This window comes from Littorina saxatilis, linkage group LG2, assembly GCF_037325665.1.
Source record: "Littorina saxatilis isolate snail1 linkage group LG2, US_GU_Lsax_2.0, whole genome shotgun sequence".
Taxonomy (NCBI): Eukaryota; Metazoa; Mollusca; class Gastropoda; order Littorinimorpha; family Littorinidae; genus Littorina; species Littorina saxatilis.
The window spans coordinates 93,409,583-93,553,761 of record NC_090246.1 but is presented as its reverse complement, the minus strand read 5'-3'; the positions used below and the strand labels follow the sequence as shown (position 1 = coordinate 93,553,761).

Here is a 144,179-nt window from a genome sequence, read left to right as displayed (position 1 = left end):
CTGAATGTTTCCTCGGCCGGCAGGTTCTCCCTGTAACTCACCAGGTTATGCGCTGTCATGGTAACGTTGCTCACTTCCTCCTGCACAGAGATGTTGGTGCTGGCACTCTTTGAGACGCCATTGTCTAGAGTCAGAGTCACGGACACAGTGTGGTTCCCCACAGTTATAAAAGAGAAATTGGCTTTTTTGGTCGCCCGAAAAGTCTGGTTGATTACACCCGATTTCCAGGCCAGGACCACTTTCTGCATGTCCAAAGTGACCACATCCACAGTGAACGTTGTGTTTGTACTGAGGGGCGCAAAGCAGTTGTGGTTAATCCTCCTCACCACCAAAGTAGTGGAATCCATGGCGATGGCGGACTCGTGGTCATAAACGTCGCACACATCATTGCTAGCAACAATAGTGACGTTGTAGGTGCCGGAGTTATTATAAGTGTGCTGCACAACTGCAGAGGACTGATTTAGCAGAGAAGATCCATCGCCAAAGTTGAAGGAGTAGTGTAAGTCAGAGCCGTCTTTTGCATCTGCCGTAAACTCGAGTTGCTCAGACAGATTTTTTGGTCCGTCGTACGACAGCTTCACCTTTGCTGGGCACACTTGGACAACGACAGTGGTGGAGCCGGTCGCGGTGCTGACCTCATTTTTCACGCTCACACTGACACTGTAGGTCCCGTTTGTAGTGAACACATGGTATAAAGACTCAGATGTCATTGTCGACATGAATACGTGTGCTGCTGAGCCATCGTTGAAATTGAAGGTGTAATTCAAGTAGCCCAGGTTGGAGGTGTGCGGTTGAACAACAGCGGTGACAGAAGAACCGTTTCCAGCTGCAACGATTCCAGTTGATGTTGATACATCAAGGCCAGGGACGGGGGACAAGACGTTGATTGTTGCTGTCATGTTCACCTTCACGCCGAACGCATCTCCTACAGTGATCAGCAAGGTGTACGACCCAGTCACCAGGTAGGCGTGGACCTTGTCAGCGCTGAAGAAGTCGCTGGTCACCTGACCAGCGGTGGAATTTGTCTGACCATCTCCGTAGTCCCAGGTAATGGTCAGCTCAGCGTTTTTAGCAACAACAGTTTTCGCTTGCAACGTGGCATTGTTGCTGACGAAGAAATCTGGAGCAATGGTGGCAATCACAGCAAATGTGGCGTTCTTGCCCACTTCAACACTGACTGGGCTGGATGGGGTCAAAACAAGCGGAGTCGCCCCGGCCCTGACTTTGGCGTTCACCCGAAGCGAAGCGTTCAGGGATTCCAGGCTGTTGGAGGCTCTGACTTTCATCACGTACAGCCCAGGTGCTGAGAAGTTTCGAGTCAGGACTGGTGACGGCTGAGTCTCGACAACTGTTCCGTTTTCCCAGAACTCGTACTGACCTACGGTGCCACCGGTCGTACTGGTGAAGAATTTCTGAACGACCCCTACCTCCACCAGAGGGCTGCACGCTCCATTCCCTGAGCAACTTGAGTGATTCAGCACCAAGTTTTGGATGGGTTCCACCCCGTACACCGAAACAGTCATGTTCTTCCATCCAAGAGAGTTGGACACGTTGAGAGTCAAAGTCACTGGGCTGGTGGAAGAGAAGGTGTCCTCGAAGATGAGGAACGGGTACGGTAGCTGGCTGGAGGGCTCTCTGCACTGACCAATGTGAGACGGCACACTACTGGGACACTTTGCTGCTACTATTCCTGCGCTTGGTGTGCCAGAGTCCAGCTCCCAGACCACCTGAAGGTCGGACCCGCTGGTCACATCCACCACAAACTCCTGCCTCATTCCTACTTCCACGTACACTGCAGTCGGCTGGTGGCTGAGGGTGGGATGCAGCCAGGTCAAGTCCCCCACCTCTTGAACAGCTTCTACACTGCAGGACTGGGACGCAGTCAGCGAGCCCGTCACTTCCGCCTTGAAAGTGTACGTCCCTGGGGTTGGCATGTAGGCTAGGTTGTTCGGTAGAGAAACGGTCTGAGGATTTTCATACACGGCACTGACAAGGCACACATAGTTCTCTTGTTTCACAAATGAAGACAAGGTCATGGTTTGACTCGTGCTTGCCCAGCTGTGGCTGCTGCTGAGGAAGGCTACTTGTCGCCACTGGGAGGTAGAGTCTGTGTGACACAGCCCCAGGCTGGAACTAGAGCTCTGAAAAGCCAGGAGATCGTACGCCTCCACAGCGATCCCATCTCTGATTTCAGCAGTAAAAGAGCCGCCCGAGGAAGGTATCTCATAGACAGCCTGTTTGACCAGGGTGTAAGTCACATCAGAGTCTGGAGCCGAGTTGGTGCAGTTAGCGTTGGGGGATGCGGAGGCCGCACAGCTGCAGGGCGTGGAAGACTGGATGCAGTCTAGCGTGAGAGGACAGACGTATGTAGCAGAAGGGCAGGACGGGGTGGTGCAATTGGAAGCTTGGTTCTGAGTGCCGCACTTGATAAACATGTTCTGGTCACAACCTGAGGTAAGATAATTCTTTATCAAGAAAATGAAAGAGGTTCAAACAGTAATGACAGAAAGGATTTAGTTTTATAATGCCTGCGCATTTAACCATGAATATATTATAAACTAGAGGAATACCCGGCTTCGCCGGGGTGAATCGCGAGACAGAGACAGACAGCGTGGCGGTTCATCACAATCACCTCTGCAAGCGAAGTCCTGTCAAACGGGATTGAGCATTTTAGAGCTTATTTCTTAGCCCTATATTATCTGTTGTGGCTTCTCAAATGCCAGAACATACAGACAGACGAAAGCCGCTAGACCCCATCACAAACAGAACTCTACAATCAACAGGTTTTTTCCCACACACACACACACAAACACACACACAGAGAAGCCGTATATATATATATGTATATCTATATCTATAAATATATAGAGATAGGTGAGAGTGTATTTTTTGCGTGGCTATAAATTGATTCGACCTTTTCACTTTGACAGTAAGAACAACTTACGGGTGCAAGGGAAGCGTTCTGGACAGCGCAGTGACATTCTAAAAATAGTACCTCAGAAACGGGAATTTGGGGTGAACGGCGCGACAGAGACAGACAGCGTGGCGGTTCACCACAATCACCTTTGAAAGGCGAAGTCCTGTCAAACGGGATTGAGAATTTTTGAGCTTATTTCTTAGCCCTATATCATCTGCTGTGGCTTCTCACATGCCAGAACATACAGACAGACAGACAAAAGCCGCTAGACCCCATCACAAACAGAACTCTATAATACATAGGTTTTTGCCCACACACACACACAAACACACACACACACAGAGAAGCCGTATATATATATGCATATCTGTATCTATAAATATATAGAGATAGGTGAGAGTGTATTTTTCGCGTGGCTATAAATTGATTCGACCTTTTCACTTTGACAGTAAGAACAACTTACGGGTGCAAGGGAAGCGTTGTGGACAGCGCAGTGGACAGCGCAGTGACATTCTAAAAATAATAGTAACTTACAACTGAACGGGAAAGCCACACGAAGGAAGGGAGATAAACGCCAAACACTGGAGAAGATAAGGAAGAGTTACTTATAATGGTGAAATGAACACAAAAACGAAAATGAGTTCAGCGCTGCGCGCTGAGAGCACGTGTTGAAATATCTCATCGATGATATTGTGTCCGGGGTGTAGCTGAATACGGTGTCCAAATTTGAAAAAGATCCACCGAGAACTTTGGCGTTGTGATGTGGTGTAGCGGCTATGGTGTGTCGGTATGGGGGCCCGGGTAAGCTGAGGTGGAACCAAAATAGCTGAGGTGGAACCAAAATCGGTTCCGCGCTGCGCGCTGAGAGCACGTGTTGAAATATCGACCAGGTTGTGTCGTGTCCCGGGTCTACTTGAATATGCCCACCAAATTTGAAGCAGATCCATCGAGAACTTTGGCCGTGCATCGCGCACAGACACACAGACACACAGACAGACACACAGACACTAGTCGTATATATATATAGATGCACTTTCTACAAAAGAAACAAAAAAAGAAAGAAGAAAGAAAGAGAGAGAACACAAAAAAAAGAAAAAGACAGGCAGACAGACAAGGCGAGGCGAGCTGAGACGAGACGAGATGAGCGAAGGAGGCAAGACAAGACAAAGCAAGACGAGGAGACGAGACGAGACGAGACGAGACGAGACGAGACGAGACGAGATGAGCAAAGGAGGCAAGACAAGACAAAGCAAGACGAGGAGACGAGACGAGACGAGACGAGACGAGACGAGACGAGACGAGGACAGGACATGAAAGTCCAGGTCAGGACAGGACAGAACTAGACAAGGTAAGACAAGACACGATACAACATGACAAGACCAGACGTGACATGACAGAAAAGTCTGACAGTAAGAAAGACAGAGGTAAAGAATAGAGTAGAGCTTGATTCTACCTGGCCTGATTGCATTCCTGCCATGACAGGTAGGCCTCAACACCTGCACAGCCACAATGTTGTTGGAAGACTGGGGCTCCACGTGCATGTTGACCTCTAACAGCTGACCAGCCTTGGCAAACCACACACCTGCACATAGACACCATGCAGAGGTAAAACTGGGAAAAAGGCCCTTTTGTGTGAGTAAATAATGGAAGATAAGCTACTCTCATGAAAAAAAGTATTGACTCAATAACAAATAAGGTAACATAACTCTGCTGACATTTGTTGAACTCTAATCAGGCCATTGTGGTGGACTGCTTCTGATTAAAAGATTAACCTCTCTCAAAAAAGGGTACGTTTTTAAAATGAATCGCTGTTGTTTTCTTTTTCTTCTTCAGGAGTCTTGCTTGTTGCACTCATTTGTGTAAACATTGCATTTTTCAGGTTTGTCAAAGTCAGTGCCACCCCTGCTTTTTCCACAGTGCTGAGCTTCACTGAGTAGAACTGGCCATGTGTGACCAAAACTGTTCAACTTTTTACCATCCAATTTCCCCTGAGACCAACTCGAGATGTTTTCAGGGGACTAACCTGGCATGACCACAGTTTGACCAGCTAGTTGTGGGAGGGTCTGGCTGTACTCTGTCAGTGTCTGAAAACTGCTCCCATTGTTCTGCAGGTCAGCTGTGCCCGCCACGTGAAGGTCCGAGTTCACCACGTCTGCAAAACACAGATATTTCAGTGTGAACTTGGTTCTGCATTGAGTACACATGAAGGGCATCTCTGAAACAGTTAATATTTAGTCCTGTTTGTTCAGGCCTTCATCATCTCTGAAGCTTCAGTTGTGCGAGGTCTTAATCAGACTTCTTTACGAATATTACGGGTGATGGAAATGTCCAGGTGGTTGTTATAAGAGAGGTGGTCGCTGAGGCAGGTTCGACTGTACCACTGTTTCTTCTACATAAACTCACCATCAAGAGAGTACTGGCAGATGAAAGGTAGACTCTGATCGCAAGCAGTGGGTTCCCACAGACCAGATGCTGCAACACTGGCACAGGGCCACTGCACACCTGTCTGCCAGTTGCTGCTGGCCCAGTTGTTCCAGATGAGCGATTCTCCATCCACCCAGCTAAAGTGACCAAGCAAGTCAAGTGCTGCCAGACCCATCCAGGTAGGACTGCAAACATTGCCAGGAAAAAGAGAAATGTGAGCTTCTTGAAGTATAGATCAGTGGAGTCTATAACCACAACAGCAAATTTGGGGTTCTACAGTATGTGTGTGTGTGTGTGTGTGTGTGTGTGTGTGTGTGTGTGTGTGTGTGTGTGTGTGAGTGTGTGTGTGTGTGTGTGTGTGTGTGTGTGTGTGTGTGTGTGTGTGTGTGTGCGTGCGTGCGTGCAAGCGTGCGAGCGAGTGTACGTGCGTGTGCATGCAAGTGCATAATTTGAATGTGTGCACGTTAATGTGCCTGCTTGTGCGCAAAATATCACTTGAATGTTAATCCAATGCCTTCCAGAGCACCCAATATTGCCCGCTCGAGAACCTATCTGCAGATCCTGAAAACATCCAATACACACAGTGTTTTCATATGAAGCATATCTGTTTCCGTTTCTCTCTACGAGGTGTGAGCATTTATAATTTTGGAAAACTTGCCGCGGTTACTTTGCTAAAAGTCTGAAATTGATGGAGTCACTTCCCACGTCACAGGAGGGATAGGATTTATGCCGTTTTTTCTAAGATGTACCCACCTGCTAACACCCAGGGTAGATAAAACATTAGTGTTGACAATGTGATCACTGAGTACAGCAAGGTCTCCACTGTATGTTCTTTGGCATGTCTGTCTTGCCTGGTCCCAGTTTGAAGCAGTTGACTCAAGGAAGTAGCAGTGTCCGCTAGGCCCTATCATTTCACCCATTGGGCAGCGGTTCGGTTCTGAGGAAGACAAGCACATTTAACGGCACAGGTTTCTCTGATACAAAAGCATCCAAATGTTGTCCGCCAGGCCCTATCATTTCACCCATTGGGCAGCGGTTCGGTTCTGAGGAAGACAAGCACATTTAACGGCACAGGTTTCTCTGATACAAAAGCATCTAAATGTTGTCCGCTAGGCCCTATCATTTCACCCATTGGGCAGCGGTTCGGTTCTGAGGAAGACAAGCACATTTAACGGCACAGGTTAATTCCTCTGATACAAAAGCATCTAAATGTTGTCCGCTAGGCCCTATCATTTCACCCATTGGGCAGCGGTTCGGTTCTGAGGGAGACAAGCACATTTAAAGGCACAGGTTTCTCTGATACAAAAGCATCTAAATGTTGTCCACTAGGCCCTATCATTTCACCCATTGGGCAGCAGTTCGTTTCTGAGGAAGACAAGCACATTTAAAGGCACAGGTTTCTCTGACACAAAAGCATCTAAATGTTGTAGCATCGGTGAAGTTACATCTGCTGCTCAAACCCTGATGATAATACACTAAATAGTAATCAAATACAATGCACAAAGTGTGCAACTTTTTTTTTCTTATTTTCTTTTCATAAACTCAAGAGAGAGAAAAAGAGAGAACGAGAGAACGAGAGAGAGAGAGAGAGAGAGAGAGAGAGAGAGAGAGAGAGAGAGAGAGAGAGAGAAAGAGAGAGAGGGAGAGAAAGAGAGAACGAGAGAGAGAGAGAGAGAGAGAGAGAGAGAAAGAGAGAGAGAGAGAGAGAGAGAGAGAGAGAGAGAGAGAGAGAGAGATTGGGAGGAATTCACACACACACGCACACACACACACACACATGTATACACCACACCCTCGTCTCGATTGCCCCCTCTACGTTAAAACATTTCGTCAAAACTTGACTAAATGTAAAACACAAGAATTGTATGTTATTGAAAGGTTTCATTGTTGACAAAACAAAACATTATATTTTCACAATTTTGTCAACAATTAAACGTTCCATTAACCTACAATTCTTGGTTTTTTTAATTCTGAATGTTGGAACGTAAGCAGTCTATCTGATTTGGATTTCCAAGCTTGCTCACCTTTCTGACACAGGATGGAGTGTTGGGCGGAGCAGTCGGCCGACTGCAGCCCGTTGGTGCTCAGAACTAGACAGTCGCCGGCACTGCGGTCTATGTTCAGCGCTCGCAGAAAGTAGATCGGTACCCCTGTTGCGTCCCATTCATACACTGACCCGTTGTACTTTGCTCCCACCCACAGTTTGTTGGCTGCAAGGGAAGATTCAGAGATTAACATAAAACTTCCATGAGCATAAGCAAAGAAAGATTAACAAGTCCCACAAGTCTTCAATCCTGGTATACTAAAAATGCACACGGAAGAGAGGGAATGAACTGGTGAAAATAAACAGATCCATGGGGAACCCTGACCCCCAACAAACAACAATCAAATTATGAAAAGAAATAGAGCCCTTCCCCCTTAAAAAAAAAGAAGTAGACAAAGGTAAAACAATCTAAACAGGGAATAAGAAAGAGAAAAAAATCGATAAAAATTGCTGAACGCAAAAGCTACCTCCCCCCCCCCCCCCCCCCCCCCAACCAAAGGAAGAACAATAAGGTATGTGCAAAGAGAAAGTCATTCAGGAAGCGAACGCAATAATTTACCAATTGTCTGGCCGTGTCTTGAGCACTTATTCACCATACACAGACACAGATGGAGACACACGCACACAGACACACACAGTTACATATACACAGGTGAACACATAATCACATGAACATAAAATCACACTCACATCCTGAAATGTTCAGCTGGAGCTTTATCTCCGTTTGCTCATTGAGATGGTTCATCTGGAACAATGTGCCTCCTCCCTTCAACCTACTACACACAGACTCTGACTGGGTGAAGGTCCTGGTTCGGGTCAAGTGCTTGAAGCATCGGTCCGAAAAATTGGTCCAACCACTTTCACAGTTTCCCACTGAACAGACAAAAAGTGAGGGTGCACCATTAATTAAATACCAAAAATGATTATTAAACTTTTCTCCTTGCTTACCACATTTTTGCTACTTATTTAGCACATTTATTCATATGTTTACTGGTTTTGTTCATGTGGAAACAGTATTGCGAGATGGAGAGCTAGAGATAGACACACACACACACACACACACCCTGATCATACTTAAAATAACACTCTCAATCATACTGAGAAACGCACCTTTTGTCAGTGTGCAATATACAAAAAGTATTAACAATACACACACACACACACAACAAAACGGCGCAATCACTAAGAATGAACAAACACGCAATTGTACAAACCATGCACAGTTCCAGCCGCTGTTGTTCGTGACCATTTCACAGATGACTCGTACGAATCAGACAGGGTAACGTTGAGGTTGATCTTCCCAGACACTTCACTAAAGGTCGGACACGTCAAGGTTGCCTGAACATTCTCTGCAGCGACCTTCACCTGCACTTGTACTGTTCGGCAAACCCCCGACCCGCAGAGGTCAACCTTGACTGGGAACTGTCCAGGATAGAAGTAGCTGTGGCTGACCACTGCAACATTCGAGTTCTCTTGCTTGGCGCCATCGCCGAAGTCCCAAGAGAGCGAGCTGATCTGACTAGGAAACCCCGACAGTGTAAAGGTGGTTGGAGTGTGCATGACCACGGGAGAGGGGAAATTAAGAGCCACCTTTGACAGCACATGGGAGGCTCCAGGCACCTGAAAATATTCAACAGAGGTGGGGTTTTTTTCTTCAAATGAAACAACAATTGTGACCCTCCACCACGAAATGAGTCGCATGTCACCTCACGCGGTTCTGCGCTAGGCATAATATAAGTCCGGGGAGTGTCTAGTAACAGTGTGAGGGTCACCATAGTCCCAGGCTTATAACTCAAACAGAGTTCACTCTTTTCTAAAACGGTTTTCACCACTGGATAGAGAATAAAAAAACTCTTAAAGAAAATGTAAAAATATCAAAATCATGAAAAGGTGACACGCAACTCATACCGTGATGGAGGGTCACAATTTTCAAACGCTTACTGTGTGAAAGAATGAATAAACAAGACATACAGTGAGTGGTACCTGCGATGCAAGGCCTCTCCAATGAGAAGACACTTCCCCTTTTGTTGTCCCTTTGTTTTATCTTGACCAAAATGTCCTGGTAATGACAGACCACCTGCGATGCAGGAACATTTTTGGCTGGTCCCAAATGTGTCTTTTAATTACATGCAGGTACACCACTGTACGAGTAATAATAAAGATATTGTTTTCAGGCACCCTAATCAGTCCTCTTGCTACATCCAACAGAATAACTACAATCTGAATGCTGGTTCAGTTGATTCAATCAAGTTTTATTCAGAATTTCGTTTCTCTCTTGGATGAACCCAGAAAATGGAACAACCGTGGTCATTTTGCTGCCAAATTGTACATTTTCTAAAAAGAATCACTTCAGATCGTAAAAACGTTTTGTTGTGCAACAAAGTTAAAAAGAGAGAGAGAGAGCGAGTATGCATGAGCGCGTGTTTGTGAGTGTCCACAGTATGCGCGTGCAAATGCATGTCTTTTTATAATATATGTGTCCCTCATCAGGGGCGGACGAGGGGGGGGGGGGGGGGGGGGTTCTGGAACCCCCCCCCCCCACCCCAGCTCAAAAATAAAAAATTTTTGGGGTTGTTTTTTGGGGTTGTTGTTGTTGGGGATTTCTGATCCCAAACTGACCAAACACCGTACGAAGTGCTTTGGATACGAAACACGATAGGATCGGAAATGGTTTGGTTTTTTTCATTTCGGCAACTAGACGGTCTTACTTTTTTTCTCAATTCCGGTTTACTGGCGCCCTGAGTTTGAAGATCAATTTCAGAATGCCCCGAACGGCAGCCCTGAAGCCATCAGACGCCAAAGGCGTCAAAAACATCGCGTCATTTTTCCGCAACACTGAAGGTTAGTAAACGAGGGGTTACTGGCTAGGCTGCTGTAGCAGCGCATGCCACGATGAATTGAATCATTGATTACAGCAGCAGTGCACTACAGTGCACAACCTGATTCAGATATGCATAATGATGACAGCACAATCACGGCAGATCTGTACATGCTGATATTGGTTGACTGGTTGATTGATTGCCATTTGGAGATTTTATTTTGCCAATGATATGTAGGCTATATATTCAATCTCTGAATGCTTGCTTTTGTTTAACATTTAATATTGTGTAAATGTAAAGTTCATAAGGGAAACACGGGTCGGGAAAATTACTATATAAAAGGGAAACATTTTACATTTGCCTGAGCAACTGGACGGAATTATGTAGCATTTTGTCAAGTTTAATTTAACTCGTTCCAGAAGGAAGGGCTATTTCGTGCTACTTTTTCATTTTGTGCACATCTGTTTTCTCATGCTTGACAACCTCTCAATGCTTGCAACGTATTGGTTTGAAGCTAGATGAGTCAGAGAGGGTTAGAGCAGCCTATGATATCAGAGCTTTTTGAGACGCAATTAATTTCAATAACTTAAGTCACATTTTATTGCTTACACAACTTGGGAAGATATTTGTGATAAAAAGCCTTACGTCCCCAATGAGTTAAACACATACCAGGGGTATATAAACAAGAGCATGGCGACACACACCCTGCTCTGCTTCATTTGCCGATTTCTCTGAACATATAGCCAATACCTTGACTCAAAAACTGCTACACTTATGTATGAAGTTGGGGGCAGCATGGCAACTTGTCTAGATTGAACATAGCTCCGCCCCTTCTCAATGCGCATGCGACCCGAAGGTTGTCTTCGGGTGATGCCCCTTTAAACAAAGAGTGGTTTCTCAGTACAGTGATTCAGTCAGGCGAATGGGACTGTGTTTGGTTGATCTTATGTATCGGGCGCTGTCTTCTTTCTGTTGCTTTAGAGTACAACAGATGGCTCACCAAATGGCACGACCACGCACTCGACCTTTACATCCTAGTGGCGAAAACAGCAGCAACAGCACTGGAGCACTGCAATAAAGACTTCTACCCTAACGTCCACAAGCTCCTGTCACTCCTCTGTACCCTTCCCATCACAACCTGTGAATGTGAACGGTCTTTCAGCAGGCTGAGAGTGTTGAAGAACTATCTGCGCTCTACCATGGGTGAGGATAGGTTGGTAGGACTGGCACTGATGCTGGTACACCGGAATGTGCCGGTGGACGTGGAGGAGGTTGTGGACACATTTGCAGCCCGATTCCGAACACGTATAAAGCTCCTTCCACGAAGGATGCTTAGTGCTAAGTGACAGCAAAGACTATATGTTGAATGAGGTATGCATTTCTTTATTTTACATTGAGTTTAAATTTTTGGGGTATTAATCAGTGACAAAATCTGCTGCCTGAAACTGGTAATGATCATCCTCAGAATGCACCAGATTGCACCATTTTGCATCCTTTTTTTCAAAATTTTCTGGGGGGGCATGCCCCCGGACCCCCCTAGCAAGCTCGGCGCTTCACGCCGTCGGCTTGGCGCTTTAAGAGAGATTTAGAAAATTTCTTCACCAAACAATAGCAGAATAATGGCAAAATATGTCTTGCACATTTTAATAGATATTGGTCTGTCCTTTGAAGTACGATAGGTCGTGTTTGCCCAAGCAGACACATTTTCTGCATTAAGCGCTTGCCTCTTTGAAGCCAAGCGCCGCAGATAAATTCGTGTGACTCGCAGCTGTTTGTTGCATTTTAGATTCAGAGGTACACAATAACATGTTATTGCAGATACAGCGAGTCGCATTGAAATCACAAACTGACGGCTAAATTGTGAAAAAAAGGAAAGTGGATCACACGGGTCCACAATGGCTCAGGGGTTAGTTAAACCACGAAAACTGGTGTGTGGTTTACGCAAGCTAAATAGCCATTCAAACTAACAGTGTCCTTTGATGCTATCAAATGCTATTGCAAGTGTGTTCCATAAGGTTAGCACTGCTTTTTTCATGAGAAGATTTAAATCGTTCTGTAAACCATTTGAGGCAGACTGCGGCTTTAACTACAGTACTGCTCACCTGCATGTAGGTTCCAGAGCACATGGTGATATAGGTAGAAGACACGTTACTGCTGTTGCAGTCTGAACACTGGACTGTTCTGTCTTCCTCCCCACACAGACAGTGAAAAGTGGAGTTCTGGAAGGCATGGTAAGTGTAGTTGTGGGCAAAGCAATAATCCTGGCATTCACCGGCGTTCGTGAACTGAGCAAAGAAGGAGTAGGTGACGACAGCGACGTCGTGTGTGTCGTGGCTCAGTATGCAGGAACCAGCCTCCGAATAACCTATAGAAGTCACAAAGCAACATTTTACTCAGTGACTTCATCATTTTTTGTAACAACAGACATGTACTCAGGAGCCTATAAAATCAAAACTAGAGAGTTCGTGTTGGTTTGCGAATTGCAGCTAATGAACCAGTCTGAAGATAACAGAAAAGATCAATTTGTAGCTATGACTAGGACCTAAGTATTACAGAAGAATCGGTAACTTCAAATTACTCCGCAGCACGTTTTGCACGTGAGCACGTTTCGCCCTGCAGTCCGGACTGACGATCTAACAGCGAACGACAAGAAGAAGAAGGAATGACAATGGCTACAGAATTAGAGTAGAAGCTGAATGGTTTCTGTGTCTTTTAACTGTGAACATTGTATAAGACATCGACAACAAAAAAGAAGAAAATCAAGAAAGACAATAATGAGCAGCTCCTGTGACGTCCTACATTTGTAACAAATCTGAAAACATTGACTGGGAAATAACAGAAAAAAGCATTGTAACCTGTACCACTACCTTAACAATAACAATAACAATAACAGCACTTTATTGTCCATTAAAATATTACATAAAAATGGAAATTTTTCTTCGGCACACCCTGTCTGCCTGTAAACGATTATAACAACAATTGTATAGGACGACACACATAAAACATAAAACATAAAAGGGATACAATCAAATATGATATTGCACTATGTAAATTTACCCTCTCATATCACAGGAGTTGGGTTTCACAGCCGAGTAATCACATTACAAATATTTCCCACACACCTTCACATGTACACATTGTTTGTTTTGTTTTTTTTCAACATGAAACTGCCAAGATGAGTACATCAAACAGGCAAAGCAAAAGATTTCCAACCCCTCAACTTGTAAAGCACTGACTACAACACAGCATTAATTCTTACCAACCATAATGTACAGGTTTTTTTTACAACGTAGGTTAACTAATCAACCGGGGCTGAGGTGCACGAAGTGAAACTGGGTGCCACTCAAATTGGTGGTATGCAGACGCCGTTGAAATTGAGATTTGTTTTGATTTCTTCTTCTTCTTCTTCTGCGTTCGTGGGCTGAAACTCCCACGTACACTCGTGTTTTTTGCACGAGTGGAATTTTACGTGTATGACCGTTTTTTACCCCACCATTTAGGCAGCCATACGCCGTTTTCGGAGGAAGCATGCGGGGTATTTTCGTGTTTCCATAACCCACCGAACTCTGACATGGATTACAGGATCTTTTTCGTGCGCACTTGGTCTTGTGCTTGCGTGTACACACGGGGGTGTTCGAACACCGAGGAGAGTCTGCACACAAAGTTGACTCTGAGAAATAAATCTCTCGCCGAACGTGGGGACGAACTCACGCTGACAGCGGCCAACTGGATACAAATCCAGCGCGCTACCGACTGAGCTACATCCCCGCCCGTTGTGATTTCAACCGATCAGACCCCGCAGTGTGTTTGCACCCAGTTGGGTGGCACCCAGTTGTGCTTCGTGCACCTCAGCCCTGGACAAAAGAACTCTTGTACATTTTAACCCAGCAATGCATATAATGCAAGTACAAAAAGCCAGACATTAATTGTTGCCAAGCAGCAAAATTAATTATTTTTGGAAATAAACAGAAAAAATTCATTCACCTCTTAGCAGGCAATTTCTTAACTCATTGTCTCCCAGGTACGGATATATCCGTACCCACACATATGGCTCTATCTGACCTATCTATCTATCTATCCGTACACACAGTCACTTCAGTCGCTTCCTGTAACGTCGATCTAACGCCTGCATTCCATCGAGTTGATACAGTTTCTACACAGTTACTACAATTCTGAGTGACCCAGCTGCTGCAGCACAGCTGGTCTCGGCTAAAAAAAAACTTGGTCAACATAGGTGGGGTAGAAAGTGTTAATTCATAACACTGCAGGAACTTTTTACAACTCAGCTGTTGCTATACTATAGAAGAGTGAGTGAAGCTGTAAAAATGTGGTTTGTTTTCACCTTTACTTTGTTAATACATGTAATTAATGTGCTAATTGTCTCACAAATGTTTTACTTTTAAAGGTACATGATGCAGTGCTTTTCACTGCATTTGAAAAAAAGTTTCACTATATTCCTGTACAGCATCTTCTCTCTTTGTTGGTTTTTAAAGTATTCACACATCTTTAAAGGCAGCAATTTGCTGTTTGACGTTTCAACTTGTCTTTGGTTGCCAACTCTTTTCTCCCCCTTCCACACACACATCCCCCCACACACACACACACTCCACCGTCACAACCACCACTGCTAACACAATGCTGACCGCACCAATTGTATTCCCCTTGGTCTCCACACACCCTCTCCCTCCCCACCTGTTTCATGCATCATGAACTGCTGTACACTGACATTTCAGGTAATTAGTATTTACTGGAAATTAAGCATATCGATAGTCCTACTAATTCTTGACAACAACCGTTTCACCTGTCAAAATGCCAAAAATTATGTTGATATATATAGGCACCGTATAACGAAAGGCTGCAGCTTTGGCATGTGATGCCTTTCGAATAAAAATCTGATTTCATGCAGTTATGCACCTAGAAGTGCTGATCATACACTTCAGTTAAATTGTGCGTGTAAGAGCTGCCAGGAATTTGTGTTTGCACAGGCGCCCTTCCAAAGTGACACACAAGATTAGGTAAAGATCGAGTCTTGACGAAACTGTCCTGAAGGCTCGTGTACAAATTACTGCGACATATACATACAAACAATCACTCATACACACAGACACTTTCTCACTTACACTCACAGGTAGGCCCTACAGACAGGCAGACAGAGAGAGACAGAGAGAGACAGACACAGACGCACATTCACAGACGGACACACACGGACACACACACACACACACAGATTTCTTTCCCCTCCTCTCCCATATAATTACAAGTATGATCTTTTCTTCATTTCACCTCTTGTCAGGGGAGTTGACAAGATGTGGAGGGTAGGATGAGGGCTGTGATACTGTATTCACATTTGTTAACTCAGTTCATATGGGTATATCTGTTTCATAATCTCATTATAAAAACAAGAAGAACAACAACAAAAACACTGCACTTCCCTACGACTTTTGGTTTGTTCTTTTTTCTTTGACAGCAGTCAGCTCATTCATATCAGACCAATTATGCAAAGAACATTGTATATTAAAAAGGGGTTCTACTGTAATATATGTACTACTGCATGTAAAGCACGGGAACTTCCTAACGTCACATAACTTAGTATTTGGGATTATTTCTTACAGTTACAATGTATTACAGTAATAAATAAAGACCTCATAAGAGCAAGTTGTGTTGAGATAAACTACTTACAATAATGTCATTAATCATTACGCTCATGCAGCATACTTGATTGAACCATGGCAAAGGTGTATTAATTAAGGTACAGTGAATTTTACATAATCCTTCTCAGGTTTAAAATGATCACAAAGCGGCTCTCATAAGGACCTCTCTTAAGGCGTAAAAGCTTTGATCACAAATCTGAAAGAAATATTCACCCAGGCTTCTGGAAAATATCTATTTAGGCTTCTGAAAGATATATTTTTCTAGAGGTGCAACTCAGATGGGAGACCAATCTTATTCCTTTCCTGTGTGCAAGCTGGTTTAAGTAAAACTTTAAAATAAATGTTCAATGTGGAATTGTCTTCAGAATGACATAATATTTCTCCTTTCCTGCAGACTGGCCGGTGGGGGAACCACTGATAATACAGCACATTGCCAATAAACAGTGTACATATTGAAAAGAAATGTTTCATCTGGACTTTTCACTCAGTGAAAAACATTGTTTCTTTTCAGTCTAAGTGTAGAACGTGAACAATGAACTGACAAAACCTGAAAGATAAATTTAATCTGTAACTCAGACTAGACACAAACATTTCTTCTTTTTTGTACACTAGTAGCAGATTAGGCCGCACCTTCTCTAGGTTTGTTTAAACAGTTTCTGGCTGGGATTGAACTGCAGCTAGGGTGGGTGGTGAAGGCAAAAGGGAGGGGGGGGGGGATCAGTACTGGGGGATCCGGCAAAACACCCCCAAATCACCTTATCTAACTCCACTTGATCAAGCAAGAAAAGAAAGCTGTTCGTGCGGTGGGACTGTGCAAACAGTCCCGCAGTCCAGATATTGGCAAGCTATTTTCACAGCCATAATTGATCAGCTTTAGAAAGCGTTCTCTTCTGCGCCGACTCTGGGAAATGATCGAGACTCCCGTCCTGATCTTTCTCGTTTGTTCCGAAATGAAGTTGTTCTTACAAAGTCTGTAGGACGTAAGACTGAACCCTTCATGTTAATTGTCCGTATGTATATGGATCTTCTTACAACAGTGGCATTTAAAACCACACAAAATTAAGTGTTTCTCTACAAACAAAACATGCAGGGCAATTTTTTGTGAAGGGGGGGGGGGGGGGATATTCTTATACTTATCCCAGAATAAGAAAATAAGATAGAAAGTGTGAAGCTAAACGGTCAAGGTGAACAGTCTTCCTATTTAAACAAGTAGCTTGTAATTCACTTATCCAACAGGCAAGCAAAATAATTCGTCATGAAATCCCACTTCGTATTCCAATTAGCCACAAATATTTATGCAACCCCGTCCATTTGCTGGGATTAAGAAATGTACACAAGGGCCACTGACCCGCTAGGAACTCTCCGTACACTACAGGAGTCTCAAGGAAATTAATGCTCCTTAAGAACATGGCAGTGTGCAAAAGTTGTTCATGAGTCCTCCAGGAAATTGCAGAGGGTAAATGTTGGAATTGCAGTATGACTTTCATCCACTCTTTGTGCTGATTCGGGAATATGATTCCTTTGTTCAGTAATGCACGTTCTGTAACAATTCTATTTTTAGGGTATACGCATTTACTCTGGAATATGAGAATTTTCTTCAGTATCCAAATTCAGGGTTCATACAGTTTTTTTGTTCTAGAATTCCAGGACTTTTCAAGGACTTTCAAGACCTTCTAAAGAGAAAATCAAGCACCCTCTTACCTTCAGATCTCGCAATGAAACACTCGCTGGTTATTATACCCCCTTCCTGTACGCCGATTTTTATCATTGGATGTTCAAAAACTAATGATTTAATTTTTATCAAAGGCAACAGATTTGTAGCAGACAATGGTTTTGAAGCAGACAGACTCAAAAGGGACTGTGGGAAACTTTTTCTTTGAGGTTATCAAACAATAAATCATTGCAATTGTTTATTGTGGGTGGTTGTTGTGTAATCAGTTTGCAGCATTAGAGCTTTTAAGGACTTTCAAGGATCTTGCCAATTTTTTAAGCACTTTCAAGGCCTTGAAACTGAGCCCTCCATATTCAAGCACTTTCAAGGATTTCAAGCACCTGTACGAACCCTGCACATTCTGTTCTAGAACTATATTAGAGTGCATACACACTGATTCTGGTATATAGGTCAACGTAATTCTGTATGCACCTTCTGTAACAATACTACATCAGGGTACCGTATATATATACAAGTTTACTTTGGAACATGATAACTTTATTCAGCATGCAAATTCTGTAACAATATATACACACTGCTTGTGCCTGTGATTGCAGTGTTTTCAGAAGCATAAATCATATGCCTGGTCTGCAGCTGATAGAAAGCAACCCATTTACATACAGTGAAACAGGGTCTTTATAAAAGGTGTTCAGTGCATTACTATTGCTGATGGGGTCTATGTCGACCAAAAGAGTGGGATTCCCTGTAGGTGGAGTTCCTGGAGGGGGATTCCCTGTATACAGGGAATCCCACAGGTTGGAGTTTTTCAATAAAACTTGCAAACCATACTCGAATTTCTAAGAAATATCAAAAAAGATTGAAAAACATCAAATTTTACCGATGTCGCCAAGCATCACGTGACTTTCAGCGATATCAGCGACACGCTACAGGAACTAAATCCTGTGGTATTCCCTGTATACAGGGAATCCCCCTCCAGGAACTCCACCTTCAGGGAATCCCACTCTTTTGGTCGACATAGACCCCATCAGCATTACTATTAGGCGAAAGAAGCCGAAACCAACAAAGCTCACGTCTTTGTTATAACAATGAATTCTATAGCAGGATCAAGATGGTATGTTTTTTCATCATATGAATATTAAATACATAAGTGTTTGTCTGAATTTGAAATTAACGTTTCCATTCAGATATTTTACAACAGCAAACATGAACACATGGCATAAATACATTATAAAGCAGTACATGTACCCAACAAAGACACACACACAAAATTCAAGCCTAAAAGTGTGCCTGTAATTAACCAAACCGCTTTGATTGATCTGATCAATTTGATGGATCTGATTTGATTTGATCTTAAAAAAGATGCATCATAGCATATGTACATCTATAAAAGTTATGTTATAACAGCTAGTACAACCAACATCTGCTGTTCTATACACATTTAAAGCCACTAATAAGCAACTAACATCAGTGAGAAAACAACCGCCACCTAACCCTAGATGCACCCACCCCGCCCCCCAAAAAGCAACAACTCATAAAAATCACAAAAAGAGACAGACTTTCTTTCTTTCTTTATTTGGTGTTTAACGTCGTTTTCAACCACGAAGGTTATATCGCGACGGGGAAAGGGGGGGAAATGGGATAGAGCCACTTGTTAATTGTTTCTTGTTCACAAAAGCACTAATCAAAAAATTGCTCCAGGGGCTTGCAACGTAGTACAATATATGACCTTAAAAAAGAGACAGACAGAAAGAGACAGAGGGGGAGAGACAGAAACAGTAACAAGACATATAAAGACAGACATATCAATACTTATCCCACAACAGAATGTTGCGTACACATGCAGGTCTACAAACAACTACAAAAAAATGTTGGCGCATTCATATTCATAAGAAAGGACACCTTGCTACAAAGGACAGTGGCAAGGCTCCCCAAGAGCGTCCTTTTCTCGCAGGTTTTACTGTATAGCATCATCTACTATCACACACATTCCTACTACACTGGCCTCAAAGTTGAGCACACAAGTATAGATCTACAGGAGAGAACTTACCATTGGTATTGTTACACTCAGTGAGTTGAAACCAATACGAACAGACGCTGGTCCAGTTAGAGAAGGTGCGGAAGGATGAAGGTCCAGAGGAGGAGGAAGACCGGGCAGAACGCAGGACACGCACTTTCACACCACACGGCACTACAGGTGGTCAGGTGGGTAATTTGTTCCAGAACAAGCGTTTTTGTTTTGTTTTGTTTTTTTGAAGATTCAACGACAGAGGAAAACAGAAAAAGAGGGAAAAGATTCACACAGATTAGTCTAAATCAACACTCATTAGGAGGAATAAGGTAGAATTAAGAACAGGTAGTTTCTGATTTCTGCTGCTTTTGCCCTCTGAAACTGAACGTGCAAATCAGTTCCTCAAAACCAACAGCAGCCTCAAGCACCGTCCTGAAATTAAAGGGAACGTTAGCCAGGAGAAAAGTAAAATTAGACTGAGGATTCTATATTAAAATACAACTAGTAAAAAGAACAGAAAAATTATGGACAGAAAAAGGAGAGAAAAAAAGGCAGATCTATTGGGGGGAAAATGACCATGGTAAGAAATTCAAATCAATCAATGACAAGTTGGGGTACGAGTGGAGGTTGGGTCAGTTAAAGGGTACATATACTACAGTGGAACCCCCTTTTAAGACCCCCCAATTTAAGACTCCCTCCTTTTTAAGACCTTGTTTCCTCAGACTTTCTGTTCATAGCCTCTGTAAAATTACCCCCATTTTAAGACTCCCTCCTTTTTAAGACCGTATAATCTCAGATTTGCGGAGGTCTTAAAAGGGGGGTTCCACTGTATTATATAAAAGAGGTCAGAATTGTTATGTACAGTTGAGGACAAAATTAAACAAAATGCGATATAAATATGGTTAGTAAACTTAATCTCCTCCTTGATCCCCATAAACAAGTTAATTCACCATGTGAGGTTCTTGGTTAGTTTCTTTTTCTTTGAATCAGTGTGGAAACATTACGAATCTAGTGTTAATATATGTGTGGATGAACAAGGAAATTGGGTCTGAGGGGGGCGGGGCCTAAAGCCATGGTCACAGATTATGATTCAATCGTAAAATCCGTAACATGTGAGGCACTCGCCAATTGACTCGTAATTAGTTATCTGACACAGCGCTAAAATTCATTTGGCGCGAACAGGCGCTTTTTGCCGAAGCAGGTTTTATTCCCTCTGGCAAAGTTCAAACATCGCTCTCACCCTTTCCCCCAAAAAATCAACAAAAGGCTTTAACGGGTTATATATTAGGCTGGGATTTGTATCAGAGGGTTCTCTGCCATAGTACACACCTAAAATGTTTCCTTAGAATCTGAGTGCAGAATTCAAAGGTTTGAATTGTCAAAGAGATGCTGTTCGATGTTATCTGCCATTTTTTCAAGTCACAATATGAAGGTCTCAACGAACGACGCATTCATATTGGTTGAGAGTGTCTTAACTTGTGACTGCATCGTAAAAAATTGAACACACTCTTTTCTCCAAAGCTTCGACAACATTTCATGCAACGCAATTGTAGCCTGTTCTACGATGGAGTTATGCATTCATTACACCTTGTGACCGGGCAATCTGTAGGAAAATCACTAGGTGTGCCTGGCCCACAAGGGTTCCAATTAGGATGCATTCTTCTTGGAAAATTGATACCAACAATTTGTTTGTTTGTTTGTTGAGTTTGTTCTTCCAGCCCTGTCTCTTCCTCTCATCAATATGTATATATCCGTTATCGGTTACCCAAAAATCCGGTTAGCAATAAAACTTGACAGAAGTTGTAAAAGTTCAGGAAATTGCCACTGGAACCAACATGAATGAAATTCTCCTCATGCATAATTCAGTGAAATCAGCTGTGCTCATTGTTAAAAGGGCTGAGTGAAATGAAAAGGGGGTAATCCTGAGCACTGGCTCTACCGTGTTACACACAATATGTGAGGCCCCTCTGATGAAAGGACACCTTCAAAGAAAGGACACCTTGCTGTCCTTCTGTCTATTATCTTCACCAAAATATACCTGTCATGACAGGCCACCTGCAATGTAGGGACACTTTTGGCTAGTCCCAAGGGTGTCCTTTCATCGCAGGTACCACTGTACTGGACTGAAAGACACAAACATTTCTCCTTTTCTGTACACTAGTAGCAGATTAGGCCGCACCTTTTCCAGATTTGTTTAAACAGTTTTTGGCTGTGATTGAACTGCAGCAAGGGTGGGTGGTGGGGGGGGATCAGTACTGGGGGATCCGGCAAAACACCCCCAAATCACCTTATCTAACCCCCACTTGATGAAGCAAGAAAAGAAAGCTGTTGGTGCGATGGGACTGTGCAAATAGACAATCAAACACCTCTCTCTACTAGGGCTTGTGATCATGGCACTGCTGCAGGATTGTGAATGGAAGGCAATGTACAGCGAAATCACCTTTTAAAAGACCTACTAAAGTCTGAGAAAATCAGGTCTTATAAAGTTGGGAGTCTAAAAATGGAGGTAAATGTATTAAGATTATGAAGAGAGCATCTGTAAAGGCAAGGTCCTAAAAGGGGAGGGGGGGGGGGGGGAGTCTTAAATTAGGTTTTCATAAAAGAGGAATTTCTACTGTAATATGGGACACCTCACGCTTAGCACAAAAAGTTCATTCTCTACAGGGATCACTCTTGACAGATCAAAAGCCTTCTGACAGATCAATATAGGCAACTGTGTCAGTGGGCTCATGGGCCGTGGCATTGATCCGTCCATAGAAATCTTTGATTTTATTATCCCACGCTTCACAAGAGTGCAATTGTTGTGAATCAAGGCAGAATGAGCCTTTCCTTCATTCATCAATGCTCACTGTTTCATCACAATGGACGTACTGGTTTAAAGCATTGGTGCTGCCGAACCCAAGGATTTGTAGTAACCCAGTAAGCCAGACCAAGACCCCATCCACCGCCTCAGCCGTGCAGAGCAGACTGCCATCTTCCGGCTGCGTACAGGGCACTGCGGCTTTAAAGCGCACCTGAAAAGGATCGGCGTAGCAGAGTCGGCATTGTGCGATTGTGGGGCGGCCGACCAGACAGTAGAACATGTATTGAATACATGCACAAACTTCACTCTGCTGCGGAACCAGATCTGGCCAGAAGGAGCTACACTGGAGACCAAGCTCTGGGGAACGTCAGAAGACCTGAAAGCGACGTTCCAGTTCACGACAGCAGCGGAACTACGACCCTAGACACAACCGTCGAACGCAGAAGAAGAAGAAGAAGTAGTAACCCAGTTAATCAAATATTGTATTCAAAACAACAGGAGCAGAAGTACCAAGTTGCACCAACCTCCCACTCTTACCTTGTCAGACTTCCTCCCATGTTAGATCTTGTTTTCTCAGATTTTCTTTCCATAGTGTCTGTAAATTTCCCCCCATTTCAGGACAACCTCTTCTTTTTGAAACCAAGATTTTCTCAGATAATTTTTCATGTGTATGGGGGTGATGTATTTGCAAAAAAAATAAAAACAGAAAAAAGCAGATAAAAGAAAAGAAAGAAGATATTTGCTAAAAAAAAAGAAGAAGAAAAAAGAAAAAAAGGAGACAATTAAAAAGACAGAGTGAAAAGATCAATCAACAGTAACTGCATGTACCAAGTGGCAAATCTCAAGTGGTGTGAACATATTTACGCTGCCAAAGCCTCCATTGCAATCAATAAAAACTTAATTAAAAGTAAAAAATGGGATCAGACAGCATGCTGGTGCCAAGTTGGTGCTTATACCTGCTCTTCAATCAATCAATCAATGAGGCTTATATCGCGCATATTCCGTGGGTACAGTTCTAGGCGCTCTGCAGTGATGCCGTGTGAGATGAAATTTTATACGGCCAGTAGATTGCAGCCATTTCGGCGCATATTTACCTTTCGCGGCCTATTATTCCAAGTCACACGGGTATAGGTAGACAATTATTAACTGTGCCTAAGCAATTTTGCCAGGAAAGACCCTTTTGTCAATCGGGGGACAATAAAGTAATAAAGTAAAAGTAATAATTATTATTATTATTATCGTGGGATCTTTAACGTGCACACCCAATGTAGTGTACACGGGGGGAGGGTTCGGACACCGAAGAGAGTCTGCACACAAAGTTGACTCTGAAATAAATTTCCGCCGAACTTGGGATCGAACTCACGCTGACAGCGGCCAACTGAATACAAATCCAGCGCGCTACCAACTGAGCTATATCCCCGCTCTTGGCACATCAATAACTGTTTTTAACTGTTGGTACATACAGACCATCAAGTGATTTGCCACATGAAAAAGATCGTTTTTTAACAGAGTTCCATCAAACCAATTACCCATTCACCATTAGTACAATGTTACAATGGTACAATCAAAACTCACACCTTGTCTTTATACAGTGGAACCCCTTTTTTACAACCTCCAAAAATCTGAGAAAATCAGGTCTTAAAAAGGAGGGAGTCTTAAAATGGAGGTAAATTTACTGAAGTTATGAACAGAAAATCTGAAAAAGTAACGTCAAAAAAGGGAGGGAGTCTTAAATTGGGGGGGTCTTAAAAGGGGGGTTCCACTGTAGAAGAGATAACTGTGCAATTCCACAAAACTAATATGGTAATACAGTGGAACCTGCGATGAAAGGACACCCAACAGTGTACCTACATTGCAGGTATATTTTGGTCAAGATAATAGACACAGTACAGGGACATCGAAAGGTGTCCTTTCTTGAGAGGTGTCCTCTCATCGGAGGGGTCACAGCATAGGTTCTTCTGTACAGTGGTACCTTCAATGTGAGATCCCTCTAATGAAACGGAACCTTAAAAAAAAGACACATTCTGTTGTCCTTTTTTGGACAATCTTGACCAAAATATTTTTCATATGTCCTGTAATATGCGGGCACACTTTAGGCTGGTCCCAAGGGTGTCCTTTCATTGCAGGTACAATTGTACTTGACATGTACATGCAATACTATTCTAGGAAAGTAAACACTGTCAGCAAACAGAAGAATCTATCAAAAAAAGAATAAATTTATGCACTGCACACAAATGACAAAATAAATATGCATGAATACAACTCGTACGAACTACAAGCAACATGAGAATTACATGAGCGAAATAGAGTTGCAGCATGAAATTGTCATCTAAATGGATGACGATGAAGTGTAAACAATGTTGCCGATCCAACAGCCATTGCGCAAACACCAGTGAATAAGCTGAAAATGTGTGTTCATGACAGCGCTGATGGAAAATTGATCGGAGGTTGAAAAGCGGGAATCCAATGAGTTGATGCAAAAGGAAAAAAAGTAATTTTTTGTGACCATTGTTAGTTTGCACTAATGAACAGCCTTTACTTGGCTGATAAAAAAAACCCACACAAAACAAACCCTACCTATTTGCCTTCTTTGACACCATGTGATGTGATATGTTTCAATCAGGGCTAAATGATGTAGGAGTTGTGATTTTACGGATGACCAATGAATGATTACTTGATATGAGATGTTTGGGCATGAAAAAGAGCAAAAAGTATTTATATGTTTGTTTTATTTGTGTGGGAATGAAAAGAGTTAAATGTCAATGGGTATTACATGTATCTCTGTGTGGGAAAGAGAGAGGTTTACAGTACAGCATAATATAAAAGATCAATTCAATCTTTGTTTGGGAATGAAAAAATGTAAAAAGTAAATGAAATCTCTGTGTGGGAGTGAAAAAGAGTCGACATTAGTCAATGGATTATCATCTCCGTTTGGAAATCAAAAAGAGTCAAAAGTAAATGGATATCATCTCTGTTTGGGAATAAAAAAAGAAACAAAAGTGAATAGATATTCTGTTTGGGAATGAAATAGAGTCAAAAGTCAATGAATATGATGTCTGTTTGGGAAAGAGAAAGGGTTCACAGTACAGCTATATCAATTCAATATTTCTTTGGGAATGAACAAAAGTAAATGTATGTCATCTATATTTGGGAATGAAATGCATGGTGTCAAAATCAAATGGACATCATACATTGTGTAGGTTTGGGAATTCAAAAGAGTGAAGAGTGAATGGATATCATCTATGTGGAAAAGAGTGAAAAGTTAATGAATGTCACCAAGATCTATGTTTGCAAATGAAAATCGAGTCAAAAGTAAATCGAGTCATCTAGCTATACTGGGAGAAAAAAAAAGTGAAGAGTAAATTGCTATCATCTATGATGAAACGAGTCAAAAGTAAATGGAGATCATCAATGTCTGAGGACGAAAAAGAGTGAAGAGAAAATGGATAACATCAGCAATACAAACACACTGATCAAGGAAGACAGTTGAGAAAGTTGAATCACTTCAAACTGTTATGCAAAATCATAAATGTTCAAACTTTACTTGAGTCGTACAGTTTCTACCATCTACAACACAGGGATAATCATAATATCACTTCATGTTATGTTCGGTCGTTAATCTTCAAATTCAAATGGAATCACACAGAAAGTTCTACCATCTACAATACAAAAAGGTAAATGTGTAGCTTACAATGTACTTCTTTTCTCACTCAAGACTACATATTTTACAAGATATTCAAAAGTCCACAGCACGCATTCTACTCACAAAAATCAGCAGGCAATGCATCCAGCATAGAAAGCGACGGCCAATCTACACAGGTTGTTGACGCTGTATCCAAAATCTGGATGTTTCTGTCTGCTGCCGTCAGCGCCCATATGCTCAGCCATTTCAGATCACAGTCACACCGCCAAGGATTATTGGAGAGATTTCTGTAATAAAGATGAATAAATAACAACAGGAAATAATTTTCTATAATTAAATTTGCTAGATGAATAAATAACAACAGGAAATAAATTACTACAATTTTCTAGAACAAAGATTACAAGAAAAAGCATAGCTTCACAAAAGCGAAAAACAGTCAACATCATCAAAAATGAACTAGAACATGTGCTTTTCTTGTTAGCAGCTGTGTGCAACCGTCCTTTCCAAAGAACAACAAAAGCGCTAACCATAATAAATAGACCAGTAAAAGACAGAAAAATTGCATAAAACTGTTTGGTATCTATGTGAGATTATTGTGCATTTTTGTTTTGGTAACATTCATAACCTCAACCGGTAACTTGTGATAAAGTAAACAATAATAATGATAATAAATTAGGACACCAACGAGTGACATATTAATATAAGAATCGTCAGCTGCAGCGAGAAATAGCAAAACCGAAATTTGCTGAACTCATTTCCATATCAAAAGATCAAAGGTCATTCAGAATAATGGAACAGTTCTTTCCCCGATTTCTAAAGATGTCAATCTAATTTGTAAGGCAACCTCTGAGGTGACTCCAGAGGCTTTCGTAATCTACTTTACAAAATGAAACTGAGGGGGGGATTGGGTAGAACAGAAGGGGAAGGGGGGTGGGGATTAGGGTGGGAGGGGTTCTAATCGATCTGCAGCTCTGTGGTGAGCAAGGCATTCCCCGATAAAGGCCATTGAACAGTCATTCATCTTATAGGTAAGACCTTGATAAGATTACTACGCTCACCCCAGCTGAGGTGAAGAGTGAACAAAATCCTCCGCCCTACCACTCCCCAAACACATCAAAATCTTGTGGCACTGGCATTGCTCATGACCTTTCTTACTTGCTAATCTTTAAGCTGCCACTAATTTTTACCTCTGTGGGCATTACTGTAAGACCTGTTACAGGCAGCCACTATTTTATTTTTGTTCTGGTGTCAAATGTTGATCGAAACCATTTCCCACCAAAGCATGTTCTTATACCTGACGAACGACTTAAACAAACGCTACAAGAGTGTTTTCCTTCCAGCATATCTTATCTTTTCAATTTTGTAAGGAATGCGGCCCACAATTAAGGTTCAGCTGTACCACCCTTAAAGAGTGACAGCTCGAGGCTGCCAAGCTATGACACATGAGTTATTGCAACGGGTGGTGGGTAAAATAAACTCTTTATCTTGACCGCCCCAGCGTTCAAAGTTTTTCAATTTCCTCCCTGCTGGAAGGCTGCCCAGCACTGGAAACATTGGATAAAGGGAAAGGTTATTATGAAAGTAGCCGGGCTGCACAGTCTGGCATTGTTGGTAGAGGGAACGGGTGTTGTGAGAGTGGCAGCATTGCACGGCCTGGCCATTGTTGGCCATAACCTGTTTGCACAATCAATGAAAGTGGGAGAGCGAGAACACAGACAGAAGGCTGTGAGCTCAAGTGTGAGAAGTGGAACTCAAGCAAGAACTAGCTGAGCCCCCCCCCCCCTAAATGGTTTCTCGTGGAACTCCTGACCTAATAAAAAACCAGACATTCTTTCCAGGTCTATGTTTTGAACACACTATAATCTATTTCTCTCAGAAGGAAAGGCATTCTTTCCAGGTCTATGTTTTGAACACACTATAATCTATTTCTCTCAGAAGGAAAGGCATTCTTTCCAGGTCTATGTTTTGAACACACTATAATCTATTTCTCTCAGAAGGAAAGGCATTCTTTCCAGGTCTATGTTTTGAACACACTATAATCTATTTCTCTCAGAAGGAAAGGCATTCTTTCCAGGTCTATGTTTTGAACACACTATAATCTATTTCTCTCAGAAGGAAAGACATTCTTTGCAGACCGATGTTTTTGGCAAACTAATCTATTTCTCTTTCAGAAAGAAAGCCTGGAACATACAATTAACCTGGAAAGTTCTAGATACTTTCTGAACCTCTCTTTTATCATCTTCCCTTTCCCCCTTTCTTAGCGTAAGTTTAACTGCTCCTGGCACGGGCCCTTTAGGAAGACCTTTTTATTCACTGATCATTCACATTGATAGCAAACCTTCACTCAAAGTCCTGACAATGCGCAGGAGCAGTCTCTACAAGGCACTCTGCTCACATGTTAGCAAAAAGGGATACAGAATTATTCATGCATGATAGATGGAAATTTAGCTGCAAGAGTTTTTCATCTGTTCCTGCAATTTTTATCAATGTATTTGCAGTTAAGCTATTTTGAAAATGTTTACTTCCTCATCATAATGTAAACCCAAAAAGCTTCAACAGAGCGCTAGGGTACCAAAGTACAGTGGCCCCCCCCCCCCCCCCATTAAGACCCCCTCCCTTTTAAGACCATGTTTTCTTTGACTTCCTGTTCATAATCTCTGTAAATGTACCCCCATTTTAAGACTCCCTCCGGGCGGGGATGTAGCTCAGTCGGTAGCGCGCTGGATTTGTATCCAGTTGGCCGCTGTCAGCGTGAGTTCGTCCCCACGTTCGGCGAGAGATTTATTTCTCAGAGTCAACTTTGTGTGCAGACTCTCCTCGGTGTCCGAACACCCCCGTGTGTACACGCAAGCACAAGACCAAGTGCGCACGAAAAAGATCCTGTAATCCATGTCAGAGTTCGGTGGGTTATAGAAACACGAAAATACCCAGCATGGTTCCTCCGAAAACGGGGTATGGCTGCCTAAATGGCGGGGTAAAAAACGGTCATACACGTAAAATTCCACTCGTGCAAAAAACACGAGTGTACGTGGGAGTTTCAGCCCACGAACGCAGAAGAAGAAGAAGAAGACTCCCTCCTTTTTAAGACCTGATTTTCTCACATTTTGGGAGGTCTTAAAAGGGGGGTTCCACTGTACTTCTTTAATCTACATACATGTATGGTTATCTGAACCATGTCGGGTTCATACTTACATAGTTGTCAGTGATGAATGAGCTTCAAAAACTCCCTGTGGTAGTGTTTCCAGGCTATTTGAACTCAGATCCCTGTTTCAAAAAACAAACAAGTAACAAATGAAACATGTTTTAATTTTGACTTCTAAAGTCACATGAACTAACTTTTTTTAAGTCGATAAAAGCTGTCACAATTTCCATGTCTACCAGATCAAGGTCATTTGTAACATGCATGTACAAAGAAAGGGAACTAAAATTCCCAGAACAAGTTTGGTAGAGTAGATTAACAAAAATACATCTTATGCAGAATTTTGTCTCCATAGCCTTCAAAACATAGGGTTTATGAATGTGGTATATTACAAATCTCAACTGCTAATAGACGAATTCCGAAAACAACTCCGTCGGGTTTGTATGGGTTGTGGGAGAGTGACCTTTTCTTGCAAAACGGCAGACAAGCAATGAAGGGACCAATTACTAGCGAGGGGTGTGCCGGAAACATGTGCATGTCTCCACGTATTTCCGGCACACCCCTCGCTAGTGATTGGTCCCTTCATTGTTTGTCTGCTGTTTTGCAAGAAAAGATAACTCTTCCACTACCCATATAAACCCGACGGAGTTATTTCAAAAAATCGTCTATTAGCTATAGTAAAAAAAAAAGCATTATACTTTTATAGGCATCCAAGTAAGACGAGCATAGCACACAATTAGGAAAAAAAAAAAAAGGTCTGGGGCGGGGATATAGCTCAGTTGGTAGCGCGCTGGATTTGTATTCAGTTGGCCGCTGTCAGCGTGAGTTCGATCCCAGGTTCGGCGGAAATTTATTTCACAGAGTCAACGTTGTGTGCAGACTCTCTTCAGTGTCCGAAACCCCCCCCGTGTACACTACATTGGGTGTGCACGTTAAAGATCCCACGATTGACAAAAGGGTCTTTCCTGGCAAAATTGCTTAGGCACAGTTAATAATTGTCTACCTATACCCGTGTGACTTGGAATAATAGGCCGCGAAAGGTAAATATGCGCCGAAATGGCTGCAATCTACTGGCCGTATAAAATTTCATCTCCCATGGCATCACTGCAGAGCGCCTAGAACTGTACCCACGGGATATGCGCGATATAAGCTTCATTGATTGATTGATTAACATAGGGTGAAACAAGAGGCGAAGCCATCAAGGCTCACGTAAGAAATCGACAAACAGTAACACAAACTCAATCACTCCGTCACACACACACACACACACACACACACACACACACACACACACACACACACACACACACACACACACACACACACACACACACACACACACAGAAAGAGCATAGGTGAAACTGTGCAAGAAAGCGAGACACTAGATCTAGATCTGTCTGTCTGCATGTAGCCTACTTACAAGGACTCGACTGCCAACTAGTCTCGGCGCGCTCAAAATAATAATGACCGAGACTTTCAGTACTTCCTTCGCGTGACGTCTAACCCTCTTACGTCATAATGTGACGTCAATGTAATGATTGTGACGTCTTCAAATGTTAGAGTTTCTACCACAGACATACACACGCACAGACGCACGCACGCACGCACGCACGCACAGACAGACAAAGTTACGATCGCATAGGCTACACTTACGTGAGCCAAAAATAGGGTCGGTAGGTCGGCTTTTTTTTTTCTCCATTTTTTTCTCTCCATTTTTTTCATATTTTCCTCCCCTCTCTATGATGTTTCACAGTTCATTTCTTCTCATCAATCCTAACAGTACTTTGAGCTTACCTCCCTTCTGCCGTCTGCTGTTGAGCGCAAACAGCTCTATTTTGGATGCTTTTTTTTTTTTTTCAGACGATCCAAAAAAAAGATTAGGGTCGGGCCTAAAAACTAGGGTCGGTCGGGTTACCGTCAACAGAATTTTTTTTTTTTTGGCCTTACAATATTGAAAGTACTATTTTAAACAGTGTTGTTTCCAAATATAGAGGGAAATTTAAGGCCAAAAAGAACAAGTCGCGTAAGGCGAAAATACAACATTTAGTCAAGTAGCTGTCGAACTCACAGAATGAAACTGAACGCAATGCAATTTTTCAGCAAGACCGTATACTCGTAGCATCGTCAGTCCACCGCTCATGGCAAAGGCAGTGAAATTGACAAGAAGAGCGGGGTAGTAGTTGCGCTGAGAAGGATAGCACGTTTTTCTGTACCTCTCTTTGTTTTAACTTTCTGAGCGTGTTTTTTAATCCAAACATATCATATCTATATGTTTTTGGAATCAGGAACCGACAAGGAATAAGATGAAAGTGTTTTTAAATTGATTACGAAAATTTAATTTTGATAATAATTTTTATATTTTTAATGTTCAGAGCTTGTTTTTAATCCAAATATAACATATTTATATGTTTTTGGAATCAGAAAATGATGGAGAATAAGATGAACGTAAATTTGGATCGTTTTATAAAAAAAAAAAATTTTGTACAATTTTCCGATTTTTAATGACCAAAGTCATTAATTAATTTTTAAGCCACCAAGCTGAAATGCAATACCAAAGTCCGGGCTTCGTCGAAGATTACTTGACCAAAATTTCAACCAATTTGGTTGAAAAATGAGGGTGTGACAGTGCCGCCTCAACTTTCACGAAAAGCCGGATATGACGTCATCAAAGACATTTATCAAAAAAATGAAAAAAACGTATGGGGATATCATACCCATGAACTCTCATGTCAAATTTCATAAAGATCGGTCCAGTAGTTTAGTCTGAATCGCTCTACACACACACACAGACACACACACACACACACACACATACACACACACGCACATACACCACGACCCTCGTCTCGATTCCCCCCTCTACGTTAAAAAAGTTAGTCAAAACTTGACTAAATGTAAAAACATGTCTGTTTCCGGTAACCCGACCGACCCTATTTCTAAGCGCCGACCCTAAAGTTTTTTTTCGCTTTTCGCACCGAAAAACCCCAAACAAACATTAAAAAAAAGGGAGGTAATCGGTCGATGAGACTTCACAATCGAAGAGACTTACCTCCCGTTTCCGTCGTCACGCGAAAAAAACATGACGGCCAATGACGCCGGGAAAAAACCCAAAAAAGACGTTAACAAAACATAAGAAAAAGGTAAAAAATAAAAAATAAAAAAAAATAAAAAAAACGACCGATCGACCCTATTTTTTCGGCACCGGAAACAGACATATTTTTCTTTTTGGCCTAACAGGTTAGTTGGACCTGGATTCAAAATATGCATCGGTCAAAATGTCCTGACCGCAAACAAAATTGTTGTGTCAAAAGACATCCCAAGTGTCAAAGCTATGGGACATTGGACCGGCCTGGGGTCAGAATAATGCATCAGATCAACTAAATATACTGTGTAAATGACCAAAGACAGAGGCCTGGGAACAACACTGTTTCAAATGTCAGCTGGTGAAATAAATTCTTGCTTTTATTCTCAAAATTCTTGTACATGTATGACGACTAAAGAACTGGAATTTTTTTATTTCAATGTGAACTAAATTACAAAGAGGCTCATATACTGAATGATAGTCTGACACAGTCATTCTTACTGAAGTGACAAATGACATGACTTTGTGACCAATTTAAAATCAGTTTTTGCCAAGGAAATCCCTCAAATATATCAGGATATAGATGAATTTCTTGAAACCAGTATACTCTTCAAAAGCACTCCCAAACATAATTTTTCTCTCTCCCTTGTGCAGTGAAAGGTTTAGTGAGAGAGACGATCAATATAAATAACAGCTACAAACTTTCCCCCTCTATTAATAACAGATCAATTGACAATTCAAACAAGACTGCACTTTCAAAGAGAAGAAATGCTGTTTCTCGTAGCATTAGATTCTGCCTGCAGTGAATTTTCTGTAGATTAATTCGAAGTTGACACTGACATTCACCAGTGCTCTACCATAGTAGGAACTCTTCCATTATTCCTCTTACAAAAAAACAAAACAAAAAAGTGTTTATTCCCGACTGTACGTAGAGCATGTCTAATAGAAGTGGCATTGCCAGAGTAAAGCATGCTTTGACAAATATTGGAACATTATGAATAAAGAGATCTTAATTCTGGCTCAACTCTGCCAAATAAAATATTCCCATGACGGAAGAAAGTGTCAGCTCTATTAATAACAATTAAAATGACAGTAACCTGAAGGACTGGCCTTATTCACTTTTATAAATCTATGCATGATTTGTAGTTGTATAACGACTGGAATCATTGGGTTCATTCCACTGTGCCAGAAATGTCATTGCAGAGACCAGGTCAGTCACCCGATGGTACATGTAATCAGGGAAGAAATATGTGACCCTCCACCACGAAACCTCGCGCGGTTCTGCGCTAGGCTTAATATAAGTCCGGGAAGTGTCTGGTAACAGTGCGAGGGTCACCTTAGTCACAGGCTTATAACTCAAACAGTTTTCGCTCTTTTCTAAAACGGTTTTCACCACTGGATAGAGCATAAAAAACTCTGTAGGAAAATGTAAAAATATGAAAATCATGCAAAGGTGACATGCAACTCATTTCGTGGTGGAGGGTCACATATTCACTAGCATGTCACCTAGTGATCTGTGACAAACATACAAATAAAAATGGGAAAATGAACAGAAAATGACTTAGCTCAGCTAACACCAAAATAAGATCGGTCCATGTTCCACTCATTAGCTCATTATTATTTATTTGTCAATCCACTGGGTAGACGCACTAATGAATGCATTGTTTCGCATGAACCAAAGATCATTTCAGAAAAAAGACACAGTGGTAACAACCTCATAGGACAAAAACAGCACAAAGTTTAGTCTAGGTTTTAAATCAAAACTGACACTCCCTGTGTTTCAAAAGCTATCAGATGCTTGCATGCAGGCCAAGTAAAAGATGATAAACAAAGAAAATACTTACAAATGTTCTAAACCAGAGTAGAGAGCCAGTGGCATGAAGCCTACAGAGGTAATCCTGTTATCCTTGAGAATGCTGTAAAAAAAATTCAAACTCTAAATTTATCTGCAATTTAAAACTGTTTTTATAAACTGCATGTACATGTATTATGAAACTATTTAAATCAAACATAAAAAACAGGGATTGTAAAGATATGATAACAACTGCCATGGTCACTGCAGCAACAAAAACTGTAACTGCAGTAACGTGTCAACCTAATTATCATTTCACACAAAAACCATATACCATCTCTCCCCGAGTCCTATCATTAATAAATTCTATTTTCTACGTGATAAACTGAACGAGTTTACACTAAATATTCTCATTCCTACTTTGAACAAGGTAGCAAGTGAGGCTTTTCATCTCTTTAGTGGCTTGTAAGTCCAACAAAAAGAACATGTTTTCATGCCTACTATAATGGGCGATTCTATTTGGCTTACTTTGATTTTTGAAATACTGGAGTGATTGACTGTATTGACTGAATGCTTGATTGATAGATGGATCTACTGACAGACTGTGATAGAGTTATTAATAACCAATGCAAAATTTACATTTAATGTTCAATACATTAGTGTTTCTATTGTTTTTTTTACTTACAGCTGTTTTGTGGTGGCAGGCAGGTCCAGAGGTATGGATGACAAGCCTTGACTGGTACAATCAACGATGTCGTTTTCACACTGGCACATGCCATTGATGCCGAAAGGGCACCAGCTGGTGTCGTAGCCATAATCACCGTAGTTGTAGTAAGCCCCATAGTCATAGTAATATTGGCCTGAGCATACTAGAACCAGCTGAACGAGGACAACCACTCGCAGAAAAAATGCAGCAGCCATCAAGGCGGGCTCAGAACGTGCTGAGCAATTCCGTCAGTGAGATTCTCACTCCTGCACTTTAACTCTCAGGAAATGTCCATAATTGTGCACAACAGGTCTGATAAGGCATGCACAACATGACATGGTTCATGCACCATCAAATAGTAATACACATCTCTACATGACTGGTCGAATCAACGCACACTTCAAAACTGAAGTCCTAAACCTACGCAAACAAACGTTAGAGATCAAGATCTTGTTAGTATTTTTTGTTGTTGTATTTGATGAGTGCACACCCAGGCTTTGAAAGTCAGTCAGGTTCTGTCCACATCGCCATATCCTCAAGTTGGCATTTTCACGACAGAGCAGTGAACATCTGAAAACAGTCAATAGAATGAAACGTTATCAACAGTTCACATCGCATAAAAGCAAAGGTGAAAATATATGCCTTGTTATGCCAGAAAACACTTAAAAAATATGAATGTATGATTTGGCATTTACTCAAACAAATGTACAGATGTTTATCTGTGAAGTATAAATGTGTTCATATTTTAGTTTGATCAAGAGGCAACCCTTGAACCATTTCCCCATTCCAAGTTGGCTAACAACTGTGTGAATCTAAAAAGAATGAAAAACATGTTAATTAAACGAATAAACAAAACTGTGTGCATCTTAAGCAGCCGTCAGACGCTAGAATTTTTCTAAAAGTTGCCCTGTCGAAAAGTGGAATTATCGCATACAAACAAGCTGCGATGTTGTCGTTGCTTCCGACAACCAGAATTTGTTCTACTCTATGCGATTCAATCGCATATCAGAACCAATCAGAACGCGCCGTTGTGGCCTTCACGCTGTGACTTGATAAAATGGGGCACAGCTTAACAGCATTGATTCTTTTTGTCGATTCTAAACTTTTTTTTCAAAGAACAGTTCTTAAGTCAGATACTTTGGCAGAGAACCGTCACATACAACTTCCTGCTTATTTACTTTCCCATGAAGGCCTTGTGCTTAAAGGTATTTTCAAAAAGGGTGAGAGCGATGTTTGAACATTGGCAGAGCGGATGGAAACATGCTTCGCCAAAAAGCATCTGCTCACGTGAAGAACCGTACGACTGAATCGCAATAGTGTGATGGCCTAGCTATTATTATACCTAGAAATCCAACTTGTTTGTTTCTATAATTATCTTGAATAGTTGACTATCTATTTTATCATAATTTTCTATGTCTTCATTATTTTACGAAGCATGCAACAACAAAAAAAAACTGGTGATTTTAAATATTTTTGAAGTTTTCACTCAGGTATGAGTACTCATATTTTTTTTACCAAGAGGTTTCCATATTGTGTGGTTATTAAACCCTGCAAAACAAACTAAAAAAAAGAGCACATTCTCAGCACTATCAGGCCAAAACAAAAAAAAGTGTGGTTACGGTAACATAGCCAAAAAGAATAGGGTAGGAAGGTAGGCAATCACTTTTTTTTTAAAACTTTTTTTTCTAATGTGTACAAATTAAACCTACTTGACAGGGAAATAAGTGTGCGACTCTGGCGCTTTCGCTTTCATTGCGTTTTCTGCACTCGTTTTCTTGTTTTTTTGTGTGTTTTTTTTGACAAATGTAATAAAAAGTTATAGGGTCGGCCCCTAAAAATAGGGTAGGTCGGGTTACTGTAACCACACCTATTTTTTTTTTAGGCCTCATAACAAAAACTAATACTTTTAAAATATATTAATCTGCTAGTGGTTATTTTTTTCACATGACTGCTGATCAAGTTTACATAACAATGTTGCTGTTTATTTGAAAGTAGAAAAGGGTATGGCCATGGTTTGTAATCATATAATGTTAAAAATCTAAATAATAGCAGGGATGTCGTTAGGCGTCGGACATCGGACATATAACGATGAAAATCCCCAAATGTCCGATTCACATTGCCGCATGCTGGTCAGATGTCCTATCGTTTTAGCCTGAGCGTGGTCATTGTCCGATATGTACTCCATTCCTTCGGACAGCGCGATATTCGTTAATTTTCATTTCAAGATACAAATCTTCTAAAAGACCGAACACTCTCGTGTTCAGCTGACACTGAAGTTGCCAGTGCCACGTGCGGATCTTTTCTTTTGTCGGGAATTCCCGAACCGTTTGCGGTATGCGCCGTTTAGGTATAACCGTCTCGGTGCAGCGTACTGATCTAAAAATAGTGGATTATTTTTAGATCAGTGCATGCTACAGGAGTACGGGAGACAACTCCAACTGACTAAATTTGTCGTCTGCTTTTGTTTTCGATGAGACAAAGCACTGAATTATGCCGCTGAAAAAAAAAACAACCGAAAGCCTGCAAAATATCAGCATTAGATCAAACCGATCATTTAGTTGTTCAACTTTTATCCAAATCATGCAGTTTGTAATCAAAGTAAGAGCTCTGAAGTTGTTCATGTTGGTTTCTTTTTTGTGGTTTCTTTGAAAATAAACAAATACAACATTATATGCACACTGTGTTGATGTATTTACTATATTATGTGTGTGTTCTACAGCGCTCGCGCGTGGGTGTGTGTGCGTGTGTGTGTGGGTGCATGACTTTGGAACAATTCCATGGAATGTGTTATAAGCTCAGTGTTTGGCACAAATTCATAATGTCCTATTACACTTTCTGAAAGCGGTCAAATGTCCTATTGATGCTGAAGAACTCAGGACATTTGTCCTATGGGTATGAATTTGTAGCAACATCCCTGTAATAGTAAAGTGATCTTTAATTAATCCATTCTGAAATGTCTTGGGGTTGTTATGCGGACAAAACCAACGGACACAAGAAGGGTGAGGTGCAACGGTTTATTCGGTGACCACATGGCAGGCTCATACATTCGTTTACTACACAACAGGAAAAAAACACTCTGTACAACACCTTACTTTGCTATCAAAATCCCAAAAAGTTTATTGATATAATTATAAATATGATATAGTGTCATATGCTGTCACGACATACACAATCACACACATATGAAGAGAAGCTATGTTTAACATCATTGTGAATATTTCAATCCGTTCTTAAATTAAATAAACAAACCTACAAACACAGATCCATGCAAGTATGATCTACAGATTACCAGAAAGTGTGCCAAATTTGCACCATTCTCAAGACTCTTGTACAAATAGCATATATAGAATACAGACCAAAGCCAGACAACTCTCCAGGCCAGACTCTTTGCCAGAAAACTTTCACCACTGTCAGTTTCACGTAAATGACGTCCTGTTGATTTCTGTTACACTTCTAAGACTTATTAGTCAAAAGAGACGATGCTTTGACCAAACTGAGTACGAGCAACAATTCCTCAAAGAGTGAAGTAGGAATGGTTCAGTCTAACTGCTTTGGACAAAGTAAACACGACTGCAAACAATCTTTCCTTACCCGCCATGGTCGACGATCAGCGATCACGGGCAGCTCCGACAGTTCTGACAACAGTGGCACACGTTGCAAGCGGCACACAGCAGACCCTATCTGCCACTGGCACTGCTCGCTCGCGCAGCGGCACATTTTGACACAACAGTACCTTTGTGACGGCACCGATCTTTGCTTGACGGCTTGAGACTAGTTCCTCGGCGACACGTCCGCTGAACCGTAAGTCGGTGGCAGGCTTTCAGTTTCACTGCTATAATGTGTGACAAATTCCATTTTCATTGCACCCTCACAGGTGCGTTGTAGTGATCCATCCGTCCGGAACTCGCTGAAACAAATGCGGGCTGCGAATGGGCCAATCAATGATCGAATAACTGTAACCACAGACGCTTGTGTCTTCTGCGATCGGATTGGCTAAATGCCAATAAAGTTTTGGGAAGAAGAAGAGGGAGGGGGAGGGTGTGTTGCCTGAAACCAAACATGATGTAGAGAATACGAAATGGCTTGCTGTGTCGTACCAGATTTACAGGAGTTTTGTTTTTCATATATTGAAAATGCAACCGAAAGCGAGCTTTTCAATACTTGAAAAAGCAACGAGCCGGCAGGATATGAGGTCTAACGAATGACGTCTCACAACGTGCAGGGGCGGATCAGTTGCTTTGTAAGGGGGGGGGCACTTTGAATCGAAAGTGAATGTGATGGGCGCGAAGCGCCCGAATACACCACTAAACAGTTCCGCGGCCATTGCGACAGTGCGCATGCGTAGCATTTTTTCGAGTAAACAACGCGTCGTGCTAGCTTCTCAGCAACTTGAAACATGTGCGATTTGAGCGAGATTTCCATCCAGAAGGTGCGACTGTGGAGCACTGAAGCATCGAAAACCTTGTCGTGTGTACGGAAAACGAGTGTGGAAGGTGCACACGAGGAACTTGTAGCTAGGTAAGTTTTATTTCTTTCGTTATTTACTCTTTGCAATGATGCGATGTGTTGTTCATTCCCAAGACCGGTTTTCCGCCCTGTAAGTTGTAACACTAACAGTAACTTAGTAAGTGCTCTCTCTTCAGATACGCTTAACTTTTCAGTTGATTAAAGTCAAAAACTTGAATAAGTGCCGTTGATCTGTCCACGGAATCTAACTTATTATGAAGCATAACTATATTCCGATTCGTGATGCATAGGCTACATCAGTACATGTTGCGATAGTGTATGCAAAAGTTTTCCATTTTCAATCTGACGTGTGGGTAAGATAAGAATCAACAAACATGCATACTAAGTTGCCACTGCCAGTTTGTATAGCTGCTAAGCTTACCTCAGGCTGAGTCAGTGAGTATTTTGTACGTTTACATACAAAATGGTGATGAGGGGGGAAAAGAATGCCTTCCACAGGTGCGAAAAACTGTGATTTGATCTCAAGGCCTTTTTGTTTTAGAGCTTTTTCTGCTTTGGAACTTGGGAGATGGGATTCCTGTCGACCGTGAAGCAGAAAATGCAGAGAGGGTGCTTCTTCGGGAGTACAAGCAGAAGTTGTATGTGAAAGGGGTGCTTTATCCTGATCCATTCATCATCACCACAACTGGATTGAAAGGCAGCAAGATGGGCGATTCCTGTGGCCAAGCGTCTTCATCGCCGGCTGCCTGTGAGTGTGAGCTCGACCTCATGCATCGCCTCGTCAACGAGTTTTAAGGAGGAAAGGCTTACAGGTAGGAAACCTCTCTACTTTTTTAAATAAGTCATATTTGCACTTTACTTTTGAAAAAGAGAATGGTTCAAGTTGAATTGCAAGATGGCAGTGCAGCCTAACAACATTTTGGTTTCAGTGAACAGGGAATGTGTCAAAATCTGAAAAACCAGCAAACTAGTATTAATACACACTAATATTATGCCTGTCGCTGTCACATACATATACTTTTTGAAAAGTGCAGTGATACTAATAGTGATACAGTTAATCAGCAATGACTGAACCGACTTTCTAAATTCAGGGATGATCAAATCATCTGACTAATGGCCAGGGGCGAGTACAAAAAATCCGCTGTGCTAGTTAAAACCGCTTGGCAACTCGCCTGGTTGGCTAGTGAAAATTCTCGTCAAATGCAACACTTCTGGTTGTATACTCTAGTTTCAAAACGTTATATAAACAATGCAGTTATAGCAACTGTGGTTTGTACCCGGCAAGCAATTCTTTTTGGTGGACTGGACTTTCTTGAAATGACTCACCTGTCTGGCAAGTTAAGATTTTGAGATCTGGCCATCCCTGCAACTGTCTTAATTTTGCAATGCTCTTCATGCAAGTTGCACTCAAATTTGTGAGCAATTTGTTATGTACAACTTGGTAAATTGTCCTAAATGATGCTTTAGTAAAAGTTGTTGTCTCCTTTCTCTTTCTCATATTGATTATTTTCTTTTTTTCTTCCTTTTGGCAGTGTTTTGACCATATGCAACAGGCTGCAAGTCATTTTGGAGGAGGAAGCCCCTGATTGCATCTTTGTCAAAACCAGAAAGAGACTTCTACCTGTCTGCAAGAGTCAGCCATCACAACCACCTGTTACCCAGAGCCAGCCATCACAACCTCCTGTTCCCAAAGTAATCCAATTGCCCGTTTTGATACAGGCAGCAACAGGATGCACTTAGGACTAGGAGGAGGAACTAGTAGAAGTAGGGAAAGCGGTATTAACAAAACAGCTTTTTCCTCTTAACTATGAAACCACACAGATAAACAAGGAAAGCAACCCTTCCACAAAGTAAACAATCCTGACGACTCTAATAATTTCAACAATTTGTCAACTCATGTAAAAGCTTTGCCAGATCCAGGCATTAAGCTCTACTCGTTACACATGTAATGGGCAGAGCAACATTGTTGAACAGCTGCTTCATTTCTGTAAGTTTTCAGCCTGAAAGGTAGTAGGGTGGGTCGCATCTAAAATATGAATGTTTGTCTTGTCAAAACCTATGTAAATTTTCCTACATTTTAAGACTCCCTCTTTTTCTGTAGTGGATTTTTTTTTATCAGATTATTGTTTGGAGTTCTGAAAAGGAAGGCTCCTGTGTACACCATTATAGATATGACTTTTACTGTACTACATTTGTGTTTTTGGTATATATATATATAAATATATAAAACTAGATATCTTTCTTCCCAATATGTTCATTGCCAAGTGGATGAAGTCATCAGATTTGATCTGCTGCTAGTGATAACGTTTATCAACATAAGTAAAGTTTTTTGAGCTGACTGTATTGTGTGCATTTTGTTTGCAAGTGCTGATATGTTTGACTTTGTGCTGTAATGCTTTGTCTTGTCTCTCATTCTCCATTTCAAAGTACGAGAACTCAGATTTTGTTCTGACACACTCATTGCATCATACAAACATCAATAGACACACACAGAAAGTGAGCCAAACAAACATTTTTCCTCAGAACATGTTATGGTATGCACAGGGGACATGAAAATTATGGAGAGAAGACTGTGCGCAGGAAGAAGAGAGAAACATTCAAACAAATGAAAACAAAACAGTAAATTGTTTAAGGTTGCTCTTGGCCACTCTGGTGACATGTAGATGTACTTTATTCTACCTATATTAGCGAAACCGATAGGCTAGATCCTGAAGGTCTAATCCTCGTCTCTGTTGCATAAACAACATCTCATTTATACTATAACGTTTAGGGTCAATACTCATTGGTTGATCGCTAAAAATTCTTGTCTTTTTAGAATTTTTGACTTTTTCCTGCCATCTTCTTGTTGCAAAGGGTGACACTAAAACCATGAATTAATTGTAAGAGACTGGTCGTGGCTATACCAGTGCAATATGATATGTTCTGCGAGAAATCAGATTTCTGAATAACCATGGATTTTTCCTGTCTGCGTTCTTTTTCTTAGCCATGTTTGCAATCTTTAGTTTGAACATCAGTCTATTGTTCTCCTTAGTCAGCTTAATCATTGCAATAAGATTGTGCATAACGGGTGTGCATTAAGTTGGCATCTGCTTATACAAAAAAAACTATCAACAAATAAGCAAAAACAAGAGCACCCAGAAATGTTTCTGTTGTGAATGGGTCTTGTTCAGGGCTAGAGTCACACTTTTCTGGCAATCAACTAGCTGCACCATTCCTCTCCCTTGATGATCCTTGGGCCTGACACGTCTCAAACTGGAATTCCAGATCTCGCATTGCCCATTTTCTTCTGCCTAGCCGGTGCTCTGGTCGGGGTATATCTATCAGCACTCTTGCTGTCTGAAACATTGCCAAACAGGGTTCATTCTGTCAGTATTTATGGTAGTATTACATCTTCATGCAGGGTTCTCCACATATGTTGTCCGTTTGGGTTCAATGCCCCCAACTTCAACTTATAAAGGTGGTCATTTGGACCCACTGTAGTCATTTTCAGTGCAATACAGAACTCCCCCTGTGTGATACTAGGAACAGCATGTGTGAACAAATACATTCAACACCTTCCCATCTTCTTTACTGCGTACACACACAAAATATAACAAGAAAGTTATTCAGTTTAAAAAAAAACTTACTCTGTGTTGAAATCCAGGGTATCCCAAGTTTTGTGTTGTGAAAGAGTTCTCTGCAGTTGGTGTGCCATCAAGAAAGTGTTGAGAACAAACCCTTGCAGGTGAAAAAAAAAAGCTTGTGCTGGGTTCTTCTTGTGTGTTGGATGCGGATGCAAGCTGTTGAAAACAGACAGATGCATATCAGATTTAACAATTTATGGCTCTACAAAGCAATTTTGTATTGCTTTTTAATCACAGCCATGCTCTAACAACATGAAGTAAAACAAAAAAAACAAGAAACGGAAACACACTGACACAGAAAGTGAGCCACATTTTTTGATCTCATGCACGGCAGATTCAAACAAGTATTTCATGCAGTGCCGGTGTGCAGCTTTTGTAACGTTCAAAGCTGTATAAATGCAGGTCTAGCTAAACGGTTTTGTAATCATGCTATGGAATTTGCAGAAAAAAACAATAAATCGCATGAATGTCAGGCAATAAAATAAGTTGATCAAGAACTGTTACAGTGTTGCGCTTACCTGAACGGTGGTTGGCATGAACAGCACAGACTCGTGTGGAACCTGGTGAATTTTGCAAAGTTTAGCTTTCCATTTTGAAGACGGTAGCTTCCGTTGTCACAATCAATCATCGGGCAGTGACATGCCATTGTTAAAATCGATAATCGCTGAATTTACATCGACAAAACAACAAAATAAACACAAGTGTCTGACTCGTCAGTCGCAGAACATACGCAAAGCTGTGTTGCAGACGATTTGTTTCCTCGAAAAAATGACGCAGCCAATGAGAGGCGTTTGTGCGGTCACGTGATTTTCCTTCTTTGTTCCATGTAAACGTCGGAACTGTTTAGTGGTGTATTTGCTAGGGGGGTCCGGGGGCATGCTCCCCCGGAAAAAATTTTTGCCCAAAGAAGCATCTGGTGCCATTTGAACTTAGAAATGGTCATAGAATCAGCATAGAAAAATCTTTTTTTTTTCTTCTTTTTTTTTTCTCGGGGGGGGGGGGGGGGGGGGCACGTGCCCCCTGTGCCCCCCCCCCCCTCGTCCGCCCCTGACGTGCGCAGTCGTCCTTGGCGGTCAAGAAAGCCGCGGGCGCCGCTTGCTACAGATCTCTGCGCAGACGACACTTCTAGACCGCCAATATTTTTTGTGCGCATCACGTGCTCCACATAAATCGGCCGGAAACGAAGCAATTGGGAAACCTGGATACTCAAAATACTGTTTATATAGTATCTCAGTGTTGGGATGTGGTTTCAACTCGCGATAAAAACCTGAATATGGTCAACGAATACTTATTATTTTTCTCCCATCGCAGGGGCGGATTAGGGGGGGTGGTTACAGGGGTTCCGGAACCCCCCCCCCCCCCCCCCCGGCTGTAAAAAAAAAAGATGTTTGTGAATGTTGTTGTTTCTGTCAAAGCCGGGTGAAGTGTTAATTGTTTAATCAGTATTATTTGTGTACAGTTTTAACTGCCACTCCTATGCGACATGTCTTTCTTCTAACCATACTATATGATGTCGGGAGCAGATATCATGGAAGATAAATTGCCATTATTTAATACTAACTTTAAAAGAAATAATGAATGGCTGCTGACACCAGTTGATCATGTTTAAAATGAAGGATAAGCCACAAATTGTTTATAAGATAGCTAAACTTCTTCAGCTTCAGGGGGGCTTTGCCCCCCAGACCCCGGGCCAACGGGGCGTTGCCACGGTACTCCACCTCTACCGACCCCTGGACCCCAGGTTGTAACCCCCCCCCCCCCCCCTCGGGCTTAACTGCTCCGCCCCTGCATCGTGAGGTATCAGGTCTCAGTCATGCGACCCTGTGATGGAAACCCATATATATATATATATATATATATATATACCAAACCGATGTCAAATACGAGCTGATTTGGTGAAATAAAGCACATTTCTACTTGCGAAACCCATCGAACTGCCATTAGGCTAAGCGAGAGAGTTCTCGTGATTGTTTTAATTAAAAAACTCATTCATTAAAACTAGAGACTAGGTTTCTGGTCAAAACGAATGATTAATCTGCTGTATCATTCGCTTGTCGGAAAGACAATCGGCCTACGCGCATCTCTCAAATATGACCTTCTCTTGTCTACTGTCTCGGAAGATTTATTCTACTCCCAAATAGCACTTCTTTGCACCTCTTATGACTCCTTCGTCCTCTAGAATCCCGTACCCACACCAAATACGAGCTGATTTGGTGAAATAAAGCACATTTCTACTTGCAAAACCCATCGAACAGCCATTTCCGGTGCTCGATCGCGGACATTTTCAGCTTTGAAGGCTATTTACGGGCAAATATCAATCGCTCCCTGACTTTTTATGCATCGAGAAACAAATTTAGTCATCGCTGAATCAGTAGCTTACCTTAAATCCCGACATAAATCAAACAATACCTAGAAAACAGACAAAACTTGCCTTCACACGTGTCATGAGCGGCCTTCGGCTTCTGTTCGGCCTTTGACCGGTTATCCCCCGTGAAGGACTAGCTGGATCGTTCTCAGCTCTCAGTCACACTTTTCCGAGTCTGCTCGATCGCCGTTCATTTCGGGGTAGTTAGGGGGCCACCTTATGGCCACAATCATAAATAGAGAGAGAGAGAGAGAGAGAGAGAGAGAGAGAGAGAGAGAGAGAGAGAGAGAGAGAGAGAGAGAGAGAGAGAGAATATGCATGTGGGTGTGTACGTGCGTGCGCGCGCGTGTGTGTTTGCGTATGTATGTATGTATGTATGTATGTGTGTGTGAGGGAGGAATGAGACTGAGATAGACAGCTAGACAGAGAACGCCAGAGAAAGAAAGAACGCGCGAGAAATAATATGACGTCATTAATCATCATGACATGTTAATAATAATAATAATAATAATAATAATAATAATAATATTAATAATAATAATAATAATAATACTACTACTACTAATAATAATAATAAAAAAACATTCTTCTAGAGCGATGTTCACCGCCGGATAACAGTCTCGTTGCGCGTTACAAATCCATCATACAATACAAGCATTATAAACAACAACCTGATACATATGATACTCTAGAAGGTTTAAAAACAACCAGTCAACAAGCAAACTTATCATTCGGCACATTCACTCACAAGTCACATGCACGCATTACACCACAGCTTTAATGTCCTAATTACTTTGCTCATTTTAGTAAAAGGCAGATTTGTACAGGTGAGTCCGCTAGGGGAAGTGATCGGTTCCAGAGTTTAGGGACTTGGAACCCGTGAAGGATCTTTGACAAGCTGATTTGAGTTTGGTTCTAGGAACTGTGAGGAGCAGCTAGGAGGACCTCAGGGACCTAGTTGGAGAGTACTTTTTCAGTTTTGATGACAAGTAAGGAGGGAGGGTGCCATGAAAGTAGTTGAAAGCGAGAGTGCCCAGCTTGTACTGTATTCTCTGCGGCACTGGAAGTCAGTGGAGATGATTCAGCAGTGGCATAGCATGATCCCTGTCTTTTTGGAGGATTACCTTAGCTGCACGTGACTGTTCTGAACTGATTCGTTGAATGCGAGATAGCTGATCAGTTGAATGGCAGTAGTCAATGTAAGGTGTAACACGTGCACAGACGAGCTGTGTGGCAGCCTTCTTGGTCAAAAAACGCCTGATCTGGGCTACTCTGCAAATCTCCAGGTAGGATGTACAGTACTGGCCCGGCAAAAGAAACGCAACTCATTCGCGCCCACTGTTGCAAGGGATTTTTTGTCATTTTCAAATTGTCGTAAAATTAGAACCAGATAAGGTACATAAAAAAGTAAGACAGATTCGTGGAGGATATTTTACTGGCTGTACGATAAGGGCATATCATTTAATCGTTTTCTTTTTTTTTACCTTTTCATAAACTGTGTTATACAGGGTAGGGGTCAATCGAGTCGTGATTGCAGGCGAACATGTCACTTCGACACACTACAAATTTCGTAAAAATGCATATTTTTCAACCAGGTAAAGACAGTTGTGGAGGAAATTCATCTCTTAGCATGATCATTTAATTTAATTATTCGCCAAAGCATAACATAATCACACGACGTTAAACACCAAATAAAGAAAGAAAGAAAGAACATAATCACAAAAATGAACATAAATCACTTTGACGGTTTTAAAAAGGGTTGTTTGGGAAAAAGCGTGTTTTCTTTTTAGTTCAAAAAATGATGTGTGTGTGTGCACGGTGTGTGTGTGTGTGTGTGTGTGTGCGTGCGTGTGTGTGTGTGTGTGTGTGTGTGTGTGTGTGTGTGTTTGTGTGTGTGTGTGTCACACACAAATGCACACACTGACACCGACACACACACACACACACACACGGCACATGCGTCATACAGTCATACAGATCATATTTGTTTTTTTAATGTTTAAGCCAGGGCCGGACTACCGGGGGGGGGGGGGGGGGGGGTATGGGGGTTGAGCACCCCCCCCCCTAGCCTAAACATGTACCTCACTTATTTAAAACATTTTTTATTATTGTTTATTTTATGCCGTTTCATGCAAGGAGCGACCATTTTCCTATCTCAGAATATGACCTACCCATCAGCTTCAGGGGGCTTACCACTGGCGAACACCCCCCTCCTCTTAGCCTAGTCCGGCCCTGTAAGCATAACTGTAAATAAAAATATTTCAGTGAGGATGCCTTTTGAGTTCAAGCCTACCAGCTTGTGCACAGTCCCAAGATCTGTTCTATCTTCACATATCATTAATATCAGATAACTTTTAAAACACCTTTTCTATTAAATGTCACATGTATCTAGGTCTGTCTGCAATTATTTTGTACTTTATTTTCTATATATATATATACGACTTGTGTCTGTGTGTGTGTGTGTCCGCGATGCATGGCCAAAGTTCTCGATGGATCTCTTTCAAAAAGTTTGGTGGCCGTCTTCAGGTCCACCCCGGACACAACCTGCTCGATGAGATATTTCAACACGTGCTCTCAGCGCGCAGCGCTGAACCGATTTTGGTTTTTGTCTGGATCCATTCCCAGTAACTCTTCCTTATCTTCTCCAGTGTTTTCAGCGTTTATCTCCCTTCCTTCGTGTAGCGTCAATCCATATTCCCGTTTCTATTTTTAGGTCACTGTCGACAACGCTCAACCCATATTCCCGTTATACTATTTTTAGAAGGTCACTGTCCGTGGTTACTAATCTCCAGTGTTTTGCGCGTTTATCTCCCTTCCATCGTGCGGTGCGCCGGCAAAGCCGGGTTCCCGGCGCAGCCGGGTATTCGGCTTGACTTCTTCCCGGCGAAGCCGTACCCGGCGAAGCGGGTATTCATCTAGTTCTTAATATACCCTTAGAAATAGCCCTAATTGAAAACAAATCGTGGAAAAATGTTTTCGTTCAAGGGGGATAACTTGAAGCAAATGTTTTTAAACAGTAATGTTGCATAGTGACATCGTCCAAAAATAAGCATAAATAAGGAATGAAGATCTCTTCACACGTTGACTGTCTAACTTTGATTTGAAGTGGAAATCTTGTTCTGAATTTGTTACAAATAAAACTGATTCAAGGGAGGCAATTAACATGATAAAAAGAAGGAAATTATGGCATATATTCAATGAAGAAAATCGTTGAAATAAGACACGATCTATACAGTAACTTTTTGGGGGATAGCTTTTCAACTATTTTTTTCTCAATGAAAAGATCTGGTAGCCCTAGCACTGATTCAACCCCTGTCAGCCTGATCAGGGACCTATATTACCCAATATTGACGGACTGTGTGATGATATCTTCTGCTATGGTCTGTTGAGACAGTGATATCAAAATCGAGACCGGAGGTCGAGATTTTGATATCACTGTCGAAACAGACCAATAGCAGAAGATATCATCACACAGTCAGTCAATGTTAGATATATTGCTAATTCTTTGGACATTTTGTATTTACTGTAAAGAAATTACAAAAGTATTTGTCTCAGTTTTGGCTGTTCCATATCAGTCCCTCCCTCTGATTATTATTTCTTTTTGTTCACTCTTTTCTTGTACTTTTCAGTATTTCAAAATGTCTTTTCTTTCAAAAAGTCTTTAGTCACTTGCTCAACTAAATTCTGGGATCATTACATTTTCATACATATTTGTTTGTTTTTAAATTTAGGTGTTTTTGTTTTTGAAGTGGGGAAGCAATAAAGAGGTCGTCGTCGACGGAAATGTCGTCGATATCACTTTTGCACTGAGCTCAGTTTTGCCCAATTGACCAATGGAAATCCACGTAACATATGAAATAGCAATATTTAGTTCTATGGCCTGATGATGATGATGTATCCGCTAAGCTTACCTACTCATGAAATGACTGAGACGACAGAAGTCAGCACAGTGTTGTTTCTCATTACTAGTGATTATTTTGCGCTTTGTGGAGAAGGCCATACAAGGTTGGGCAATATTTACACCCCCGAATATAATTTTCGATTGGTCTGTTTGTTTGATTGTTTGTTTGCACACACACACACATGATTTTCAGAAACACATTCACCGACACATGGCACACACACTAGTGCTTCAAACGTTCACCGGGCCAAACAAAAACTGACAGTGAAACAAATTATTTGGTTGCGTTTTTATTAAAATTGGCGATTGACTACATACACGCGGCAGTGCTTCTAGTTCTAGACCTCAAGAACAACCGGACACTGCCTATTTCGGAAACTTATTAGTAATGTTGATAATATTACATTGTGGGACTTTTCACTTGACAGCCAATCATATTCCATATACCTTTTCGCAGTAGCCAATCACAGCTCAGTTACCAAACGCACTGTTCATCATGTGACGCCATCATACAAGTTCTGTTGATTCCACGAAATGGAAACATGGCTCTCCTCCAACGTTTATTTCAGAATCGGAGAAATGCTAAACAGTACAACGGAGCTTACTACGGACAAGGAGAATCATCAAATACGTAAGTGGTATCTATTTATTAGAAATCGATGAAACGACCGATAAATTCTCAGCAGAAACATCTGCGTCGTCTGCCACTTTCGTCTCGTGGTTTGTGTCTCGTGCTTTTGAGTCATGTGAGTGGGGTCGTGTAATGTTGATCTTAGGACCAGCATTGATAACACGTTTGCCATTTTAACGTTACGACTGATCATCCGCCACGCGGTGGACACATATTTCGAACAAGTCCTTCTCCTATTGATATCGGATTAGGTCAGATCAGAGACATACTATCTATGTCTCTGGTCAGATAAATGCGTTTGAGGCCCAACCGAGCCCTTGAAAGCATGCCAATCGTGGATGTAGCAGGGGAGACAATCATTGTTCAGTGAGAAGCATGTGACTGTCAACAATGATAGTCACATGAGAAGAGTATCATTGCTGCGTGACACTTGGGACTGTGTCTGAGAGTGAGAGTGAAAATTCATTCTGGAGTAGATGTGGTGCGAGACCATGATGGGCTTCTTGGTGGATGCAGGCAGTAATATTTCAAGGTTTAAGAATGTGCAGAAAACAAAAATTCAGGAACATGAGTAAGTGAAACTAGCCATGTACATTTTGAGTTAATTTGACAAAAACAGTACTCTATCTCTTGTCTCATTAGTGTTTTCACCTGTCACTGTGAGTTTTATTTTTGTGTGTGTTCCTTTTGCACATTATCATGAATTAAGGGAGGTGTCCTATGGATCGATTGAATGAAGTAACCAGAGAGCTGGATATCTATATATCTATCTATATATATATACGACTAGTGTCTGTCTGTCTGTCTGTGCGCGATGCGCGGCCAAGGTTCTCGATGGATCTGTTTCAAATTTGGTGATCATATTCAGGTACACCCTGGACACAACCTGCTCGATGAGATATTTCAACACGTGCTCTCAGCGCGCAGCGCTGAACCGATTTTGGTTTTTCTCTGGATCCATTCCCAGTAACTCTTCCTTATCTTCTCCAGTGTTTTCAGCGTTTATCTCCCTTCCTTCGCGTGGCGTCAATCCATATTCCTGTTACTACGTTACTATTTTTAGAATGTCACTGCACTGTCCAGAACGCTTTCCTTGCACCCGTAAGTTGTCCTTACTGTAAAAGTGAAAAGGTCGAATCAATTTATAGCCACGCAAAAAATACACTGTCACCTATCTCTATATATTTAAAGATATAGATATAATACATATATATATATATATATATACGGCTTCTCTGTGTGTGTGTGTGTGTGTGTGGGCAACACCTGTGGATTGTAGAGTTCTGTTTGTGATGTGGTCTGGCGGCTTTGGTGTGTCCATGTTCAGGCCTTCCTTTGAGAAGCCATAACAGTTATTCTCAATCCCGTTTGATTGGACTTCGCCTTCAAAGGTGATTGTGGTGTTTCGGCACTCAGTTACATTTGGCGTCGTCGACAGCGATGGGACTCGACATGAAATGTTCAGGCCACTGAAACATTTTCGTGCTGTTCCCATTATATCTGGGAGGGACATAAGCTTGGCGGGTCCATGGTTCGGAACTTTGGGGACAAAGTTCATTCAAAGGGGGTCGAGTGTGACAGGGAGACTACCGTCGCCCTTCACAGCAGACTCTGCAGAGTTGTTCGCCTTAGAAGTTGTGGGCTTTCCTTGCATGTACCCGTAAGTTGTCCTCACTGTAAAAGTGCAAAGGTCGAATCTATTTATCGAAAAATCCACTGTCATCTATCTCTATATATTTATATATATAGATAGATATATACGGCTTCTGTGTCTGTGTGTGTGTGTGTGTGGAGGCAACACCTGTGGATTGTAGAGTTCTGTTTGTGATGGGGTTTGGCGGCTTTTGTCTGTCTGTATGTTCTGGCATTTGAGAAGCCGTAACAGATAATATAGGGCTTAGAAATAAGCTCTAAAATTCTCAATCCTGTTTGAGAGGACTTCGCCTTCAAAGGTGATTGTGGTGAACCGCCACGCTGTCCATCTCTGTCTCGCGATTCACCCCGGCAAAGCCGGGTATTCCTCTAGTGATATATATATATAATAGGCTGTGGCTATAGTCACGAGTCCGTGATTTTAGAGTCCAGGTTACATCCACGTCAATGATTTCATCAGTCTCTGTTCAGCACTACTTGGAATCTCTCAGCAGTGGTTGGAGTCTGACCATTTGGTCATGAGGCAAAAATGTTTTTGGCGTTCTTTTAGGAGGGAGACATGGTATTTTGAGTCTGGAAGATTAGGGGCCTCAAACATCTGTGACAGTCAGATTTCAGTCTACCAGCACCAAGGGTGCAGGGCCTGTTCCGATGATACTACTTTCCAATTCTGCTAGAGTAATCTCACTAGGGTTCCACATCACGTAGAATTAAGGGTATAATACCCTTTGACCCTCCAAATCACGTACGAGATGCTCTCTGAAGAGGTATAATAAATACGTAACTTTTCTTCCAAAGGGGTAAAAAAAACGTACGAGTCAAACGCTGAAAGGGTATAGCCTTTTCTAGTTTACAAGCAACAGCACGCAGGCCGCCTGCTCTACTGAGACCACTAACACGCCCGTGTTCGTGCCACTCCTCTGTCGACACTGACACGCCGTGAAGCAGAGGTTGCCTCCCTTGTCCTCAAACTGCGCGATATCTTTAAACTGATCATCTCGATGGCACTGTTCGCTTTAGCCTATCCGGTGCTGTCGCCAGCTCAAAAAATGACATTTCATGGATACACCGATTGTCACTCATACCCTGTGAAAAATCTGGAAGGGGTAAAAACCCTTTACTTTTTTCCTGAAAGGGTATGAATGAATACCCTTGACTTTTGGGGTTGTGTGGAACCCTGAAATCTGTTTTTCCACATTTATGAATATTAAACGATTTTATTTTCAAAGGTGAATATATATATATATATATATTTCTCAAACCGTCCAGATTGTATTCGATACGTTTATGATGCGTCTGGAGGCTTGAGAGTGAAATTATACAAACTGATAAGTAATTTGAGCTTCACTGTAGCGTATACACATTTTTGGGGGGGAACCCCAGTACGGAGAACAATGTGTCTCTGCAACATTCACCACAGCTCTTAGTGAATATATATCATATATATATAATTACAATATTCTTTACCTATCCATCAACCATAATTGTCTAGCCATATGTTCTTATGAAGCATCCAAAGTATGTGAAATACATATATATATGTGACAGTGAGAGCTTTCAATTCAGCCCTGTAAATGTAATAGTTTGCTTCTGTTGAGATTAAAGTTACTGCCCTTTTTAAATTTAAGATCAGTGAGGTTCAAACTTTTATTAGGGCTAACCCAGGTCAGTTTTGCTCAGGCTTTTAGTTTTGCAGTTATAAATGTACCTATGGATAAAAATGTTACACAGACATGGCATTGTTCAGAGTCCAAGTTCACACAGTTCTATTCATATATGACACTTGCTTTTACCTTGCTATATTTAATACAGGTGTGATGATGAAAGTGACTAATTTCTTTGTTAATTTTTCTCTAGTCTAAGTAGGAAGTGGAGGTATTAGGGGCATCTTCAAAACAAAGTTTAAGATCAGTATATCATGAGCGTAGTGACACAACTCACACGTGACTAATCAAAACAAGGAAGATGCAGCAGTTTCGTTTTGATATACGATATGTATATATATTTATGTTAATTTTACTTGATTTCTTTTCCAGAAGCCAGTGTAGACCACGCTTGGACAAGAACAAGATTAGACTTCTGATCATTGCGGATTCAGAAAAAGGACGGGTTCCCTACTTTGATTCCAATGCCATTCAAAGGATTGAGGATAAACAGCTTGATCAGGTAATTGTGTAATGATATACATTAAATAACAAGTGTATGGTGTCGTTCTTATGTTATGAAGCAGACATCAAACACACAGAATAACCATGCAACTAATGAGTAATGCTGTAATGACATTTGCATCTGGATTCAATCATTCACGCAGACACACAGCTGTACTTTTACAGTTGTAGCTTTCAAATGTAGTGTAAGATTTTTCACTGATTCTGGTGGTTCAGCTTGGAGTGGTAAACCTGATGTTTGGTTAACTTTATCTTTCTTTTTGTTACTAAATTAAAATTAGCTTAGATCTTGTTGATACTGTAAGTGTAACTGTAGTGTAAACTTAAGACATAGAGGGCTATGAATTTTAATTTTAATTACTGCATTCATTATGTTCGTGTGTGCAGCAGAAGAAGCTGTTCAAGTCTACAGCCAGGCTGGTTCCTGGCAAAAATTCAGCCGAAGATGCCTTAAACCAGACAGGATCCCATGGCAGCAATGGGGTGAAATATCAGGTACGTAATAGTTTGTGATTTAATTTGTTAGAATCTATGGGGTTGTTTTTTTTAGCTTTGCGACTGTTCTGTTTACATTCATATCTTTATCACTGCAGAAGCTGTTGTAGATGAACCGTATTTGACGGATTACAAGACACACCGTTTTATAAGCCGCACCCCCGACTTTTAAAAAAAAATTGGGACGAGCCACGTATAGGCCGCGTCACTATATTAGCCGCCGTCGAAAAAAATATAATCAGATCGTGTCAATCAATCAAAACAACCAGGCAAACGAAAGTACGGTATTTGGCGAAATCGGCTCCGAGAATAAACAAGTGAAACAAAGAAGAAAAGTGAAAAAGTTTGAAGAAAAATATCCCACACACAATTTGTAACCAACACACACATGTAGTCCCGCCCGGAATAAGCTTTTTTGGGATGATTAACGACTTTTGCGCACATTTCGAGCAGACGAAAACACAACATGGCGGCTCTCGCTCCTCCAACTATCGCGAGACACAAAAAAAACAAAATCTCGCGGGCACGAGATCCTGATACATCCAGTGTTTCTCTGTACGCTATCTTGTCACGACGACTTGTTGACAAACGAAGATTCGCGAAAGAAAGAGAAAAGCGCCGAGTCTTGAGTAGAGAGCTAATAAAGTACCGGTAATCGCTAATCGAGCGAAATGAAAATCCGCAGCGACTTCCATTAGGTGAATGCTATTCAAGTTTAGGTAACGTTTTAGCCGCATCTTTTTATAAGCTGCAATGCGATTTAAAAAAAAAAAAAAGTTGCGGCTTGTAGTCCGTCAAATACGGTACTTGACACTGCTCTCTTGGAGTAGGGTAGCTTCTTGATGAAGGTTGATCATGTGCATCGGATGTAGTGTTTTGGGCTTGAATTGTGTAAACTATTCGATGTAGATAATAGATATACAGGGTGGGCCATAAAAAGTGTCCACATTTAATTTGTTAATATTTTTCCTGTAAAGTGATATTTTCTTTTCTGTTTCAGATAGAATTTGAGACAAGCATCTTAGAATTCTTTTAAAGCCTGAATGGATCGCATTCCAGTACAGGAAAGGACCAAAATCGTTGAACTTTACTTTGCTACCAATTCTGTGGTTCTCGCCCAGCGCGCTTTTCGGAGAGAGTTCCCTGGCACACACTGTCCATGTGCGAGAACTGTGAAGCGCCTCGTGGATAAATTCAGGGTTATGTCCTTTATTGTTATCTGCGAGACTACCAGTGTTCCTGAATTTATCCACGAGGCGCTTCACAGCTCTCGCACATGGACATGTGTGCCAGGGAACTCTCTCCGAAAAGCGCGCTGGGCGAGAACCACAGAATTGGTAGCAAAGTAAAGTTCAACGATTTTGGTCCTTTCCTGCACTGGAATGCGATCCATTCAGGCTTTAAAAGAATTCTAAGATGCTTGTCTCAAATTCTATCTGAAACAGAAAAGAAAATATCACTTTACAGGAAAAATATTAACAAATTAAATGTGGACACTTTTTATGGCCCACCCTGTATATCTTTGGTACATGTCACCAATCTGCAGGATGTTTGTTGTTGTTAGGAGGGGGGGGGGGTTGTGGTAGGAAGATGTGCTTAGAGTTAAACATTTAGCCTTGATTCTTGTCTTTTGTCTTGTCTTAGACTCTGGCCTAATTTTCTAATTTTCTCTGGTTGGTATCTGGTTTGTAATAGAGTATTCATGTTTACGGAGACTAGTTTGTAGAAGGTTTTTAAAACACATTGTAGTTACAGGTCTGTAGTTTTGACTGTGAAAATGTTTTGTGTGTTCCAGTTTCAGAAGGTGGGGAGTGATGTGAAACTGTTGGAGGAGATGATGTTTGGAGCTGTTGCTATGGCCTACAAAGGATCCACCCTCAAAGTGCATCACATCAGGTATTAAAAACTATATTGTGTGTGTGTGTGTGTGTGTTTGTGTGTGTGTGTGTGTGTGTTTGTGTGTGTGTGTGTGAAAGCGAGAGAGAGAGAGAGAGAGACTCACAGTCACATAGTGTGTCGGACGAGGCATAAACAAGCATTTGTGGTCAAGCTGAGCAAGCAGTTTGTATAAATTCCTGTGTATTTTGCTGACCTTTTTATGAATCCCCCACACCCTCCCTGCATCAAAAGCTGCTGTTTTCCTGTATTCAGTCCAAAATGTGTCGGAGATAAAGAGTGAGAGATACAGATCCACTGCTATCAGGAAAGGAGCAGATTGACACAGTTTGCATTTGTTGAACTTAAATGATAGATGAATCATGAACTCAAAATAGGACATGCAGCGTGAAAGTGTTGTCTGTTTAGTGACAGGTAATTAGATATTGTATCTATAGGCGTTATCACTTTACATTATATCTTTGTTCTTGGTTTGAGTGTGCCCACATTCCACTTGAGTAAGTACATAGACATTACCCGCTAGTACGAGTTAGTCGTGTGACATTACCCGCTATTACGAGTTAGTCATGTGACATTATCCGCTATTACGAGTTAGTCGTGTGACATGACCCGCTATTTCGAGTTAGTCGTGTGACATTACCCGCTATTACGAGTTAGTCGTGTGACATCACCCGCTATTACGAGTTAGTCGTGTGACATTACCTGCTATTCAGACTTGGTCGTGTGACATTACCTGCTATTCCGACTTGGTCGTGTGACATTACCTGCTATTCAGACTTGGTCGTGTGACATTACCTGCTATTCAGACTTGGTCGTGTGACATTACCCGCTATTCAGACTTGGTCGTGTGACATTACCTGCTATTCAGACTTGGTCGTGTGACATTACCCGCTATTCCGACTTGGTCATGTGACATTACCCGCTATTTCGACTGCTATTCAGACTTGGTCGTGTGACATTACCTGCTATTCCGACTTGGTCGTGTGAGATTACCCGCTATTCAGACTTGGTCGTGTGACATTACCCGCTATTCAGACTTGGTCGTGTGACATTACCTGCTATTCAGACTTGGTCGTGTGACATTACCTGCTATTTATTTATTTATTAAGGAGATTTCTATAGCGCATAACTAAAAGCACTATGCGCTTTACAATATCACTAGGTAAAAGCACACGCTATTCAGACTTGGTCGTGTGACATTACCTGCTATTCAGACTTGGGCTTGTGACAGACGTTTTCTTACACAAGAGATTACGTTGATTGTCTAACGAAGCCGTCAGGCGTCAGGTGTTTAGCTTTTGTTGGTATGTGCTGTTTGGTTCAAAATAAGTTTATCTTTTTTCATGGAAAGATTCATAAACGTTGGTTGATACTTTGTTGAATGCATTCAACCAGAAAAGACACGAAACGCATTGAAAATTTCTGCGCGCATGCGTGTGTAGTGTATGTGTGAAAGGGCAATTGTGTTTTTCAGTCTTGTTTTGTGCCTGTTATTTCGTCCCCAAAAACTCATTTCTGTCTTTGCCTATGCTGTGAGACATAATCGCTATTACGAGTTAGTCGTGTGACAGAGAGTTTTCTTGCACACTCGACTGCTGCTGTCTCACTTCGGCTACGCCGTCGTGAGACATCTACAGTCTCGTGTGCAAGAAAACTCTGTGTCACACGACTAACTCGTAATAGCGGGTAATATCACATGTTTACTGTGATTACGTGGTGGCTTATTGATTTGATTTTTGTTTAATCTGCTGATAATGTACTCAAATGTACTTGACTTTGTCTACAGGTGCCCACCCCAGCTGGTTGTCACCAAAGTGTTTTATCCGCAGAAACCCAAACCAGAATCAGTCAGGTAAATATCGTTCAATCCCCCGAAATCGGCGTATGCTGCCTTAATGGCGGGGTAAAAACGGTCATACACGTAAAAATCCACTCGTGCTAAAAAACGTGAGCGAACGTGGGAGTTTCAGCCCATGAACGAAGAAGAAGAAGAATATCGTTCAAATGTTTGTTTTTCTGTGGCTAGCATAAAAACATCTTCAAAGCAACTGATCTACCCGCCCCTTTTTCCTTGGTTTTCAAATTGTCTTATCTTAAAAATTTAAAATAAACAAATGTTTTACTGTGTGCAATACATTATTTCTGATGAATCCCCCCCCCAAAAAAAAACCAACAACAAAAACACCACACCCCAAAAACACCACACCCAGTTTTTGTTGTTCGCTGATGAGTAGCATTAACTGAAGTGCATAGAAGAAACAGTAAGGTGAGTCAGAGACAGATGGAGATGGTGCTCCTTTCATCATAAGTACCACTCATAATGGGGTTTTTCATGAGTACACATGCACTCACACACACACACTTCTCTTTCTCACATATATACGTAGAAGAAACATGCATGCAGTTAGGTGAGTCAAAGACAGATGGAGATATTGCTCCTTTCATCACAAGTACCACTCATAATGTTTTTCATGAGTACACATGCACCCACACACATACTATCTCTCTCTGTTTTTCATGAGTACACATGCACCCACACACATACTATCTCTCTCTGTTTTTCATGAGTACACATGCACCCACACACATACTATCTCTCTCTAACATTTTCATAGAAGAAACAGTTAGGCGAGTCAAAAAAAGAATTGGAGGTGTGAATGTAAGTGTTGTTTTTGGATTGCAGTGGTGAAGGGGATTCTGACTCAGCACCAAACAGTCTGTCTAGTTCCTATGCTGACCCTCTTGGAGACTTTCCCACTCCACGCTGCAAAGTAAAAAGCAGCCACGGTGAGTTCCTTGCTTTTGGTTTTATAGAAAAATGATTTTGAAATCGTGAGATGCACAGTAATTTTTGACAGCATCGGAATTGATGAAATGTTGATCCCATGCATTGTGACTGAAAAGAACACATGCTTATTTTTTGTAGCACAGGACATGTTTATCTTATGCGTTGTCATTGATAAAGTATGTTAAAGTCTGCACTAAAACTCTTAACGCAAGTCAGGTTTTCGTTTTTTGTATAAAACAAATTTGTCATTTATTGCATTATTACTCTTGCCTCTAAGGAGAACCAATCATAAGGCCCCCCCAAAAAATAGGTCTGTTTACGGTAACATAGGGTGGAAAAATAGGGTCGGTAGGTCGGCTTTTTTATTTATTTTTATTTTTTTTTTTCATTTTTTTATTTATTTTTTTTTCTCTCCCCTCTCTATGATGTTTCACAGTTCATTTCTTCTCATCAATCCCTGTTTTTGCCCAACATAACTATAAACAGTACTTTGAGCTTACCTCCCTTCTGTCGTCTGCTGTTTGAGCGCAAACAGCTCTATTTTGGATGGTTTTTTGGGTTTTTTTTCAGACGATCCAAAAAAAAGATTAGGGTCGGGCCTAAAAACTAGGTTCGGTCGGGTTACCGTAAACAGACCTATTTTTTTTTGTGGCCTAACTGAATTAAAATGGATTTTGTTGCTTCGTTGTTGTTTTGCGATATGTTCTGTAATACAGTGCATTTTGCTTTCTTTCTTCAGTGATGAGCAATCCAATGGATGTGCCCACGGTGAGGGAGAGTTTTGTTGACAGTGCGGATGAGGACAGTGGACTGTATTCCTGTAAGTATTCTCTTTCCTTGTCTGTACTGGGTAAAAATTTCATAGCAATTACAGCAGAACCCCCCTTTTAAGACCTCCAAATATCGGAGACAATCAGGTCTTGAAAAGGAGGGAGTCTTAAATCGGAGGTAAATTTACTGAGGCTATGAACAGAAAAATCCGACAATATTAAAGTCTTAAAAAGGAGGAAGTCTTCAATTGGGGGGGGGGGGGGGGGGGGACTTAAAATGGGGGTTCCACTGTAGCAATTATGGGTCTTCTTCTTCTTCTCGATCGCTCATTCCGTTGTCGTCTGTCATATGAGCGTTGATGCGTTGAGCTGTCGTTATGCGCCATACATGGCCCAGCTCATCCGGCTTCAGCGTGTTTTTATATCGGAGTGATCCTTCTCCTAGACTGGTGGCTTTACAGGGCTGTCGAGTCCAGTCTACCCGGCTATTTGGCCATAGCTGGCTGGTTTGTTTATCTGAGGTGACCTTCCCCAGGGCTAGAACTTAAAATGCGGCTCTTGTTCGCATGATGCTCCCGTCATTGGACACCTGGGGTATTTCTTGAGTGTAACAGTGCCACCTGTTACCTCGCCCCATCCTGTTGGAAGCACCGCCAGTTGGTCCGCGACTGCTTATTCGTCCTGGCAAGCCTGGCTTATTTCGCAGCTAACCTCCATATCTGAAGGCCATCACACTATCCGCCACCTGTGAACGCGCCTGGTTGGGGGTGGTCGCCCCCACTGTCCCAGGGCAATTATGGGTGATATTCAGTAATTCACTGCATGAGAGTATGATTGGTGACAATAGATTAATAGAATATGATTGTGTGACATTTTAGTTTAGTTGCCTGTGTTTCTATTGGAGAAAGGGGTCAGGGCTTGTTTTGTCACACTGAGTCTTAATATTTGACATTTTTGACTGATGTTTGAACTGTTCGTTTATTGTTGCAGAACTAATTGATAATGTGAGAATGTTGTTTTGGTTCTATACTTTGAAGCTCACTCTGATTAACCTCACTTGCTCTTGTAATCACAAAGTTAATTACATGGCCCCTTATACTTTTGTGTTGTGCATGTGATGGCGGTATTGTTGTTGTTAGTGCATGTTGCTCACCTGACTAACTGAGGTGATATTTTGTTTAAAGTTTATCCTTTGAGTGTCATAGTGAAGACTTTAAAGAAGAAAATGGTGCTTGCAGTGACCTCTAGTGGCAGCTTCCAGTCCCTGTTCCCGTCGCCTAGCAACAACAGTGCAAACAGCTACAACAGTCTTCACCGACGCTGGATGCGATGCCAGACAACATCGCTGCAGCGACGGTGGGATTCCCAAGAAACTCTCAACAGCGCGGAGGTGGGTGTTTCTTTCTTTTTTCTTTCTTTTTTTTATCTTTAGATGGGTGGTGATGTTCCTTTTTATTTTCCTCAGACTTTGTTCAACTGTTTTGTTCCCTAAGGTTTATGTTATGTTTTGTTCCCTAAGGTTTATGTTATGTTTTGTTCCCTAAGGTTTATGTTATGTTTTGTTCCCTAAGGTTTATGTTATGTTTTGTGGGTTGGGTGTTCAGAAAATTATGATCATAAACCATCCTAACCAAAACTACACCTGAAAAACTTTCCAGAATTAGGAGTATTATTGTGGTGATTTTCCTCCGAAAGCGGCGTATGGCTGCCTAAATGGCGGGGTAAAAACGGTCATACACGTAAAAGCCGTGGGAGTTTCAGCCCATGAACGAACAAACAAACATTGTGGTGATCAACAAAGATTAAAATCTGTCTGTCTTTTGTCTGTCTGGCTTAGACTTAGTGTCTGCCCTTTCTCAGAGTATGTGTAAATGTGTGTGTGAGTGTGATGGTGAACATTTTGATCACTTCCTTCAGACTTCTTGGATGTAGGAATACACTCATGCATATCTATACATATACTTTAGTTGCAAAGTTTTCCAAATGCAATTTTAATATTTACAAAAAAAGTTTTTTGATTTGTCGATTGATGAATGTCTGTCAGTTTTTGTAATACGAACTGATCTGTAGTTTGCGGATATAAGAACATACTTGTCTTTTTTCAGACATCACACATTCCAAAGAAGAAACAGATCAAACTGGCCATTGGAATTCTGTTCAGCACAAGCGACGGGAAAAACGAGGAAAAGGACACCGAGGAGTACAGGTGAGTGTTTGAAATTATTGTTGCACTGCGTTTTTGTCTTTCTGGTTCAAAGGGAAATTCACTTTTCAATTTCACTTAGTCAGCTTGGAGTATCTTTGGTAGTGGGAACATTTTAAGTTGCTTGTATTTTTGGGTTGAAAATGTATCTTCAAAAGTGCATGTTGCATAGTGACCAGTCACATATATATATGCATAGCTTTACTGAGTGCTGTGTTTGAAATGGACTGCACTGTTTTATCACGTATTTAATGGTATTTATTTTTATTTCTGTTGCACAGAATGTTCCAGAACTTTTTCTTTGCACACATGGCGCTAATTGATCAACTATTTAATGGTACATGTATTTATTTTTACTTCTGTTGCACAGAATGTTTCAGAACTTTTTCTTTGCACACATGGCGCTAATTGATCAACTATTTAATGGTACGTGTATTTATTTTTACTTCTGTTGCACAGAATGTTCCAGAACTTTTTCTTTGCCCACATGGCGCTGATTGAGGGTCATGTAGAGAACCTGCGTGGTGCAGTTGAACGAGCGAGCTTCACGGGACGAAACATGGTGCAATCTATTTTTGAGGTTTGTACATGCTGAGAATGCTGTAGTTTTTCCATTCTTTAACAGTTTTCAGAAGTGTTGCTTTAGACGGGCGCAGTGGCCTAGTGGATAAGACATCGACCTTCTTATCGGAAGGTCGTGAGTTCAAATCCAGGCTGCGGCGTCCTCGTGGGATAAGGGTGGAGATTTTTCCGATCTCACAGGTCTACTTATGTGCAGATCTGCTATTGCCTTATCTCCCTTCGTGTGTACACGCAAGCACAAAACCAAGTGTGCACGGAAAAGATGCTGTAATCCATGTCAGAGTTCGGTAGGTTATAGAAACACAAAAATACCCAGCATGCTTCCCCTGAAAGCGGCGTATGGCTGCCTGAATGGCAGGGTAAAAATGGTCATACACGTAAAAACCCACCCGTGCAAAAACAGGAGTGAACATGGAAGTTTCTTCCCATGAACGAAGAAGAAGTGTTGCTTTGAACTGCATGCATAGATAGCCATCGTCTCGATGAAGGAAACTTTTGTCCTTAATTAAAGGCAATGCTGTGTATTGAGAACCATCTGTAAATGGAGTCATATTTGGTTGTAGCACATTTATATTTTTGCATTGATTTTTTTTTCTATTTCCATCATACCATCGGGGGCCTGGTAGCTCAGTTGGTAGAGAAATGGATTTGTGATCCTAGGGTTTTGAGTTCAAATCCAGGCCAGGACGGACATGGGTCAATTTGATGTGCAGACTCAGAGATGGTATCCATGTTCCACCCCTGTGTCACCACTGTGGCACATAAAAGACCTCGGTCATTGTGCCATAAGTGCCGGTGGCTGATTACAACTAAACACGCACACACCTGGGTAGTGCGACTCTGTTGCTGCTAGCTTTCATCTGGGAGGAAGAGACCGGCATTTCCAAGCGATTAGACAATAAAGTTATGAAAATGAAAGAGTGCTTGTTGTTGCTGTTTCAGTCACTGGACCAGTTCAGGGATGCTATGTTTGACCTGTATATGGGCCCCAGACTGCGAGAACCAGTGTGGCTCAACATGATGTCCAACATCAGCTACCGCTACGCTCTGTGTGAGCACTTTGTGTCCGAGTTCATGTTTCTGGCTGCCAAGTACGACAACAAGTCCACCAAGTTGTGAGTTGTTTTGTTTGTTAACTGTTTGCTTGGTAGTTGATTGATTTGCTTTTTGAGTCACTTGAGAAAAAGTGACTCTATGTAATCGGTCAGTGTTAGTCTGTCCGGCCGGCTGGCCGGCCGTTCATCCGGCCGGCCGGCCGGCCGGCCGTCCGTAGACACCACCTTAACGTTGGACTTTTCTCGGAAACTATCAAAGCGATCGGGCTCATATTTTGTTTAGTCGTGACCTCCAATGACCTCTACACTTTAACGATGGTTTCGTTGACCTTTGACCTTTTTCAAGGTCACAGGTCAGCGTCAAAGGAAAAATTAGACATTTTATATCTTTTCTCGGAAACTATCAAAGCGATCGGGCTCATATTTTGTTTAGTCGTGACCTCCAATGACCTCTACACTTTAACGATGGTTTCGTTGACCTTTGACCTTTTTCAAGGTCACAGGTCAGCGTCAAAGGAAAAATTAGACATTTTATATCTTTTCTCGGAAACTATCAAAGCGATCGGGCTCATATTTTGTTTAGTCGTGACCTCCAATGACCTCTACACTTTAACGATGGTTTCGTTGACCTTTGACCTTTTTCAAGGTCACAGGTCAGCGTCAAAGGAAAAATTAGACATTTTATATCTTTGACAAAGTTCATCGGATGTGATTGAAACTTTGTAGGATTATTCTTTACATCAAAGTATTTACATCTGTAGCCTTTTACGAACGTTATCAGAAAAACAAGGGAGATAACTAGCCTTTTCTGTTCGGCAACACACAACTTAACGTTGGGCTTTTCTCGGAAACTATAAAAGTGACCGGGCTCAAATTTTATGTGAACGTGACTCATTGTGTTGTGAATAGCAATTTCTTCCTGTCCATCTGATGCCTCATATAATATTCAGAACTGCGAAAGTGACTCGATCGAGCGTTTGCTCTTCTTGTTAAATTACATTTTAATTGATTTGTTTTTTAAATTACATTTTGTGTACAGACCTCCAAAAATTGGAGCATATCAGGACTTAGAAAGGAGGTAGTCTTAAAATGGGGGCAAATTTACAGAGGTTATGAAAAAAAAATTGCAATAAACAGCGTCTTAAAAGAGAGAGAGTCTTCAAAGGGGGGTTCCACTGTATTCTACATTGTATGTTGTTGATTGTTTGCTCATGTCAGTATTGTCTGTGTTGTGATAAAAATGTGTGTGAATGTACAAAATCAAGAAGCAGGCCTTGGGTTTGTAGTGCTAGAGGTAACAGTGAGAGCTTTTCAGCTGTCTGCAAACCTATTGATTCCTATGCCCTGCCATGATACAGAGTACTAGTCTGAAATTTATTATGATGCGTTATACTGCATCCCTTTTTATTCTTGAACATTTTTGTTTGTTAAATTGATCAAAAGAAAGCTAGGTGAGAATCACCTATCACCTGCAGTCACTATTTTAGTATTTAGTTGTAAATTTAAACATTTGTTTTTATCTTGTGTAGAGCAGCTTTTTCTGGTGTTTTTTGAAGCTTTAGAGTATGTTGCTAGTTTTTAGTGTATGTATTTTTAATTGCTGTCTAGTGTTGTATTTAAATTAATGTCGTTGATCAATTTTTATAGATGCGAACGGGTTGGGTGTGTATGGCTGGAGTGAATGTTTCTTAACCGCAATGTCAAGACAAATTCCCAACCTCGGGCAATTACAGATTGTGTAATTTGTTGCAGCTTTGTGAGTACGTTACTGTCAGCGGTACTGACCTATCACCTGGCCTGGGTGGCGACTGTTACACCTGGTGATTGCACCCCCTCCAAAACCTACATGGACAAGCATTCAGCCAAATGGGTGAGCATGTTCATTAAGCCTTCTAAGTTCTTCTGTCAAAGTGTTGGGCAAATAAAAATATTTGATGCACAGTATGCAGCATTAAAAGTGACACCTACACAAATGAGGCACTCTTTCGCTCAACATTTCAAGCTTCAACTTATTTCTTATTCTCTGTATGAAACTATCGTTAGGTTACCAATGCACAGAAAAAAACACTTGGACACAATTAATGTAGCTGTTGACGGCTCAGTTGTGTTTTTAAAGACGGCAATAACCTATGATACCTGAAGACATCAAGCGGCCAGCGTCGGTTGATGACTTAAGGCATCATGCGGTAGGGGTCATGTGATGCTTTTGGTTTTGGTGATGGGATGTCTTCAAAGTCAGGGGTTACAAAACAAGGATATTTGATTTGCACCTTGCTTTCTTTTTATCAACTGTCACACTTTTTATGATTACAATTCCTTAAAAATCAGGTGAGTGTTTGCATTCCAAATGTACATGACCTTTTAACTCACTTTTTTTATTTCAGATTGACACCCTTGCAAAGACCCATCCTTATAATCCGCTGTGGGCACAACTTGGGTAAGTGTGTGTGTGTGTGTGTGAAAGAGAGACTTGCTTGGCTATCTTGTTCAAAGTGTGTGAAAGAGAGACTTGCTTGGCTATCTTGTTCAAAGTGTGTGAAAGAGAGACTTGCTTGGCTATCTTGTTCAAAGTGTGTGAAAGAGAGACTTGCTTGGCTATCTTGTTCAAAGTGTGTGAAAGAGAGACTTGCTTGGCTATCTTGTTCAAAGTGTGTGAAAGAGAGACTTGCTTGGCTATCTTGTTCAAAGTGTGTGAAAGAGAGACTTGCTTGGCTATCTAGTATCTTGTTCAAAGTGTGTGAAAGAGAGACTTGCTTGGCTATCTTGTTCAAAGTGTGTGAAAGAGAGACTTGCTTGGCTATCTTGTTCAAAGTGTGTGAAAGAGAGACTTGCTTGGCTATCTTGTTCAAAGTGTGTGAAAGAGAGACTTGCTTGGATATCTTGTTCGAAATTCAATCTGTCTATACTTTGAAAAGAAAATTCAACAAAGAGGCTAATAATAATAATAAAGTGTATTTATATTGCGCCTATCCCTTACAAAAAACAAAAATATTTGGCTCTAAGCGCATTACAACATGTGTAGGGACTTGGTACAATCAAGTCTGACAAATACAATAACACAATATACTGTCGGTCTCTTAGGTAAAACTGGGAAAAGCAGCTTCGACATTTAAACACTGCTACTAGAAGATCCTCTAACAATGATTTAGCTTTACAATATGCATTTATGTATAAATATAGTTAAAGAACATCGAGTTAATAGGAATTAGAAAAGGTTCTTATAATAAAACTGTCTAGCTAGTGTTTCTGTGGGAACTCTTTAAAGCTGACTTGGGGCATCTTTGTTCATTTGTTGTGCAAGAGTTTGAACAGAAAGGGAGATAAATGTAAAGCACCAAACCTACAATATTTTTAATTGTCATTGCAAAAACTTGGTCATTTAGAAATTCTGTGTATATGCAAATGACCTCCCATTTAAAGACCTACACAATTGAAAAAAAGCAGGTCTTTGTGAGGCGGGAGTTTTAAAATGGAGATAAACTTTCAGAGCTTATGATCAAAAAAGTCTGAAAAAGCTAAATTTTAAAGGGGGGTAGTGTTAAATCGAGGAGTCTTAAGGGTGTTAAAAGTGATTTTTTTGTGTTTCAAAACTCTTGGGTCAAAAATGTTTGTAAAATTATGGTGTTTTTCCCGTTGTTTACAGAGATCTGTATGGAGCTATTGGCAACCCCTTGCGAGTGGCTCGCACGGTTGTGGTTGGACGCAAGGCAGAGCTGGTGAACAAGTTCCTGCATGTGCTGAGTTACTTCATCCGGTGCTCCGATGTGCACGAGGCACCCTACTCCAACTGTCTGTCAGCCCTCCTGGAGTCTGCCTTCTGGAACCAGGGAGCTCCTCCCTCCAGGGGGATTTCCTCGGAGGATGGGAGCGTCACTCCTGTTGAAGCTCCTTCCAGTGCCATTTACGGGTCTTCGCATTGTGTTGACGCTAGTGAGAGTTTGACTTGCAGGAGCTGCGCAAGCGGCACCAATGTTAAACAGTGCGACTCCACACAGCTGAGGAAAGTGGGGTCGCTCAACCCTGAGCGGACTCTTACTCCCGAGTTGCCGAGTTTGAAGAGAGATTCTGGTTTCTGCCGAGACTGTGGGGATGAGAGGACATGGGGTGGTGATGGGGTGGATTCTCAGGGCTGTGATGGGGGTGATGTGTGTCGTAGAGACACGGTGTGTAGCACTTGCCGACACCAGCAAAACCATTCAAACATCTTGACAGTCATCACGGACGCTTCTTGTGCCAGATGCGCAGGGAATGGGTTGGGGGAGGACAGTGGCATAGAGAACAGCGGTAGTTACGACAAGCAGGGCAGCAGCATGGGCCAGTCGGCAGAGGAGTGCAGAATGTCAGCTGTGAACATTGTAGAGGACAGCAGTTCGGAAAACATGAAACTTGTGCGAAGATCTGCTGAGAAAAGTGTGGCGGAGGATTGTGGTCTGGTACACCACAGTCCAGGCCAGATGACAGACAGCAAGCGACCCATGTCCTTGCTGGCCAGGCAGTTGGCGGCCGACAGCCAAGCCAGCGTGGCCATGGAAACGCAGAAAGCCAAGATGAGGGAAGTGCAAAAACAGTTTCTGAGCGGGGGCAGCAGTAGCATGTTTGAGGAGTACTTTGACGGCAGCGCAGAAACGAAGACGATTGATGAAGTCTGTGAGCATCAGCGGGTGGTCAAGCACCCCCTGGTCAGTTCTGGCACCACCAGTCCATCTATCAGTGGCAGAGGTGGGGGAGAGGACGGGGTGGGGGCAGCGTCGGGGGTGCAGCCCAAGATCTCTGTGTCAAGACAGAACAGCACGGACACCAAGCCTCATGTCTCCCGCCCTACCTCACTAAACCCAGCAAGATGCAGGTTAGTGGAAATTAATAAGATTCGATGTTGATGGTGGGAGGAGGGGGGGGGGGAGTGGGAGAGAGAGAGGGGGTGGGTGGGTAAGTAGGTGCAGGATACATATGTGGGTGAAAACAGAAGTGGAGGAGTGAGAGAGAGTACGAAGGAACGAATGGTTTACTGCGTAGGTCGTCGGCCCATTGCAAAAAGGGAACATGGCCTGGAAAAATAAACGAAAAACTTGAAAAATACACATTAGTTGGAAATTGTGATAGAGAGTAAGAATGTGGTGGTGAGTGGGAATCTGCAAACCATTTATGAATGGAGATATGGTTTTCGGCCAGTCATCGAGCTTTGCAGTTGTTGACAGTTCCTGGTATCTTTTTTATTTATTTAAATTTTTTTTGATGCGTAGGGGCCTTTAAATCTTGTGTTGTTGGCAAACCCTGCAACAGAACTCATACAATCGATCAAGGTTTTCCTTCAGAAAAAGAATTGACTTGGAACACTGTGCTTACATTTTGACATGTTTTTCCAGGTCTGTGACACCGACTGAGCTGGAGAGGCGAAGACATTTGTCATCGACAAGCAGCATTGACCCTGACATGTTTGACCCACTGGTACACTGCCAAGAGATACCCATACCTGGGTGAGTCTTCATTTATGTGTTGAAACAAGACTTTCATTAATTACCGCCCTGATATGGCCCTTCATGGTCGGCTGGGCGTCAAGCAAACAAACAAACAAACAAGACTTTCATTAATTGGTTCACACAAGATAGTCATTTATTTCTTCATGCAAGATCTTATATGTTATCTTCATTATCTTAATTTTACATTTTTGACTCAATCAGTCAGTGTCTTTTTCTATTTGTTAGCCAAAGATACTGAGGTCATATTTAAAGACTAGACACCCTTCACGAGATATACTGATAAAAACAAATTTGATATCATTTCTGGTAAGGATCAACAAAATCTTTTTTTATGTATTGGGGCCAGTGGGTGCTACTGATAGTTTTTAACCTGTTTACATTTCACAGTCCCAGTAAAAGAGTTGACTGGGTTTAAAAAAAAAATTGTTCTGGAACTGACGTTGCATTGTGGTTCGTTTGCAGCTTGACTTCCCAGGCAGATCATTTGAGCATACAAGGGTATGACAGAAACTTTGGCCGTTCCTTGCTTGGGGGCTACAGCGACCACTACATGTCTGATTTTGTGCTCCATGGGACGTCGGACACATCGTTCAGACCCAAACTGCTGCATGATCTCCAGACAACCTTGCAGGTAAGATGTGAACCCGATTTGGTATTTGGTCTACTTATTGTCCTTGGGGAATGTGGCCTCCATGAAATTCGGGCTGCTATCCCTGGGGATACCTTGCAGCAGCCAAGTCGCACTACCCACTGTTTTATTTTATTTTTGTTGAATGTGTTAATTTGTGTTTTCGAAGCCCATAGGCTTTCGCAGTGAGCTTGGTATCTTTGTCATGTCCATGCGTGCACACCGGGGTGTTCCGACACCAGGAAGAGTCTGCACACAGTTGACTCTTGGAAATAAATTCATCGCAAAGGATCGTGCTTGATGTTTGATCAGATCGGTGTAAAATACTGTTCTTGTCATGATCACAAACTCGGACTAATTTTGAACCAGGAACTGCTGTAGTAAATACAACTGGCTTCACTGTGTCATTCACCACTCCCTATTCGATGTTTGATCAGGTGAAATCAGTGTAAAACACTGTTCTTGGCATGAGCACAACATCAGACTAACAAAAACACAGCTGAACTACTAGTAGTTCTGTGAATATAAAAGAATCCAGCCACACCTGTCAATCATAACACTGTCACATGCAAATAGCTTTGACTACAACTGGCTTCACTGTCTTTCAGCACTCCATACTTGATGAGCCTGTGGCGGAATCTGTGTGCATCATTGCTGACACGGACAACTGGTAAGAATTGTATTTTCTTTTCACAAATTCAAGTGTCAAACAAATGCGTCGTGAATAAGCTCAGGTGGACTGCAAGTCACACAAGAACAATCTTAACTCGTGAGCGTTATAACTGAGTGTGTGATCAGCACAAACAAGACATCTGAAGAATTGAAAAAACATGTTTAATTGCACATACTGTAATGGGTCTTACTCCAGCCCCTGTATTATTCGGAACTACATAAGAATTTGGCAAAGTAGGAATGAATTGCAATCCTAGGTCCAGTCATGAGCATGCAGCTCCTCCTCTTAAGCATGCTTATTAAAATTGGATTTGGGAAAAATCTCAGGTGTCACCGAGGTGTAGGGTAAAGGAGTGCGTTTTGGGATGTTGAGCGCTTTAAGAGTGCTAATTTTGAAACAGCTTGGTTGGCATTTTATTCAGTCCGAAACAGCTAGGTGGCTAATGTTCTAAAACCAAGAAAGGTAAAGTGTATGGAACATTGTATTACAAACAAAACGAAATACTCTCTAGAAATTTGACTGATCGGTCTTTAAAGCGGACAAAACCAGATACACGACAGGCAAATAATAATGATGTTTTATTTGTTTGTAGGACAGTGGAGGTGGCCAACAGTCGATTGCTTGAGATGAGTTCCTCTGGCACCATGCCTTGGACAACCTCACACCTGGTGGCCAGTCTCATCGAGTCCATGCTGGACCTCAATCGACTCAAGATGAGCGCTGAATTTGTAAGTCATCGCCATATGCAGAATGTTGAAATAATGTGTAGCTACACAGAAAAAGATCGTATGGTTGTGCTTGCTGAATTTGTAAGTCTTTGCCATGTACAAAAGTACACAGAAAAAGATAGCAGGGTCGTGCTCACTGAAGTTGTAAGAAGAATGACGTTTCTACTAAGAAATTGATTTGAAAGTCTCAGTTCACGGTTTTACATGAGAGTAATAAATTCCAGGTTTTTGTTTCCAACGGGTGTACCCATATGATTGGTTCTTGCAAAGTCAGTTTGCTTTGTTTTCAGTTTCACAGTATAACTGTTGGTGGCGTACCCGTCTGATTGGTTCTTTCAAAATCAGTTGCCTTGTTCTCAGTTTAAGGGTATGAAGTGAACTTTGTGCACATATTCTGCTGACAGTGATCCACATTTAATGACTATTGTTTTTGTTTTCAGTGTATCATGCACCTTGAAGACAGAATGCAGGAGATGTACTTCAAGAGTCTGATGCTGGCGGAGTACATCAAGGGTGTCAGGTCACCCAGTCAGCAACAGCTCACTGCCATGTTGGGGTGAGTCAACAAAATAAGCAAATTAATACAGTGGAACCCCCCTTTTAAGACCCCCCAGTTTAAGACGTCCCCCTTTTTAAGACCTTGATTTGATTTTTGGGATTTTTGGAGGTCTTAAAAGGACCTGATTTGTTCCGATTTGTGTACAACAAATTGGGTTCTTCGCAAGGTAGCTTTATAAACAATGTAAGGTCAGGTAACAGCAACGGAGGTTGGCATGTGTTTGATTGCCATGGCTGTCTTGGTGCAAGGTTTGACTCTCCTTTCTGAGAGTATGGAAAACATTAACATGGGCATCAGAAAAATGAATTGGTTTTGGAGATTAGGTGTGTATGGTGCACGTATGCATGTTCTGGTTTGTCAAGTTTTCCTCCCATTGTGACTTTTTTTTTTTTTATAAATGAGCAACAGTTGAAGATTGTTCTGTAGAATAATCTTTGGTCGAACACTGTTTTTTCATCATCTCTTCACTGATTAATTTTTGAACTCATTTTGTTTCAGATTTGATGCCAGTGATCTCCCTTTGCTTCTGTCCATTGCGGGAACGCACACACCCAACTTGGCGCTTGGTTCTGAGGGAAGGATGAGGCCACCGAATTAATGGAGCGTTCCCACAAGTGCTGAGAATAATGCTGCCTTACAGTATCTGCAGTGATGCTGGAAACCACCTGCACAATTGACTGAATGGCAGATTATGAACTTGTATTCTGTCGTAAATTTTAACCGTTTTCCTTTGCTCAGATACACTGCCTTAGTTGTGAGGGAAAAATTTAAAAAGATACCTTGGGAAGTCAAATGATCTCTTTGTCCCATAATTGATCTTTTAATTTTTGAGAATTGATTGTCAGATGGCACTTTTGTGTTTTATGTTAGAGAAGATAAAGCTGCTTGGTATGGACGTCCTCAATGTCAGTTACTCACATATGCATGGGTGCAGCTGGTTTTTGGTTTCATCGGCTGCCAATGTTTTTGTTCCAGGAGAGGGTTTTTTTGGCATTTTAAATACTAAAAAAGCTGGACCCCAACTTTTGCTGGTTTTTGGAATTTTCCAGGTTGCACCCATGCGTATGTGCAGTTTTGTGCAAGTGACAGGGTTTTTGTTTTCTCCAATTTTGTGTTTTGTTTGTGTCTGTGTGTGTACAAAAATGTGTTTGAGATGCTTACGATAAGCAAGAGCAGCAGAAGATAAAGGAGAATCAAGGAAAAAAAGATAATGTTTTTGTGTGTGCAACAGATCACTTTGATCAGCCCCCCAGCCTGATTTTAGCAGGAACGGATGACGTGTGTGACTTGCACTCTTGGAAAGGAAAGGAAAAGCTGTCAGTTTGTTTTTTGTCCAAGTGGTTTTTTTAATGGTTTTTTTAGCAACCTTATTGCAATTGCAGGCAACAGGTGGTTTAGAGGGTTATTAATTAGAATGATACTCTGAGTTCATTGCTGATATATCCCAGGACTGAGCTTTGTTTCAATGCTGTGATATGCACATACACTTGATTATTATTATTATTTTTTTTTTTTCAAATGTCTATGAGCAATATGTCCCGGTGAACTTCGTGTTTTAAACTTGCACCCTTTTGTACAGTGTAGCACATTGTAGCCAGGTAATGGTGAAGGTCTAACAGTATTTAGTTTATATTGCAATGTCTGGCAGTTATAGGGCTCGGGTACTAGATCATCTTTTCCTGCTGAGAGGTGCAGTTGTTAATGTTCAGCAGTTCAAGCTTTGTGTGCTTACAAATAATCAACTGCCAGAAAAGGCTTCTTCTGTGGAAAAATATGTGCATATCTTGTATGCCAAGGAGGTTGTAGCTATCTGAACATGTGTGTGTGTTGTGCATGTGTTTTCTTTCTTTATTTGGTGTTTAACGTCGTTTTCAACCACGAAGGTTATATCGCGACGGGACGCGTGTGTGTGTGTGTGTGTGTGTACCTACTACATAAATGATGGGGGTAATACTTTGGGTTTGTTTTATTAAAAATGTATCATCAAATCATGAACTGTAATGAAGCAGTAGTCGCTGGAAATTATAAAATGTTAAAAAAAAAAAGTAAGTTTTGTCTGTATCCTCATGTTGACTCATGTCATTGTAAAGCTCTAATTGATACATGACACCAAACATTGAATACTATGGACATGGTTGACATTACTGAATATTCAGACAACCTTTTGAGTATACTAGGCGAAAGTGTATGCAGCCTGTTTTAAATAAAAGGAAGCAACAAATTCATAAAGTAAGAGGCAGCCTGTTTCTATGTAAGTATGACACAGTTGTGTAGTTATTGTGTAATTTTGTATTGTCTTAATTGCATGAGCAATGGATTATTACTGCTGAAACTAGGGAAATGCCAGTTCTGTCATTTAATGTGACTGCTTGCCTGAAAGGATCTGCCTGCTTTTTAAGAGAATCGAGTTCTGATTTTCACTGTGGTTTTTGAAGTCCTCTTTTTTTTCTCTGTTTTTCTCCTGTTTTTGTTGAGGTTCTCATGTGAGAGTGTAATTTTGTGCGTGCATCAAGTCTTTGTCTCTGGTAAGATTTTGGTTGGATTATTTTTCTGGTATTAAGTTTGAGGTTTGACGGAGCAGCGAATTGAAATGGCAGATTTGTGTTCAGATGAAGGGACAGTAGAGGCTAACCCCATGCTATTGATATTCTTGGCTGAATTCAGCTATAGAGTAAACTGTTGATAGCTGAATTCAAATATTCAGTGTTGACAAGTTGAAGGTAAAGTATGAGAAGAATCAGCTTCATTCGGGAGAGTGTGATGAAAAACAAGATCTAGGTACCGCATCGATCAGAGATATGTTATGTGCCAGAAGTGGATTAAACTAGAAGTGGACAACCACTATTACATCCAGTCGACTCACGTTCATACAATCACCCATCAGGATTTCCCATTAAGCCGACGTTACTTTAAATAGAATGAGTAGTTGTGGGAAATCGTTCACCAGAGGTACTCGATATTTAGACAACCCTTTGATCAAATGGTATCTTCAGTAATCACTCAAACCTTTGGAATTAATTAAAATGAATAAAATACAAGAATTACGAGTTAAGAAATGACAAAAAAGTTGAGAAAAAAAAATTGGAAAAAAAACCCCGATATTTTAAAAATATTCTTGCTAACTATTCGTATTGAACCCGTGACTGCCAGGTTTGTGGGTGAGCACACTACCACTAAGCCAATCTGGCACACAATTCTCGGGATGAAAATAGAATTTTCAACTTTGAACGTTACATGTGGGTTCTCGAGCATGTTTGACTCCCCGGTTTCCGTTCCTATTTGTGTATTGTACGTTCTGTCGATCTCACTCGAGGTAAGTTAAGTTGATAACTGACCCTATGCGCCCATTTACTTCGTATGGAAAGCAATTTTAAGTAGCATTAATTTCAAGTGTGACTGACATTATGTTGTAGTCTGGCTCCGAAATGCATTGACCAATCGCCGTAAGGTTATGACGTCATTTCTTAAAAGGATTTCCCTGCCCAGAATTCAATATTTTTGATGACATACAAAGGATTTAGTTCGGGACGACTACTCCCTATGGTCGGTTTATTATATAAAGGGAAGCAAGCGCAGACCTGGGAACCCATACGATTTCGCCGTATTTTGTACGCATAATTGTCTAGAATACGAGCAGTACGGTCAGTGTAAAGCAAATACGACGAGAAAAATGCCTGGACAACTTTTCCTTATAAGCTCATCCCAAAGTCGATCCAGTATTTTGACACATGATTACAGTTTTTGTCAGTAAACATTGAAAGAAGCAATTGTTTTAAACGTATTGGTAAACTTAATCGACGGTGCAACGGACGCGTGTGAAACATGTTGTGTGGAGTACGCTCATTTTTCTGAAAATACACCAAGTTTGTTTGAGAATACTCCAAGTGGGAAACAAGGGTTCCCAGGTCTGCAAGCGGTTAAAAACGGGCGTCGACAGAGTCAGTGAAGGGGGATACTAACTTGTAGTTATTATTCATTGTATATGCGCGGAATTTTTGAAGTGACGAATTGTTCTGGCTGGGTGTCTGTCAAGCCAATATTGGGTTAAGTAACATAACATTTTTGACGCAACAGTTACGACATGCATGGTCCATCAGTCGTGAAAAAGTTGTGAAAGAGGAATCTGTCAAATGTTCAAGATTCTATCCTAATCTCTTGAAACGCATAAAAGGTACTGATTAGTTGTCTGTCTAATTGGTGGAAAAATATCTTGAATCTGTTCATGAGGAAGTACTATAGTTCAATGAATTCAGCATTCAGAAAACATCTGCTATTTATCTGAAGATTGCAAACTGGACAAGTGGCAGAGACAGGAGTTTGTGTGTACAGGTACTTCTATAACTTATTGATTTGCACTTCATTCTCTAGTTGTCTTCGTTTTGTCTTTTAGTCTGGTCCATTCTCTAGTTGTCTTTGTTCTGTCTTTTAGTCTGGTCCATTCTCTAGTTGTCTTTGTTCTGTCTTTTAGTCTGGTCCATTCTCTAGTTGTCTTCGTTTTGTCTTTTAGTCTGGTCCATTCTCTAGTTGTCTTTGTTCTGTCTTTTAGTCTGGTCCATTCTCTAGTTGTCTTTGTTTTGTCTTTTAGTCTGGTCCATTCTCTAGTTGTCTTTGTTCTGTCTTTTAGTCTGGTCCATTCTCTAGTTGTCTTTGTTCTGTCTTTTAGTCTGGTCCATTCTTTAGTTGTCTTTGTTCTGTCTTTTAGTCTGGTCCATTCTCTAGTTGTCTTCGTTTTGTCTTTTAGTCTGGTCCATTCTTTAGTTGTCTTTGTTCTGTCTTTTAGTCTGGTCCATTCTTTAGTTGTCTTTGTTCTGTCTTTTAGTCTGGTCCATTCTCTAGTTGTCTTCGTTTTGTCTTTTAGTCTGGTCCATTCTTTAGTTGTCTTTGTTCTGTCTTTTAGTCTGGTCCATTCTCCAGTTGTCTTTGTTCTGTCTTTTAGTCTGGTCCATTCTCTAGTTGTCTTTGTTCTGTCTTTTAGTCTGGTCCATTCTCTAGTTGTCTTTGTTCTGTCTTTTAGTCTGGTCCATTCTCTAGTTGTCTTTGTTCTGTCTTTTAGTCTGGTCCATTCTCTAGTTGTCTTTGTTTTGTCTTTTAGTCTGGTCCATTCTTTAGTTGTCTTCGTTTTGTCTTTTAGTCTGGACTGACCTAATTTTATGATGTAATTACAAGAAATGTGCCATGAATCTGTGAAAGAAAGGTATTACCGAAGTAAAGTAATAATCTCTGGTGCTAACAATGTTACTAACAAATTATCAATGTACAAATGTATGCTGATTTTCCTGTGGAATTATCTTATTTTTTGTCGAGTGTGGCTTTCAAATTTTTTTTTCTGAAATTATTCTGTTTAATTTTTCTTTTGGTTTAAACATAAGTTTATTTTAAGAAAGTTTACAGTCATGACATGTATACAAAGTTCACAGAAACAGCAACAAGCTAGAAGCTTATTGTGGTGTTCCTGCATGACAGTACAACATAAGGCGGTAACGGCTGAACAATTTGTCTCAATAAACCAAATCTATTAATAACGTAATAAACGTTGCATAATGATTATAAAGAAAGACAGTAAAAGGAAGGAAGGAGATGAATAAAAGAAGAGGGATGGGTAGGAGATGTGCAGAAGTTAAAGTTGTTGTCCGGCTTGTAGAGCATTTATTCTGGTTTGCCCAAAACGGCCTGAACGTTCAATGAACGAGTGTACGGTGGAAAAAGTGTTCCTGTTCAAATCTAAAGAATACTGTCTGTCTCCGTTTAAAAGGTGGGGGAGGTGAATTTTTCTTTTAATTACAAATTGAATTTTGGTTTAAACATAAGTTTATTTTAAGAAAGTTTACAGTCATGACATGTATACAAAGTTCACAGAAACAGCAACAAGCTAGAAGCTTATTGTGGTGTTCCTGCATGACAGTACAACATAAGGCGGTAACGGCTGAACAATTTGTCTCAATAAACCAAATCTATTAATAACGTAATAAACGTTGCATAATGATTATAAAGAAAGACAGTAAAAGGAAGGAAGGAGATGAATAAAAGAAGAGGGATGGGTAGGAGATGTGAAGAAGTTAAAGTTGTTGTCCGGCTTGTAGAGCATTTATTCTGGTTTGCCCAAAACGGCCTGAACGTTCAATGAACGAGTGTACGGTGGAAAAAGTGTTCCTGTTCAAATCTAAAGAATACTGTCTGTCTCTGTTTAAAAGGTGGGGGAGGTGAATTTTCTTTTAATTACAAATTGAATTGACCCGATCTCTGTTCTGTGTCCTGGCTTTCTTCACTCTTACATTATTCTTCCAAAGAACTGATTTTTTTAAATAAATTGAAAATTGCTTTATTTTTTGTCAGCTGGGGATATGAAATTCTGATGGCTTGGAGTAGTTGCCTTGCTCCTAGTTTTGAGGTTTGAAACAGGAGAAAGATAAATTTAGCTGCAGATGATCAGGATTGTTGGTAGGATTTATTTTCTTTGGCAAATTTGACAAAATGCCCATGATAGTTTAAGGAATTTTTGAAAGTTTAACACAGTCCTCAGAATCAGCTTTCACCAGCCAAGAAGAAGATTGTCAGCTCTGCCATAACGGTGGCATCGTTTTGGGTGCTTTAAATAAGTTTTAGGTGTTTTGCCGACTGCTGGCGCTAAGCAACATCCATGGATGATGTTTTGCCTATTGTTGATATTAATTAAATGACATTTTAGATGAAATTTCTCTTTGATTGGGAAAAGTAGGTTATTTATGGTGATATTTTTTTCTTTGTCAACATTTGAAAGTGAAGCCCAGTTTGACTTTGCTAACGCATACATGTATATTTTGGACAGATCTGCAAGTGTTATTGTGAAGGTGTATTTTGATGCCAACGCTTGTCATTGTTTGGTTGTATGGGTAGCAGAACTATTTATTGAACTCTGTTTTTGTTTGGTTTTTTTGGGTTTTTTTTTGGGGGGGGTGTTATAATTTAATCATGGTGCTTCATTACTGTAAATAGGGAATCGAGGGCACACTGAACAAATGTCTAAAATAATTGTAATATTTATCCTCACGCTCATTAGATAATTGCCTGTCTTTTTTTGATGTTTTGAGAAAAACGCAAAAAACTTTCTTTAGTTTCTGAACAATCTGCCTATCACATTTTAGTTATAAGTTGCAAATTGCCTATCTGGAGCTGTTACCACGGGATGAACGTGAGATAAAGAGCTGACAGCAACATTTTCATCAGCAAAACTGCATAACAACCCACAAAGAGCTTTTGCATACCGTCACATTATCAAAACAAGTCTTCCGTATTAGAAAGAAAAAGTGCCTAACTCAAGAAACGAGATCAGCAGTTTTGCTTATGTTACCGTGGAAATGGTTTCCGTTGGTCTGAGAGTTTGTACTCTCCAACACATGATAGATACCCTTCCAGTAGCTTCCCCTGTAGTTTCACTACAGAAATGCCTAACACTGAGATAGGTATTTTTCTTATGAGCGTGACCTTATGCTGTAACTGCCTGTAGCTACTAGAACTGATTGATTGTGAAATGCAGTGCCTTACTGTGTATTGGTGCAATTTCCCTCAGATTTTAAAGATGTTGATATGACATGAATGCAGTTTCTGGAAGGAACAACATGTAGTGTATTTATGATAGACACAAATGTAAGAGTGTAAATTATTTAATTACTGTTGTGGAAATACCACTTCAGTTTGCTTAGGAATCTGTTTGAAATGGAAAGTACTGAAGACGAAGAGAATAAAATAAATGATTGATCTTTGATGTTGAGACAACGTGAATGTAAGAGGATTGTGTATGTATGTGTTTGTGTGTGTGTACTCATACCAAATCCTTCAAGACGGTATTTTAGTGAATATCAACTAGATGTCACACTGTGTTTGATGTGTATGTCCCCCAGTCTGTGTGTCTCAACACACGCACGCATTCACACACATACGCACACACACACACAAGCACACATTTATTTGCCAGCAAGGAATTCATGTATATTTTGTATATTTAACGAGGCTGTTGATACAGCATTGATGAATGTGCATCAAGACACACATTTTGTAGTCCTGGCAACCTGAAAGGCAGAGGCCCCAACCTACAGGTTTGCTTCCATACCCAAAACGCCTCCAGACATGGGAACTTGGGAGCAGAGGCAACAGCTCCGCTTGAACCTCAGAAACCAAATGTGCCTCCAGGCACACCGATCCCTTAGACGGCCGAGGCTGTGGCCTCTAAGGTTCTCTTGTACCAAACCGCCTCCTGACTCTGCATCAGATGGCTTGCGCTGGCATCTGCTTACATTGACCCACATTAAGTCACCACCGAGTGGTAGACACAGACGACATTTGGTAGCACTGACTTCCAGCTTCACGGTAATGCGTACCCCTAGCGCGGCTCTGCTTGGGTGGGAATGTTCTGAGCAAAACACTGTACGTGGGGACCGCTGTACGTGTTACTCCATACCCCCCGCCCTCCATGGAACTTCTTGACCCTAACATATTGGGTGGGGAGTTTGCCCAGTCGGTAGAGGCGCTGGCTTTAAAACCGGTTGTTACTATCAGCGTGGGTTCAACCCCCAAGTTCGGCGCGGGATGTGTGTCCGAGAGCCTGTCAACTTTGTGCACTCTCCTCGGTGTCCGAACACCCCCGTGTGCACGCATGCGCACGATAAAGATCCCAGGGTCACAGCGAAAGCCTCAGGCCTTGGAAACACGAATACATGCATGCAAAAATATGAAGCCCTGTGTCCGTTCGGCCAACAGCCCATAAAGTAACCCGCATTTCAGCACTGACTCAAGACGACCCAACCCGGTCCCTAGCCCATTCAGTTTCAGCCGGGTCTCCTCTAGCAGCCGGCAGCCAGCTGTCTACACCCCCCCCCCCCCTGCATTTTTATTTTTTTATTTTTTTAAACAAAGCCGGGTTTTCCTCTGTAACATGCCCCTAATGGCTTTGCCGTGAGGGCGTAAAATTTACATTTTCCTAACAGGATTGATGGGAAGTAATAATGAATTATCGCGTCTTGTTACACAGGTAGATAGCTTCCCCCTTTTTTTTTAAACCGACAAACACTGCGAGGACACACACACACAACACACACACACGAACCCAAACACACACACACACACACACACACACACACACACACACACACACACACACACACACACACACACAGGAAATGGTGAGCTCAAACCTGGGGCACAGATTTTTTTTTAATTCAAAATCGTCATCTTAGATTTGATGCAAATCCGAAGCTTTCAATCGCCTACACAAACACACGTTTTCACAAATACAAAGAAGCACACACACACACACACACACACACACACACACACACACACACACACACACACACACACACACACACACACACACACTGTATCTATCTGTGTGTCTCTCTTTGTCTCTCTATCTGTCTGTCTCTCTGTGTCTTTCTGTCTCTCTCTCTGTCTCTCTCTGTCGCAGCCTACCATACCCCCCACACCTTTTGCTCATCAATGCAGCCGTTTTGCTGTTTAGCCTACTGTCAAACAAAGAAGGAATGACTCGTTCGTTTGTATGTTTTTTGCTGTAAAGTCAGGGAACTAACAGACACATTCGTATACAGTACACTTCTTTTCAAGTTGGACATTCCTGCATACGGTAGTGAAAAACTTCTATTCGCTATTGAGCAGAGACATAGATAGAAGACCTCTGGTTTTATGAATTAGGAGTGCCACTACTTTGACTGATCTAATATCTACCCCATACATTCTTCTGTATCCTTTTCTTTCCTGATTGTTAAAGAGGTCACCCAGTTTCAGGGCCGGACTAGGCTAAGAGGAGGGGGGGTTGCCAGTGGTTGTCCAGGGGGATGTGGGGGTCAGGGGGCGAAGCCCCCTGAAGCTGATGGGTAGGTCATATTCTGAGATAGGAAAATGGTCGCTCCTTGCATGAAACGGCATAAAATAAACAATAATAAAAAATGTTTTAAATAAGTGAGGTACATGTTTAGGCTAGGGGGGGGGGGGGGGGGGGGGGGGTTGCGCAACCCCCATAACCCCCCCGGTAGTCCGGCCCTGCAGTTTGGCCGAGGTAAGGATACGTTATCAGCACTGACACAGTCCAACTGAGCTTGGTGACGTCGCAGTGTGTGTGTGTGTGTGTGTGTGTGTGTGTGTTTGCGTACACTGGACTAATTGAAACTGAACTGTACCTAAAATGTTAGTAGACATAAAGGTTCTAAGGACAGTCTCATATTCCAAACTGCCGCACACACACACACACACACACACACACACACACACACACACACACACACACACACACACACACACACACACACACACACTCACAAACAAACACACCCACACACACACACGCACGCACACACTGACACACAAACACACACACACACACACACACTGAAAGGCTTTGATCTCCTTGAATGACATCAGTGGAAAGTATGAGTCAATACAGTGGAACCCCCATTTGAAAACCCCTCAATTTAAGACTCCCTCCCGTTTAAGATCCCGGTTTTGCAGACTTGTTGTTCATAACTTCTGTAAATTAACCTCCATTTTAAGACTACCTCCTTTTTAAAACCTGATTTTCTCAGATTTGTGGAAACGGTCTTTAAAGGGGGGTCCCACTGTAGTGGCGCCACTGATCTTGTATCAACATGGCGCACTAGTCAGTGTGAGCAACAACCACAATCACATCTCCGACCAGCGACCGTCGAAAGTCAAACTACAAAGCGGACTCCGAAACTGACCCACTGTAAACTCGCGTTTTATTTAGCTTAAATATAATGATTTGATAATTGTTGCTTTTTGGGTCCAGCGGACCATATAGGCCAAATCAGGACCCCAGCTTAAATATAATGCCACGTTATAAATGCACCAGGGATCAAGATCTCCCCTCCGCCTGCTCTGCCTCCCAGACTGACTCATTTCTCCCTATTCAACCCCCCCCCCCCCCACCCCTTTCTTTAAGTAGATCTAAGTACTTTAAATGAAAATGACACTTGCTGAAATGCCCTTTTTCAAGGAATACGACTTAAGCCAGATGTTAATTGGGCAAAGTCGACTTCTCGCTGCACGAAGCTTTCACACTAAGTTTTCGGTAAAAAGTCTTCACAAAGTCAACTTTTGGTTTAATTAAGTACAGCCTTTGCTAGCCTTCGCTTGCCAAATCCTAGCGTTCCTCGCGGTGATAATTGCCCCCAAAACGGCACTTTCTCGCCCAACTCGCCAATCCTCGCATTAAAGAAACGGGGGACCGGCTTCATTTCTCTTCAAATATTGACATATCAGTACTGATTTCCGGGAAAGAATGTTGTGTTTTATCAAGAAACTACCCCCTCTGATTGGGGTTTACTCCCGTGACTGACGGTCAAAGGTTGCTGTCTGTCAAGGGAGCGTCGTTTCCCACTGCGGCTGTCGAGTCACGCTCGGTACGCCCCCTGTCCAAAGACACACTTCTGCCACCACGACCACCGTCCGTCGAGAGATCACTGACGGATTTGTCTTTCCCGTTGTGAGACCCATCCCCGTTCTGCATGCCGGGGGGTGGTTCGAGCAGCGGCCTGTCGCGAAAACACCGTGCATACCGACATGGCCAGACTGCCCCTGCTCTTGGCAGACTTGCCGGCTATGGAGGCCGTGTAGGTCTGCGACTGGGCGGCGGTGGTGTTGTGCGAGCTAGTGTGATGGCAGTCGTTGCTGTCACACAACGCGCACTCCATCTGGGACGGTATCACCACTTTCAGCTTGTGAGGCTGCTGCTGCAGCAGTTGCTGCTGTTGCTTATCCTTTGCCCCGGTCCTTCGCTTGCTCCGAGACTTGTGCAGCCGGCGCATGATGTCGCGTTGGACGCCGCAGCCGAAGTACTGGAAGCGGTAAGGGTCGTCCACAGAGGTCCAGGAGGGCACCACGGTGTACTGAGGCGGCCACTGCTCCGCCCCACCGCCCCGCGTTCTGTGCCGCGGACTGACAGGCGACATGGGCGGGGCAACGGAGGCCCGCGTCTCCACAAGCCTCTGGGTCGTGCCCACCGTGTCGGTGGTGGAGGGACGTTGCGCCCGTGCAGACACCGTGGCCGTGTCGGACTCGTGGGACAGCGTGGTCACCTCGCTGGACGACACGCTGAAGCCATCGAAGACGTACTCAAACTGCTGACTGTCCACACGGTCCGCGTCGAAGGTGGTGGTGGTCTGTGTGTCGAACTGCGGATCGTCGGCCGGGGAGCAGGCCGGGGGCACCATTGTGGGAGGGAGGAGATGGAGCTGGGAGGACTCGTCGCTGGAGTCGCCGTACTCCCCGCGGTACTCCCTGTTGACCACATCCCGGGAGCGTGGCGGGTGCGTGCTGGTGTCGGCGAAGCGGTAGTTCCAGACGGCGGGAACGCGCCTGCTGACGGAGGGCTTGGGGTACAGCATGTGCCGTAGCGACTGGCGGGCCTCACGCAGCGCCGCAAGGTCCTCGGAGCTGGACGCGTTGCGCTGGTAGCTGAGCTGCAGCAGGGGCAGCGGCACGACGCGCTGGCTGGAGTGGCGCACAGGGGACGTGCTACTGCTGCTGCTAATGTGATGCTGCTGCTGCTGAGGCCCTGGTGGGGGTTGTCTGCAGCAGTCCGGCAAGCTGCGTGCCGCTACCAACCTCAGCTTACGCTTCAGGTTCCGCAGCCTGCTCTGATCCTCCTCCCGCTTGTGTTCCTGCTCCAACAAGAGTCAAGACATACAACAGGGACGATCAGATACAGGTCCAGCAGTTTGGTAATATCAAGAAGACGATTAGAGCTACAGTGTCACAACCAATCCCCATTCTTCCCGATGTGAACGTGTTGTTTGTTTTTGTTGTGAATATCGATCATTTTTAAGAAACAGAACAATGTACACCATAGATAAACCCGTACCCACACACCATCGCTGTACAAAGAAAAATTAATAGGGTGCACGTGTCTATTGGAAAACATGTCATATTCACAGCGGTGTTCAAGTCCCTCAGTCTTATCTCGGAACACTGCTATGACTGAACATCAGAACTCAACATTCTGTCCGAAGTTTTAGATTGGAACACTGCTGACAATGAAAACTAGCATTGAACATTTAGTCATGAGCTTTACCTTGGAACACAACTGAGGCTAAACAAGGGCAATGAACATTTAGTCCTGAACCTAACCTTGTAACACTGCCGAGATTAAACACTGGCAATGAACATTTAGTCCTGAGCCTTACATTGGAACACAGCTGAGATTTCACACTGGCAATGAACATTAAGCCCTGATCCTTACCTTGGAACACTGCTGAGACTGAATACTGGCAATGAACATTTAGTCCTGAGCCTTACCTTGAAACACTGCTGAGATTTCACACTGGCAATGAACATTTAGTCCTGAGCCTTACCTCGGAACACTGCTGACAACGAACATTTAGTCCTGAGCCTTACCTTGAAACACTGCTGACAATGAACATTTAGTCCTAAGCCTTACCTTGAAACACTGTTGACAATGAACATTTAGTCCTGAGCCTTACCTTGAAACACTGCTTACAATGAACACTGGCAATGAACATTTAGTCCTGAGCCTTACCTTGAAACACTGCTGACAATGAACATTTAGTCCTGAGCCTTACCTTGAAACACTGCTGACAATGAACACTGGCAATGAACATTTAGTCCTGAGCCTTACCTTGAAACACTGCTGACAATGAACACTGGCAATGGATATTTAGTCCTGAGCCTTACCTTGAAACACTGCTGACAATGAACATTTAGTCCTGAGCCTTACCTTGAAACACTGCTGACAATGAACACTGGCAATGAACATTTACTCCTGAGCCTTACCTTGAAACACTGCTCACAATGAACATTTAGTCCTGAGCCTTACCTTGGAACACTGCTGACAATGAACACTGACAATGAACATTTAGTCCTGAGCCTTACCTTGAAACACTGCTGACAATGAACATTTAGTCCTGAGCCTTACCTTGGAACACTGCTGACAATGAACACTGACAATGAACATTTAGTCCTGAGCCTTACCTTGAAACACTGCTGACAATGAACATTTAGTCCTGAGCCTTACCTTGAAACACTGCTGACAATGAACATTTAGTCCTGAGCCTTACCTTGGAACACTGCTGAGATGGCACACTGGCAATACACATTTAGTCCTGAGCCTTACCTTGAAACACTGCTGACAATGAACATTTAGTCCTGAGCCTTACCTTGAAACACTGCTGACAATGAACATTTAGTCCTGAGCCTTACCTTGAAACACTGCTGACAATGAACATTTAGTCCTGAGCCTTACCTTGAAACACTGCTGACAATGAACACTGGCAATGGATATTTAGTCCTGAGCCTTACCTTGAAACACTGCTGACAATGAACACTGGCAATGAACATTTAGTCCTGAGCCTTACATTGGAACACAGCTGAGATGGCACACTGGCAATTAACATTTAGTCCTAAACCTTACCATGGAACACGGCTGACAATGAACACTGGCAATGAACATTTAGTCCTAAGCCTTACATTGGAACACAGCTGACAATGAACATTTAGTCCTGAGCCTTACCTTGGAACACTGCTGACAATGAACACTGACAATGAACATTTAGTCCTAAGCCTTACCTTGAAACACTGCTGACAATGAACACTGACAATGAACATTTAGTCCTGAGCCTTACTTTGGAACACTGCTGACAATGAACATTTAGTCCTGAGCCTCACCTTGAAACACTGCTGACAATGAACACTGGCAATGAACAGTTAGTCCTAATTAAGCCTTACCGTGGAACACTGCTGACAATGAACACTGGCAATGAACAGTTAGTCATAAGCCTTACCTTGAAACACTGCTGACAATGAACATTTAGTCCTGAGCCTTACCTTGAAACACTGCTGACAATGAACATTTAGTTATAAGCCTTACCTTGAAACACTGCTGACAATGAACACTGGCAATGAACAGTTAGTCCTGAGCCTTACCTTAAAACACTGCTGACAATGAACACTGACAATGAACATTTAGTCCTGAGCCTTACCTTGAAACACTGCTGACAATGAACACTGACAATGAACATTTAGTCCTGCGCCTTACCTTGAAACACTGCTGACAATGAACATTTAGTCCTGAGCCTTACCTTGGAACACTGCTGACAATGAACACTGACAATGAACATTTAGTCCTGAGCCTTACCTTGAAACACTGCTGACAATGAACATTTAGTCCTGAGCCTTACTTTGGAACACTGCTGACAATGAACATTTAGTCCTGAGCCTTACCTTGAAACACTGCTGACAATGAACACTGGCAATGAATGAACAGTTAGTCCTAATTAAGCCTTACCGTGGAACACTGCTGACACTTGGTGTTGAAGCACGAGACTTGGACGTCCGTGGAGCTTGTGTAACTGCGACTCCTGTTTCTGCACTTCTTGGGCGCATGGTTTGCAGACTGCATGTCCAAGAACGTCTGCACGCGCTCGATCTTCGTCAGTTCTTGGCCGAGTTTCCGAAGATCCCCGAGCTCTTCTCGTTTGTGGAGCCACGGTGACGCATCAAGTCGACTTTTTCTGCTGTTGACCGCTCCCGGCTTCGGCTTGGCTGCAGAGGCGGTGGTGGTGGTGGTGGCTTTGATGAACGGGGAGGAGGTCGTTGTGGAGTTGGTGATGAGCTTATTGTTGATGTTGTTGGTGGTGGCGTATTTGCTGTAGAGCAGCTCCAACGAGCGCGGCTCGAAAGACACGTTGGTGCGTTGTGCTGGCATTGCTGTGGACTGCGGTTGCTACGACAGTCTGTATGCAGAGGTGTTGTGATGCGTCAGCCGGCAGTCGGTCATCTTTGCTTGATCAACACGCGTCATTCTTGTCAGTGCCAGAAGGAGCCTAGACTGAAATGTGCAAGAAAGTTAGGTTATTCAAGGTGTGTGTGTGTGTGTGTGTGTGTGTGTGTGTGTGTGTGTGTGTGTGCGCGTTGTGTGTGTGTGTGTGTGTGTGTGTGTGTGTGTGAGGTCTATTTGGGTCAAAGAAGATGACATTTATATAAAATGTAGGCTATATTATCCACTTTTGGCGATAGTGCCTCGGAGACGTCGTTTGTAGTTTGAAATTATAACAGTTTTGGCTTTTGCATTACAATTCAAACTAAAACTATATTGTCACTTTTTTAATTGGTTAAATGAGCAATCGTGAATACCACTGTGAAACACCTCACGCTCGCACAATGAAGTCCCATCGGAAATGAAGGAGTATTACTTCACAGTAACTGATATAAACAGGTAGACGAAGGACAAAAAAACCCAAAAAACAACCAAACAAACACTGAAGTACACAGAACACACAAGTAAATTTCCGTTATAAAACGCAGACAGTGGTACCATTGACGTCGCCAAAACTGTAGCACCACGCATACACCATTACGAGATATTCATTACATGTAATTACGAATGCGATAAGGTAGGAGAACAAGCTTCGCATTATTCAGAAAAGCAGACCATAATCCGTGACGTACGTGTCTAACGCACACGCTCAGTGTGTTATGTAAGCAGCGTATTAGCCTTGATAATCCGAAGTTGTAAGCCGTCGCCAATTTTCAGTGTTCTTGCTTGGACAATAATTATCGAACTGGTATAGAGACCGATAGGGCATACAGTTTATTAGGCTATTTGTTTAAAGGGTGTAATCCAGTTGTGTTTATGTCCAGTAGGTGTGTAAATTCATAAATGCGGTTTTTCTGTTCTCTTCCGTTTTATCCCTTTTTGATGTAAACTGTCGTTCTCATCAGACATTGATTCCGATGTTTGTATTGTATTGGTATTAGTTTCAAGCATTAGACAGTGACATTCTGGATTTGTGGTCAACCACTCTTATGAATGATGGGGAAATAAAGGTTGAAACCAACGACATCTAAAGAACTTTCTTTAGATGTCGTTGGTTGAAACCTATTTGTAACAGTTGCATTGTATAGCGATCCACCAACGTCTTGCCTTTTTCCCATGATTTGACTAGGGTTCCCATTTTCCGAATATTAGTTTTGTTGACGAGGCCTCTTTAGGTTTTAACAGCGAGTGAACTGTCTGTTTAAAAAACTCATGAAAGCTGTTAGTGCAATAATTTCCTGGCTTTTGAGAATCTGATTTACTTCGAGGCTTTCAGGTTTACCACAACTACTCAGGAAATTTACATGAGTAACCATTCTACCTTTAATGTAACAAACTACGCTTGTAAGCTTCTACGTTGAACATTTGATCTCTAAAAGCGGTTAAATTTAGTCATTTTACATTTTGGTTCATTTTCTAATTACTTCGCGATGTCCACTAAAAGTCAGGGTGTCGTCTTTGAAGTTTTGTGGTTTAGCACTATTAAATGTTGTCTAGTGGAAACGTACGAATTCTCAACGAGTTGGTCTCATAATCTTCTTCAGGGTTACACGTACCTTTTAGTGTCATTCATCGGCCTTTGATCAAAGTTAACCCCTCTTTCATGCTGTCAAGCGAGGAGCATTGAAATCACTATTCACTTTGATCACTATTCACTTTGATCACTATTCACTTTGATCCAGTTAGAGTTCCTTTCAATCTGTCACTCTGGTAAGAGAATCGCTAAAGAAGAAAGACGAATATTATGTCAATCTAATAACATTGAAATAACTTCGACTCTCTTGATTCTATCGACGAAATGATTCTGAAATCACCCATGGACAATAAACTTTGCCCTCTCTAGCACACAACTTCATTTCTATCCTGTGGTGGGTGAAATGATATTGAAGTCACATTTTGCCTTTCTGTCTGCATTAACTAATTCGGTGATCACAACGGTTCACTTTGTCGTGTTAACCTGTTTCATCGTACGGCGATGAAAGACTGATGAATTCGAAGTCACTTTTGTACTTTTCTGATATTTTTTTGGAGTCCACAGTGAATAATCCACTAATTGATCACAACTTTCATCTTTGACATGTTAATCTGTATAAATCCTATAGGAGTGAAATACGTGTAATACCGAAGTCACTTCTTACTTTTCTGTTTGTGCCGTTTTTTTGGTCCAGTGTGATTTTTAAAAATTTATTACAGCTTTCATCTTTGGCGTGTTTACCTGTTTTCATCTTATAAGAGTGAAATAATACCGACGTCAGTTTTTACTGTTCTGTTTTTGTTTTGAGCTCACAGTGATTAGTTTATTGATCACAATAAAAAAAGAAAGAAAAAAGAAAGGTATGTTAATTGTTGGAACGTTTCATTATTGACAAAACAAAACGTTAACGTTCACAAATATACCGACCCTGCGTTTTTTTAAGTGCACAGACAAACACTATATAGACAACACTTAATTAGTGCTTGTCTACCGGCACGGTTGGCCTAGTGGTAAGGCGTCCGCCCCGTGATCGGGAGGTCGTGGATTCGAACCCCGGCCGGGTCATACCTAAGACTTTAAAATTGGCAATCTAGTGGCTGCTCCGCCTGGCGTCTGGCATTATGGGGTTAGTGCTGGGACTGGTTGGTCCGGTGTCAGAATAATGTGACTGGGTGAGACATGAAGCCTGTGCTGCGACTTCTGTCTTGTGTCAGTGTGGCGCACGTTATATGTCAAAGCAGCACCCCCCCTGACTTATGGCCCTTCGTGGTCGGCTTGGCGTTAAGCAAACAAACAAACAAACAAAAGTGCTTGTCTGTGCACTTAAAAGACCGCTGGGTCGATATATTTGTGAACGTAACGTTTGATTTTGTCAATAATTAAACGTTCCAACAATTAACATACCTTTCTTGATTTTGGATTCTGAATGTTGGAACGTTGGCAGTCTATTTGTTTGTGGATTTTTCATTGATCACAGCTTTCATCTTTGACGTACTTACCTTTCATTCTAGCGGTGAAACAATTCCGAAGTCACTTCATACTGTTCTGTTCTCTGTTTGAGCCCTCAGTGATTCATTTCCATGATCACAACGTTTCACTTTGTCGCGTTAAATAAATCATACCTAAGTTGGTCACTTTCTCCTTTTGAGTCGATGATAATGAATTCGTCACAACCGTTCACCGTTGAAGTCACTTATCACTTTTCTTGCCCCGGCTTCTTTTTTTTAGTCCACAGTGACTAATTGATCACAGCAAAGCCCACTGATCAAAACCGCGCACTCCCCCGAAATCGGCGTATGCTGCCTACATCGGCGGGGTAAAAACAGTCATACGGCACGTAAAAATCCACTCGTGCTAAAAACATGAGTGAACGTGGGAGTCTAAGCCCATGAACGAAGAAGAAGAAGAAGAAGAAGAAGAAGAAGAAGAAGAAGAAGAAGAAGAAGAAGAAAACCGCGCACAACTTGACACAGCAGCCAACAAAAGTTGTTCTGATTCCAGACTTTCTGGGCAAAGTGAATTTACTCTCCGATCCATCAGCAATAAGCTGCAACAGTGGATGACATGTATGTACACCGGCCAGCCGATTAAGACGCTTATTAGCAGGTGAGAAGCGGGTCCACAGTCGCTCCTGTGAGAAGCGAAACGGGTAATGTATGTGAAAGGTATACCGGGCAGCAAATCTGGCCCCCGTTTCTTCGACGCGATAATTGGCGAGTGAAGCGAGTGGGGCGAGGAAGTAGCGTTTCTTGGGCAAATCTCTATTAGCGTTAAGTCTGCGGGGACCTTCCTTATAGTGAGTCAGTCCTTTTTTTTTTTAATCAAATTTCATGAGAGAGAGAGAGAGAGAGAGAGAGAGAGGGAGAGAGAGGGAGAGAGAGGAGGGAGGGGAGGGAGGGAGGGAGGGAGAGAGAGAGAGAGAGAGAGAGAGAGAGAGAGAGAGAGAGAGAGAGAGAGAGAGAGAGAGAGAGAGAGAGAGAGAGAGAGCACGAGGTATGCATTGACATTTATTTCATTAATCATAAGATCAATTTAGTTCTAAGAGCATATACGTGCCTCCGGCAGTTTTTCAAATGTTAAAACGCAATCGATCTTTTATATCACATCAAGCGTGCATGCTTATTTCGTAATTGTCGTATCCTTTCGGCACAAAAGCTGCTTTGTGCAATAGTGGTTGGAAAAGAAGAATAATGCAAACAAAAGTGCAAGTAGAAAGGCGTGACGGAGCCTCAAGTTTTGACTAAATGTTTTAACATAGACTGGGAATCGACACGAGGGTGGAGGTGGTGGTGGTGGTGATGTGTGTGTGTGTGTGTGTGTGTGTGTGTGTGTATATGTGTGTGTGTGTGTGTGTGTGTGTGTGTGTGTGTGTGTGTTCGTGTCAGTGTGTGTGTACATGTGTGTGTGTGTGTGTGTTTGTGTGTGTGAGTGTGTGTGTGTGTGTGTGTGTGTGTGTGTGTGTGTTTGTGTGTGTGCGTGTGTGTGTGTGTTCGTGTCAGTGTGTGTTCGTGTCAGTGTGTGTGTGTACGTGTGTGTGTGTGTGTGTGTGTGTGTGTGTGTGTGTGTGTGTGTGTGTGTGTGTGTGTGTGTGTGTGTGTGTGTGTGTGTGTTTGTAAGGTGACAATGCTTCACATACTTATAACACCTACACCCAAACCCATCCCACCTTCGGCAGTGTATACCCAAACCTCCTCACCACAGTCAAGACGCTAAATCGTCTAAACCCCACTATGCTAATCACGTGTCGCCGGTTAAGCTTTGCGGATTAAAAGGGTCTGGCCCCCTGCTTCAACATTCTAGCCTGCAATTAGATGAGAGGAACTGGTGTAGCAGAAACGCGGGCACAAATTGCTGCTAAGTATCGCGGGAGGTCTTCAATATGAAGGCGTTACGTCGGATTTAAACTGGTTGAATTTTGACTTGACTACACAGTACTCAGGCAAGCGGATAGGCAAAATTGCGGGATCTACGCCCCCCCCCCCCCCCTGCCCATTACACGCACGTTCACACTGGCAGACACACACACACACTCTCACACAAACACACACACACACTCTCACACAAACACACACGATTCCCACTTCACACACGCCCACTCTCACAGAATGACTGACAGACAGAGCATACACACACACTCTCACACACACCCACACACACTCTCACACAAACACACACACACACAAAGACCCCCCCACACACACACAGCAAACCTCCCACCATGCACAACACTAGTAATCACAAGGGATAAGTATCGACAGATTCACCAGCGAGGAACCGTCACAAAGGCCCGGTCACCGCTGGAACCCATCGGTTGCATTGTTTTCCCACTAAATCCTTGAAGTAGGAATCACGGGGAATGTGGCGTTTTGATAGGGATCAACTTGTCAGACAACAGCAAAATAACGTGCAACGGAAAGTCTACCGATGAAAAGGAGAACCTCATTACCCCCACATTTTACTTATAACTGTAAACCCAGTCAGAGAATGGCCTGCCTCTGCCACAAACGTTGACAAGATTTTTGGAGATTACGGAGGAAATACGTTCCTGGAGTCATTAGCTTGTTTATTGATTTCTTCATTACGAGGCAGTAATTGATTTCGCTTGTCAAATGCTTCGGGGGCATTAGAGTATGTGCGTTTCGATCTTAGTCAGGATGTGTTGTTGCTGGTTTGAAACTGTATTTGGCCTTGATAGTTTAGTTTGTCTTGTTTTTGATTTAGGTATTTGGTTCTCGGGAAAAAAATGACAAAAGGCGAAACTGAATTTGATTTGAGCAGAAGTTGTTTTGAAGTGATCGACGTTTGGGTACATTTACAGTATATACAGTGTTCCGGAATATTTATTTTATTGTATCATTCGGCCTCGAGGTATTTTAACCCATTTTTATGCGTTAATACCGCAAAAGATATCATCAACTGTCCAGTCCAGGTTTTGATTGCATCTGGTCTCACATGATAAAACCGCCTTATTTTCCATTGTTCAGGCTTGATTTGTATCTCCTATCAAAATAATGCGATGACCAGCCTATTTCATTGCACCTCCGGCTCGGTTCGAATGTTTGCTGTTATCAAGTGACTGCTTTCTGTGGGATGTATTCTTCTGGTACTTTAGCTAATACCGGTTAACAAGACAACTAGTGTGATCACTGATGTGCGTCTTGTGCATCCATAATTATGACCTAGTAATGGTGAAAGTATTATACGAGTCGTGACGAGTTATAAGGCCAAATTCAGTACAAATAATAACAATCGCACCGTCATTAACGTTTATAAATATTCTTTCCGAATTTACTTTTCGAGTGGTCGCTGGTCATCAGTTTAAAAAGAGTTGTCCCTTTTGAGTAGGAATGTTGCCCCTGGTCACTCGGCCATGCTAAACGGTAAAATCAAATATACACTAAAATATGGTTTTTGTTTTACATATTATATATTATATATGTACATCTTACTCCTTACCTTAGCTTGAAAACGTATCCACGCACGGCACTTCATGTAACACTTGTATCGTGTAAATGCAAATGTTGCGGCGCCTTAAGTATATCACGTAGACGCCTATAGCGTTCGCTGATCCAATTACTTCAAACTCAGCAACCAGGTAGTCGCATGGAGCAGATATGCACAGTAACTTCCACAACACTCTGGACAACATACACTGCGAGTTTCAGTCTCCTGTCAGACAGTTACATGTATACAGTACAGCCAGGGATTATCACAAGTCAGTCGCATATACTACAGGGATTTGGCTCTTGACTACAGCAAGACTATCGTCTGTCGGTTTTGGTGATAACCTATCCATAGTTCTATTGAGGCTCATAATCTGTCACTTTTGCCGGTCAACACAGTAGCCTATTGTTGCATTGAATCTAATACACTGAGAGCACTTTCTGGCCTTGTCTTCCATTCCCTGGATTCCCTTTTCAAACTTGACAACCGACTTTGTGTATCGGCTTGACGAAAAGAGTTTCAAGTGCCCGTTCTGTTGAAAATCTGCTTCCTATTTGATTGGGAACGTCCCCCAGCGTAATTTATTTGGCTACTGGATCAATAGACTGTGTGTGTGCTGGTGATGACGAGGTGAAAGATCGTTTTTGTGTGTGCTTGAACGGGATGTGACACGCATGAATGCTTCGTCACAGCCTGTGGCTGAAAGGTTTCTGGCATGTTTTTTTCCCTCTCATTTTCAGTCTGTTTTAATGTTCACTGCAACAATAAACAACGAAAACAAAGAGGGCTGTTAGAATTAGACAAAAGCACAGGCACACCTGCTTTCGTGAATACCCAGAAGAGAGAGCATGAATTCAAGAACAGAAATAAAATTATATGTAGTTTTTGACCACTGACAAAAAATGTAAAGAAAGTAAAGAAGAGGACGACAGGAGGAGGTAGAAGAAGAAGAAGAAGAAGAAGAAGAAGAAGACACCGGTGAAGAAGAAGAAGAAGAAGAAGAAGAAGAAGAAGAAGAACAAGAAGAAGAAGAAGAAGAAGAACAACAACAACAACAACAACAACAACAACAACAACAACAACAACAACAACAACAACAACAACAACACCACAACCATCCTCTAAATAGCAAACAGACAAGCAAACAAGCGACCGACCAACATATATATATCAGGTGCTTCTGTCGCCTATGTGGCTGAGCAATCCAGGTGGGAACGCGGAATAACGCCGAATTGCAATTGTCGCCTAAGACCGAATTCCATTTGTCGCCTAACTTAGAATTTGTTCTTTAGCCAAATGTCGCCTAATGTCGAATTGCCAAATGGCGCCTAACACCGAATTCCCATTGTCGCCTAACATAGAATTCCAAATGTCGCCTAATGTCGAATTGCCAAATGGCGCCTAACACCGAATTCCCATTGTCGCCTAACATAGAATTCCAAATGTCGCCTCATGTCGAATTGCCAAATGGCGCCTAACACCGAATTCCCATTGTCGCCCAACATAGAATTCCAAATGTCGCCTAATGTCGAATTGCCAAATGGCGCCTAACACCGAATTCCCATTGTCGCCTAACACAGACGGTCCCGGACAGACAAGATAGTTAGACAGACAAAGAAAGCTCACTTAATGTCTTCCGCGTGTTTATGGGAAATAACGTGACAAACATATTGTCAAGAACAGAACACAAAATAAAGAAAAGAACGCCAAGTTGAGCTCTATTCACAATTGAGAAAGGGTAATGTTGAGCTTCACGTAAATTTTACGTAAATTTCGCGTTGAGTTTGGCGTGATGTGAACAAAGTGTTCGGAGTCCAGCTATGATGGCCAAAATTGAAAACCAGCATTATATAAAGTCACAACGAATCAAAGCAAGTTACACAGTTCCGAGTCTGCCACCATGTATACCACATTTGAAGGAAGAAAGAAGGACACCACTTTATATCGACATGAAGACCATGAGTACCGAGGTACAAAGCGCATAGGGAAAACGTTGTCGCGATACCTGTCATGTACGGATGCAGACTGCAGGGGCCGAGCGGTCATCAGAGATGGCGTCTGCAGAGTAACCAACCCTCACTCACACGGACCGCTTCCAGACAACCACTTCAAGATACAAGAAGGTACGGTTAACAAATTGATAGAATGCAAACAGAATAACCTTTCCCTTCTGACAAACGGCGAGGAGATCGCAACTTGGAGGCGTTCGGTGTTGCAGATCAATAATGAGCGACGACTTGCAGTCCTTGGCGAACAACTCACAGGTCAACAAATCGCCCCGCTGGCCTTCGTCAAAAGAGCATGCGCGTTCATTGGGAGATATGCCGAGGATCATGTTGAGACATCAGAATCCCAAACTGACGAAGACGGCAACGCTGATGGACCACGAGAAGGCAACCCAGATAGACCGTGAGAGCCACAAACTGACGAAGACGGCAACGCTGATGGACCACGAGAAGGCAACCCAGATAGAGAGCCACAAACTGACGAAGACGGCAACGCTGATGGACCACGAGAAGGCAACCCAGATAGACCGTGAGAGCCACAAACTGACGAAGACGGCAACGCTGATGGACCACGAGAAGGCAACCCAGATAGAGAGCCAGAAACGGACGAGGAAAACGTCAACCACCAGGATGACCAGGACGACACCACAGACCGCAGCAGCTCCCCCACAAGGGCACCCGACAACTCGTGCCCCGTTTGTCTCTTGAACCCCCGGAACGCAGTTTTCGTCCCTTTTTCTTTCTTTATTTGGTGTTTAACGTCGTTTTCAACCACGAAGGTTATATCGCGACGGGGAAAGGGAGGGAGATGGGATAGAGCCACTTGTTAATTGTTTCTTGTTCACAAAAGCACTAATCAAAAAATTGCTCCAGGGGCTTGCAACGTAGTACAATATATGACCTTACTGGGAGAATGCAAGTTTCCAGTACAAAGGACTTAACATTTCTTACCTTCTGCTTGACTAAAATCTTTACAAACATTGACTATATTCGAAACAAGAAACACTTAACAAGGGTAAAAGGAGAAACAGAATCCGTTAGTCGCCTCTTACGACATGCTGGGGAGCATCGGGTAAATTCTTCCCCCTAACCCGCGTTTTTTTTTTGTCCCTTGCGGACATGCCTTGTGTTACGACAGCGGGGTTCACGTTCAGGGCAACGGGGCACCCAACGACAGATGTCACTGCTGCCGCGCCGATATAGCGAGTGTGGTCCGGGTGTTTGGAATGGCATAGAGCAGTGTTCGTCCCTTGCAGACATGCCTTGTGTTACGACTGCGGGGTTCACGTTCAGGGCAACGTGGCACCCAACAACAGGCAGGCTGTGTAATTGTACGTCATGCTACTCACTGCCTATAAGTATATTGCTTGTTTGTGTGTAAAATCAGTCCATTTTATCTTGTGAAATTCTGAATAAAATCGTGTTTAAACCAAATATATTCAAATGCCAGCCTTTTGTAATGGAGTGAACAAGTGGATTAAAAACAGTTAAAAAAAAGTAATTCGGTGTTAGGCACCATTTGGCACTTCGACATTAGGCGACATTTGGCATTCTATGTTAGGCGACAATGGGAATTCGGTCTTATGCGACAATTGGCAATTCGACATTAGGCGACATTTGGCATTCTATGTTAGGCGACAATGGGAATTCGGTCTTATGCGACAATTGGCAATTCGACATTAGGCGACATTTGGCATTCTATGTTAGGCGACAATGGGAATTCGGTCTTAGGCAACAATTGGCAATTCGACATTAGGCGACATTTGGCATTCTAGGTAAGGCGACAATTGGCAATTCGACATTAGGCGACATTTGGCAAATCGTCATTGGGCGACAATGGAGCAATTCGACGTTAGGCGACAATTGGAATTCGGTGTTATTCATGTTACCCATCCAGGTTGCTCGTAAACCAGCAGGTGTTCGCGTTTTGATTGGAGACTAAAACAGATTCACTTGTGCATGGCCATTAGTGATGCAAAACTAACATAAGCCTTAGCCTAACGTAATCGTTTGTGCTTTTGCTCATTTACTTCAGTTCACACACAGCTAGGCTATGTTTTACAGGTAGCGCGGATTATAGCTGCGTAAATTCGCCGCTGTGCAGGAATATTGCGCATGTAGTGGCACGAGAGAGAGAGAGAGAGAGAGAGAGAGAGATAGAGAGAGAGAGAGAGAGAGAGAGAGAGATAGATAGATAGAGAGAGAGAGAGAGAGAGAGAGAGAGAGAGAGAGAGAGAGAGAGAGAGAGAGAGAGAGAGAGAGAGAGAGAGAGAGAGACATTGAGGGGTAACTCAATAACAAGAAGAAATAGAAGTTATGTTAACTACAGTACACATTACATAGCAGTTAATTAATTAACATGTCCATAAATCAATAAGACATTTGAAGATGCATTTTGATTCATAAGCAATGATGGCAGATATTATATATAACAAAGAATTATTTAAGAGGAGAGAGAGAGAGAGAGAGAGAGAGAGAGAGAGAGAGAGAGAGAGAGAGAGAGAGAGAGAGAGAGAGAGAGAGAGAGAGAGAGAGAGAGGATTCGGAGGAAAAACAGAGAGGATTCGGAGGAAAAACACAAAAGTGACGAAAACTGTACGAACAGGGAGAAAGAAAAAGTGTCAGGCTCAAGTTTAACTTTACATTGTCCTAATTGTGTATAGGGATGAAGAACAATACGCGATACTGTGTACTCAAGTTTCAAACGAATAGGCAATAACATCGCTTCCCGTCTAACTGTTCTATACAGTCTTGAGTCGAGCGTTTGAAATGCCTGAGCCTGAAGGCGGGTGTAACTTACACCTCTTGATATCAGTCTGCCCTAGAGATGAGGGCGACAGTTGGCCAGATGGCCAGAATAGCGCGCTGCATTTTCCTGCATAGAACTAAGGCGCGTCTGCCGCGACGGTGCCTGAGCTAACCATTGGCGGGCACTGCTTGGTGGGCACTGTAAACATTCCCCGTCCCTTCACCTCTCTCGCCACAATCCGTCCTACCCTTGGTCTCATGCCTGTATACCAATGTTCTATAAGACATAAGACATAAGACATAAGACTTTATTTCAACCATGTGCAGTACACTAGGGACATGTTTTGACCAGAGTACAATTAATCCATACACGCCCTTCCAAACATCGCTTGCAATCTCAGTCACACACACGCTCACGCACGCCCGCATACATTCCCCACACAAAACCCACAACAGCACACACGCACAAGCATGCTCCTCCTTAACAAAACGTGTTTAACCATCAATTGTACATTATGCGTAAAATAAACAGTATAGAAGTATCAGTAAGAATTTTATATGTATCAGACATCAGTTATGACGACAATAACTAAAATCACAAATCCTTAATAATTTTAAGACCAAAACATTTATTACAATACTACACTGGGTAGGTGAACTTTAAGAAATAAGGTATTTAAAGGCTTGACGGCTGTGTCTGACAACAAAATACCACGGTGCTGATCGAGGGTCTGCAAACAAGTAGAGTGCACGTCATGCTTGACCCTGTCAAGTCAGTTGGCCTAACTGACCATCTACCAGCTTGTGGTAGCTGCTTCACTACCAAAGTTGTGTGTGATAAATAAGCTCTTACATGGATATAAGTAAATCTCTGCTTGGGGATTCTTTGTCAGGGAGTGCCAGTTAGCCAACGTTAAATGCTGAAAGGCTCGAACGCTTATAGATTTGAGTCATAAGCGGGTTAAGAAACAGATGCTTCATAATATGCTTGTCAGTGCTTGACAGATTTTTAAACGGAAGGCTTCGAGGCTGATCCTCCCAAAGTGGAACAGAGAGAATATAATTATATTTTTGTTGGCGCGGCCATCTCTTCAGTCGTGGATGAAGGAATGCAATATTTCTAGAAAGAAAAAGGCTAGCACCAAACAAGAAATATACCAAAGCTGCCAAGATCTTCGTCTATAACTTTGATTTCATGAATTTTTGTACATAATTTCAGACCGACGGCTTATCATTTAATAATCGCACATAATATACACGACCAGTAGTCTACACACATCATTGTCCAAGACTATCGTTTCATTTATGTCCGCCCGTGTAATGTGAGGCCTTTTGGTCAGAGAAGTAAAGGAGAAACAAATGTAGTTTGATGTATAATGGTAAAGATAGGTAGATATTGTTGTACCTATTAATGATATACGATACCGATACATGCGGAGCCTGGCGGTTTGTTTGTTTGTTTGTTTGCTTAACGCCCAGCCGACCACGAAGAGAGCCTGGCGGTGACCTTACCATTCAGTCATAGTTTTCTTGTAACTTGAAGTAACCGAGACACACTTCGTTCTCGAAATCATTAATTTTGTTATTTTCTCGGAAGACATGCAGCAGAAGTGACTTAATTTTTACTTGACACCATTCTTCATGCACGTTATAACGTCTTTTCGAACTAATTGGCTTTTGGCGTCAGAGATTTCACTTCAAAAGAGAGGGTCAAAAAGTGACGTCTTGGTGTTTTTTTCTCTCCAGTGTTAATCGATATCGGATGTCTTTAAACTGGGTTACTGATTTCTCAGTAACTTTTTTTTTAAAGCTACAACCACAAAAGCTAAGATCAGACTTTTGAATTCATCATTTTTATTCAGATGCCCACATCTTGTCCAAGATCATTGACAATATACGTCTGGATTCCGCAAATATCAGATTGGTTGTGCAGGTGTTATCGGGGAACCTCACGACTGAGATGAAAAAAAACCCACATTGGTCGAGTTAGTGTACATTTCAGTCTCAGAGAGATATTGCTTGGGGCTATGGTTGGACGACTCCGACCCTTCTGTCCGAGGGCCGGCCCAACTGACGTAAGCTTATAATGCAGTACACAGAGATGCTGACTTGAGGCAAACAGTGTATGATGAATGGTTAAAACCGTGTGCCAATCCGCGTCAACTGAGTGCTGTTCACATGGCAGGCTTTCAACCAACTACCCCTACTTTCAAGCGATTGCAAACACTGCGAGTAGTGACACACAGACACAGACACACCGGTGTGACGTTTTCATCTTTTGCCGTGTTGATATTTCGCTTCTCGGCCTCGTTGATCTAGTATAAACTCTACACTGAACAAAAAAACCACCCTTCGATAGTACTGATGAGCGACCTTGTGTACCTTACATTCATGGCCCGGCCAAATTTGTCCAACCAATTTGTTTTATTTAACTTAGAAATTTGATTCATCCTAAAATATTTTCCTTCTTATTCAAGGGACGTAACCACTCAGTACACGTTTTCGAAGAATTCGATTTTGGGGGTGAAATCTATGAAATTTTACCACTAATTTTCTTCACAAGCAAGAAACTGACATGCTTTTCGTCCATAAATAATTTCACTTCTTAATTTTACCAGGAATTAAACAACATTTCAGTCTTGAGTATATTTCGACCCAGGAGCACCCCCCCCCCCCCCCGCCCCGCTGATGTACCTCGTTGGAGACAATTTGGTTTCCAGAGTGACACGAGGATATTCGGACCCAAACGTTTACCATTGAAATGTAAATTTTTTCTTACCGTCGGTCAGGTGGGTTTCGCTGATCCCCCAGCAGGGCGTCGCCCCTGTACCTCACAAGAGGGCTGGGCAGCCCCTCAGTGGACAACTGCCTCATTTTTGGACCCTCCCCACACACATACACGCACATACAAAGACACACAGACAGAGACAGAGACAGACACACACAGACACACACACTGAGACAGACAGAGACAGACACATACACACATTACACATATCAACACAGACAGAGACACAGACACACACAGACTGAGAGAAAGGGAGAATGTACGTTCTGGCTCACCGATTCCGACAGACCCTAAATATTAACGCAAAATAGGCTTCTGGACTAAACTTTTACTAAAATGAAACATGCGACAAAATCAGAAAAATACTGCATAAATCCATACAAAAAAAATACAGTAAAGTAAGGTTGTTTTGAACCAATCCCGGGTCTGTCGGAATCAGTAACCCAGAACGTACATTCTCCCTTTCTCTCATACAACGCTAAATTTAGTTTCCATTGAAATATTAATCCAATCTGCCCTTCGTAGCCAAGCCCAACACTACCGTATTGATCTGGGAAGGAAACCAGCCAGCGTGTGTTTTGCGAGGCCTGCAAGCTTGTCTTCTATATTCCTCCAATGGCAAGACAAGATTAAATCATGTAATAGCAACAGTTACGTCACGTCCGCCCAACACTTGGTGTTGATAGTAACATAGCATAGTGATTTTGTCATTTTTCCTGGTGCTGTGGTGGTGTGAAGACGTGTTTTCTGTGAGAAAAGTGTTTTGCCTGTCTCAAGAATCTATAGAGTTAGCTCCAGGAAGTTAGAGAAGCAAACGCTGCACAACAAGCTCTGTTGGATTATTCTAGACAATCAACTTATTTAATTCTTCCTGAAAATATGAATCAGCAAACAGAACAAGAAGATGATCATGGACTTCATACTGGGCTCAGTCAAGACTTTGAGGTGATTGATTTACCGAATGTTGACACTGAAAAACTAGAGAGTTTAAAAAAACACATTGAGTACCATACAAAACTTCTTGAATTTTACAAACAACTTGATTCAATTTTCCAAGAGAGAGGACATAAGGCTGCAGAAGAGTTTGAATTGAAAGCAAATCTCCCCAAAAAGCCAATACCTGTTACCTTCCAAAACAAACGGGGAAAGAAATCAAAAGTCTTGACTTCACTTAGAGGGTCGGAGCTCCTAGAGGGTCTAAAAAATCATCTGTACTATGATGGTTCAACAAGCGAATCTTTGTTGTTTAGTACAAGCCGAACAACAGATATTGAGGAACTCAAACAAAAGCTTCTTGTTTGTGAAAAACAATACAAAAGTAAAGCAACAGATACCCTAAAAATTGTGGTTGTTTATGGACAATATTTAGAAGTGCTGAGGAATAGACATTTTGGAAGATTCAAGGGTGTTTGTTTAGAAGTGTTACGTATAACACCTAGATGGGCGAGAGATCTCATTAACATAAGCATTCTTCTCAAGACATATCCCAAATTCCAACAACTAAATCTTCCAATAAAAACAATGTTGTCTCTTCGCAAGCACATCCATCAAGCCTTGGAAAACAATGAAGAGGAAGCAGCTTTTTGGATTGGTAAGTGTTATTTCTCTCTATTGCATACATTTGTTTACTGGTAACCAACGAGGGGATCTGCAGTTCCCCTCCTTAGTAACGATGAGCATAATGGTTTATTTTTAGTATAGCTCTATTAAATATGTATTTGTTTACCTGTAACTAAGTAGAGGAACTGCATTTCCCCTCCTTAGCAACGATGAGCTGGATTGGTCAGTGTTATTTCTCTCTATAGCATACATTTGTTTACCTGTAACTAAGTAGAGGAACTGCATTTCCCCTCCTTAGCTACAAGTTTTCATTCTTTTTGTTTATGTTTTCAGAATAACCGGTGGATCCGGCTGGGAAAACGTGCGTGCTTCACTGCTCTACTTCGCTTCAAAGGTTGCCTTCGGGCGGCCGCCGAGTGTTAACTTATTCAATTGACTTGGGTATTTGATTCAAGCTTTTGATAAGTGTACTTGGTGGCTGCTTTGAAACTCAACAAAGCATACTCCCCTTTCACAAACACTTCCCTAACGCAAGCAACGACGTCCTCTACCCCACTGCAGTCAAAACAAAGCTGTCATAGCGGGTTTTCCCGATTGACAAAAATTCTTATTACACACTCAGACTATTTGAAGCCGCGTTTGTTCTCCAGTGGCCAATTGCATAAGAATATTCTGGTGATGAATAAACGCGCTTTGTGTCATTAGCATCTAAAGATTTCTTGTTTACAATAGTTGTGTTGATCTGATGAAGCGCGGAACTGATCTTAGGGTTGTCATGGTGAAACACTCGCTTCTGAAACAGTGCTTCCTTGTAGTTATCATGCGATATGCTCGACTTTACAACCTGTTTGCTTACACCCTTTGCTTTTTTAACCACCCCTTTCTCACTTGCAACACTGTACATCTTTGCACGCAATCCAACATACTCCTTAATTATCTTCCCATTCATTTCATCTTTCATCTTTCCAATAACCTTCTTGTTAACATTTGAGTGCAATGGTGATTCTTTAGGGTAGTCGCAAGTGTCATAAAAAGAATCTTTTCCTTTTACTGCAGGACTTTCAGCTTCTAGATCTTTGTAAATGTCATCCGCTGGAATGTCAAGTAAGAATGAATCTGTGTCTGTGTAAAGTACTCTCGATTTGGGATATCTTGGTTTCAAATAATCATACAAAAACTCAAGCATCAACAGTTTTGACAACTCTAGCACAGTAAAGCCTATGAATACTGGTTTGTCAAGCTTGACTACAAGTTTTTTCATTAAGATACCATACAGCTGTTCATGAAAGTATTTAAAGTCTTGATACTGTGGTTTGGATGTCAGCTTGATGGCCTCATTTTCTCTTGTAACAAGTCTAACATCCTTTCTCTTGTGTGGGTTTTCCATTGTCTTACCAAAGCAACTGTTGTTCATCAGTTTAAAAAAGTCTTTCTCTGATGCATCAGCGGCTTTGGTTCTCAGTTCTGTGTTTTTCATGATGTAAGGTTTCATAAACTGTTCTTGATCAAATAAAATTATACGATGAACAGCCTTCAAAATTAATCCATGTCTAATGTAAAACTGTAACAGTCTGTAGTGACACACATACTTCTTTTTGTGAAACAGATTGGGCACCAGCTTTGGAGGTTCTCTTGGGTTTACTTTTAACCTCTCAGCCGCTAAAGGATAATCATTATGTAGATCATGAAGTGATAGTGGATAGTCTAAGTCAACTTCTAGTATCCATCCCTTTCGACTGTCTGGGCCTGCTTTTAATATTGTCAGCACAACACATTGTGAAAATGGTCCTGAATAGATCTTAAAGTTCCGAAGTGGAAGCGTCTGACACATTGCCCAACCATACAAATTGTTTGCATCTAGATACATGATGTAATTAGAAGGTTTCATAGGATCAAAGTCGTCCAAGTATTTGTTGTTGGCTTTGCAGTAATTGTGTGAAGCCATACTGATTCCTCCACGTAGTCCATTTTCAATCATCTGAAGTGTAGGTAGATCTGATAGCAAGTCAATCTTTACTCCTGTAAATCTAAGAAATGCATCCCAGCTCATGCCTGGTGCAGATATGTAATGTGAAGGATCTAGATTGTAGTGCTTCATACATGTTCTTCTGTAATTCTCAAATATATCTGCAAGTAAACAAACATCAGCCAACAAATATTGATCATGATAATCACCCATTGTATTACATCCTAATTTATTCCATGCAGTCTTAGCGTGTTCATAGTCTTCGTCACTTATACCTTTACCCTTCAGCCGTGAGAAGTAAGCATCCTTTGGTGGTAACTCATCTTCATCAAACCTCTCCCACGAATCCATGTATTCATATGGATAGACTCCCTTTCTAACTAAGTCACTGTCAAAGTACTTACATGTGATTGGGAAAGCAGTTAGTGATGAAGATAAAGACTCAAGTGTTCCCATCAGATGTTGAGCAGAATCGTAGAAGTATAAACTATTCAGAGTAAAGGCCATGTACTTTTCTGAAGACTGCGCAATGCATCTTGCTTTGTATTCATCAGTTACTGCCTGCATGATCAGATGTGAATCATAACCGCGCAAGTTATGGAAGAAGATTGGAAGCTTCCAAGTCTTAGGATCAAACTTTAATTGTAGATTACATTTGCTGTGTGCTGCTCCTCGGAACTGCCCACTTACATGATCATGATCTCTTACTATTGGATTGTCTGTGTTTGGTGTTAGACTTTGTTCGCATATCCAACACTGTGTGGTAGAGTTAAACTGTTCTTGGTCTTCAGGTTTCATAACAATGTCTGAAAGATTCAGTTGTTTGGAGCAGTCATTTCGCACTTGGTTCATTTGCTGTAAGAAGTTCTTTGCTGCATTAGGTCCTCTGTACAATTGCGGTTTAGAATGTTTACCATCTGAACTAACAACAATAAATGCATATGAACAGACTTGATGATTACTTAGAGTTACTGTTTTAGGTAGGTCTTTTGGTAAAGGTCCTTCATATGGCACAATGATAGATTCAAAGTCAGCATAAACAACATAAGGATTTTTCTGTAGTTTGCATACATTCTTAAAATACACTTTGCTGTCTGGCGGTGGTGTTGTTAACTTCACAACCGCATCATCAACGCTCTTACAATGTTGCTTGTGTATAAGTGCTGCATGAATTGATGGAATACGCAAGAGACATCGCCTACAAAAGTCTTGTTTACTATTGTGATTGCTTGTGCTCGCCATCAGTCTACTCATTGTACGAATCAAAGTGTAATGATATTTTACACCATCAGTCATTAGTAACATGTCAACATGGTTAGTATCACAATCACCAATCGTTGGTGAGTTCTTTGATATTCTGACTGGTTTCAGTTCATCTTCCTCATCCCACGTGTAAACATTTACGGTGATGGGTTTGTTTTGCTGTTCAAATTTGTCAATGCTTGTAATGCTGACAGGAAATTCAATACCAGTAAAGTTTAGTTTATTTCTGTATGCATGATAATTAGACACTCTTTCTGCATTTTTCTTTACACTGTACAGTCTTGCCAGAACACACCACATAAAACATTTGTCATCATCATTCTTTATGTTCAGCACAGCACGTTTTTTGACAAGAGCAGGAGGTAAAGGTATGTAACTTCTACCTCTGATGGGGGCAAATTTACTTAGCTTCAATTCTATTTTTATAATTTCACCTTCTGACCATCCGGATCCTTTCATCTTTGCATCCTCTGCAGCTTGCTCAAACCGTTTCATCATTTCATCTGCCCAGTTTCCATTCAATTCTGCCATAGAATTAAGTGCTAGTTGTCTGGTTGAAACATGAACTTCTAGCACCTCATCACTGACTGTTTTGTATTTTATTAAACTGACTATCTGCACTTTTACTGGAGGTTCAATCAACAAATTGTTTGGAATTTGTTCAATGGCGTCTTGCACACTGGACTGCACATTTTGAGGATCCGTTACTTGTAATTCAACGGTGTCAAATACTGTCGATAAAGATTCTAATACAGAGTCTTCCATCGCTGTGAGTTTGATTTTATAACTCAAAATAAAAATATAAATTAAAAAAATGAAGTTGCTTCCATTTTTGTTAACACTATAAAATCTGAAATAAAAAATCATTTAACATTTGTACCACGTGGAACTAATTGTAATTCCTCTTTTACAAAGGCTCTTTGCGGTGCTGGTTCTCTCAAGTAATATATAGGTGGATTTGTCTCTACTACTCTCTTGATTTCATGAATGTCAATACTCCAGATTGGATCCGTTGCACGCTTCCTGCTGTCACCCTCAGCTTCACCGGGTGCATATAAATATCTGACTTTCTGATTGAAAGGTAGTAATGCCACTGGTGTTGTTGACTTTGGAGCAACAGGTATTGTTTTCTGTTTGATTGCATCAACTGGTCTTAACCCTGTAGCTTTAAATACCTCCAGATTCATTGCTCTAAGTACTGATGGTAATCTTTTGACCCATTCAGTGTTGCGCAATTTACTTTCTGTGTCCAAAAATTCCTGATGGTACTGATATGAAAACAGTTTTTCTGCCAACTGTTTGTTAAAGCTCTCAACAATAGCCTGTGACCTGTGGTTTCCTGGAATACCTCTCTTCACTGTAACATGATGTTTTAACAGAAGCTGGTTGACAGCTCCTTTAAACTCCTTACCATCATCGCACTGAATCATTCTGGGATACTTTAGTGGTCCACGTCTGTAAATTTCTTGCAGGGCAACAGCTGTAGCTATAGCACTTTTCTCTGTCAACGGTTCAGCATCTTTGTATCTTGTTGCAACATCAACTACAGTCAGTGCATACTTATATTTCTTCCTTCTGACTGTGTCATGCGGTAAATACAGCAGGTCTATTTGATGAGTGTCATTCGGTTTAATGTTAACAAAGTGTGGTCGTGTAATTTTTCTTGGTGCAGGTAAATAGATCTGCCAAACTGCCTGCTTTGACAACCATTTCTTTGCTATATCTTGAGAAACACCTGCTGCGTCACTGAGCTTTTCAATAGCAGTTCTTCCTTTCCAGTATCCTTTTGGGGAATAATATATTTTAGATAACAAAGCATCACTCATGGTTTTTTAAATGACAGAATATTAAGATTTGACAGCACGCGCAATAAAGTAAACAACAGCCATACCAATAACAATGAAAACAATCTCTCCCACCTTCTGCTCTTCTGAAGGCTGATAAAAGTCACCCAGTTTTGGAGGAGCACTTGTCTTCATTTTCTTTCCAGTTACAAGATAGTATTCTTGAATGGCTGCATCAACATTGGCAAAGGTTTTGTTTGCATGTCCTTGCTGCCTGAGTTTATCATTCATAAAGTCTAACTGCGCAATTCGTTTCTTCTCGTATTCATCCTGTGCTTTCGCCAGTTGTTCCATGGCTTTGTTGTGCCTTTCCCTCTCTTCACCATTTTGCAGTTTAGAAAACAAATAGTTGCTGCCAGAAAATGCAAGCGCATTTACAATCGCACCTCCCACCATCATAACCAAGCTAGCCATTTTATTGTCTTACATGTTTATATTTTCTGGAATAATTCCTTGCTTCACCAAAAAGTCTTTTGTTGCAAAGGAAGCTGTCACAACACCAATTAGTTTAGCACCGTCTTCGAAGTCTAACTTTCCCAAGTCGGCTGGTTTCATTCTGAGGAGACTTTTACCCAGCATTGTGTAACCTACACTCAAGCCTCCAATCACTGCAGCGTGATAAACTAGATTAACTATTGTCTTTTCAGAACTCATTTTTATGTTATCAAAATTAAAATATTAAAATTATTCCATATGAAATGAATCCACTGCAGGTACTACTGTGGGCTTTGTTATTGTTTGTACTGCTTTGTTTGTTGGTTTTGGTGTTTCTGATTTTGGTGTTTCTGATTTTGGTCTTTCTGACACTTTATATTTGCCTTGCCAAAGTTTGTAAAGCAAGTATCCACCTCCTCCAACAACAGCTGCTACAGCTACTTTTCTGTATGATAGAAATGAAGATTTTAATTCTTGATCAGTTTGTGTGACCTTAGTCACTTCAGGAATGTTTGGTGTCTGCTCAACTTCAGACATAATGTTCTGCTTTGCCTTTTGATTTAACTTTTTTTGTCTGTTCCATTCGGCTAGTTTTTTTCCTGCTTCTACTCTACCAGGTTTCTTTGTCACTGTGTTCACTTCTGGTATTTTCGTCTGCTCCACTGTCTGCTTCAACTGATCTGTCATCTTTTTTATTCTGAAAATTAATGTGTTTGAAAGTAATTAATCCAGCAACAAATGGTACTAATAAAGCACCAAATCGATAATACAGGCCACAGGCAAGAGATTCGAGGGACTTGGAAACAACAGGGTCATGAGTTAGATCATGTGTTAAGTCTTCCTCCGAGTCGAGAGGTGTAAAATGTCCAAAAATCTTTGTGTACAAACCTATAACAGTCTGTCCAATACTTCTAACCATCTTAGAACCAAGCACTGATTCATACCGTCCATGATACTTTTCTATATCTTCTGAGGAAAGATGTTGTACTTCTTCCACAGTTAACTGCTGCCCAAGGTAGTGTTTTGTTTTTCCACAAACAGCAAGTGAATACAATCTTTCTTTTTTATCAGGTATAGTCCTACTGTCACAGATTTCAATATCTGTAGCAGTCTGCATCAGCAATTCATCACAGTTCATTTTATTTTGATGCAGAATAAAATTAAAATCTAGTAATTAAACTTGAGTAAGAACTTAGGTAGGAACTTAACAAGAACTTAGGTAGGAACTTGAGTAAGAACTTGAGTAAGATCTTAGGTAGGAACTTAACAAGAACTTGTGTAAGAACTTGGGTAAGAACTTAGTAAGAACTTGACAAGAACTTGACAAGAACTTGAGTAAGAACTTGGTAAGAACTTAGCAAGGATTTCTACAAACATACATACTGAACTGGTTGATCAGTTTTTAAAACCAGTTTCGAGTGCTTAGAAGATTTCAGATTATTCTTTATTCTTTCTCTCTCCTGTTTGTTTTCAATGACATCATTTTCTCGAAGGCACTCTTCAAAACTGTCACGGTCCTTTGAATAGAACAATGTTATTGTTTTGAGTTGCTCTCTAAAGTCTTTCAGAACTGCATTGTATTTTTGTGTTAATATCCAAACTGATATTAATGCATGTCGTCCACTGAATGCAAGCTTTGCTAGTGCACTTTTCTTTCTAACAATGTCACGTTCTGCTGCACAGTCATCAATAATAAACAGTGTTGGCGTGTTCTGAAAAAGATCGAAATAATGCTCCAAGCAAACATTTAGACGATCAGATGGATTTACAATAAATATATTTTGATCAGACCATATGAATTTTCTCTCCTTGTATGTTCTGTTATGCTTTATGGTTGGACAGAATATGACTATGTGTTCAAAGTGATTTATGTAAACAGTCTGTAATAAATCCAAAACATATCTTGTTTTGCCGCAACCTGTTGCCCCACAAATCAAAGAACAGTGTGGATCTTTTGGAAGAAAATCTAGATACTTCATTTTAACACGTTCAATAAACAATATCCTGTAATCTGCTTTCAGAGATGTTTAACTGCGCATCTGACACAACAAACACGTAGATCTTAACTGATTTACTACTACTCCCTACTTCCTTTTCAATTTGTATTGTGATTCCTTCTGATCCGTTTTCAATTCGCCTTCCACTTCCATGCAGTTTGTTGTCGTCAGTTGTTCTGAGATCCAGCCATAACGCATATTTATTTGTCAAGAAATCTTCTACGCCAACACCGTGTAAATGTAGATCTTTAGCCACAAGATCAGATGTTGGGTCTTTCAATCTTCCTCCAGTAAAGTACTTTCTTGCTTCATCATAGTGTTGGTATGGCAGCATGCCAGATGCAAATATTTGGTTTGGCTGCCCTTCAATTGTGCAATATACTCTATTGATTAGTGGATTGTAAAACTTTTCTATTTGCCTTTCATATGAATCTTTTGGTTCCTCAAACAACATAAGTATTCCCTTCATTGACCTAGCTGGTGTATTCAAGTTAATGTTCCAGATTGGATCAGCCTGGCTTTTTGAAAGTGTACTGTGATTCAACACTCTTTCATAATAGATAGGCAGCTTAGAACTGTACTGATTTTCTATAAGTCTAGCCAGTTCAGGATGGTTTACAACATCAAACTCCAAAGAAATTCCAGACACCTTATACTTTGCTTCCGGGTCTTGTGAAAGCATAACACGATCATAACTATTGAAAGTCAGGTCGTATGACAGCCTGTCACGCAATGCTCCTTGATAGAAGGGAGGATGTGAATTTATGAGTTCAAAGTCAAGTGGAATACAAAATTTGTTTCCAAAAGCAACATTGACAGCGTTATCTTTTTTGTTGTCAGCTTTATCTCCTGCTCCTATTCTAACTTTTATCCCATTGTCTGACTGAATCCCTTGAAACACTCTGTTTTTCTTTTCATTGTCAGTTAACCAATTATCTGCATAAACTAAAAATACATCTGCATTATTCAATGACATCACTTCCCGCCCTTCCAGTTTGACAGTAATCTTCCTCACAATTGCTCTTCCTACATTATAAGCCAAAGTCCTATTTTCATCTGAGCCAGATTCTAATTCTAATTTGAATGATAGTCTTACAGTGCCTGGTACAATAACATCGTTCTTACCTAGATTAGGAAACCTAACAGTAAGTATTTCATTCTGATCAATAGTAGAAGGATTATTTGTAACTATAACTGTTTGCCTTATTCCTTTTACCCCGAGAGGTTCTTTCAGCCTTCTGTAAGGATCAAGAACAGAACCGAACGATTGTGCCATCTTTTTTTATTTTCAAAATAAAAAATAAGTTACAAATGGCAGAAGGTGGATTTGAAGATTTATTTGAGCCAGCGGACGACATGAGCGAAGCAATCCCTTTGGTTCCCTATCATCATTCACTGCATTATGAGGTGGCACGACATGAACTTCTGGAAGGTAAAGTTAGAGATTTCTACAAAAGTTTAGGAGAAGAACCTGATGTTTTAGATCCAAACCAGTTCAAAATGGAAGCAAATCATTTATATACAACTAGCGATAAAGGAGAAAAAGTCCAACTTACATATAAATCTAATCCTGCTAAGTTTCTATCAAAAGTTTCACTAAAACAAAAACTTACTGCTAATCGACTTAGGCAATTAGATATTGTGCCTAGCACACGGTCATCATCTTCCCATGTTGTTTCCTTACTTCAACAAGCAGAACTAGGACTACCAACTGCTACTCAAATAGAATCTGTTCCATTGCAAGATCTTAATAAACTTGCAGATGAGGCTGATCAACTTATACAAGAGATAGAGACTTCTTTTTCTGAGGAAACTTCACTGAAGACTCCACATGAACTATTACCTATGAGAGAAATAGAAGCCCTTAATCAATCACTACAAACCATCAGAGGTGAAATAGCAAATAATCTGTCAAAACTAGGTCAGCTGGATGAAGATATAAACAAAGAGAAACAAAAACTTGCTGATGCTGATGATTTGAACCTAGAACAAGAAGTAAAAAACAGAATTTCTAAGCGTTTAAAAGATTTGCAGGAGGAGAAAGCCATAAGGTTAGAAGTTCTAAGTAACAATAGAGAACAACTGAGAACACAGGTCAGCAGAATAAAAAATACAATTCAAAGAATCCTTTACGAAGACACAACTCTTGCTGAAAGAATTAGAACGCTTTTCAGAGAGCAGGGAATCACAATAGCTAGTATACTAACTGCGTTAGGATTTGCAATAAGCACATTAGTGTTAACACTCACAGGTGGCACTGTCACACCTCCACCTCCACCTCCACCTTCATCTCCATCTGATCCGGGATGGGTAAAGAAACAACTCAAACACATTGCAGAACTATTAAAGAAACTAGCAGCAAAAGCTTTGGATGCACTTCCAGGAATCATTGGTTCAATTGTTAGCTGGCTGTTATCTTTTGCAGGTAAAGTTGTTGGTTTCATGGCTGAACATCTCTGGACTCTAATAGTTTTAATTGCAGGTGTTCTGCTAACGAGAATAAAGCAAAAGTAAGCCTACACCCACTCCACCAATTACTAGAGCAGTCTTCTGCGATTCATGATCATCACTAATACTAACAGCTTGATCATCCCTAGTGACAGAATGATCTTCACCTGCAGCCCGATCTTCACTTGTCACGCTTTGTTTCTGTTCATTGTGATATGGCTGTAGCATCGTTCTGATTTCTGAATTCAGTTCTTCACCCTTTCCAAGCGGCTGGGTGTCACTAGCAATAATGATTTCATTGTTATAATTTGTTATTGTTCCAATCTGCAGCTGGAGATCAGAAGGTAACATGTAAAGGCCGTTACCAACAGCAAAGTCAACTTTTGATCTTGCATAACGGAGAGAGTCTTGATACCTTTTGATGCTGGAAGGCAGATCAACTGCAGAGTTTATGACATCTTCTAAATTTGATAACAACTGTTTCTGTGCACCAAACCCTGTGCTTGTTCTCATTATGTTTGATCGTGTCTGTGCCTGCGAGCCTAGCAAGCACCACGCATATGTTCGGATAGATTCATTGATCCTTTCAACACCTGATCCAGTGAAACCTTTGCCGGTGTCTAATATAAAAGTAGTCCATGCATTGTGGTGCTCTTGTTCTATTGATCCTAACTGTACCTGCACATTTGAAGAAAAAGATGTATGACCTGGCCAGTAATCAAAATTATACCTCCTGTGGACACCCCATAAATATAGTGTTCCCATGCCATGGTTTTTGTCTTGCTTTTGCCTAAAGTCGGTCTTAAAATCTATATTGAATTCATTGCAGAGACGCTCATACACTTTCATGTTTATCCTATTGTTGAATGGGTTCCAGCTCTTTTCATGCGGCATTGGTGCCTGAAGTTCAGACAAGATTCTCCTGCACTGATAGTAAATGTGAAATGTGTACACACACTTTGTCAGTAAGTTTGAATTATTCATGTGGTCTGCATAGGACACTCCACATCCTGTGGTTGCACAGAATATTGCAAAGTTTAACTGATTCTGATAGAACTGAATTGGGTGAGAGTTCCACATCTTTGGAACACTATCATTTTTGATTGGGGGATTTAGGTAAGAATGGAATGGGTCAGGCACTTTAACGCGAATGGATTGTGTTTCTGTTACAGCAAAGTCCAACTCATGGAAAGAAATAGTCTTTGGATTGTAATATGGTCCAGTTTTGTATTTAACGTCTTTGTTGAATTTATACTGAATCATTTTTGTTGTTGAATAAAAAATGTTTATCACACTAACAAATGTGAAGACTAGTGTGCCAGTTAAACTTGCAAACCCTATCAACAATCAAAATGGAGGAATGAAAGTTGCACTGCATGAAATTATGTACAAGGTTACTTGGTATAATATCAGTAAAAAAAAGGCTAACAACTGGGTTAGAATTAATGGTAAAACACATTCTGTAGAAGATGGTTACTATGACTTCTGCACTTTAGAGAAAGAATTGTTTGCTCCAGTAGGTATTACAGCGAGTTTAAATCATGCAAGTCTCATTGCTACTCTTACTATGCCCAAAACTAGAGAAGTAAACGTTGAGTTTCCAACCAAACTCCTTGATATGCTTGGAATTACAAAAATATACAAGGGAACACGTCCCATTGACATGGATGTTAACAGTGTACTGTTTGTTCACATGAGAGAGCTTAACACATCCTATAATCTGTTTAATGATCAGCGTTCTGATCTGCTTAGGATTCTTCCACCGAGTGATGCCTCTTTTTGTAAAATGCACGTGCCAACATTTAAGACACTTCAGTTCAAGGACTTGGAGGAAGGGTGTCATGAATTCCTACACATTGATCTGAAAAATCAAAGTGGACAACCAGTTGATTGTTTGTTTAACATTACATTGGAAATAGTTCCATAAAATATCGAGTATTAAAATGTCGAGTGGACCTACAATAATTTATCCTGTTGCATGTTCAACTATAGAGTTGAAAGATTTAGCAGATGCTATCGACTTTGAGAGCAATGCTGAAGTTGGTGCAGTGTATGCATTCGAGTTTACAGACACCGGTTATTACAAGAGAAAGGAAATCGACGATGAAAAGAAACCAAGATTTCTCAAACTAGGTCAAATCCGTGATGTTAATGTACCTGATCCAATTGTCGATGACACATTCTACATGTGGAAACATCAGAATAAAAAATGGGTACTTAGTCCTGTTATGAAAAAGATTGACTGGGAAATGAAGTTTGAATTTGTGAGTCCATACACTCTTGTTGGAAAAGACGACACATTCCGTAAGTCAATCAATGCTAAACCACTAATTGTTAGCCTTGTTCCTGCGTTTAACAGCAGGGGAGAAGTTGCAGTTAAACCTTTCCATAAGAACAACTATCTCATTCACAGAAAACAAAGTGTTGAAAAGGACGCTGACACCATTGTCGATTTTATACCCAAGCTTCCAATAGGGCAGAATGCAACTATGATATTTGATATAGTTGTCAGGAAAAGGGAAGAAACCACAAACACTGTTCTAATGAGAGGAATAAATCTCAACTGGAGACCATTAAATGTTGAAGAAGTCAGAGTATTTATTGCTGTTCAAAAGGATTCTAACACAATAAAAAAACAGACGTCAAACCAAAATGTTGTTGTTAACGCAGATATAAATAATTTAACAGAAATAAGAAGTATTAATCTTACTTATCTTGATTTGATTGCTTTCTACTATACAGATAAGGTGTTAAGCAATGAACAGCTTCAAAGCTTAGCAGAAACACTGGCCAGTGAGAATTAAGATAAATATTTTATATTTTGCATTAAAAAGATGACTAGCAGTGTGAAGCTTTATCCTAATATTGATGAAAGTGCAGCAGAAAGTCAACAATTCAGACTGGCACACATTAGTAATATACAAAAACAACTAGAAGATGAATTAGAAAAATATTCTCGCGCTAGACGTAAGTACTCAACAACTTACAACAGCCTTTCTAATGCCAGCACTGGTTCTACTATCCTTGCATCAGCTGCAGGTGTAACGGGAACAATTCTGTTAGCTACCGGAGTAGGGACTCCAGTTTCTCTAATCCTAGGGGGTGTCGCAGCAGCAGTTGGTGGTTTATCATTTATAGCATCAGCTATAATGAAAAAAATTGTGAAAAAGCTTGAAAAACACGAATCCATTTCCACTCTTGCATCATCAAAATTGTCTAGCCTAAAACTGTCTATCAGTAAAGCACTTGAAGATTCAAAAGTTTCTGACGAAGAATTCAAACAGATACAAACAGACTTTGATGACTACAAAAGTAAGAAAGCAAGTATTCAAACAAAAACACGAGCTGAATATAACAAGCCACTCGATATAGAAGATCTGAAAAAGCAGTTTTTAAAAAAGGGGATTCAAATAGGACGGGAAGAAAAAGTAAAAATAGAATCACTTGTAAAGAGTTAACTATTCGTTTAGACAGTCACATTGCATGTATCAGATATAATTCTAACAGTGAAAGAACACATGAAGTAAAGTTTGTAAATGAGAGAGCGTATTGAGCTTAAGAATGTTGTATAAGAGAAAGGGAGAATGTACGTTCTGGGTTACTGATTCCGACAGACCCGGCATTGGTTCAAAACAACCTTACTTTACTGTATTTTTTTTTGTATGGATTTATGCAGTATTTTTCTGATTTTGTCGCATGTTTCATTTTAGTAAAAGTTTAGTCCAGAAGCCTATTTTGCGTTAATATTTAGGGTCTGTCGGAATCGGTGAGCCAGAACGTACATTCCCCCTTTCTCTGACTGACACAGACACACACACTGAGACAGACAGAGACAGACACATACACACATTACACATATCATTTCCCTGCCCATCCACAACACGTACACCAAAGCCAAGGTGTACTTTCACTTTTGTTTCACACAAGGGAAAGAACTGATCCCAAATGTCAAGCTGTATGTGGGAGTTATCTCCCTATGTCTATTTTGTTTCGCTTTTGTCAGTTCCGCAGACGACAGAAACATGGAGACAACAGTACTCGCAAAATTCGCAGTTTTCCTCTCCCTTTTCACACTCTGCATGAGCGTCCCTTTCGCAGAAGTGCAGGTTCCACAGTTTTCCATTGTCAACGATCGACCTATCGTCGGTAAGAATCTTTCCTCTGACAGAATGTTTGCTTGACCGAGAAGAAATAATTATGGCTGCAGAATCCGGGATACTGCCAGGTACTGAGTCTGAGGTAGGTTTAGCTCGACAATCAACCAGGAAGAAATGAGTTGTTCCGACAGCATATTCTGTCTTCGCTGAGTATAGTTTTAATGATTATGTACAGTACCGATGCTACCCAAGAACGAATTTGGCTACAGTTTTATGTTTAGTGTAAAACGTTTGATATTTATCATAGCTGGCATTTGGTTTAAACAGTGTTTATGTTAAGGATCAACAACAAGCTCAAGCTTATGGTGGTGACCCTAACAGGAGAATTTATCATAGGGATTACAATATCTTGCTACGAGGCTTTGACAAATATTTCTTTAATTTTAAAGCAAAACAAACAAGGAACAAACCAAAAATATGCATACATATGATGATATGTATATATATATTTATAAACTATACATATTTGACAAACAACAAAGGTATAATGGAGACAGGACACGACAATAGAATGGACAAAGAATATAAGTAGAGAGAGGATCGGAGAGAGAGAGAGAGAGAGAGAAAGAGAGAGAGAGAGAGAGAGAGAGAGAGAGATCAAATCAAATCAAATCAAATCAAATCAAATTTTATTTTTCGAGGGTTGTGGCATAAGCAATACAACAAGCTTTTTTTCAACCAGAGAGAGAGAGAGTACGTAAGTATACAACACAATTTCATATACCATTAACAATCATAATAACTTCCTAATTAAATTTAGACTTAAATCTTCTATAAGGCCAAAAAAAAAAATAGGTGTGGTTACGGTAACATAGCCAAAAAAAATAGGGTAGGTAGGTAGGCAATCACTTTTTTTTTTTTTTTACTTTTTTTTCTAATGTGTACAAATTAAACCTACTTGACAGGGAAATGAGTGTGCGACACGGGCGCTTTCGCTTTCATTGCGTTTTTTGTACTCGTTTTTTTTTGTTTTTTTTTGTGTTTGTTTTGACAAATGTAATAAAAAGTTATAGGATCGGCCCCTAAAAATAGGGTAGGTCGGGTTACCGTAACCACACCTATTTTTTTTTTAGGCCTAATGAATTGGGCATATTGCACTCAATGTAGTTTTGCCAGACCATGGATTCTTTATAAAGGATTTTATGTTCCACTCTTTATTTTTATCCCGGTCAAACCAATTTACAATCAGTACGTCTGACCGAGCACCCAAATTTTTATCGGTATTGGCAAATCTCAATAGGTAAAATAAAATACCAGAAATTACCGGTAAACGTGATCCCTGATTTCTTAATATGCCAGGGTCCTTTTAGGACAGAAAGATTGACCTTCCATTATCAAGATTATTCAGGGACAAATTAAAACTACTAATTTTTTAATGGAATAAAGTGCTATTAGTGGCTCTCAATTAAAATGTAAAGTGTGACATGGGGTCAAATCAGTATTTTCTTCAAAGTTTAACTGTTCAAGAGATTTTAATTATTTTGTTGGTACAAAAGAACCTGTGTTACGTAGGTTACACTGTGCACAATTACTCTGACAGTATGAAACAGGAAGGTTATGACATATCATAAGCATGTGACAGGATTATAAAGGGTCATGTGAGCAAGTTAAAATATAAACAAAAGGGTAACAGTTGGTGCAGCAAGGTAACAACTATAACTGCATGTACATGTTATTGTAAGAGCGCTTGCTTACACATGCATGCATCACATGCACACTAGTTTTTCTCAACCTTTTTGTTTGCTGATTGAAAAAAGTTTTTATCAATCAACCAGGGAGATAATCTACTGTAAAAATATACTTATGTAGATTATCATGCCAGTAGATTGAGGTGGATAATTCAGTGATGTACATAAAAATATACATGTGTTAACTCATTGTCTCCCAGGTACGGATATATCCGTACCCACTTATAACACTCTATCTGACCAGGTACGGATATACATGTAGTATATGTCCACTCAGACTGTTAGCTTCAGTGGCTTCCTGTAATGTCTATCTATCGCCTGCATTCCAGCGTGTTGATACACAGTTACCATACAGTAACTACAATTCTGAGTGACCTGCTGCAGCACAGCTGGTCTCGGCTAAAAAAAACCCACTTGGTCAACATAGGTGGGGTAGAAAGTGCTAAGAGGAGAGTTGGAGGGAGGGTGAGGGGTGAAAAGGAATTGGGGAATTTAAAACTTACCTTTTTCTGTTGCATTTCTGTTTAAGCACTTTCACATCTGTTCTTCATTTCTCACTTTTTACATTTAGTCAAGTTTTGACTAAATGTTTTAACATAGAGGGGGAATCGAGACGAGGGTCGTGGTGTGTGTGTGTGTGTGTGTGTGTGTGTGTGTGTCTGTCTGTCTGTCTGTCTGTCTGTCTGTCTGTGCGTGTGTGTGTGTGTGTAGAGCGATTCAGACCAAACTACTGGACCGATCTTTATGAAATTTGACATGAGAGTTCCTGGGAATGATATCCCCGGACTTTTTTTAAAATTTTTTCGATAGATACCTTTGATGACGTCATATCCGGCTTTTTGTAAAAGTTGAGGCGGCACTGTCACACCCTCATTTTTCAATCAAATTGATTGAAATTTTGGCAAAGCAATCTTCGACGAAGGCCGGACTTCAGTATTGAATTTCAGCTTGGTGGCTTAAAAAATAATTAATGAGTTTGGTAATTAAAAATCGGAAACTTGTAATTAAAATTTTTTTTTTTTAAACGATCCAAAAATAATTTCATCTTATTCTTCATCATTTTCTGATTCCAAAAACATATACATATGTTATATTTGGATTACAAACAAGCTCTGAAAATTAAAAATATGAAAATTTTGATTAACACTATTGTGACTAGCACTGCCACGGCGTTTACGTCCTGCCTGCCCAAGCTTGCCACCAAGAAACTTCCCAAAAATCAGTAACTGTAAAGAAATCTGTCTAGCAAGCTTGAATTAAGTCCAATCACCACCAAATTTTGTGTACTAATTCAAAAATGGATGCCCAGTTCAGTCGTGCTATTTATAAGTTTGTCACGCGATTTGTTTTAGCAAAGGGGGGTGAAAGGGGGATAATTTGTGTTTTTTAACGTTTTTTTGTGTGTGTTTTATTTTCTACTGCTTTTTTTAAAAGTTATTTTTTAACAGAAAGTATTATAAATAATGTTATAACCAAACAAGGTGTAAAACCTATGAATTAGCTGAAATATTGTTAACATTGTACACAGAAATAAGGAGACAGTACAAAGAAAACAAGTCGCGTAAGGCGAAAATACAATATTTAGTCAAGTAGCTGCCATTTTTCAGCAAGACCGTATACTCGTAGCATCGTCAGTCCACCGCTCATGGCAGCCAAAGGCAGTGAAATTGACAAGAAGAGCGGGGTAGTAGTTGCGCTAAGAAGGATAGCACGCTTTTCTGTACCTCTCTTTGTTTTAACTTTCTGAGCGTGTTTTTAATCCAAACATATCATATCTATATGTTTTTGGAATCAGGAACCGACAAGGAATAAGATGAAAGTGTTTTTAAATTGATTTGGACAATTTAATTTTGATAATAATTTTTATATATTTAATTTTCAGAGCTTGTTTTTAATCCGAATATAACATATTTATATGTTTTTGGAATCAGCAAATGATGGAGAATAAGATAAACGTAAATTTGGATCGTTTTATAAATTTTTAATTTTTTTTACAATTTTCTGATTTTTAATGACCAAAGTCATTAATTAATTTTTAAGCCACCACGCTGAAATGCAATACCGAAGTCCGGGCTTCGTCGAAGATTACTTGACCAAAATTTCAACCAATTTGGTTGAAAAATGAGGGCGTGACAGTGCCGCCTCAACTTTCACGAAAAGCCGGATATGACGTCATCAAAGACATTTATCAAAAAAATGAAAAAAACGTTCGGGGATTTCATACCCAGGAACTCTCATGTCAAATTTCATAAAGATCGGTCCAGTAGTTTAGTCTGAATCGCTCTACACACACACACACACACGCACAGACAGACAGACAGACACACATACACCACGACCCTCGTCTCGATTCCCCCTCGATGTTAAAATATTTAGTCAAAACTTGACTAAATATAAAAACAAGCAAATCACGCATTCACTCACAGCATCCTGACTCAAATGAAACAAAACTGTAGATCTAACACTCACCAAATGATGTCTAGGTAATCCATATTGAATAATAATAATAATAATAAAGATAGCTTATATAGCGCCGCTTCACAAATTTAACTATGCTCTTAGCGCTGTACATCGAGATATAACAATTTCAATAATATAAATACAAAGATGATATTATAATAATACACATTTACAAATGAATATAAGTCACATTTTCACAACAAAGTACCAACTGTACACCTATGAACAATTCCAAAAGGATTTGAAGGCTCCAGCCATCCATTGTTATCAGTGCTGCCACGCCCCCATAGCTCCTGCACGATTCCGAGATACATGTTCGTCTAGCAGTATCACCGCCAACCACGTGTAGTTTGCCGACTCGTACTAGCAACAACGGGACTGTTTCTTCCTCACTTTCACTGCTTGTATCGCTTTCGTGAGGCGAAAACGATACGTCCGAATCATGCTCTACGGGATCCTCTAGGTCCAACATCCGGAGAATCTCCTCCCGAGACAAGGCTCGCCTTTGATTCATTTTTTTTCCTCAAAAACGCACACAAATCAGGCGGATTTGCAAATGGCAGAAGGGGACGCCAAGTGTATCAAGGGAAACAACTCAATTTATTTGCAAGCTTCAAAAACCGGGAAGCAATCACGAGTCGTGTACCCTCTATGGCTGGTACTGAAAAATGCGCTTCCCGTCCATGGGCGTGTCAGCGCTGGTACTGATTTATCAGTGTCCCGTCGCGAAAGTGTTAAAATTAATTTTCCGAAATCGATTTAAAAACAATTTCATCTTATTCCTTGTCGGTCCCTGATTCCAAAAACATATAGATATGGTATGTTTGGATTAAAAACAAACTCAGTAATCTAAAAAGAATAGTCTATTCTTTCTGAGATACAGAAAAGCGTGTTATCCTGCTCAGCGCGACCACTACCGCACTATTCTGCATGGCTTGTCGATTTCACTGCCTTTGCCACGAGCGGTGGACTGACGAAACTACGAGTATGTGGTCTTGGTGAAAAAAGCAGTGCGTTCAGTTTCATTCTGTGAGTTCGACAGCTTGACTAAATGTTGTTATTTCGCCTTACGTGACTTGTTTTCTGTCCTTTTTTTCATCTAATTCCCTATTTTTTTCCCCTCCCCCTTCCGCATACTACCCTCCTTTCTCCTTTGCCTCAAATTGTGTCTGGCTAAAGCCTGCTTTTCTGAAAGGGTAAGATAAGAGTCCTTTAGTTTAAGCCAATTAATTATGTGAAAAGATTGTGAAGGCCAGGAAAGTTTTTGACAATAAATTGCATAATGTACGTTTAGGATCAGTTTCGAAGGTTTTGAGATAAATAACTGTAAGTGTTGATGCTTAACAGTCATGTGAATCTAATATGAGTGCACTACTGTGTTGCCAGGTGTTGCTTTGCAGGAGACGTCAAAAGGCAGTAAGTATGGGGATACCTATGTGTCAGCAACGTACGTCAAATACTTACAGCAGGCTGGAGCCAGGGTTGTTGCTGTTAGGTGTGTATACTACAGTTTGTCTTCTTCTTCTTCTGCGTTTGTGGGCTGAAACTCCCATGTACACTCGTGTTTTTGCACGAGTGGATTTTTGTGTGTATGAACGTTTTTACCCCGCCATTATGCCGCTTTCGGAGGAAGCATGCAGGATATTTTCGTGTTTCTATAACCCACTGAACTCTGACATGGATTACAGGATCTTTTCCGTGCGCACTTGGTCTTGTGCTTGCGTGTACACACAAAGCGGGATAAGCCACTAAGCAGGTCTGCACATTAGTTGACCTGGGAGATCGGAAAAATCTCCACACTTAACCCATCAGGCAGCCATGGCCGGGATTCGAACTCACGACCTTCCGATTAAGAGGCCGATGTCTTACCACCACGCCACAGCGCCCGTCACTACAGTTTGTCAAAATCAAAGAGAGATGAGAGAGAGAGTTAGTTAGTTTGCTAGAGAATGGATGCCAGCGGTCCTCTTGTCAACAAGATGGAGTAAATGAATAGCTGACCTATTCCAGATGCTCTCTCTTTATCATTTTTACATTTAGTCAAGTTTTGACTAAATGTTTTAACATAGAGGGGGGAATCGAGACGAGGGTCATGGTGTGTGTGTGTGTGTGTGTGTAGAGCGATTCAGAGTAAACTACTGGACCGATCTTTATGAGATTTTTCATGAGAGTTTCTGGGTATGATATCCCCAGATGGTTTTTTTTCATTTTTCGGATAAATGTCTTTGATGACGTCATATCCGGCATTTTGTAAATGTTGAGGCGGCACTGTCACACCCTCATTTTTCAATAAAATTGATTGAAATTTTGGCCAAGCAATCTTCGACGAAGGCCGGACTTCGGTATTGCATTTCAGCTTGGAGGCTTAAAAATTAATTAATGACTTTGGTCATTAAAAATCTAGAAATTGTAATTAGAATTATCCGTCGCGATATAACCTTCGTGGTTGAAAACGACGTTAAACACCAAATAAAGAAAGAATTAAAATTATTTTTTTATTAAACGATCCAAAATTACGTTTATCGTATTCTTCATCATTTTTTGATTCCAAAAACATATAAATATGTTATATTTGGATTAAAAACAAGCTCTGAAAATTAAAAAAGTAAAAATTATGATTAAAATTAAATTTCCGAAATCGATTTAAAAACAATTTCATCTTATTCCTTGTCCGTTCCTGATTCCAAAAACATATAGATATGATATATTTGGATTAAAAACACGTTCAGAGAGTTAAATAGAATAGAGATATAGAAAAGCGTGCTATCCTCCTCAGCGCAACCGCTACCGCGCTTTTCTGGATTGTTAATTTCACTGCCTTTGCCACGAGCGGTGGACAGACGATGCTACGAGTGTACGGTCTTGCGGAAAAAATGCAATGCGTTCAGTTTCATTCTGTGAGTTCGACTGAGCTTGACTAAATGTTGTATTTTCGCCTTACGCGACTTGTTTCTTTTTTTCTGTGCCTGTTTATGTTACAGCGGAACCCCCCTTTTAAAATAAACCTATTTAAGACTTCCTCCCTTTTAAGACCCTGAATTCTTAGACTTTCTATTCATAACCTTCCTGTTCATAACCTCTGTAAATTTACCCCCATTTTAAGACTCCCTCCTTTTTAAGACCTGATTTTGTCAGATTTTTGGAGGGAGGTTCCACTGTATAATGACCACTGTCAAAATACAGGGCTGCTTTGTTTAAAACTAACAGAAGCAATGTCAGTCAAAAGGGTCAGTCAGGGTGTCCTGTGATGGTTTTTTGCTGAGAGATAATGTGCTCAGCATAGGAAAAGTGTTTGCTGGAATCTTTTTTTTCTCTTCCATGTAAGTGGTCAACTATTATTTTGAATAACGTACCCACAATATTAAGAGAAAGTTTTGAAATTGAACTTGTTCAACCTGGAGGTCAGAGACTTGTATGTTGATCCTTCTATCAAAATGTGTTATCCTTGATATTTTTTTGAATTCACTGCTCTGATTGCTGATTTCATTTTTTTCATCACTGTCCCAGAGCTGGAGAGCCACTTGAGTACTACACTGACCTCTTCTCCAAGATAAATGGGTGAGCCTTTTCAGATTTATTTAATTATCCTACATACCTGAGAGACACCACCCATGTGATGAATAGACCATCTTTCCACACGTGTGTATATCATGTAAATGAGGTTCGGTCAAAGCAAAGTCTGGCTGAGACCTCAAAAGCAATTTTTGACTGCTTGTAATGTCGACAAAGTCTGTTTTTTTCAATTGCATCTTTTAATTCATTTCTTTGTCACTTTGTTATTTATTTTTCCTGTTTATTTACTGTGGGTGTATTTTTTATGTGACAGATTGCTGTTCCCAGGAGGAGGGGCCAGTTTGACTGAAAGCCAGTATGCTCGCACTGGTCGCATCATGTACAATCTCACTCTGCAGGTACTTATTATGTAGAAATGATTACCTAGTCCACATGGTAACTTGTAAAGTCACTATTTTTTCAGTGAATTTTAGCAGTTTTTGTTTTTTTGTTTATATAAAAAAAGAGCTCAACACCTCAGGTTTCTTGGTGATCAAAATTTTTGCTACCCCCTCAAAAAAACAAAAACAAAAAGAAGAAAAAAGAACCCAAAGCAAACAAACCCAAACAACAACAAAAAACATACAAAAACAAACTTAACTAAACTAGACCAAAACAAACCAAACCTTACCAAACCAAACCAAGCCAACCAACCACACAAACAAAACAAACAAAAGAAACCCAACCCATAACAAGCAAGTTAGCAAACAAGAAAGCTTGCAAATGACCACAGTCTCCTATACCTTCCATGTTACCAAGCGCACCTTTGTAGGACATAAAAAAAACAAGCCCATTTGCAAAATGAAAACAAATCCAATCTGCAAAACTATAAACACCAATTGTCAAATACACTCTTTTAAGCCTAAGTGCTAATTGCTTCAAAAGGTGACTACAAACTTAATTTGCTTGATACTGTTGCCTTGGCTTCCAAATGCACAGAAATAAACGAAATCTTACTTTCTCTACTTCTTATTAATCTTTTTTCTGTCTCTTTCTTTAACAGGCTGCGGAAAATGGTGACATGTTTCCCCTGTGGGGGACATGCCTAGGTTTTGAACTGCTCAACGTTATCACGGCTGGCAGGAACATTCTCAAAGAGACAGACACCGAAAACGTCACTCTGCCACTCGACTTTGTCCCAGGTAAGATCTTTGATTTGGGGATGGTTGTGGTAGTGGTGGGTAGAGGGGGTTGGGGGATGGGGGTGATTTGTAGGAAAGAGAACGAAATCATAGTTGAAAACCCATGCGCATTGCTGCAGTGCTTTTGCACAGGTGATTGTTTAAAGAACTCCCAGCATCTATGTACACAGCTTTGCATGCTAATCAAGCAAATATTTCATTTTTAACACATAGGCATGCACATTAGCTACACACTTACACATTGATGCCCTCTTCCCCTCTCCTTCCCCCTCTTCCTCCCCCCCCCCCCCCCTCTTCATCCATCCTATCCTTCCCCCCTATCCACCCACAGCTCTCCTTCTTTGTTAACTTGATTGTGATCAGTGCATCTTAGACATGCAATGGATTGAGATACATTTGTGACCAGATTGGTTTTTTTTGCACTGTTTACTTTCACTTCTCCTGATTACAAGAAAGGTATGTTGTTGGAGCATTTATTTATTGACAAAACAAAACGTTGCGTTTACAGAAAGATGGACCAAGCGGTCTATTAAGTGCACAAACACTAATTAAACAACACAAAATGTTCAGCAGCTTGCAGGGAAGACACAAGTGAATGATTGCCTCATTCGCTTGTGCAAGCCGATGAACATTTTGTCAAGATAAGTGTTGTCTTAGTAGTGTTTGTCTGTGCAGTTAAAAGACCGCTGGGTCGATATCTCTGTGAACATAACGTTTTGTTTTGTCAATAATTAGACGCTCTAACAACATAACTGTTTTATTTTTATTCTGAATTGTTGGCAGTCTATTTGTTTTGGGATTTTTCCTAATTACACCAATTTCCTATATCACACCAAAAATTGGGCACAACATACGTACATGTGTATTTGATAGCTCCTTTTATATGAACAAGGTCTTTTTAGCTCAAAAATCATTTGGGTGCACCCTGTAATAGGAAACACTTTATAATAAAAAAAATTATGGTATGTGTTCAGGATTCGAAACGAGCCGGCTATTCTCCAAGGCACCGGGGGACATTGTGCAGTATTTGCAGAAAGAGCCTATCACACAGAATGAACACAAGTATGGCGTGTTGGTGGATGTGAGTTCCCTGTTTTGTATATATATCTCTGAGTGCTTGAATGTGCGTGTGGGGGAGTGATCGCTCAGTAGGGTGGTGTGTATGTGTGTTTGTGTGCGTGTGGGTATGTGTGTAAAAGAGAGGGAGAGAGAGCACATGTGTGTGTGTGTGTTGTTGGTTTGGAGAGTAAGAGAGAGAAAAAGAGATGTATATGACATATATTAGTTACAGTAAAGGATAAGGATAAGATTTCACATACATGATTGTAGTCCTGTGAGGTTACCCTCATGGAAATTCGGGTTGCTTTTTCACTGGAGAAAGCGAGCTGCCTATCAATCTGTGAGGTTACCCTCATGGAAATTCGGGTTGCCTTTTCACTGGAGAAAGCGAGCTGCCTATCAATACGGTGCTACCCATTATTCTTCTTCTTGTTCCTGCATTAATTGTATTCATGTTTCCAAGCCCTGAGACTTTCGCTGTGAACTTGGGTTCTTTTTCACGGGCATTCATGCACATGGCGGTATTCGGGCACAGAGGAGTCATTTCGGGAGATTGAGATCTGAACCCAGGGCAGAGTGGTTACAACAGTGATGATCAGACAAAATAATGCTTGTTGGAACATTTTCAGGGATGTATTTATGGATTCATTTAATTTCAATTTAAAATGTTTGTTGTTTGGGCTGGTTCACGCTTACTAATGGCAATTTTTTGCATTAATTGGCAGGATTTCAATAACAACCCCAAGCTGAAAAACTTTTATCGCGTTATGTCCACCAATGTTGGAAAGAATGGAGCAAAGTTCATTTCTACTTTTGAAGGTGAGTTTTTGAGATAATGTTTTTATCTTGGATTTTTCTGTGCAAATGCGTGTGTGTGTTTTGTGTGTGTGTGTGCGTGTGTGTTTGGTTTAGTAATAGTAGGATGTACAATGTTCTTTCGGTAACTTTTATTTCAATGCATGCTGTGTCTATCAGCACGCAAATACAAGTTATTCACATGTTACATAGCTATAGCTTTTTTGTGTGGTTAATTTCAAACTATGTCTTTTAGCATCTAAGTGGATGTCATTGACTGTATCTTTCTTCATAAATAGTACAGTTGTGCCTGCAATACTATAGAGGGACACCTTGGAACCAGCCTTTTCTTTATTTGGTGTTTAACGTCGTTTTCAACCACGAAGGTTATATCGCGACGGGGAAAGGGGGGAGATGGGATAGAGCCACTTGTCAATGGTTTCTTGTTCACAAAAGCACTAATCAAAAATTTGCTCCAGGGGCTTGCAACGTAGTACAATCTATTACCTTACTGGGAGAATGCAAGTTTCCAGTACAAAGGACTTAACATTTCTTACATACTGCTTGACTAAAATCTTTACAAAAATTGACTATATTCTATACAAGAAACACTTAACAAGGGTAAAAGGAGAAACAGAATCCGTTAGTCGCCTCTTACGACATGCTGGGGAGCATTGGGTAAATTCTTCCCCCTTACGCGCGGGGGGGGAAACAGAATCCGTTAGTCGCCTCTTACGACATGCTGGGAGCATCGGGTAAATTCTTCCCCCTAACCCGCGGGGGGTGTTGGAACCAGCCAAAAGTGTCCCTACATAACAGGTAATCTTTCATGACAGGTATGTTTTAGTCAGGTTTATAGGCAGATGGACACAAGAATGTGTCCTTTATTTGGAGGCGTTATCTTACGCCGCAGGTACCACTGTATTGAACAGGTGTGAATCTTCTGTCTTTAGCATTCAAGTATCCTATTTATGGCACTCAGTGGCACCCGGAAAAGAACGCCTTCAACTGGAACCCGCACTATGTGATCAACCACAGCGAACATGCTATCAGAGTCGCTCAGTACTTTGCCAACTTCTTTGTTGGCCAAGGTATGTGAGGGTGCTAGTGTGTGTGTGTGTGTGTGTGTGTGTGTGTGTGTGCGTGTGTGTGTGCATGCTCACGTAAATGTTTTTGTTTAATACTTTCTACCCCACCTGTGTTGACCAAGTTTTTTATTAGCTGAGACCAGCTGTGCTGCGGCAGGTCACTCAGAATTCTAGTAACTGTGTAGTAACTGTGTATCAACACGCTGGAATGCAGGCGTTAGATCGACGTTACAGGAAGCGACTGCAGCTAACAGTCTGAGCGGATATATGCGTACCTGGTCAGATAGAGCCATATGAGTGGGTACGGATATATCCGTACCTGGGAGACAATGAGTTAAGTGGAGGCTTTGTGGAGCATTACCTTTTCAAGTTTGTTTAATGGATGTAATTGAATTGTTGTACTGAGGTACAGAGACATACAGGCCAGATGAAAGCACGTTAGAATAAGCATAACAACTTATATTATACTAAAATTTGTGTTAGTATTACAGCCCCCCCACCAACCCCCCTCCCCTCCACTGAAGACATGGGGAAATCTGATAAAATGGCGTCTTAAAAGAGTCAGGGCTCTTTAAATGGAGGCAAGTTTTACAAAGAGAAAGGAATATAAGAACACATGGGGAAATAGCGGGAAGTCTTAAAAACGGCGGTCTTAAAAAAAAGGGGGGGGGGGGTTTATACTGTACTGACATATGTTGAGCTTAATATGCTAGTATTGTATAATTGCAAAACATTTGTTTCAGCGCGCTTGAGCTCACACCACTTCCCGTCAGTAGAAGAAGAGTCTGCTGCTCTTATTGACAACTATGATCCTGTGTACTCCACTGATGGCACTTTCTATGAAACGTACTTCTTAAACTTCACTCGATCGGCAGTGGCTAATAATCATTTTCATATGTAAAGACCGACCTGTGAAATCCTGAACATTGTTGAAAATGTTTAAATTTTGCCTATTTTTTAATTTGAAGTACATTAAATTCAAATATATCTCAGGAATAGACGATGTTTTGAAAAAATTCTGTCAAGATTTGCAAGCGTTGTGGAAGAACTGCGCCTTACTTTTCGCGTACAAACAGGAAACAAGTGGTCAACCAGTGAAAACCACAATTGCATCAAATAACTGACTCTGATGTGTTTGTTAGATTATGGTGCCTTTTTCATTCATTCTGTTTGTACTTGAAAAGCGGGTGCAACTCTTCTACAACGCTTGAAAACCCTGACAGTGTTATTTCCGGAAAACATCTATTTCAATCTGGAAAGTCTTACAAGTCATAAGTCTGTGACTTTTAATCAGATGTTTCAACCTACGGATAAATACAGAAGCACATTCCAAGCTTGCGTTTGATACCTGGATGCTCCCCGCCACCCGTGACATATAAATATGAAAGTCAAAGCATAACATTGTAAAGGTTGAACTGTAAAATTTGGAATTTGATTGTATTTTCCCTTGTGAAGAAGTTTCTTTCATGTGTGAATAGAATTGATTTGTTTGTACATTTTGTTTTACACTTCTTGATGACTGCCTTGTCAGTCTTTTTTCCATACATTGGAAAACAATGGCAAAATTTGCCAAAACATGATCTGCTGGTAATATTAATTACAATATTTTTACGATTTATATTTTTTTCTAGAGATTACATGCTCATTTGATATGCAAAGTGCCCCAAACTTTAAATCCCACTTTCCTGCACTTTTTATCATGATTGTGAAATGCAAATGTGCGCTTTGTGTATGTGTGTGTGTACATTTCTGTATTACTGGTCAAATGTTCTGTCAGAAGAGTTACTCATTTTTTCATAATTGTTCGTCTGCTATTCGGTACCAATGCCAACAGCTTAGTTAGTGAAATATATGCAAAAGTAAAGCTGCAATGTAAATGGACCAAGGCAGCTATAGCGCTTCTGATCTCATCTCGCAGATTGTGCTTTAAAGAATTTCTTGCCAACCATCTTTTTGAGTCAGTGCATGAAAAAAGCGTACATGTATTGTTTTTTGATACAATATTTTAATTACTTATTATTGCAATCTTCTTATAATTTTCCCTCTTCTATCCTTTCAGCATCTCTTTTGCAGACAGAAAAGGAAAAAAATACACAAAGAAACAATTTGAATCAGAGGGAAAGTCAGTATCTGGCTTTCACATTTTTCATAGAACTTGCGTAAAGCTGCAGGGGAAACCAACATGTTTTATGAGCATTTTTTATTTTTGCAATGATATTTACTTAGTCCCCCTTATCATGGGCAGTTCTCTGCATTGCCGGAGTTGTCTCCCTGCCAAAGCTAATCTCTAAAATCTCAACCCTAGTCAAACTGACTGGCTTTAAATTGCCTCCAAAGCCAAAGGTGATTGTTGTACTTCGTGCACTCGGTTACATTAATTCATTAAGGTATTTAGTTGTGAACAATTGATCCACATACTGCAAACATTATTTTGCTATACAGAAAAATAAATGATGTAATTTAGAAAAGGATATTAAAAAGTGCTTTTATTTTTACTTTTATGTGTTTCAATGCAAAAACATGGTAACGTGTGACTGAGCCAGATCAGTAAAGCCATAAGTGAGTTGCCCATTGCAAGGCGAACTCTGCCGCTGAAGAGCTCTCTAGGTGGTGTATTGTGCTAGTTGGCAATTAGAAAATGGAATTGCTGCAAGCCTGTAAATGAATTTTGTTAAAAACCCAGTATGTTTTTGTGCCTTCACATGTTAAAATTTAATTGTCTCGTTTTTAACTCACTTTTATGTTTGTGGATTATGCGTGTTTACAAGTTTGATTCTCACTGACTGATCTAAAATAAAAAGTCAAAAAACTATTGTGAAGATTTGTGTTTATGAGGGTGTAACTCTGTACACAATGACATCAGGAAGGAACAAATCACAGTGATACCCCTCTTATAATCAGGGGTGGGACTTTTCCGCGGACCGCGGACACAACTTACGAATTCCGCTGGAGTAATCTATTTTTCCACGTCCCATTTCATCACAGTATCTATAACTTGTTGACTGAATGCTATGGAGAGAAGTGAAGATGGAACAGAATACTGGAGGCTTGAGAGTTAAATTGTGCTGACTGAAAACTCCTGATAACTAATAGTAATTTTGAGCTTCAATGCATTGGGGCAGCACTTGGATCATACTATTGCCAGTATTGGATTATAGATACATGGTTCATTACGTAAGTGGGGAGTGTGGAGAATGTCTTTTTTACCCGATAAAAACGAATTGAATTTTAGTCTCAGAACGCACCAGATTTTAATGTACCATTTAAAAAAAAATCGGGGGAGCATGCCCCCGAACCCCCATAAAAAAAGGGATTTCCTCGTTTTTCATCACAAGAGAGTCCCACCCCTGTATAATGTTCTGACCGTGCCTAGCTCAACCACAGGAAGGTATTGTTCACTGGACTATGGCTGGACCAACAACTATCATAAACATCAAATTCTACTGATGTCGCTAAGCATGACGTGACTTTCAGCGATATCATCCAAACGCTACGGGAACTACACCCTGTGGTATTCCCTGTATACAGGAAATCCATCTACAGGAACTCCACCAACAGGGAATCCCACTCTTTTGGTCGACATAGACCCCATTAGGCGATTAGCAATAGTAAGACACAGGTACTGAAATAGGCCCACAGACCCCGGAGCACATCCTGCAGACCTGCCCGCTCCACCAGGAAGCCAGAACAGATCACTGGCCCCAAGGTGCCACACTGCAGGAGCAACTCTGGGGCACCAAACTCCAAAGACTCCCTGATCCTGACCACCAGCTTTATTCAAGCTACAAAACTTGAAGTCTGACCACAGGCGGAAGGTATCGTCCACTGGACTACTACTATCACAGAAAGACTCGATACCTTCCGCCTGTGGTCTGACCGGCATCTTGAACACAAGGCCAGTACTGTAACTGACCTTGATACGGATCGATCCAAGGGGGGCAATCTCAGTCATCTCAAAGAGGGAAATCCAAACGCAATCCGCTTTGTTCGATTTTATGGGCTTGGACGATAGAGAAAAATAAGAAAAGCAAAAGCTGGAGTAAACCTGGACGAAATTGCTATCAAGAACGCAGAATTGATTTTTTCTGAGTTTTTTTTTGCCGTAAGCGCCATGAATTTGCGGCACAATTTCGCGTCTCGCACATCTGATGTTGACATGCATCAACAAAGGGGCCTCACTCTGGAAGAGTTTCCTGCTCCGATAAACATGGCGCTTACGGCAACAAAAAAAACTCAGAAAAAATCAATTCTGCGTTCTTGATAGCAATTTCGTCCAGGTTTACTCCAGCTTTTGCTTTTCTTATTTTTCTCTATCGTCCAAGCCCATAATATCGAACAAAGTGGATTGCGTTTGGATTTCCCTCTTTGAGATGACTGAGATTGCCCCCCTTGGATCGATCCGTATCAAGGTCAGTTACAGTACTGGCCGCGTGTTCAAGATGTCTGACCTGAGGCCAAAAATCCTGGAACGCCGAAGAAGAAGAAGACACTAATAAGCGGCACACACTGAGACACCGACACGACGACACTCCCATTTCTCTCTCTCTCTCTCTCTCTCTCTCTCGTTCGCTGGCTTTTTAATCAGTGGGAGCTGAATATTCCCGTTGTACGACTTGGTGCGATCCACAGAGATGTGCGATCTGGCGCCAGTGTGAACCAGGGGAAGCAACTCCTGATCAGAATTAAAACAACAGATAAAGGTTATTTCCCTTTGAACTTTACAGGTTTTGAAACAACATAGCACTTTAGTAATTGAGTAGTTGAATAATAAATTTAGTTTAATTTGATTAAATGCCGATGGAAAACTTCCATTAGCTTGCTTTCATTGTTCTGTAGTTCATACTATGACCAGTTATCCGTGCTTTAGCATCAAATACATAAAGATCAACCGTCCATTTCAGTTGTCGTCGTGGCCGAGTGGTTAAGGCGATGGACTCGAAATCCATTGGGGTCTCCCCGCACAGGTTCGAATCCTGTCGGCGACGAATTTTTTTTCTGCTTTTCATATCGCTACCGCTCCTCCGATTCTTCCTTTTATTTTTTTGAAACGGTTTTATTGTTGTTGAGTAATTTACTTCATTAACTTCTGGGTATTAATCTGTATCTGAGTTTTCTTTTTGTTGAACCGTTTGTGACGCTTATAGAAAGTTTTTTTGATGATGGTTATGTGTCATTACTTTTAAGTACCCGTTTCGTAGAAAAAAACAAAACCCCAACTTTCTTTTCTTTATTTGGTGTTTAACGTCGTTTTCAACCACGAAGGTTATATCGCGACGGGGAAAGGGGGGAGATGGGATAGAGCCACTTGTCAATGGTTTCTTGTTCACAAAAGCACTAATAAAAAATTTGCTCCAGGGGCTTGCAACGTAGTACAATGTATTACCTTACTGGGAGAATGCAAGTTTCCAGTACAAAGGACTTAACATTTCTTACATACTGCTTGACTAAAATCTTTACAAAAATTGACTATATTCTATACAAGAAACACTTAACAAGGGTAAAAAGAGAAACAGAATCCGTTAGTCGCCTCTTACGACATGCTGGAAAACCCCAACAACAACACATGAAACAACACACAACATAAAGCCACTTATATCTCTATGCCTCTGTATGTCTGTCTGTATTCGTAAATTTCTGTTGGTATTCAGAGTAAATCATGGAACTACTGTAGCACATGTCCAAGATATTGGAGAAAGGGCTTACTTCGTAGTCTCAGAACAACAGATTCTCAATGCATTGTTGGCGTTAAGATGTCCTTCATCAACGAGTTTTGTTAATCAAAAAACAGATATATTTGTTGGTTCAATTAAAATATATCAAAAAGCAATGTTAAAATCCGGCCCGGTCATTATTTTCAATGTTACCGTTGACTGTTCTTGCCGCTCGGGTACTTTTGAAACTTTGAATGGCCATAGCTGCTCTTTGGACAAAAGGTTTTGCCTTTGACCCACGCAGATGCTAAGAGTCAACGAATGAAGAAAAAAACAAAACAAAACACAGACACAATAAAAAAAAAAGCACCCAATAACAACACCATACACATAAGAATAATGATAAGGAGAAGGAATACAAAAAGAGAGAGAGAGAAAAAATAAAATAAAAAATAAATAAAATAAAACATCACAGAAAGAGAAAAAGAAGAAAAAGAAAGAACGAGAACAGGCTTACAAAAAAAACACAGAAAATTTCCGGGCCACTTTTACGGTCTTTGTAGATTTTTGACAGCTTTTTCGCCCGCGCTGATGAGATTAGAGCAGCCTCAAGAGACAAAGCGACGACAAAAATATTTCAACAAATCTCCCAGGGTGTGGCGTTTTTGACAATGGAACGAACGACGCGTCTTTTAGCGGTTGTTCCGGTTGTGTTCCCGCCTACTTAAAAGCATCAAACTGAAAAAAATGAAAAAAGAAATAACACTTAAGAAGAAAAAAAAACAAGAGAGAGAAATGCCGCGTCAGACAGTGAATGCGCCAAAGCGTTCTTCAAATCGACTCGCGAAAATGACATTCGACCGTTATCGTCATGATTTTGCTTGTTTCAGTAAAGCTCCTCTGCCCCTCCTCTCCCCCCCCCCCCCCCTGCTGTCTCCCCCTCCCCCTCCCCCACGCCCCCGCTACCATCCCCAGGCTCCTCTGATTTTCTCCTCAACAATGTCCTCTCTTCCACCGCCGGCAAAGGAAAAACAACCCCCTTTCCCTTTCTCTTTCTCTCTGTCAGTTCAGTTCCGTTCAGTTTTCTATCTGTTTCTGTCTCTGTCTCTGCCCCCATCTATCTCTCATCCCTCTCTCCTTCTCTCGCCCAAGAACACGCATCAAAAGAAAAGAAAGAAACAACAAGTCGCGTAAGGCGAAAATACAACATTTAGTCAAGCTGTCGAACTCACAGAATGAAACTGAACGCAATGCAATTTTTCAGCAAGACCGTATACTCGTAACATCGTCAGTCCACCGCTCGTGGCAAAGGCAGTGAAATTGACAAGAAGAGCGGGGTAGTAGTTGCGCTGAGAAGGATAGCACGCTTTTCTGTACCTCTCTTCGTTTTAACTTTCTGAGCGTGTTTTTAATCCAAACATATCATATCTATATGTTTTTGGAATCGGGAACCGACAAGGAATAAGATGAAAGTGTTTTTAAATTGATTTCGAAAAATTAATTTTGATCATAATTTTTATATTTTTAATTTTCAGAGCTTGTTTTTAATCCGAATATAACATATTTATATGTTTTTGGAATCAGAAAACGATGAAGAATAAGATGAACGTAAATTTGGATCGTTTTTAAATTTTTTTACAATTTTTTTACAATTGTTAGATTTTTAATGACAAAAGTCATTAATTAATTTTTAAGCCACCATGCTGAAATGCAATACCGATGTCCGACCTTCGTCTTAGATTGCTTGACCAAAATGTCAATCAATTTGATATAAAAATGAGGGTGTGACAGTGCCGCCTCAACTTTTACAAAAAGCCGGATATGACGTCATCAAAGGTATTTATCGAAAAAAGAAAAAAAATATCCGAGGATATCATTCCCAGGAACTCTCATGTAAAATTTCATAAAGATCGGTCCAGTAGTTTGGTCTGAATCGCTCTACACACACACACGCACAGACAGACAGACAGACAGACAGACAGACACACACACACACACACACACACACACACACACACACACACACCACGACCCTCGTCTCGATTCCCCCTCTATGTTAAAACATTTAGTCAAAACTTGACTAAATGTAAAAAGAGCATGGGGGTTCTAGGTCAGTAGTTCTATTTATTACTTCGAAGTGAAGGTTTGTGTTAGGTTATGTTAGGCGTCTTTATTTGAAAAAACACGTTCTACAGTATAACAAGAAATGGTCAATTTCTAAACACCTTCAAGTGGTTAAATTATTAATCTTCAAGTGGCTTTTTTGTTTGTTTGTTCGTTCATGGGCTGAAACTCCCATGGCTTTTACGTGTAGCCTATGACTGTTTTTACCCCGCCATTTAGGCAGCCATACGCCGCTTTCGGAGGAAGCATGCTGGGTATTTTCGTGCTTCTATAACCCACCGAACTCTGACATGGATTACAGGGCCGGACTAGGCAAAGAGGAGGGAGGGGGTTGCCAGTGGTGGTCCTGGGGGTCAGGGGGCGAAGCCCCCTGAAGCTGATGGGTAGGTCATATTCTGAGATAGGAAAATGGTCGCTCCTTGCATGAAACGGCATAAAATAAACAATACTGAATAACAAATGTTTTAAATAAGTGAGGTACATGTTTAGGCTAGGGGGGGAGGGGGGGGGTTGCGCAACCCCCATAACCCCCCCGGTAGTCCGGCCCTGGATTACATGATCTTTTTCGTGCGCACTTGGTCTTGTGCTTGCGTGTACACACGGGGGTGTTCGGACACCGAGAAGAGTCTACACACAAAGTTGACTCTGAGAAATAAATCTCTCGCCGAACCGGCGTGGGGAAGAACTCACGCTGACAGCGGCCAACTGGATACAAATCCAGCGCGCTACCGACCGAGCTACATCCCCGCCCTTCAAGTGGCTAAAATCCATACTCTTTTCACTGTGCACGTGAAAAAAGCGAGAACAAAGCGGTCGCAATAGACAGGTGGTCGCTATGGACAGGTGAATATCTGGAAGAAAAATTCATCTGGGATCCTTCCGATCGGTCGTTGTGGGCAAGAGGTCGCTTTCGAGAGGTGGTCGTATGGTCAGGTTTGACGGTGGTTCATACAGTAAGAAAGTTATGATGTTCATAAGAGTTGAGGTTATTTTTGTGTGTTGTTGTTGATGTTGTTGTTGTTGTCGTTATCACAGAGTTCATTCATTCATTCAAAACATGTATTTGTTTTTGTTGAGTGGGTCAGTCTACAAAGATTCAGTGGTTGAATTTGTCTTCTTTTTTCCGACGTTTTGTCGGTCTGTGTTTAATTGCTTAATAGTGTATATCTATAGGCAACTTATCTATTTTTCAAATATATTTATTGTCACTCCTTTTTATTGGGTTTTCATTTAGGTCACTTGTTTTCTGGCAAGTTGTACATTTCGCATTTTTATTTTATTATTTTCTATTTGCTATCTTGAATACTTACTGTCACTAGCCGGACAAAAATACGAACGCCTGAAAAGGATTAAGATTTCGTATAAATACCTAAAAACCCAAAGAAAATAAAAACAGATCCTTCAGTTTGAAGTTGACAGTAAGGAAGAAGTAAGAAAGAAAGGAAGAAAGAATGAAAGAACAAAACAAACTATTTGAAAAAATAGGAGGAGAGAAAAAAGAAATAAAAAAAAAAAAGGGAGAGAAAAAAAAAGAACAAATAAAATTTGAAAAAAAAAATGAATGTGCCAAAAAGAAAGAACAATTTGTTGGAGCAGGATCGTTGCGAAAGTTGGGGGGTTAATATAATGCTTCTCACTATGAATGAAAATAAAAGAAAACAGAAATAGTACTGCATAATTAATACAAATACTGTACTACATACAGTATTTGCAATAACCGGAATATTCCGGTATCTTGCCGATTTTTTTGAGAAAATACCCGAAATGAGTTCGTCAACCGGTCAGTTTAATCGACGTTCATTACATTTGACAACTTGAAGTTTGAGCATAAAAATAAAACTGTTGATTTGTCATTACAGTGGAAAGGCCCTTTTAATATTATCCTGAGTTAAAGCCTCGATCTCTCCAGTGCACAGTACAACTTCACTTAGTTTGGGTTGTTCCACTGTACACATTATAGTTTGACAGGTTCCCGTAACCAACTGATCGGGTTTTCTTCGATATATTCCTCGGAACTCGTGCTTTGTGGCTTATGCCAGTTTAGAAAACACCTGGCGCAATTACTGTGCATGCATGCGTGTCAGTGTTTAACTTTGATACTGTTGTGTCATGTTGACAGACCAGCTTTTTTGTTGGTCCAAGGGGACCATATCGTCTTTTGTTTCATCTTTATTGACAAAGGCCGAAGGCCGCGGTTGATAAATATGAGACAAAAGGCGATATGCTCCCCGAGGACCAACAACAAAATGCTGGTCTGACAACAAGCCACCAAACATAGTTTTTGTCATCATTTTGGTTGTGCAACAAAATGCACAATAACCCACAGGGAGACGAATTTTTAGAATCCAACTCCGGGCCACAAAGCATCGTCACAGTAGCACGAGATAACACGTCAAACTTGTATGTGACGTCAAACGTAGCTTGTTGACGCTTTTCTTCCAGTCTGAAAATGTACAGAGCTGCGATCATACCTGTGAGTTCAGTAAGTGTTGAGCATATTTCTTTTCTTTTAAGTGTTTATGACTTTTTGTTCTGGATTTTGCGATTACAGAGATAAGTTGCAAATTGACCATGAGTTGCCGCGGTAATTATCAACATTGATTGGGTCTTTGAGAGTGAATGCTTACAATCGTTGTCCTCGGAAACACAAATCCAAAGCCGCGATGGTTCCACACATCAAACAATCAGCCTGATTGGCTTTTACTTTGACAATCCACGTTTCACCTGAAAGCTCAAACCCATTCACCACCTCGAGTTATTGCATGGGGAACATGAGATTTATTTCCCAGGTGTTTGTGAATGAAAACTCGTGAAAATGATGAACATTATTTTTATTACCATCGTCAATTATCTCATGCGGAATTGCATTGGTCATAGCTGAGGAATGTACGTACAGTACTATTTTTCTCACGGAACCCGCGCTAACACAATGTTTATAAGGGGTTGATAGACGACTTTCGTTCACCGTCCTTCGTCCCACCGTCACACTCCCAGCGTGTTCTTTGAAGTGATGAAATGACGTTCTGGACTGAGCAAGATTTGTTTACAGCGGGAAAGACTTATTTCGTTGTTCTTTCCACATTCCATTGGAATGACAATTTCTTTGTATTCCTCTTTTACCTCGTACGTATTGCCCTTTGTGCAGTTTTATTCCCCCTTTCTCCACCCCCTCCCTCCCCCCTCCCCGCCTGTCAATATGAAATTTTTTTGGGAAATCATGAATGAATCATTGGCAGGTGTATGACAGTGATCCATTGCTTTATTTATGATGTCCACGTCGTAAGACAATTTCTCTTGACATAGACATAAGAAAAAAACTTGACTACATGTAAAAAGATCATACGCAGTGAATATCAAGGCCTTGATGATTCTTTTTGTACTGTTTCAATGAACGGCTGTTTGTGGTTTTTTTTAAGAAAGCATGCACAACACCTTTTTGGAATTTATGGGGGTGGTGGTTGGTGGGGGGTGGGGGGGGTGGGGACACAGTGAGGAGGCGGAAGAGAGGGATGAACAGGTACGTGATGAGCGATTTATTTAGTGTAATAATGCCATAATTATGTTCAGTAAAAGAAAGAAAGAAAGAAAGAAAGAAAGATCGCCCAAGCAACCAACCATTCAATCAACCCACCAACCAAACGAAACTAGTAATGTATGATAAAAAACATTAAATTTATAAGTAAAAGAAAGAAAGAAAGAAAAAAAGAAGCTGTACCGCCACAAGCCCACCTCTCTAATTTTCTCCCCTGCCCCCATCTCAGCAACGTGTACATGTCTACATAGACGACAACCAACTCCTCCCAACCCCTCTAACCTACCCCCCCCCCCCCCCCCCATACCCCTTTTAGCCCTCCTCCTTCCACCTCCTCTCTCGATACTTATCTATACCGAAAGCAACGATTGTGCTTCTCGAGAACAGAGGGACAAACCCAGATATTGAGACGTAACAATATAGTAATTTGTCATTCCCACTGTCACTGCGTGGATCTCACCCGTGGCTTTGAAGTGTGGAGGGAGGGAAGAGCGAGCAAAAAGGTTTAGTCATGGAGAGAAAAGAATGCTTGCCGATGGGAAAACGCACTCTTGAAGATGACACCTGACACATCGCTTGTCATGAGATCTACCTTTTGATTGTATCTTGGTAATAATCGAATAAGGAGTTAACAGATTAGGCAGGAAAGGGTGGAAAAAAAACCTTCGCGAAAAATGATGTTGGGGGGAGTTGACTGCATATGGTTGTTTGCAGTGGTACGTACTGGGAAGCAGAGGATGAAGGGAGTGGGAAGGGAGTGGGGGGTGAGAGCAGTTGGGGTAGGGGGTGGGGGTCGAGAGCAGTTTGGGATGGAAGGGGGGGGTAGGTTATGTGGAGGGGGGAGGGCGTGTGTTGGAGAGGGGCTCAACTTCACTTCACAAGATGTTTGTTATTGGCTGAACTGTGTCTTCATTGTGAATTCTCTTACCTGTAAAATACTCATGTCCTACAGTAACGGTTTGATTTCCTTGATTCCCTTAAGACGTTATACTCTTCTCTTTCAAGTCTGGTCCTTCTGCATCTTTCCTTTTTGCACATATAAGTTTCTGTTATTCTATTGGCGATGCTGTAGTAATTGCATTTTTTTTTAAAGACTAGTTTGAATATAATTCTCAAACCTGAATGATGTTACCGACCAGGTACTAAAATAGCAAAGAATGGGGAAGAAAATGCACAATAAAACAATAGATCTTTGTGATTTACCGCTTAGGGGCCAAGGGTCATGTTTTTTTGTGGCCAAGACACAGTTGGGTATTGCTTCTGATCGATTATCGTACTGTCTCGTTTGTCGCGCGATGTCATGCGTGACTTTGATGCATGAGCCAGGGATTTCTATGACGACTTATTCAGAGATATAAGTAATTCCGGCCCCCAGCACATCAATCCTTTGGCAAAATAAGTAATATGGCCGACAATAAAGAAATCATGTCTCTTTGCCGTCAAACAATACCACAACGCCCTTGGGCAGGAAATTATTAACAAATGAGAAAGTACATACGGGGCTTTTAGTGGTGGAAAACGTAGCAGACGCAGGTGTGTCCCTTTCATCCACTGTATTTCATCAGCGGCTTTCAGTTCGTGACTCCCAGATGACAGTCGATACGTTCCAATGGAATGAGTTTTATGTATAACTGGTTGTCGTCTCCATCTTTATGTAGATCTTTTACGTCTCTTTCCTCGTCTGCACAGTTTCCCAACGTGTCATCGTCACGGTCATTATCACTTTTGGCGGAAAGGAAACGGAAAGCATCAAATGGAAACTAAGAAGAAAGGGCAAAGGACGTAACCAGAAATAACTTTTTAGATTAACACTTTCGTTGAAACAACATTTTATTCGTATTTACACACATGACAAAACAGGAGCAAGACAAGTTAAAAACTAAGAAGTACTCATGTACATGTAGTCTTTCTCGGCTTTGCATGGCGGAATATGATCGAACAAATGTGATCTTCAAACTTTTTTTAAAAACTACTAACATATCAAGATAAGAAAAAGTCAAACAAGACGAAGAAAAGAAAAAGAAAGAAAGAAAAGAATGAAAAGAAAGAAAGAAAAAAAAAGAAAGAAAGAAAAAAAAGAAAGAAAAGAAATAAAGAAAAGAAAGAAAGAACAATCAAATAAGAAATGACAGACCAATAAGATCCCTCAGCAAGTTCATTGCTACTGGTCAGCTGCCCAGCTTCGTGATGGACAGTGATGAATTGCTGACAAAGGTGGTACAAAGTATCGGACATAGGTTAGCCATCAGTGCCTTAAGAAAACGCTTCGTCACAAAATCTTTCTGTTTGACCTTTTGTCTTTTGCACGTTTGTGTTACTTGGTGCCGTCCTTGATAGGAGAGTAAAGTTTTGACTAAACAAATCAAACAAAATTAGATCAAGGAAAAAGACCGCCCCTCCAAAGTCTTTCCATAACAAAAAAACAAAAAAAAACCACCAAACCACCCAAACAAACAAACAAACTGAAAGAACAACAACTCAAAGAACAAAATAACAACGACGAACAAAAAAACTTTAAAAACAAGAGGCGAAGCCTTCAAGGCTCACGTAAGAAATCGACAAACAGTAACACAAACTCAATCACTCCGTCACACATACACACCCACACACACAGTAAGCTTAGGTGACACTGTGCAAGAAAGAGAGACACTAGATCTAGATCTGTCTGTCTGCATGTTATGTTTACAGGGACACGACTGCCAAATAGTCTCGGCCCGCTCAAAATAACAATGACCGAGACCACACACACCACGCGAGAGAGAAAGACTACAGGGAGGCATGCAGTCATGATGCATTAATTGACGTCAAACACTTTTGACCGTGACGTAATCTTATGCGAGCTTTATCCATAGTCTTGGATAACCACTCACACATAGACTCGGAAATGTTAGTTTCTACCACAGACATACACACACACGCACACACGCACGCACAAACGCACGCACAGACAGACAAAGTTACGATCGCATAGGCTACACTTACGTGAGCCAAAAACTAACAACGACAACAACAACAACAACAACAACAACAACAACAACAGCAACAACAACAACAACAACAACAACAACAACAACAACAACAACAAAAACAACAACAACAACTAAAACACAGGCATGATGCTGAACTTGTATGTGGTTCAGGCCCAACGCCGTTCTGTGTTTCCACGTTTTAGGTATACGGAAAAGTGATCAGAATCATGCACCAACCGTTTTTACAAATAGACCTGTCTTGACATTAAACGAGCTAAACTGCTGGTCTCCTTGCTTCCACGTCTACAATCTACGGGGTTTGAAAAGAAATGTATAAGCTTACGCCATCTCGATACCAGCACTAATCCGTCTTTGATCCATCATGCTTTGGACAAGAACGTATCATTTTTCATAATGACGCTAGAAGCCTGCAGACGTCTCAAGTCGACATCTATGATCAATGATATCATGAAAGCAACTGAAAATGTCAACACAATGAAAGAAATATGCTTTAGTTCTCAGCATACACCAGCAAACAATCGTGGTTAGCACAGAGAGAGAGAGAGAGAGAGAGAGAGAGAGAGAGAGAGAGAGAGAGAGAGAGAGAGAGAGAGAGAGAGAGAGACAGACAGACAGACAGACAGACAGACAGACATAGGAAGATACATAGACACAGAGAACGACATAGAGCATTACATTGATTTCATCATGTCTGGAAGCTTTTGCAGGGCATCATCACCAAAACCAACGTGACGACAGTTTCTGAGTCAGCCGGGCTCTCTATGGTCTAATCTACGTAAATACAAACATTGTTGTTGTTGCAATATCTAACAAAAAATAAAATGAGTAAATTATTAAACAGAAAAAAAGGAACAGCACTTCTGCATTTTTCAAATGCTTATGATGACGTTACAGCTCTAAATGGACTATTTTGACTATTTCCCACAAATAAAAGGAAGTACGCGCTCTAAATGCAAACGTCATGTAATTACGCTATTTCCAGCCATATCGGAAAGACACGTTTCAATATTTCAAACAGAAACACATCATTACAACAAATGTAAACCAGGGATTAATACCATTTCCAACGTGGGTCCTGTGATTGTAATTGACCGGTCAGATACCCCATTCAATTACCAAACCCTCATTTAAGCCTATATGATTCTTGGCATGTCATCATATTCACAATTCTGTATCATAAAGTGTGTCCAACTGATTTCTCTAATGGTTTCACACCTGTTTCAGCACATTCTGAAATCATCACAGACAAAATATTAGCAAAATATTAG

At 41.1% G+C, this 144,179-nt stretch overlaps 6 protein-coding genes, 2 long non-coding RNA genes and 1 other non-coding gene across 10 annotated transcripts in view; 4 read left to right on the top strand and 5 right to left on the bottom strand.

The window, feature by feature from the left end:
- Positions 1-5,130, bottom strand: part of LOC138954914 (polycystin-1-like) — a 71,961-nt gene extending 66,831 nt beyond the window's left edge. The window contains exons 1-3 of the mRNA XM_070326666.1: positions 4,941-5,130; positions 4,371-4,499; positions 1-2,449 (exon numbers count right to left, since the gene is read on the bottom strand). The exon at positions 1-2,449 is cut by the window's left edge and continues 2,722 nt beyond it. Of these exons, the coding sequence (XP_070182767.1) occupies positions 1-2,449; positions 4,371-4,499; positions 4,941-5,130 (2,768 nt within the window). The remainder of the gene's footprint in view (positions 2,450-4,370; positions 4,500-4,940) is intronic.
- A 106-nt stretch (positions 5,131-5,236) lies between these two features.
- Positions 5,237-8,248, bottom strand: LOC138960201 (lectin BRA-3-like). The gene is made up of 4 exons (XM_070331980.1): positions 8,076-8,248; positions 7,366-7,551; positions 6,095-6,278; positions 5,237-5,526 (listed from the first exon to the last, which is right to left on the bottom strand). Exons 1-4 carry the CDS (start codon positions 8,128-8,130, stop codon positions 5,307-5,309), a joined length of 645 nt encoding a protein of 214 aa, XP_070188081.1. The 5' UTR covers positions 8,131-8,248; the 3' UTR covers positions 5,237-5,306.
- Positions 8,249-8,567: 319 nt separating this feature from the next.
- On the bottom strand, positions 8,568-14,909 carry LOC138954906 (polycystin-1-like). The gene is made up of 3 exons (XM_070326659.1): positions 14,897-14,909; positions 12,307-12,569; positions 8,568-9,005 (listed from the first exon to the last, which is right to left on the bottom strand). Exons 1-3 carry the CDS (start codon positions 14,907-14,909, stop codon positions 8,568-8,570), a joined length of 714 nt encoding a protein of 237 aa, XP_070182760.1.
- Positions 14,910-38,997: 24,088 nt separating this feature from the next.
- Positions 38,998-41,506, top strand: LOC138960198 (uncharacterized). Its single transcript, XR_011453907.1, has 3 exons — positions 38,998-39,218; positions 39,709-39,979; positions 40,700-41,506. It is a non-coding gene; the product is annotated as an uncharacterized lncRNA (long non-coding RNA).
- Positions 41,507-41,790: 284 nt separating this feature from the next.
- Positions 41,791-43,574, bottom strand: LOC138960199 (uncharacterized). Its single transcript, XR_011453908.1, has 3 exons — positions 43,309-43,574; positions 42,794-42,946; positions 41,791-42,503 (listed from the first exon to the last, which is right to left on the bottom strand). It is a non-coding gene; the product is annotated as an uncharacterized lncRNA (long non-coding RNA).
- A 5,957-nt stretch (positions 43,575-49,531) lies between these two features.
- Positions 49,532-79,101, top strand: LOC138960197 (folliculin-interacting protein 1-like). Of its 2 annotated transcripts, none has more exons than XM_070331978.1 (20): positions 49,532-49,687; positions 53,377-53,506; positions 53,896-54,003; positions 55,799-55,899; positions 57,686-57,751; positions 58,583-58,686; positions 59,427-59,507; positions 60,696-60,847; positions 61,563-61,663; positions 62,120-62,240; positions 63,185-63,357; positions 65,050-65,167; positions 65,682-65,734; positions 66,941-68,143; positions 68,661-68,771; positions 69,237-69,405; positions 70,011-70,072; positions 70,668-70,803; positions 71,244-71,359; positions 71,861-79,101. In XM_070331978.1, exons 1-20 carry the CDS (start codon positions 49,599-49,601, stop codon positions 71,958-71,960), a joined length of 3,294 nt encoding a protein of 1,097 aa, XP_070188079.1. In that variant the 5' UTR covers positions 49,532-49,598; the 3' UTR covers positions 71,961-79,101. The 2 variants fall into 2 exon arrangements, with proteins under 2 accessions (XP_070188079.1, XP_070188078.1); XM_070331977.1 differs by lacking the exon at positions 49,532-49,687 and adding an exon at positions 49,861-50,258.
- A 2,617-nt stretch (positions 79,102-81,718) lies between these two features.
- LOC138960196 (uncharacterized) lies at positions 81,719-87,204 on the bottom strand. The gene is made up of 2 exons (XM_070331976.1): positions 86,670-87,204; positions 81,719-84,030 (listed from the first exon to the last, which is right to left on the bottom strand). Exons 1-2 carry the CDS (start codon positions 87,087-87,089, stop codon positions 82,828-82,830), a joined length of 1,623 nt encoding a protein of 540 aa, XP_070188077.1. The 5' UTR covers positions 87,090-87,204; the 3' UTR covers positions 81,719-82,827.
- A 29,457-nt stretch (positions 87,205-116,661) lies between these two features.
- LOC138960195 (gamma-glutamyl hydrolase-like) lies at positions 116,662-131,427 on the top strand. The gene is made up of 9 exons (XM_070331974.1): positions 116,662-116,819; positions 122,365-122,473; positions 124,486-124,536; positions 124,805-124,889; positions 125,534-125,672; positions 126,647-126,753; positions 127,457-127,550; positions 128,480-128,617; positions 129,358-131,427. The coding sequence occupies exons 1-9, from the start codon at positions 116,696-116,698 to the stop codon at positions 129,513-129,515; spliced, it is 1,005 nt and encodes a 334-aa protein (XP_070188075.1). The 5' UTR covers positions 116,662-116,695; the 3' UTR covers positions 129,516-131,427.
- A 2,090-nt stretch (positions 131,428-133,517) lies between these two features.
- Positions 133,518-133,599, top strand: Trnas-cga (transfer RNA serine (anticodon CGA)). Its single transcript has one exon. It is a non-coding gene; the product is annotated as a tRNA-Ser (tRNA).
- Positions 133,600-144,179: the final 10,580 nt, after the last annotated feature.

Bases quoted from the DNA above. Each gene is read 5' to 3' on its own strand.
- LOC138960201 (XM_070331980.1), bottom strand. From the start codon at position 8,130: ATGAACCATCTCAATGAGCAAACGGAGATAAAGCTCCAGCTGAACATT. The intron at 7,552-8,075 runs GTGAGTGTGATT...CTTCCCTTGCAG, and splicing joins CCAGCTGAACATTTCAGGAT to CCAACAAACTGTGGGTGGGA. The intron at 5,527-6,094 runs GTGGGTACATCT...CAATGTTTGCAG, and splicing joins TCTACCCTGGGTGTTAGCAG to TCCTACCTGGATGGGTCTGG.
- LOC138954906 (XM_070326659.1), bottom strand. The intron at 9,006-12,306 runs GTGAGCAGTACT...GAATATTTTCAG, and splicing joins GCTCTGGAACCTACATGCAG to GTGCCTGGAGCCTCCCATGT.
- LOC138960197 (XM_070331977.1), top strand. From the start codon at position 50,164: ATGTGGTGCGAGACCATGATGGGCTTCTTGGTGGATGCAGGCAGTAAT. The intron at 68,144-68,660 runs GTTAGTGGAAAT...ATGTTTTTCCAG, and splicing joins CTAAACCCAGCAAGATGCAG to GTCTGTGACACCGACTGAGC. The intron at 68,772-69,236 runs GTGAGTCTTCAT...GTTCGTTTGCAG, and splicing joins CAAGAGATACCCATACCTGG to CTTGACTTCCCAGGCAGATC.
- LOC138960196 (XM_070331976.1), bottom strand. From the start codon at position 87,089: ATGCCAGCACAACGCACCAACGTGTCTTTCGAGCCGCGCTCGTTGGAG. The intron at 84,031-86,669 runs GTAAGGCTTAAT...TTGTTGGAGCAG, and splicing joins AGTGTCAGCAGTGTTCCACG to GAACACAAGCGGGAGGAGGA.
- LOC138960195 (XM_070331974.1), top strand. From the start codon at position 116,696: ATGGAGACAACAGTACTCGCAAAATTCGCAGTTTTCCTCTCCCTTTTC. The intron at 124,890-125,533 runs GTACTTATTATG...TTTCTTTAACAG, and splicing joins TGTACAATCTCACTCTGCAG to GCTGCGGAAAATGGTGACAT. The intron at 126,754-127,456 runs GTGAGTTCCCTG...ATTAATTGGCAG, and splicing joins AGTATGGCGTGTTGGTGGAT to GATTTCAATAACAACCCCAA.